At 51.3% G+C, this 133,811-nt stretch overlaps 2 protein-coding genes across 2 annotated transcripts; both read left to right on the forward strand.

The window, feature by feature from the left end:
- Positions 1–2,984: 2,984 nt before the first annotated feature.
- SLCO2A1 (solute carrier organic anion transporter family member 2A1) lies at positions 2,985–74,257 on the forward strand. The gene is made up of 14 exons (XM_081106539.1): positions 2,985–3,265; positions 35,770–35,907; positions 38,051–38,213; positions 56,445–56,672; positions 57,566–57,664; positions 59,129–59,265; positions 61,019–61,094; positions 61,779–61,943; positions 62,932–63,121; positions 64,983–65,148; positions 67,245–67,408; positions 69,782–69,846; positions 71,232–71,355; positions 72,276–74,257. Exons 1-14 carry the CDS (start codon positions 3,170–3,172, stop codon positions 72,394–72,396), a joined length of 1,932 nt encoding a protein of 643 aa, XP_080962665.1. The 5' UTR covers positions 2,985–3,169; the 3' UTR covers positions 72,397–74,257.
- Positions 74,258–84,350: 10,093 nt separating this feature from the next.
- RAB6B (RAB6B, member RAS oncogene family) lies at positions 84,351–133,293 on the forward strand. The gene is made up of 8 exons (XM_081106174.1): positions 84,351–84,587; positions 111,770–111,828; positions 123,132–123,185; positions 123,396–123,501; positions 124,164–124,275; positions 125,301–125,394; positions 128,951–129,017; positions 131,202–133,293. The coding sequence occupies exons 1-8, from the start codon at positions 84,518–84,520 to the stop codon at positions 131,264–131,266; spliced, it is 627 nt and encodes a 208-aa protein (XP_080962300.1). The 5' UTR covers positions 84,351–84,517; the 3' UTR covers positions 131,267–133,293.
- The last annotated feature ends 518 nt before the right edge of the window (positions 133,294–133,811 follow it).

Genomic DNA, 133,811 nt, shown 5'->3' on the forward strand with positions numbered 1-133,811 from the left:
TAGGACTCAGCTTCAGAGTCACCTCCTCCAGGAAGCCTTCCTGCCGCCCCCAGGATGCGTTAGGCCTCTTCCTCTGTGATACCACGGCAGTTGTGCACAGCAGCTCTCTTCCTACATCACACTGATGCCTTTCCTTCTCTCTCCCCACCGGGACCACCACCGAGCCTTTGAAGTCTGCAATTGCCCTTGTGGTTGCTTTCTAAGGTGCTCAGGAAGATTTGCTGAAATCAAAGCAGCTGGGGAGGGTTTTGGAAACAGACCCCGAGGTGCCTTTCGGGAAATGAGTGAGTCTATGTGCAGACGCCGACCTTCTTTCACAATAGACTTTCTTCTCTTTCCCCTAAGAGAGCCCCCGTTCTGTTCAGGAGGCAGCAATAGTGTTAACTATGCTCCTCAGCCTCCTTCGCAGAGGGCAGCCAGGGGACCACTGGCCCTGGGTCTCATGCTCCAGCCAGACTGAAACCACGGAGCAGATTTACCTTCCTTCACCCTATTCCTCCCGATCCTTCTAGTCCTTAGGGCTCAGCTTGAGAGTCACCTCCTCCAGGGAGGCTTCCTGCTGCCCCAGTTTGGGCCAAGAAGACGTACTGAACAGCGGATAAGCATGCCTGGGAGAGAGTGGCTTCCCTGATGTGAGCACAGCCCGCTCCTAGTTCTGTCTTTCACTTCCTCCGTGGAGTTAGGCGAGGAGGCAGGAGGTGGGGCAGCCATCTTGTGACGATGAGCCAGCCGTGAGGATGAGCCGCACACTAAGGAATCCTGAAGGGGCCCCAGTCATGACCCCTAGACTAGCTAGTAGGAGGCTTCTTGTTATGAGAGACAAAGAAATCTCATTGAAGCTACGTTGGTTAGGTTCCCATTACATTGAGCTGAACTCCACCTGGTAAAATAAAGGCTGATGAAGGCAGAATAACCATCTGTGAGCACTTCTGGCCTTTCCTTTGATGATGATGCTGGTCCTGGCCGCGGGAGAAGGGCAAGGTTAATGGAGCAGGACGAGCTGAGGGCTGGAGACGCTGCCCCTGCCTGGGATTTGATCCCAGGGCCCTGGCAAGGCTTCGGGGCATGAGGAAGAGGCTCCAGCCATGGCAACCTGTGACCCTGGCCTTCTCTGTTCTCCGCTTGGTTTCACTTGTGAAATGAGGCTGCTGGAATAGATAACTTTTCAAAGGGCACAGTGCTCACGCCTGGGCGTTGGAGTCAGACAAAGCTGGGGTCAGGTTCCAGCTCCATCACTTGGTAGCTGTGTGTCTTTCAGTCACTTTTTTTTTTTTTTTAGTTGACCTCCCTAGCATTGTCGCCTGCAAAATCCAGACTGTAATAGTACCTATAACACTTGGGCTAATGCTGGGGTTCTGTGGAACCACACACGGGGGTGCCCAGCAGAATGCCTGGCACAATCCACCATGGGCGCCACAGCCCAGTGCCCAGCATGCTTTGAGTGCTCCGTGGTGGCCATCGTCCTGGTGTTCCAAGTTCCCTAAGGGGGCAGCCTGGTGACCTGGGGTTTCATGCCTGCTCTGGCTCTGGGGCTGGGGCAGGGTCCTGGAAAGGCGCTCGGGAGGCCCTGTACTCTGTGGGAGGCTGGAGGGGCCAGTCTGGACGCGGTCCAGTGGTTTTTCCTTTAGCACTGCACGCTGTTGTGTCCAGGATCCTTGGACCACAGGACACAACAGCAGGGTGGACAGGAAATAGAAGCCCCAGGACACGGGCCAGCCCAGACCAGGCCCAGAACGGCATCAGGCCTTGGGTAGGAACAAGAAAATCTATGAGGTCCATGTGGCCTGTGCTGTAGCCAGAGCTTCCTGGGTGTTGAGGGTGGGCTCCTGCCTTTCCTGAGAGTAGGGCGGGCTTGCAGGATTGCTCTGCAGGGGACTCCTGGAATGGGGGAGCTGGAAAAACACCTCCAGAACTGGATTCCTTACTGCAGCTGCTTTCAATAGAACTTTCTTATTTTTCTCTGGAAAGGCCTCACCTTTCTCTTCGCTGCACTGGGAATCCTGGCAGAAAAATAACGTGGGGGGCGGGAAATAAAGCCCCAAGAAGAGGCTTTATTCCAGCCCGGAGAAGGAGGGCCATGGGGGCGTCTGTTTGCCCACCCACCCCTCCCCCATCTCCCCCGCAGTACTCCAGGCCAGCCCTGGCTGAGCTGACACTTGACAGCGTCTGCAGTTTACCTTGGCGCAGGTCCACAGAGTTCGGCCCAGACTGGGGCGGCCCCCACCTCCCCACCTTGTTACCAGCCCCCCCTCTCCAGCGCAAAGAACAGTTTAAATATAAATCAGCCCTTGACACAAACAGAACCTCAGCGAGTCTCAGAGCCATCACCGGAACTGAGCGTCCAGGTTTTCTTTCGGCGGCGAGTGCAAACAAGCAGAGGCCGGCTCCGTAAATCTCCCCAGTGCGTCGGGAGGGGCGCGGGGCTCCCCTCGCCTCCAGACTCCCCCGCTCTCCTCCCACACCCCTGGCTCCCGGGGGGGCCCCTCCAGAACCCCTGGGTCCTTCTCCTGCCTCCTCCTGCCCCCATAGTCCTGCAGACCCCTTCTCCGGTCCCCTTTAGTACCCCTCCCCGCCCCCCACAGCGGGTTTCCATTGCACCCACCCCCGCCCCGCAGCCCCCACACCCCGGAGACTCCACCCTCCTGCAGCCTCCCGCCCCCTCCCGCCCCCTCCAGCCCCCACCTCTCTGCCCGCGGGCCGCCACGCCGCCGGCCCCCTCCCCAGCGGGCGGTACCTTCCCCCGCGGCATTCCAGCCTCACGGGTCCAAGCCCAACTCCAGGAGCAGAGACGCATCCCGGGCCGGGAACCAGGTCAAGTGCGGCGGCCGCCGCGTCACACCTGTCCGTGGGGACGGCGGGGGCGGGGGCTCGCAGCGCCAGGGACACGCGAGTTGGAGAGGGAGGAGGGAGGGCGCGTTTCATCATCGGCGGCGCCGGCGGCGGCCACTTATAAACTTCTGGGCGCGCACTCCCCGCTCAGTCCCCGCGCCGCGCGCCTCCTCCGGCCACCGCCGCCGCACCGGCCCGACGCCCGGCCCGACGCCTCGCCTGCTCCGCCGGCCTCCCGCCCCGGGCCCTGCCGCGGCCGCCCCGACCCGGCCAGAGGGGACGCCGCCCAGCGCCGCGGCTGTCGTCCGGCACCGCGCCCGCCCCGCCGTCGCCCGCCACCATGGGGCTCCTGCCCAAGCCCGGCGCGCGACAGGGCAGCCGCGCCTCCTCGGACTCAGCCGGCCGCTGCTCCCGCTCCTTCTTCGGCAACATTAAGGTGAGTGGCGAACCAGGGACCGTCCGGACCCGAGCCCGCCGCCGGGTGCACCTTTCGCGGAACCCAGGAGGCTCTGGATGCGCCGGGGCTCCCTGCTCCACCCTCCGTCCGGGCTCGGCGGGCGAGGGAACCCCTGGACAAGCGGACACGTGCTGGGTGTGTAGTGGCGGTGGTGGTGGTGGTGGTGGGTGTGTGTGTACACACGCGCGTGTGCGTGCTCACACGCCGTCATCAGTGTAAGAAACTGGACATTGAGAGTACCTGCTTATCGGGACAACTCTATTCAGATAGTCCAGGCACCAGCCCAGGGAGTGTTCTGTTCTTTGATTGAAAAAGAACATCTCCTGGCGCTTTTTCGATCTCCTGCAGGCAGTTACTCCATAAGGGGGTGTGCTTGGTGGTGTCGGGGTCTGGGGCCCTGCGGGGGAAGGCGGTGGTCCCTCCAAGACGGAGGAGATGAAAGCCCACTCATCTGTGGTGGGTGGTGGAAGGGAAGTTCTCCTTCTCCAGGCTTTCCTCTTCCCCTAGAGCAGCAACGTGGAGGCTCTGCTCCCTCCCTGCCTGCGTGCAATGTTCAGGACCCCTTCCCCCCCCACTCCCTCCCCCCTCACCCCCGCCCCCAGGGCTCTCAATCCTGTGCACTGAGACCAGCCTACCATGACTGGAAATGGGCCCGGGAAAGCAGTGGATTCTCACGGGCTGCTCAGTAACGGATAGACAAGTTCTGGGGAGGGGGTGAAGAGAAGATGGGGCGAGGCAGCTGCGTGGTGAGGACACTTTCTTCTCCAGGGGGTCAGGAAGCTCCCCACTCCATCGCGTGTCCAGGAGGACCCAGAATGGTTGAATTCACGCTCCGGCTTTTTTGCCCATTCTGGTGGCGGTGCACCTCCTTGAGGGGGCAAAGCTGGTGAGACTGTGGGAGGTGGCAGAGCCCACAGCAGGGCTCCTTGGGGTCCGGGTGGGGATTGTGGTGCAGAGCAGTTGTTTTGGACAACCAGACAGTCAGACGTGGCTAGGTGAAACCTCCAGGGGTGCAGCTAGGGGGAATCCAGACGAGAGTGTCCCACAGAAAGGAATCTGGAGCCCTAGCCAGTTTGGCTCAGTGGGTAGAGTGTTGGTCTGCAGACTGAAGAGTCCAGGTTCGATTCTGGTCAAGAGCACATGCCCGGGTTGTGGGTTCGATGCCCAGTAGGGGTCTTGCAGGAGACAGCCAATCAGTGATTCTCTCTCATCATTGATGTTTCTCTCTCTCTCCCTTCCTCTCTGAAATCAATAAAAATATATTTCGAAAGAAAGGCATCTGGAGGTCACAGTGGATCTCACCTATTTACTTACTCGCATTGTTGGCGGTGGATCTGGATTCTCCTGCTTCTGCTTTTCCCCTACACCACAATATATAAAGGCTGAACTGACGCCTTGGCTAGATATAAATAAGACACAGCAATTTTTATATAATTTAAGATAATCCTCACTTTTAGCCAGACCTGGAAGAGAAAGAACACTTGTGCGGTTTTGGTCTCACCATTTAAAAGAGTCTTGGAGACGTTTCAACAGAGAATGGTGGAAATGTTGATGTTTATAACTTAGGAGTTGGGAGGAAATGGTGGGGGAAATAGTTGGGTGGTCTGAAAAGAGAGGGGCTCAGGAGGGAGCCAGGGTGGGGGCAACTTCTGCTATTTTTACTAGAAGGGCAGGAAGGACGACTTGTTCCAGAACAGATTCCTGACAGCAAGGGTAACCCCAAATGAGATAGATTCATTGAGACCCTCCCAAGTCCCTAAAATAAATACACAGATGGCAGCAGCGTCTTTGAAGATCTGTACAAATAAGACAATTTATCACATGCTGATGATTGAGCCACACGTGCCTGAGGCCTGAGCCCAAGCCAGTTGGCCTCCTAAAGTCTCATACCAGTTGAAAGTTTTTCTTAACTCTAAAAACCAGGTTTTCTTAATTATTGCCTCTGCTGATCCATAGTAAGTCTTCGAACAGAGTTTGGCGAGACTTCCACTTGGCTTCACGTATCAGCCTGAGACCAGGTACAGGGTGGGATATCTCGAAGCAAATAGGGGGCCTGGGATTTCATTAGTTAAACTTCATTAACCCTTTTCTTCCAGGGGATGATACTGGCCATCCGGGGGCTTTGCTATGAGAGGTTGGGTGGCTGCCCTACATCCTCCTAGTGGGGTACCGACTGGACACATCTTGTGATATGTGTGGCGTGGAGAGGGGACAGGTGACACCCAACCTGAGAACCCATCCTTTTTCTAGGTTCCTTGTTGCTGGGACAGATGAACCATTTGACTTTATGACCTTCCTGCAAAACCCCACATGCCATATGGCTTAGGGGAAGAGGTGAAGTCAGGGAACTCGGATCCAAGTCCCAATCTAGGCTTTTACGGACCAGGTAGCACAGGAAAGCACTTCTCACCTGTCCTGGGCCTCAGGGTCCGTCCATGAAAACACTGGGTAATAGGAACAATCCCTGCCTCATGGGGCTCCCTAAGGATGGCGTGGGGTGAGGCACAGGAGAAGGGCTTGGGGAACCACGCTGGGCTCTCTGGGATCGGCATCAACGTGAGGCTAGCTCTTGCTTCAACGAACAGGACTGCACATTCAAACGCCATTTAGGATCTAGTGTTCCACTAATTATAGTTAACAGTTAAGGAAAACTATAGTTAATGATAGTAACGTCCAAAATAATAGCAGTAGCTAACAGTGATGGAACTGTCTGAATGGACCAGGAACTATGCAAGTATTTTACCAATATGTAATCCGCATTACAACACTCTCAGGTGGGCACAATGACTGTCCCCGGGAATGGTGAGGAAAGCAAGGCTTAGTGAGATGGGTCCCTTGTGCACGGAGGCATAGCCAGAGAGGGGCAGTATAGAGGAACCAGGTCTGAGACTCCCGAATCAGTGCCCCTAATGACTGTCCACCCTGGCCCTCACCATCACATGGTGCTGCGCCATCCTGCACCCACACATCCCAGCCATGACCAAGGGGTGCCGAGGTGGCTGCAGCCTATCTGCTCCTAGTCCCTAGCAGGCTCCTACCCTTTCATTCTTCATAATCTCATCTAAAGAGCCAGGCAACTCTCCCTCTGGGGGTGAGTTTGTTCTACCTTCTTCTGCAGGGATTACTACAATGGCCTTTAACCTAGAGACAGTCTCTGTGTCTCTGGCTTACAGGATTCTGAAGGAGCAGAGGATCCATGCACCAGTCCTTGTCAGAGGCAGCAGTTCGGCATCCAGAACTCTTAAAGCTCTAAATTAGAAACAGGTTCAGTCAATGATTATGGGGGCGGGTGGCGAGGTAGGAAGGAGCCTTTGTGGCTAACTGATCCTGGCAGCCTCACAGAGATCTGTTTCTCCTTAAAATGAAATGTCTGGGGGCAAAGGGAGGTTATCTTATAAAAGGAGTGGCCAATTGGTGATTACTGCCCAATTTCAGGCGAGTACACACCCAGGGTCCCAGGGTAGTGAAGTAATGTCAATCCAGCGAGTGGGGGTGGAGGGCTGGGGCAGAGCAGTGGGAAGAAAGGGATAGACAAATCTGACCTGACTGGCCCCCGGTGACTTTGACCTTGGGAGGAGGCCCAAAAATGAGGGAGAGGTACTAGTTCTGGCCTCTGACCATAGCCTCCTGAGGTCCCTGAGGCCCACCCCTAGGCTTAACCTCAGTTTCCAGAGGAATGTGCTCCATCCCAACAACCTGTAATTTTTACTCAGAAAAAAAAAGTCTCAATAGAATGCCTGGAGCCAAAAATTCCTTAAGTGACCCCCTGGGTTAAAATGTGTCCTCTCCCCTCAGGGATGGTGTTTCTCTGACCCAGGTTAGCATTTACTCTATTTTCCTGGAATGGATCCCAGGCATGCCCCCCCCCCCCCGCCCCCGTCCCCCAGGGGGTGGGCAGGGAGAACAATGGGAGTGGGTGGGGTGGGGGTTGCAGGTCACTCAGACCTTTCCTCCTGTCACGATGCTCCAGGCGTTTCTTAGCTTCCATTGTCTCTCCTGGTGATGAATTTGTGACCCACAGCTGCCACAGAACAAATGGAAAAGCAATGTGGGTCTCATCACATAGGTAGCTCATGTCCACACCCTGATCATTCTCTTTTGTCTGTGACAGTAACTACTTTTCTTACCATCTTGGGAGACCCAGATGTTGGGGAGGTTGGGATGGGAGCGTGGCTTCCCCTCACCTTCTTCTGCTCTGCTTGTGCAATAGGTCGTGTCCACGCAGAGGAGGGTGCGTGGCCCCCCAGTCCGGGCGGCCCTCTTCACACCCCTGCTTGGTTTTATCCTTATTATCCATGGTTTTAACCCTTATTTCATCCCCCTTCCCGCCTGTGGAGACTCTCCAAAGCCCAAGAGATGGTACTGGGCTAGGTTGGCCCTCAGTCTGCTCTGCAAGTTCACTGGCGTGCTCTTGGGCATTGCACGGTCCGTTTCTGTTGAGGACGGATGTGAAGAAACAGCTTGTGAATTTACACTTGTCCCTATCTCACAGGACCGGCACCGGTGGGTGTCACTACAATACATGGGAGAAAGCTGGGTTCTTAGGATCAGACAAAGCTTGAATTATTTTTGAGTTTTTTTAAAAACTTATTTGGAAACAATTGTAGATTCACAGGGAAAATAGTATGGAGAGGTCTTGTGTACTTTCACCCAGTTTCTCCCAATGGTTCCATCTTACATAAACGACAGTGTAATGCCGAAAGCAGGGAATAGACATTGCTGGGGTGTCTATGTAGAGGTCCGTGCCATTTTATCAAATATATAGATTCATGGAACCACCACCCCACCACTTCAGTACACAGAGCTGTTCGGGCACCACATAGCCACACCCGCCCCCTCTCGACTGCCATCCCAAACGCATTGCAACTGCTAATCTGTTCTCCACGGCTATAATCTTGTCATTTGGAGAATGTCATGTAAATGGAATCATAGTGTGTGACCTTTTGCGGTTGGCTTTGTTCATTCCGCACAGGCCCTTGAGAGCCATCCAGGTTGTTCCTTTCCATTGCTGAGTAGTAGCCCACAGAGGGACGCACCATGATTTGTCTAACCAGCCACCTGCGGAAGGACATTTGGGTTGTTTCCAGTTTGGGGCAAATGCAAATCAAGCTGCTATGAACAGTCGTGTTCAGGTTTTTGTGTGGACATACATTTTCATTTCCTTGGTGTAAATGTCCAGAAGTGTATTTGTAGTTACATGTTGATTTTTTTAAAGAGAAGCTGCCAAACTATTTCCAGAATGGCCATACCATTTTACATTTTCACCCGCAGTGTATGAGAGATCCAGTTTCTCTATATTCTTGCCAACATGTGGTGTTTTCACAACTTTTTATTTCAGCTATTCTAATGGGTGTGTAGTAACCTCTCAGCATGGTCTTCATTTGCGTTTCCCTAATGGCTAGTGATGCTAAACACCTTTTCATGTATTTATCTGCCATGTGTATATCCTCTTCATGGAAATGTCTGCTCATATTATTTTGTTAATTTTCTAGTTGAATTTTTTTTTTACTATTGTTTTGAGAGTTCTTTATACTTACAAGATACAAGTCCTTTGTTAGGCACGTGGTTTACAAACACTTTCTCCCAGTCGGTAGCTTTTCTCCCCCTTAGCAAGGACTTTCACAGAGAAAAAGTTTTTGATGCTGATGAAGTCAAATTTATAATTTTTTAATATTCTGGATCCTGCTTTTGGTGTGATGGATAAGACTTCTTCACTGAGACCTAGTCCCTGAAAGTTTTCATCTAAAAGTTTTCTAATTTTGCATTTAAATCTATGATTCATTTTGTGTTACTTTTTGTATAAGTGTAAGGTTTAGTCAATATTAGTAGTAGGAGTAGTAGTTTTTGCCTACGGTTATCTAATTACTCCTGCACCATTTGTTGCAAAGAATAACCATTCTCTATTGAATTGCCTTTTTTAAAAGCAGGCTTTTATTGATTTCAGAGAGCAAGGGTACGGGAGAGAGAAATAGAAACATCAATGATGAGAGAGAATCATTGGTCGGCTGCCTCCTGCAAGACCCCTACTGGGCATTGGACCCACAACGTGGGCATGTGCCCAGACCAGGAATTGAACCGTGGCTTTCTGGTTCATGGGTCGATGCTCAATCACTGAGCCACTCCGGCCTGGCTGAGTTGCCTTTTTAACTTTGTTGAAAATCAGCTGGCCTCACCTGGTGGGTCTGTTTTGGGTTTTCTATTCTGTTTTACTGATGGATGTGCATCTCTGCCAGTACCACCCTGTCTTGATTACTGTAGCTATACAGACAGTCTTGAAATCAGGTGAAGCTTGATTTTTATTGTGCAACGGTATGTGTTTACCTATGGATGCCAAATTTTATCACCCATTCAGTGTCCCTTCTACTTTGCCTTTTAGGAAGTTTTAAGGGCAGATCAAAGCTCATTTTCAGTAACTGGATGGGATTCTATGCATATATGTGCTCCAGCTTTCCTTCTGGCCTTTGCTGAGTGCTTGATTTGGAAGTCTGTGTTCCTAACTTCTTCCATGCGACTGCCCTGCCCTGAGGGAGGTTTCAGCATCTCCATTTCACATTTGAGGAAACAGGCTCTTCCAAGACCACATCCCCAGCAAATGGCAAAGCAGGAGTTGCCACCCAGGGTCTTATCACTCCCCAGGCTCTCCTCCCCGGGGCCACAGAATGCCTCTCAGTTCTGTAATCTCTAGTCGGTGAACATCTGGGCCTGAGCTCAGTGACCTCTGATGGCCTTTCAGGTTCTCAGATTCTCATCTCATTGCTGTTCCGATGCTGATTGAGATGAGACTAGGAGCAAGGCCAGCTGGGTCTGGGCTTAGCTGGGAGACCTGCCTGCTATGAAATCTTGGCTGAAATCTTTGATCAGTTCCCAGCTCTCGCTCTCGGGTTGACCTTAATTCCCTGGTTGTGTTTTACTGGTCAGGATGGATTAAATTTGATCGGGGTGGGGAATGAAAGCAAAGCAGGGCCTCTCAGCCTCCACTGCAGGGTGGAGGGATGGGACGATACTATCAGTGGGCAGCTCTCTTTCCCAGCTGAGCTGTCTCTCTGGCCTCTTCACCTGGTTGAATGGAAATGTTAAGGAGGCCCAGGGTGAAACGCTGGAGGCTCATAGACAGCCGGGGGGCACCCGCCCAAGACTTGTGACCTTTGGGACATTTAGTCTGGTCAGCATTGGCACCGAGCCCCGCAGGGCTGTCCCCTGCCTCGGGAAATGTGGGCAGACTGACTCTTTCTTAGTTATTTAGTGTGCAGGAGTCCGTAGGAGCCCAAGAGTCCCGATGACAAGTCTCAAGTTGTTTACCCAAACAATACCCTTGGGAGGTGTGGCCCAGAACAGACAGCCCCGGTGAAAATACAGATGTTGTGGGGAGGGCCGCCGTCAGCCAGTGTTGTGAGACTGCCCCACACCATGCCCTGAATCCTAGAAGGGAGTGAGCCAGTTTCCACAGAGGGGATGAAGGGAGGTGTCTGGAGATGCCTCTTGACTAACCTTGAGTATTTCTGTGATAGTTTGTTTTGCCTTAAAAATTAAGTGAATGTTATATTTTTTCCACAATATCTGTGTGCTTCCAAGTAGCACAGCATCTTTTCCCTCAAATCTTGGAGTGTCACTGACGCTCTAGAAGGCTGTGCATGTGTGGCTCGTGGCTCCCAGATGTGGCTCCATGTGGAGCCAACCGAGCTCAGGAAACACAACGCAGGCAGACCTCAAGTCAGAACTAGTTTATCCGGTTAGTTCTTCCAGCCAGCTCGCTGGGTGCAGAGGGAACGGGTACCCAGAAAGTTTAAGTGGGACAGATGTGGGGTGTGGATGTTAGACAATTCCTGGGCTGAGCCCTGTGGGACACCCCAGAGAGGAGCACCCTAAAGAACGCAGAGAGGCCCTGTGCCCCCGGGGAAAGGGGGTGGTGGCAGAAGGGAGGGTAGGGAGGACAGCAGGCTTCTAGAGTCACATTTGTCCTGCCGATAGCCTGCCAAAGAGATTGCAAGACAGGACTACACTGACCACTTTCTCAATCTGTTTTCCAAGTCATTCCTGCCCGGTGCCTCCGGCCCTTTTGAAATCTTTCTGCTCTGCCTCTGAGTCACAGTGCATTTGAGAGAAGTGCTGGGAGCTGAGCACAGTGCGTTTGAGAGAAGTGCTGGGAGCTGAGCACAGTGCATATGAGAGAAGTGCTGGGAGCTGAGCACAGTGCGTTTGAGAGAAGTGCTGGGAGCTGAGCACAGTGCGTTTGAGAGAAGTGCTGGGAGCTGAGCACAGTGCTTTTGAGAGAAGTGCTGGGAGCCTGGGCCTCACTCGTGCACAAGCCTTTATTGAGAGTCCCTCGTGTAAGGCTCTTTACGAAGTGTCACTGCGGCCTCTTGGCTCCATAAGAGGCTCCCAAGCTTCCAGGAAACCATTGCCTCTAAGTTGCCTGCTTCCCAGTGTGACCAGCTGCCTCACTTTGCCCAGGTCTGAGGGGTTCCTGGACACAGGACCTTCAGTTTTAAGTTCTGGTCAGATTGGGATGAATTGGTCACCCGCTGCCTCCTTTGCTGTGACATTTAAAAGAGAGGACTTCCACCTTCTGACTGTGGGGCATGGGAGGTCCGATGGAGGGGCAGGGCGGTGCCCAGGCATGGGAATAAGCCTCAAGGATCCACGGCCAGGAGACACTGGAGGCTTCCTGAGAGAAGAGAACGAGCCGAGCAGAAGCCCACTTCTCCCTTGTTTGTGGAGGGACGTCCTCCGGCCCAGTCCTGCCTTTATGGCTGGCTGTGATTTTTATGGCATTTTAAACTCTTCATGATATAGAATCTATGCAAATGATGATAAAATGGGCTATAGAACAATGGTGCTTCCTCGCTTATAGAATTACTAGAGGCCCAGTGCACGAAATTCGTGCAAGGGGCTCGGCCCTCACAGCCCCAGCTTCATCCAGGAGGTCGTCCGGAAGGATGTCCAGAAGGTCATTTGGCTGTCCAGTCTAATTAGCATATTATGCTTTTATTATTATAGATTGGATTTCAGAATTGAAATGGACTAGGAAGCGCTCATCTACTCAAAGAGGCAGGAATCCTCTTTCCGACGATGTTCTTGCCTCTGCTTGCATAGCCCCTGTGATGGGAAACTCACCACACCCCACGGCAGGCTCAGCAGCGGGTAGCACCACAGGCTTTTAGCCAGTCTTTCCCACGCTGAGCTGAAACCTGCCCCTGCTCTTCCATGGAAACCCCCAGAGTGAAAAGGGCAGACCCCTCTCCTGTCACTCTCCTGGCTGTTTCTAGTAGAAAGCAGTCTCCCCTCCCCCACAGCCCCTCTAACTGAGGAGCTGCTGGGCAGGGTTGAAATGAAAAGCTACCCTCCTCTGAAAGCAAACCCAGCTCTGAAAGTGGGCCTTGCTGCGGGGCATATGTGGCCCCGGGCTCCTGTGTCCCAGAGCGCAGAGCTTTCCTTGCTGGTTCCGGTCACTGTGAGGAGCTTGGCTGTCACTCAGGAGACCTCAGGCTTTGTGAGGTCGGTGGGCTCAAGGCTTCCTAGAACCAGCAGAGACCTTCCCATGAGGGGGACCCCACCCATCAAGCATTGAAAACCTGCTCCCACCCCATCTCCCCACTCTCCCTCCTCACCCGTCTTTCTCTGTCTTCACCCCCCAGCCCTTGCTTTTCCCTCACTTTGGGAGCTTTCCTGGCGTGTCCATGCCAAGCCTGGAAGACCCCGGACAGGTCATTGGGTCCACCCACCAGCGAAATGACAGGGCTCTGGAGGAAGGAAAGGGGCTCCCTGGGGACCACAGGCCCTGACTGATCACCACAGGGCCCAACAGAGACACTGACAGTAGGCACCTGGCCACAGACCCGAGCTAGCCAAGCCCAGCTTTGCTGCTTCAGTCCTTCATACCGACGGGCACGCACAGGGCTGCTTCTGTATGTGCATTGTTTTATTTTCCCCAGCCAACTTGACCATGGTGGCCCCGAAAGTCTTTGTTGCTCACTTTCCGTCTCGTGCTGCACATTCCCATACCCCTTTTCATAAGACCAGACCAATACTCCAGATGTCCTGCCCACAGCATTTAGACCAGGGGACCCACAGAATTTAGACCAGGGGACCCACAGAATTTAGACCAGGGGTCGGGCGTCAGGGAGGGCCACGATCAAGTGTCTTGGAAACACTTCCTGAAAGAGTAAGTGTCACTCCTTCACTCAGGAACTTAGAATGAGGACACGACTTGTATATGTAGCCATTGGAGAGTCAATCAACAGATCCTGGGACATCCATCAATGGAATATTTACAAATTGTGTTTTGAAGTTTTACTGAGAATAGTTTAAACTTGAGGGAAGGCTTCATTCTATAATATTAAGTAGAGGCAGCAGAATGGACAACGCATGTAGAGCTGATCCAAATTCTTAAGGAGACTTGAAGAAGGGTTACCTGAACAGAGACAGTTCTCTGTTTTGGATGCCTATAAAAGCTTTTCTTGCTCTTCTTTGTGACTTTCTATGTTTTCCGTTCTTCTATCATGAGCATGTTCTGTATTTCTAATTAGAAAAAACTACCAATTTAAAAGCCCCAATGTCTGTGGCTACTAGCCCGGCACCCTCCTTTGCTGGGTGCAGTGTGATACCTCATTGTAGTATATGCAATGCTATGTAAAGCGAGGGGTGACTGGTGTCCAGGTTCCCGAGGATGGACCAACGATGTGGCCAGGATGGCAGCCAGGGGGATAGGGTTATCTGGAAGTACCATTCCTGCAGTGCCCATCACGGTTCCCACGGCATTGATATCTTTTATCACATTTGAGTCTTATGGCTCCCCAGGGATGGAGGGAAAGTCAGATAACAATGCTTTAACTCCTAAAGAGAGGTAACACTGTGGAACATTTTCTTTTTTTGGACGAGCGAGAGGAGTTTGTGTCCAGGAAGGCCTCTCTGCTCTTCTGGTGCCCACTCCCAGGGGCTGGCAAAGGGCTTGGGAATCCAGCCCACAGGGTTGGCCAAACATCTCAGGGAAGTGAGTGTATCTGATTGGCTTTGTGCCGTGTAAGAAGAGGGGGCCTGGTTGGGGAGGCGGTGAGGACAGAGGCTGGGACAGGATCTGCTGAGTGTTGCCTGAGGTCTGGTCCTGAGCCTGGAGTTTTGCACCTGGGAGGACGTGGGGGCATCCCCGGGTGGGCTTTCACCCAGTCATTTGGTGAACTTTGATTGCCCAGCCATTGTTGGCAAGGCAGTACTTCGCTAGTGTTATAAAGAACGCTAAGGCAGGAATGGTGTCAGCATGTCTGCCTGGGATGCATTCGTTTGTTCACTCATTTATGTGGCCGGTAATTATTGACCACCTACCATCAACCATTGGAGGTACAGTAATGAACTAAACAGAGTGGGCTATGCCCTCATGAGAGTTACAAATAGTGGGCAGATATGCTAATAAATGCAAAGTTACAAAAGTGTCAAGAAAGAGGGAAAAGAACTGGATTTTATGAAGGGGAATGGGGTCAAGACAAAATTGGATTCTGCTTAATACATATGGGGCCATCACCTCTGAATCCAAGCAAGTCACCTTTATGCTTCTGATACATAACCTCTGTGTGGGGAACACAACTGTGAATCAGGCTAGGTCAGCCGTGGGCAAACTACGGTCTGCGGGCCGGATGCGGCCCGTTTGAAATGAATAAAACTAAAAAAATAAAAGACCGTACCCTTTTATGTAATGATGTTTACTTTGAATTTATATTAGTTCACACAAACACTCCATCCATGCTTTTGTTCCGGCCTCCGGTCCAGTTTAAGAACCCATTGTGGCCCTCGAGTCAAAAAGTTTGCCCCCGCGGGCTAGGTCCTTATCTTCCAAAGGCTCTTGTTAAGTTGGGATAAGATGGATCCTAAAGAACTATACTGAATTATGGTTTCCTTCAATATGACGGGTCACATGGGAGCCCTCCTACCACAAATACCTAGGGATGCTGCATAAAATAGAGAACCAACAAATACTTAAATGCATAGCTGAGCTTGAAAAAAAGAAAGTGAAATCTTTAGGTTGAAGAATTGAGGAATGAATGGAACACCGAAAGAATGAATGTACCAGCTGACCCTGCAGCAGGGGTTTGGGGGGGGGGGGGGCGGGGGGAGGAGTGTGTGATTAGACCAGTAAAGACACTCCTCATGGAGATTGGTGTGAGTAATGACACAGGTACCAAAGATGGCATGGGGAGCTGGCTCTCACACTCATGGGTAACTCTGGGCCCCTGGGTGAGAAGGGAACTAATAAGACTGCCACCACCCTAGGGGCAGCAAAGAGGCTTATGTCTAACAGGACCCCTGGGTGAAATAATTCCTTTGAGAAGTCAAAACCCCAAGTCTGTGTGCTATGGCACTGGGAACAGAACTTGTACATGCACATGGCCTGGGAATCTCTAAGCAAATCAATCAGCTTAAAACATTTCCAGTGGTCGGCAAACTGCGGCTCGCGAGCCACATGCGGCTCTTTGGCCCCTTGAGTGTGGCTCTTCCACAAAATACCGACTTCTGCGCATGGGCCACGAAGTTTCAATCGCACTGTATGTGTGCGCCCGCACGTGGTATTTTGTGGAAGAGCCACACTCAAGGGGCCAAAGAGCCGCATGTGGCTCGTGAGCCGCAGTTTGCTGACCACTGTTCTAGGCTGCTGATAATTCTTTGCCATCTGGTAAACACAAAAGTGAAACCACTCTGGAGGGATACTTCCATAATCCAGACTAACTAGAATTCCCAAGAGAAAACAATGCCATGGAAGAGATGCTTATAACAAAACTGGCCGGGTAGCTCAGTTGGTTAGAGCAGCGGTTCTCAACCTGTGGGTCGCGACCCCTTTGTGGGTCAAACAACCCTTTCACAGGGGTCGCCTAAGACCATCGGAAAACACATATAATTACATATTGTTTTTGTGATTAATCACTATGCTTTAATTATGTTCAATTTGTAACAATGAAAATACATCCTGCATATCAGATGTTTACATTAGGATTCATAACAGTAGCAAAATTACAGTTATGAAGTAGCAACGAAAATAATTTTATGGTTGGGGGTCACCACAACATGAGGAACTGTATTAAAGGGTCTCGGCATTAGGAAGGTTGAGAACCACTGGGTTAGAGCATCGTCCTGGTATGCCAAGGTTGTGGGTTTGATCCCCAGTCAGGGCACATATAAGAGACAACCAATGGATGTATAAATAAGTGGAACAGCAGATCAATGTTTCTCTCTCTTTGTCTCTCCTTCTTTCCCTCCCTTCCTCTCTCTCTCTCTCATCAATTTTTTTTAAAAAGCTATACAAGGAAATGATCCACCTTAAGCAACAGGCAGTATCAATGAGGAAAATTAGCACTGCAAGATTTTGAGTAATGGAATGTTCCGAAAGAGACTATAAAAATACATTAAAATGTTTAAAGAGGTACCAGAAGAAATAGAAAATACCAGGAAAGAACAAACATTATGAAAAGGGAACAGGCAGGTTTGAAAAACACGTGGGAATTCTAGAAATGAAAAATATTGACATAGAAAATAAAAACTCAGTGAATGGTTAAATAGCAGATTAGATGCAACAAATGGCAAAATAATAGATAAGAGAATTTCCCAACTTGAAATCCTTAACTTAATCGCCTCTACATTCAATGATTATTATTAGTAAGTGGAAGATGGGGTTGAAGAAGTCACCCCAAATGCAGCACAGAGGAATAAAGAAATGAAAACTGTGAAGGGCAGGTTAAGAGAAATGGGGACAATAAGGACCAAGTCCAAAGTGAGTCTGAAATGAGTGAGAGTAGAATGAATATGTGATAGGTAATGCTGAAAAAATTATAGAGAATTTCCAGAATTCATAAAACATATAATACTTCGATATAAAGACAGCACAGTAAGTTCTGACAGGAATTTACCAAAAAAAAAAAAAAAAAAAAAGATACGCCCACACTTATCACACTGAATCTGCAGAACAGTAGACAGGGAACTTTTAAGAGCTACTAAAGTGAAATAACAGGTTACTTATAAAAATTAATAATTAGATCAAGAGGCTTCTCAATATAAATAATAGATACTAAAAAATAATGGAATAATTTTCAAAATGCTAAGAGAAAAGTACAACCAAATTCAAATTTTATAAATAATAATTCAAGAGGAAAAAATAGAGATTTTAAATCCAAGGCAGAGAATTTAGTAATCGTGAGTCCTCACTAAAATAAACTACTACAGGATGAAATTCATAATGCATGAAATCAGACACAGAAGGGAAGGATAGGGTACAAAAAGTGGTAGTGATTACTGATTGTAGATAGACAAAAAGAATAATGGCTGGTGGAGGGTCGGAAAAAAAATGGAAGGTGAATAATACACACCAATAAATGGAAAATTGGAGTTAAAATCTTAAGTCCTTGGTTTGTTTGGGTGGAGGGTAGAAGAATTCATTACCTTTCGTCTTTGCTAAGTCAGTTAGGCATGTGAAGATGTATGGGTAATCATTAAGAAAAAAGGCATTGGTGGCCTATCTTCCAAAGCAGAAGAGGGTGAAAAGTAGAGACCTAATTAAACCAACAGAAGGCTGGAAAAGAGTGACTAAAAGGCAAAAACAAACAAACAAAAGATGTCACGATAAATAGGAGCACCGTGAAATGAAGTAGATATAAATCTGTATTTATCAGAAATTACAACACATGAACATGGACTGCTGTCACCATTTCAAAGCTAGAGAATCCAGACTGGACAATGAGAGGGAGAGAGAGGAGAGTGGGGGGATTTAGTTACACTTTCTTTAAAAGAAAAGGTTGAAAACCAAAGGACAAAAGAAGATATTATCAGGAGAATGCCAACTAAAGAAAGATTTATCTACCTTAATAACAGAGAAGAATGTTTAAGGCAAAAAGAATGACAAATTGTGAGATGTTTGCAATGTCTAAAACTGACCAGGGACTAATGTCTAGAATACCTAAGGATCTCCTGATAATCGATAAGAAAAAGATAAGAAACACATAAAAAATATGTGAGGGATTTGGGCAGGTGGAAAAAAATCAGGGAGCAGGACTCTGATTGGTTCCCTGGGTCATGGGCCTCTCCCGGAGGCAGGGCAGGGTACTCTGACTGGGGACTTCTCCTGCAACCTTGTGGTTGACTGGGACCCCTTCTTTAAAACAAGAGGGAGCACTATTCTCAGGACTGAGCAGTCAGGACAATTGAGACTTCCTATGGAGAAGGAAAGAACAGACTCAAGGAGACACCAGAAAGGAGGCGGTGTGGTCCTGTTGAGGGGGGAAAAGGCAGCCTGAGTGAGAGCATTGGTCGTGGGGAAGAAAGAAAGTGTTGGTATGAATCGGGGTTTGTATTCGTTTTGTATTGCTGCTATAACAAATCGCCATCAGTTTAGTGGCTTAAAACATGATCTTCCTATTTTACAGTTCTGGAAGACAGAAGACCTAAAATCAAGGTGTTGGTAGGTCTGTGCTCTTTCTGAAAGCTTTAGTGGAGCATCTGTGTCCTTGCCTTTCCTAACTTCTGGAGGCCACCTACATTCCTCGGTTCATGGCCCCTTTCTACATCCTCAAAGTCAGCAGCTTAGCGTCTTGACATCTTTCTCCCTCTCACCTTTTTTTCTGAATGACACTCCTGCCTCCCTCTTGTCAGGAAGGACCATTGTGATTACATTGGGCACACCCAGATAATCCAGAATAAACTTCTTATTCTAGAACCTTAACGTAATCATATCTGCAAAGTCTTTTTGGCCATGTAAGGCAATGTAGTCACAGGTTCTGAGTATTCAGACAAGGACATTGGGGAGACCATTATTTTGTCAATGTCAGGGTTCAATCGAACCAGAGCCAATAGAAAATACACACACAGACACACACACCATATGTATATGTATAGATATTAGGAGATTTATTAAAAGGAATTTGCTTACATAATTGTGGGGGCTGGATAAGCAAAACCAGATTTCATAGGTCAGGCAGCCAGGAAAGGATGATCACAGGCATGGGCTGAAGCTGCTGTCCACAGCCTCCCTCATCTCTCACTCTGTCCTGCTTTTAAGGCCTTCTGATTGATTGAATCTGGCCCATGCAGATTTTCTAGGACAATCTTCCTTATTTAAAGTCAATTTATTATATACTAGAGGCCTGGTGCACGAAATTCATGCACAGGTAGGGTCCCTAGGCCTGGCTGGCGATCAGGGCCGATCTGTGGGGCAACCGGCGGGGCAATTGGAGGGCTCCCACTGGCATCCATCTTGGCCAGCCTGGTGCCACCCACTCACCGGCCCTGCCCCCCCTCCCCCCACCGCTGGTCACCTCCCTTTGCGGGGCGACCGGCAGGACGATTACCGCACCCCCCCCCCGCCCCGCCCCCGCCTGGCACCGCCTTGGCTGGCCTAGAGCCTGCAGGCTAGGGGCAGCTCCTGCATTGAGCCTCTTCCCCCTGGTGGTCAGTGTGCATCATAGTGACTGGTCATTCCACCAGTAGTTTCGTCATTTGGTCGATTTGCATATTAGGCTTTTATTATATACATTTTTAAAATAACATCTGCACACCACTTCCATAGCAACCCTAAACGAGTCTTTGGCTGAATAACTGGTAACTATAGTCTAACCAAATTAAGACACTCTATCCGCTGAGCTAAACCAGCTAGGGCAAGAATCTGCAATGCCCCAGGGTCAAAGGTCAGTGACCTTCAGGATAGGTATGGGACAAAATGTGGCAGCAGCCCAAGGAGAGCTCTAAGAGAGGTGCTCACCCCGAAAGGAGGGGTGCAGGGCCCAAAGGGGCTTTGCTGAAGTCACTGATGGGAGGAAGGTGTGCTTAGAGGGGATCTTCTGCTAGGGTCCTGGAACGGGGCATCCCATCTAATCCTTCCCAGAGTTTGACAGTCCTGTGATCAGGGTCTGCTTCCCTCCTCCACACGGCTCAGGCTCCCAGCCTCTCACCAGTGTCTAGGTGCCCCCTTGCTTAGGTTACTTTTCAGTTTTTGTTCTGTGATCTGCTACTGAGGCCACAGGCCCCTGGGCTGCAGACATGAGCTGACAGTGGTGGTGGAAAGGTGAGTGAGCTCATGTCTGCGGCTCATTCAAGTCTGCCACTCACTCATGTCTGCCGCTGTCTCATAGGGCTGCAGCTGGTAGGTGATATGTTTTTGTTGAGCTAATCTTTCCCCATCTAAATCATCTTATTTATGATTTCATTCAGGAGTCTCAAACCCTGCAGGTAGAAACCCCAGCCAAAACCAACCAGGTGTGAATGATGAAAACACATTCCCTTGCACCTGCCTTCAAGAGCTCTAGGTGAAGCAGAGTATTCAAAGGAGTTGGGAGGTGGATGGAGGTGCACGGCCAGGGCTAGTTGTGGGGGCTCTCAGCAGTCAGACCCTCACTGAGTGGGGAGACCCTATGCTCAGAATGGGCAGATGGTCAAGGGAGGGCAGAGATGGTCTCAGTTTTACCCCATTCCTTTGGGGTAAAGGTTGGGCCTTGTCTCCGGGAAAGAGATGTCTGGAAGGAAGGGTTAGGTTAGCATTTAGGAGACTTGAGCCTAAGGTGTGGTTCCCAAAGTGTGGTCCCCTGCCAGCAGCATCAGCATGGCAAGAGTTTGTTAGAAATGCAGATTCTTGCCCTAGCTGATTTGGCTCAGTGGATAGAGCGTTGGCCTGCGGTCCAAAGAGTCCAGGTTCGATTCTGGTCAAGGTCATGTACCTCAGTTGCAGGCTCCTCCCCAGCCTGGGCCCTGGGTAGGGCACGTACAGGAAACAGCCAATCAATGTATTTCTTCCACATGATATTTCTCTCTGTCTTTCCCTCTCTCCTCCACTCTCTCTAAAAATCAATGGAAAAATATCCTTGGGTGAGAAAGAGAAAGAGCGAGAGCGAGAGCGAGAGCGAGAGAGAGAGAGAGAGAGAGAGAAGAAAAAATGCACATCCGTGGGCCCTATTCCCAATCCAACACTGGAGGTAGGGACCAGCAGGCTGTTTCAACAAGCCCTCTAGGTAATTCTGATGCACCTCTGCTGTGAGGCGAGGCATATATCCGGGTAGTGATTCACATGCAGAGGTCACTGAGGTGGCTGTAATATCCTGGTCCCTGAGACATTCATTAAAGTTGGGAACGAATCATATTAAACTGGAATGGTTCCCAGGGAATGGAAATCACTCATGTGGAGCTGTAATTGATGGAAGAACTTTGGGGAGCATCCTCGATTGGCCAGTGAAGGCCTCTGAGAGCTTCCTGCTGTGGGTGGCGGTGGGCCAAGCCAAAGGCTGTGAACCTCAAGCCCTGGGACCTGCCTCTGGGCCAGGCGAAAGGAGGAGGCAGAGGAGGCGGAGGGCAGTACCTTTTGGCCAGGAAGAGCTCTGAGGGCCACATGTTGGATCCAGGGATCTCCTGGGATCCTCCGGGCATGCAGCCCTGCTGTGCCAGGCTGTTCCATGTCAGTCGCTTTTTTCCCAGGTAGTTTGGTGATGGCAAATGTGCTCAGAGGTTGAGGAGGGTGTTCTTACTACTGATATTTGTAGCTTAAAGTTAAATGCTGTAGGTAAGCGGAGGATTTGAGAAGTTGGCTTCCCCCACCCCGCCCCGCCCCCCCTTGCTCCCACTCGTTCTCTCATTTCCGGTGTCTAGACTGGACATTTCATGGTGCAGAGAAGGCCTTGACATCCTGAACGACCTCTCCCAGCAACGATGGAAATCACTGTGGCTCGCTCCCCCCGCGTCGCTCCCTGGAGTCCTCGGCCATAGGGAGTGCCAGAGGGTGTGGGTACCAGGGAAGGATGTCACAGTTGCTTTTATCTAAACATGGCGTTCTGATGGGAAAGAGGTTAGCATGCCCTACTTGACCTCCTGCCTTGACCTTGCAGTTTCCGTTCCTTTGTCACGCCAGCCTGGGACTTGAGGAACTATTTCCAAGACAGGCTTTGGGCCGGAAGGGTTGCTGGTTCTATTCCCATTCAGGGCACTTACCTGGGTTATGGGTTTGATCCCCTGTCAGGGAGTGTGTGGGAGGCAGCTGATCCCTCCCTCCCTCCTCCCTTCCCTCCCTCCCTCCCAGGATGTCCTCAGGTGAGTATTAGAAAGAAAGAAAGGCTTTGGGCATTTTCTGTGGGCATTTCCGACTGAAGCCTTCTTCTCTCGACCTAAAGGCTGCATCCCACTCAGATTTTTTACCTTTCCCCATCCAGCTCCTACAAATGTTCCTCCCTCACCCTCCTCCTTGCCCATCTGAGGAGTTGAGGGGGAGGAAGGCAGAAAAGGGGAAGGGAAAGGGACCACTTTGGGAGACACATAGAAAGTCAGAGACGTGAGGCTGCAGAAGGCAGAGACCTTTCTCTGGAAAAGTCCAGAAATAAGTTGAAATGATTGAGAAAGTGGAGCTGGACTAGAGGCTGGCCAGGGATGACCACAGAGGACCAAGCAGATGCAACCTTCACTGATCAGGCTGCCCACCCTGGGGTAAGGATAGGCAGGGTCTGTGGGCAGCCCTCTACCCACCTAAAGGCTAGATCGAATACTCCACATGGACCAAATCATGTATGCTGTTAGAAATCACACAGCCTCCAGGTTCTTCATCTTTCAAGTCAGCGTCAGACCTCCCAGAGAGCCGTGTCAAAGGCCCGTTGGTCCTGGTTCTCTGCAGATTTAGCAAGTGGAGTTCTCCTGGGGTATCCCTGCAGCTCCATTTCAGGCACAGCCTCCAAGCTGGTGACTGGCAGCTGCATGGAGTCTAAGAAGGCAGGAGGCGCTGGCCTCGGGGAGCAGGAGCAGAGAGAACTGCGGTAAAGTGACGAGACACCTTCCCACAGCTGCGGCCTTGTTCAAGGAGAGCCAACATCGCATGAAGCCCAATGGGGATCTAGTTCCAGACCCCAAAGGCAGCTGCTGAGTCACTATTTTAATCTGAGGATTGGTCCTCGGACTCCATGTGGTCCTTTCTTCCTAGGCAGGGGCTGAATAGCTTTCAGAAATGGGGCTCTTCTAGAGCAGCGGTTCTCAACCAGTGAGTCGCGACCCCTTGGGCAGTCGAAGGGCCCTTTCACAGGGGTCGCCTAAGACCATCCTGCATATCAGATATTTACATTACAGTAGAAGGGAAACAATGACCCATTTCTACAAGGACTTTTGTGATCCATTTTGATCAATTTACATCTGCTAATTTGTGGCTGCAGGTGTCACTGGTGGTGTCATTTACTGAAGTTTATTTGTTCCCACTGATTTATTCATCATCAAATGTTTGCCCAGCGGATCGCCTCTTCCTCATAGAGCAGCAGCTGTGCTTCTGTGGTCAGGTCCCTCCCCCACCCTGCTGGCCGACTAGACGGGTACACGCTGGGTGCCAAGACTGCGGAATCGAGGTGCTTGTCATTGCAATCTAGGCTCAATGCCCTGAAGGAACAATAGAGAATGTGCAACAGGAGGGACTTTCTTTGCCACCGGAAAGATAGGTGAGCAGGAGCTAACCAAGGGAGGGGGTGGGAGTGAAGAACCCCAGGTGGAGAGACGGCCTCACACCCAAAGGCTCTGGGGCCACACATCATCTCACTGGGCCCTCGATGCTCCACTCAGCTACAAGCTCCAGCTGCTTCCCACGATGGGTGTAGGTAGCTCAGAGCTGAGGAGAGGCGGCTGTGGCGGGCAGCTCAGGGAGAGCCAAGTGGATTGGGCTGGGGCAGGAGGGCTCTAGAAGGTGGGATCCTCTGCTTGATCTTCATCTGAGGGGGTGGGGTCCACGGAGGGTGTTTCACAGGGTCCTGACAGGCTCTGGTTTCCGTTTCCGGTGGATCACACTGACATACTATAGGACTGTATTTCCGTGAAGTACGAATCAGGCAAACTGACCTGTGTGGCTAGGATTCATGAGAGTTGTCATCCTGCAAGTGGGTGGTGACCGAGAAGGGCACTAGGGGGCTTCTGGGAAGCTGGGAATGTGTTACTTCTTTTCTTTTCTTTTTATTAATCTTCACCCCAGGATATTTTTCCATTGATTTTTTTCAGAGAGAGTGGAAGGGAGGGGGAGATACAGAGAGAGAGAAGCATCGATGTGAGAGAGACACATCGATTGGTTGCTTCCCACACATGCCCTGACCAGGACCAGGGATTGAGCCCACAACCAAAGTATGTGCTCTTGACTGGAGTCAAACCCTGGACCCTTCAGTCCACAGGCCGACCCTCTATCCACTGAGCCAGACCAGCCTGGGCCTATTTCTTTTTTCTTTTTTTTCTTTTTTTTGTTATTGGATAAATATTTGTTTAATTATTGAATGTCTTTTGCTTTGAGATTATTTTTTTTATTTTTTTTTATTGCTTAAAGTATTACAAAGGGTATTACATATGTGTCCATTCCCCCCCCCCCCCCCCGGGCTTGACAGTCCCCTAGCCTCCCCTATCCCCCAGTGTCTTATGTCCATTGGTTATGTTTATATGCATGCATACAAGTCCTTTGGTTGATCTCTTACCCCCCTCCCTCCTGCCCCCCAACCCTCCCCGGCCTTCCCGCTGCAGTTTGACAATCTGTTTGAGGCAGCTCTGCCTCTGTATCTATTATTGTTCAAAAGTTTATAATGGTCTCTATTATCCATGAATGAGTGAGATCATGTGGTATTTTTCCTTCATTGACTGGCTTATTTCACTTAGCATAATCCAGTTCCATCCATGCCGTTGCAAATGGTAAGAGTTCCTTCCTTCTATTTATTGATCTGAGTACTGGTCCCTCATGTGTTCCCAGCTTGTAAAATTTTATCAAACTCTGTCTGTATGACTTGTAACTTTTTGTGTGAACGTTATACTTAACGTTTCTTAAAAGGTTACTGCGGCTGCTGGTTAAAGAATAGGTTGGAAGGAGGACCAGACAGGTACACGCGGGGTGCCAAGATCTCAGAATTAGGGAGAAGGTAGGAGCTTAGGATGGTGGCTGGATGGGACCTGGCAGTGACCCGGACTGGAGGGCCGCAGTGGAGATGGAGAGCGTGGTATGGATTCGAGGGTTGGTTTGGAGGTTGAAGCACCCACCGGTGCAAGAACCAGAATTGAGAGGGGGGCTTGGTGTGGGGTAACGGCAACGCTTTGGGGCAGGAATTTCAGAAACGGGTTGGAAGTCAGAGTCGAATCGTGTGGGATGCAGTTTAGTGCAAGGCCTGGAGTTGAGGAGGGCTCCAGCCCTCCCTGACGTGGCCGTCACAGGCCTCAGACAGTGGCCTTTGGGTCATTTTAGGAGAACCCTGACAGGCAGGCAGGCCACTCTGTAGGCAAGGGAGGCTGGCAACGGCGATGCTGGAGAGAATAGTTGCACAGGACAATGGGAACTGTCGGGTCTGGCTCAACTGGCCTCCCCTCCCAGGTCCAACTCTTCAACTTCCCTCTTAAGGAACAATGAAGCTGCGATGGAAATCTGTGTTTTGTTTTCCTTTTAGATTGCTCAGATTCTTATATTCCCAAGCCTTCCAGGACCCTGTCTTATTAAAGGCTTCTTCTAGTTTGTAATGATACTATAACGTTGCTGTGAATACCGCCGACTTTGACCCGAGGCTGGCTGTTTGGAATCTCGGAGCTTTATCTGGTTCAGGCATTCTTCCTGTGTGGGAACATATTCGATTTCCTGAATCACTTCTTAAAAGAGGCATTCTCCTCTGGGGCCACCAGGCCATGATTGCGATCCAAAGTCACACCCTGCGTAAGGTACAGAAGGGTAATAAGCAGGCGACTGGTTAAAGACGGCCTTCCTTCCAGGACACAGCACTCGTCCTTGCTTTGTTTCCTTCTTCTTCCTTTGGAAGGACAGGGAGAAATGACCTCCCGCTTCCCGCCAGCTCGGAGGGGCCTCCCAGGTGGGCCTCAGAGGAGCCCTCCTCCCCTTGCAGACGCCTGCACCTCTGAGGTCGATGGGAAGCTGCCAGATGTCACCCTTTCTGAGTTCCCTTCTTTGCCTCCATTGCCTTAGGGCCTCTTGAGCCCCAAACCTCACCTCCCAGGTCTTACCCATTTGGGGAACTGCCCACAAGGTCTGAGAATGGGCTTTGAGGGTAGAGAAACTGAAAAATAGAAATATAAGCAGAGACGGGCCAGAGCCAGCACCACTCTGGCCATGTGCCTTTTCCTGGAGACACACCAACCACTTTGGAAGATTCCAGTCACATAAATGTTTATCAGGATGCTTGGGTGTAGTGGGGCGGGGCGGGAAGGAGGGTGGAGGAGAAGGACTTGGATACACTTTGGGGTTTGACTCCTTAGTCCACCAAGTGTACGCCACTTTCCCCCCCATTGAAAACGTGGGGACAGAATTACTGATTTGTTTGCTAGACTTAGCAGCAGGAAATAGATTGGGTTTATAATTTAAGAAGACAGACTGGCACATGTTTGAGTTCCCTCATCTCCAACACCCTCATTATAACGGAAGCATGGAGTAAAAAACAATGGTAAAAACCAATAAAACAAAAAAAGACAGGGAGCAAGACTGTGAGTGGATAGAGAGTCAGCTAGGGAGGGGGTGTGCACAGGAGGGAAGCCCCGCTCCTCCCGGCTCCCAGCTTGTGTTCACTCGCCAAGTGAAGTGACCAGATCATGATGCAAATACTGATAGAACCATTAAAAGTTAGGAGGAGGAGGGAGAGGGGTGGGAGGTGCAAGAGCAAGTGACCTAAATCCTCTTCTACTATGGTTTCCGTCTAAACGGATGAATCAAGAAATTGCAGAACAAGCATATTGTTTTGAGATGTGTGCGTGTAATCCACAGGAAAACTCACACCAGCGGTGGTGGTCCCCGAACTGCAGTCCGGTTGGTTGGCCTGAGCTGAGCATAGGGCTGAGTTTCACGCATGTGCGTATAATACACTGTCAGGGGAAAGAATGAAGCAGTGCGAAGAAATGTAAGTGGATTTATGATCATACCGGGGCTGACTGGGAAAAGGGGCTTCTGAATGCCAAGCGTTGCTCTAATTGAGTTGTCAGCGTGGCTGTGCTGTTCTGGGGTGTCCCAGGAGATTCGCGAGCCTTGGAGACGTTCCTGCCGGTCTGGGGTACAGTCAGCCCCAGCCTAGGGAGAGAAGGAGCAGAATGGACTCTGGGGCCGGATTTTGACTCCCAGAGGTGGAGAAACTCAAGCGAGAGGCACCTCCGAGACTCCTCCCTCCCTCAGACAACATCGGTGGCCCTTGGCACACACTACACGCTGAACTCTCCTTGCATTGCTGGCTGGGCGGGGTGGGGGGGGGGGGGGGACAAGGAGGTTGCCTTGTGCTCCTTTTTTCTCTTTCTTCTCTCTCTCCCGCTCTCTTTCCTTTTCTTTCCTCCCCCCGCCCCCTTTCTCCCTCCTTTCCTTCCTACCTCTCTTCCTCCCTTTCTAAAAAAATATATTTTTATTGATTTCAGGGAGGAAGGGAGAGGGAGAGAGAGATAGAAACATTAATGATGAGAGATAATCATTGATTGGCTGCCTCCTACATGCCCCCGACTGGGGACCAAGCCAGCAACCCCGGCATATGTCCTGACCGGAATCCTGGTTCATAGGTCAATGCTCAACCCCTGAGCCATGCTGGCTGGGCTCTTCCTTCCTTCTTTCTGAAGAGTAGTTTCATTTCGATTGCTGGCAGACGTCACTTACGGATAGAAGCAGTTGTTTCCAACTAAGAGGTCACAGCCTGTGTCACAGTCCAGCCCCATCTCCTGCTTATGAATGGTTTTCTCTCCACATTCTAGGGGACATAAGGCATCAGAATGTTCTAGAGTGTTGCATGTGGACAAAATCAGAGTTGGTTGACAGCTGAACCAGTGGTTAAACAGGTAATACCCCACGGGGATCACATTTCAGAACTTCTGGGATCACATTTCAGAACTTCTGCCGTGTGTCCTAGAGCCATAATTAGATGCCTCAGGTCATAGCTCCAATGTTTAGTTTGGAAAAGAGGCTCCTGAATGTGTGAGCAAAGGAAGCCGGGTCTAGGCTGCACGTTCACCCTTCTCGTTCCTCCGGAGCTGCGAGGGTTTCCCTGCTGGTCCTTTGGTTTCCCCTTTGGGATAATACTTACGTCTCTGAAGCTTGGCAGGGGCTTGGGGTCCCACGCTGAGCCTTCGCTTGGCATCTCAATATCTTTTCAGCCTTTCTTAGCTCTTTGGCACAGGTGGAAAAAAGATTCCTCTATATTAGAGGAAGAATCTCTACGACCACTCTGATTTCCCTGCTTCCTTCCTCTCCAACTTCCTCTTCATGCTCCCTAGGACTGGAGAAAGAGGGGAGCTGTGAGCCCGAGCATTTGAGGTCTTAGAGCTGCCCGCCCACCATGCCATGCAAGAATGCTCTTCCCCCGGCGTTAGCTTTCTCTTCGAGATCCCTTCTGCAACATGGGCCTAAAGACCTATAGTTTTAACACATAGATGTTTACATTAGCACACACACAAACATAGATATTTACATGGGTATTGACCCTTTCAGTAAACAAATTGAAATTTTGAATTAACTCTCCTTGCATTGCTGGGGAGGGGAGAAGGAGGGCTCTTTGAATAAACAAATTTATTCCAATGACATTGCAGTGCTCATAATATTTTTTGTTAAATCTGTGGAATTCCCTCTAAGCCTAAGAACATTATTTTGAATACTTTCACAGTTGCAAATCTTTTTAAAATTAAGTTTTTCTTAGGTCGACTTTATTGAGATATAGTTTACATATAATCAAGTGCACAGATTTTAAATGATTGAGAAGCTTTGATAAATGTGTTCACCTGTGTAAATACCACCATGATCAAAATATAAACTATTTCTACCACCCCAGATAGTCCCTTCATACATAAATACAAATTTTTAACTTTTTAGTTTGGGTTTAGAAATATCCACAAGTAAGTTAGAGTTGATCCAAGTAAATAAGTGGGGCAGCCAAGCTAGCACAGGCCGTTTTGTGCTTTGTAAGTTTTGTGGCATGTAGAATGATGGGAGGCAACGCTGACAGGGGAATTCATAAATGAGTGAGGACAGATCATTGGAGCAGACAGCTACTCTGCTGGTTGAATATTCTGGAGCAAGGGTTCAGCCCCAATTATGGACTGTTGGGGGTCCAGCCCCAGCAGGTCCAGGGGTTCCCAAAGGTGAGGACGGAGTCGGCGAAGAAGGAATGACACAGAGGGAGCGTTCAGTTGATCAGCATAGCCAGGTTCTCCTTTTATTGTCCTGTTACATCTGTATTTATACCATTTGATCCTATAAGCATGCCTCTATAATCATATCATGGTATGTTTTGGGTAACCTTCTACAGTTCATTGTTTCATTTCCATAGTTTCTTATCTGACCTTTGCCAAAAATCCTGTCTCTATCTAGTTCTGTTGATTTTAATCTTGTCTAGGTTAATCTCTGTGTTCCATTATAAGGGCTATTCCAAGGTCACTATTCTACTGCTCTACTGTTAAGCTACAAGGAAGTGACTGAAGGAGATTATCTTCCCCAGTAAAGGGTATGGCCTCCCAGCCTCGCTGCTTGCCTTCCCTGGGACTGCCCTGTGTCGGTGGGTCTCCAGGGGTATAGGCTTTGGAGCTTTCCCTGGTGGGCAGACCCCTGGGGATGTGGGCCCAACAAGTCCCAAATTTATTGCCAACAGTCTTAGTCCAAGTTCTTCATAAGTAGTACATGGTATTTCTGTAACACATAAATGTGTTCACCTGTGTAAATACCACCATGATCAAAATATAAACTATTTCTACCACCCCAGATAGTCCCTTCGTACATAAATACAAATTTTTAACTTTTTAATTTGGGTTTAGAAATATCCACAAGTAAGTTACTGATTCATTCTCTTCCTTAGTCCTGTTAATCCCTAATTCCAGGGAAAAATCCCCACCTGGGGAAACAACCTTTCTCAAGGAGGTAGTTCTGGTTATAACACATAGCGCTAAAAAAGGGGGAGCAAACATATTAAGTACAGTATGCCATATACGCCAGGTACCTTGAAAAATATGCTGTGCAGATGTTTCTTCCCTACAGCAACTGTGTCAAGCAACAAGGATGGATCGGCCAATAGCAATGGACCAAGCAATGGGAATATGGCACCCTAAAAAATCTTATTATCTTTCCTCCATGAAGTCTACATCCTGGTGATAGGAGATGTCAATTAGTGAGAAATCAAATGTATGATATAAACAATCATATTAGTAAGCAGTAGTGCTTAAAAAAAAGTAGACTGAGGAGATAGAAAACTATGGCATGTTATTTTAAAGAAGATAATACAGCCCATGTAATATACCTTTATTTATTTTCCTTTTGTGAAGAAATCACAAGACTCAGATTCTACCATAAGCTGCTTTCTGAAAGGGACAGCTTTCCCTAAAGCAGTGGTTCTCAACCTTCTGGCCCTTTAAATACAGTTCCTCATCTTGTGACCCAACCATAAAATTATTATCGTTGCTACTTCATAACTATAATGTTGCTACTGTTATGAATCATAATGTAAATATCTGATATGCAGGATGGTGTTAGGCGACCCCTGTGAAAGGATCGTTTAGCCCCCAAAGGGGTCGCGACCCACAGGTTGAGAACTGCTGCCCTAAAGTACAGTTTGCAAAATGCTAGTATCTGTTATATATAATTTAAAAATGTGTATGTGTTGAGGGGGTTTCATGGTTAAAGTATGGAGAAATTTGGGTAAAACAAAAGTTAATCAGGTCTTTACGGAAGGTTTTCTCAGAACCTTTAAAATGCTAACGTGAACTATAAATATTCATGAGGGAAGATTATAATATGCCAAGTTTTCAAACATTTTTCTCCTGGGAATCCTTTGAACTTGGAGCATCTCAAGCCAGTGACACTCTGAGTGCACACTCTGGGAACTTCTGTCCTCGGGTTCTCACGCCGCAGGAAACTTGAAAGCATCAGAGAGGTTCCCTGACTTGGGCCAGAGGAGCCAGTGGGAGAAGTCGCAACTTAATACATATCCCCTCGGTGTGTGGGCTGGCCAGGGTGCCAGGTGCTTTAGAGACCCTTTCTCATGCAAGCCTTCCAACAGCAATGTGCACAGGTGTGATTATAGCTCCCCTTTGTGAGAGGGAAACCAGTCAGAGAGGACAAATATGTAGCCCGAAGTCAGCACGTGAACCGAGGTTTGTTTGACTCCCAAACGCAAACCATCGAAACCTGTAAGACTAGATGGTCTTAATCAGCGGTTCTCAACCTGGGGGTCGAACGACCCTTTCACAGGGGTCGCCTAAGACCATCGGCAAACACATATATAATTGCATATTGTTTTTGTGATTAATCACTATGCTTTAATTATGTTCAACTTGTAACAATGAAAATACATCCTGCATATCAGATATTTACATTACGATTCATAACAGTAGCAAAATTACAGTTGTGAAGTAGCAACAAAAATAATTTTATGGTTGGGGGTCACCACAACATGAACTGTATTAAAGGGTCGCGGCATTAGGAAGGTTGAGAACCACTGGTCTAAATGATGGTGGAGGGTGGGATGCAACCCAACCAGCCAACCTTCCCCTTCTCCCACCAGTCCATCTACATAGACTCTTAAACCCCATGCTCTCCAGGGGTGATTTCTGGTTCTGCATTGTATTGGGAGTTTGTTGCTCCATCTCATGCTGGCCATGGGTCAGGTCCTCGGTAAGTTCGAGCAGCCTGGGTCGTGGTCCCAGGATCTGGTCCACCTGTGCTCAGGAGGCAGACGGAGGGACCAGGTGGGTGTGGTGATCCTGACTGGCTCAGGGTCAGAAAGCTCTGTGGGAACTATCCATTCACTTTCTCTTTTCCTGGCATTTTCTCCTTGCTCTCCCCTTCTTTGTAGTCACATATCTCATTCTCCTCCATCTGCTGAATGCATTAGAACCTGAGGGCCCCGATACGTGCCAGCACGTCTGCCAGGGCACCCGTAGGGCACCAGCCCTGACAGGCTGCAGTGGCCAAAAGCTGGCGGAGAGGTGAAGGGGTGTGGGGCGTGGAACGGTGCCAGCTGATGGAGGCGGAGTCTTCCACCTCGTATTTGGAGGGAGAAAATGGGGAATTTCTGTATTTACTGGAAAAAGCAATGGCATGTCTTTCAGGAAAAGATCTGAGACAGATTATTTTCTTCTACTGTCCTTACCTTTCTCTCATGAGACTCCTGGGGAATTTGGTAGGGATTAGTCACTCCTGCTAATTAATTGCTAATTTGGTTAGAAGGAGACAGGTCTTTTTGAGCTTTATGCTCAGAAATTCAGGTGTTCTGAAACTGAACTCACTGTCTCCCTATCCGTGGATACTCCTCTCCCTGGGGCCCCCGTCTCCACACATGGTGTTGCCCCCCTTCCAGACCCTCAGGCTAAAATGCTGCCCCTTCCACCTCGAATCATGGACAGCCTTGTCAACTCAGCCTCTGCAAGAGCCCTGATGGGCTCCCCCCCTATTCCCCACTGTGCTGGCCTTCGATCATCCCTCATTGTGTCTCCCCTAGGCCCTCACTCCTCTGCTGAATGCTGTCCCTAATGTCAGCCATGCACCAAGCCGTCAAGATGCCTTTGTGCAGGAGTCAGCAACAGGCTGCTGGGATTTTTAGAAGCAACCTTGAACTAGAGTCTAGTTCAAGGCAAACTTTTTGACTCGAGGGCCACAATGGGTTCTTAAACTGGACCGGAGGGCCGGAACAAAAGCATGGATGGAGTGTTTGTGTGAACTAATATAAATTCAAAGTAAACATCATTACATAAAAGGGTACGGTCTTTTTTTTTTTTTAGTTTTATTCATTTCAAACGGGCCAGATCTGGCCCGCGGGCCGTAGTTTGCCCATGGCTGAACTAGACACATAACTTAGCCCCAGGCTGGCAAGGGGTCCCTGAAGGGTGAGGAAGAATTATCCAGACAAATAAGGGAAAGTTGATTCTGCACAGAGTGTGAGCAAATACACAGACAGTGAATGTGTGCTGTGGGGAACTTGAATAGCATGACCTTGAAGAAGTTTGAAGGGCAAGGTGTGTGGCAGCAGGTGTTGCAGCTACCCAGTGTCATGTAACAAAGTGACCCCAAACTTAGTGCTTAAAACGATGACAGCATTTAGTTTGCTTACTTAATCTGCTCTCTAGCTAAGGCTCGGTGGGGATAGCTCAGTCTGTTCCTCTTGACATCAAAGATGGGCTGGAATCCTCCAAAGGCTCGCTTGGTAACATGATGCTGGCTGCAGGCTGAAACTAGCTGGAGTTGTCACCTGGGACACCAACTGTGGCCTTTTCATGTGGAGGAAGCCTGGGCTGTCATAATGTGATGTCTGTGTTCTAAGGGTCCCGAAAGAGAAAGAGCCGGGTAGATTTTCTGTTGACATTCAGGACTTAGCCTCGGGGCTGCACAGCATCACTTTTGCTTTATTTTATTCATAAGAAGCAAGCAGCTAAGACTGACCATATTGAAGGGAAAGGAACAGAGACTCCATCTTTTGATGAAGGAATGCCATTGTCACGTTGTAAGAGGTGTATGTGGGACAGGAGATTGGCGTGGCCATCTTTGTCAAATACAATCAGCCACAACAGAGTATGAAGCCAGAGTCGGTCGAGGTCTAGGACGTGTCACGTCTTGGATACCAAGCCAAGGACATTCGTTTTTATCTTGTAGGAAGTGGGGAGCCAGTGAAAGGTGTTAATTTGGGTGTCACCTGCTCACGTCTGTATTTGAGTCAGCTCTTTCTGGAGTGGGGTGGGAGGGTGGAAGGTTTGGTGGGCAGACAGAGACCTGTGAGAGGCTGTTGCAGTAAGCCAGGGAGAGAGGGGAGGGTGTGAGGCAAGGCATAACAAGGAGACGAAGGGCAGGTCAAGCTGAGAGACACCAAGAAGACATCACAGGACTTGGCAGAGGCACCAAATGCCAAGGGATGAGGAATGGGGCATCTAGGAGGATTCCAGGTTTCTGGCTTAGGGAACTGAATGGCAATAATGGAGAATGAAGGGAAACGGGAGAAATTTGTGGGGAAGGACGGTGAGCCCTGTTTGGGAAGTGATTAGTCTAAGGCAGTGGTTCTCAACCTTCGTAATGCCGCGACCCTTTAATACAGTTCCTCATGTTCTGGTGACCCCAATTTTGTTACAAATTGAACATAATTAAAGCATAGTGATTAATCACAAAAACAACATGTAATTATATATGTGTTTTCCAATGGTCTTAGGCAACCCCTGTGAAAGGGTCTTTCGCCCCCCCAAAGGGGTCGCGACCCACAGGTTGAGAACCATTGGTCTAAGGGGTCTGAGAGTGTCCACATGAACACATCCAACAGATGGAATTTGGGGGGCATTAGTCTTTAGGGGATGGTCAGAAGAAGAGGATTGGCAAGGCATCCAAGATCCAGTTGCCACTTCCCTGGATTTGGCATGGACCAGGGACTTGGGGCTTGAGCATGCTCAGATGGCCTGTGTCCACGGAAAACAGTGACCTGGGCAAACCCCGTCACTCTCCCCCTCACTGTCCGGGAGCCCCAGGCTGGCCTCGCAAAGGCTCTGCCCTGGCAGGTAGGAGAGGAAATGTCAGCTCTGACCCCACAGCCTGGAGCGGGGCCCCTGCAGAGGGGGCAGGATTAGCTTTGCAAGGAAACAGAAATGAAGGTGGAGCCCCTGATGTTCTCCTGAGACGCCAGGCGTTCAATTAAGAGAGGAACGTTGGCAGACTATGAAACGTACCGCACCCCACCCTTCCCTGGAAGAGCAGTGCAGTCCCCAGAAGGGGCACCTTCCAGGGGGCTCGGGGATGTACGACTCCTGCTTCCGAACCTGCTGGGGCCCCGCCCAACAGCCGAGAACCCAGGAGGGCCCAGGGCCCAGCCTGGAGCTGATTCCAGATGCCACCCTCCCCGCTGTGCATCTGTCCCCATTAACCACAGAATTCACATTTACTCACACCCATATGACAGGGTATATGGGCGGGATGGAATGCAGAGACAAGGCCTTATCACCCATCCAGGGAAACAGCCAGCACAATCACAGGTAGTCCTGATAGAGGCGATAACAAGCTTGGGACATTCATTAAAACCAGGTGGTCTGTGCACCTATCCTGGTGAGTCATGGGGGTATTAGAGGTGGGCCTGTGCACAGGTGTTGCTGGAGTCTGGGGAAGGGAGGACAGGTCAAGAGGAGTGGAACACCGGCCTGGGGTGTGTCAGGGCCCTGGGAGTGACCTGACTTGGCAGGAGAGTGACTTCAGCCCTCGCAGGACAGGAGGAAGGAGAGCAGCAGCCCACAGGGCACTGAGATGCCATCGGAAAACACGTCAAGCGATGTGGCTTAGGCAGGCCTTTCCCAGAGGTGCTTCTCCACCCCTAGTTTACGGGCCGTTTATGGCAGCAGTGATAAGAACGGCAGGGATGCTGGGAATGCATGGCTGAGAGCGCACTGAGTCCCAGGAGAAACCTGATATGACGATGATGGCATTTCACCCTCAGGACTGCCTGATCAAATCAGTGTTTCTAAGTAATAGGTGAGAAAACAGAGCAGAAACAGAACGGGAGGCCCAGGTGGGCAGCCAGGGCTCACTGTCCGGGGACCTCATGCGTCACACGGTATCTCCCCAGGTGTTCGTGCTCTGCCATGGCCTCCTGCAGCTCTCCCAGCTCCTGTACAGCGCCTACTTCAAGAGCAGCCTCACCACCATCGAGAAGCGCTTTGGCCTCTCCAGTTCTTCCTCGGGTCTCATTTCCAGCTTGAATGAGGTAAGCAGCAGGTTCTGGGCCATCCGACCCCACTTGTGCACCCTGATCTCCAGGCCTGGGAGGGGGGGTCCAGGAAGAACAGTTCCTGGGGAGCTGGGGTAGACACCCGGGGAAAGGAGACAGCCAGGTGCAATGGGCATGGTGGAAGCAGCTACCAATTCCAGGGCTTCCTGGCACCAGGCACTGAGCTCAGAGCCTCAGTGGCTCCAGGTAAGGAGATGGGGTGCCCAGGCTCAGCTTCGCTCTTCTCTTTCCATGAGGCCCACTGTTCTGGAATCCCTGACCTGGGGCCTCCTCACAGCAGCCCTGTGAGCAGGTGCTCTGCTTGCTCCTCCCACCTGACAGATGAGGGCACTGGGGCTCAGCAAATGCAGCAGCTTGACCCAGGTGTGCAAGGCTGTTGGCTCGAAATTCTGAGCCTCTAATTGAATTCCCTGACCACCCACGAGTTTATGTGACCTCTGCCCATCCCCAGTCGAGGAGGAGGTGAGCCCCACGCATGCAGGTGGGGAGCAATCCCAAGCCCAGCGGCTCCAGTATTATGAGCATCACAGAAGCCAGAGCTTTTACCCCCAGAAAAGTCAGATCTCTACGACCTCCCAGCAATGTGGCTTTCACACAGTCCCTCAGTGACTACACACCAAAGTTTGAGAAGATAGGGGGGGGCTGAGAGGTCAAGGGTGGGAGGTCAGAGGGCCAAGAGGTCAGGGGTGGGAGGGTCAACAAGGAGCCACTGGAAGTCAGTGAGAAAGAGGCATGGGAGGCAGCAGAGCCCTTCGATCATGGCAGCAACGTTGGTGGCTCCAGGTGAGGAGATGGGATTCCCTGGCCCAGCCCTCTCTTCTCTTTCCATGAGACCCCCTGTTCCGGATGAGCTCACCAAGACCAGAGTAGCGGTACAGGGACTGAGCTCTGAGAGTTGAGAGTTTGGGGAAGCGAAGAGGAACCAGCCAAGGAGATTGAGAAGGAGCAGCCAGGGGAAGGAGAGTAGGAGGAGTTGGTGCCATGGAAACCCAGGGAAAGAAGTGTTGCAGGAAGAATCAAACGGTGCTGAGAGATCAAGGAAGAAGAGAGCTGAGAACTGACAGTGAATTTGGCAATGAGAAGGTCACTGGTGATCTTGGCAAGAGCCAGGTACCAAGACTCTGGCCCTATGTCCTGAGACAAGGCACCTGCTTTTCGAGCCACAAGGAGACTGTGGTGTGGACAGGGCAGGGGCAATGGGTGCTGACATTCAGGGCTCGAGTCCAGGCGAACATAAGGTCCTGGCCAGAGGGTGATGTCCTTGGATGTAGTTGTAGTCATAAGATCTGCCAGCACCCCTTTGACCATTTATGACCCTTATCCCCAAGCTGGGGCCTTCGGTTCCCTTCCCTGGCTCTGGGTGGAGCTCAGAGAGCACACCTTCCAGTGAGCACCAGGAACATGGAGTTACTGGTGCGCTCAGCTGGTAGGGATGTAAGGCTGCCTTAGTCCTTGTCCCCCATTGATAGAAGTGGAGGCAGACCTAGGGAGGGCCAGGGGCAGGTGAGGAGCAGAGTTGCTGGGACAGAAACCCCCTCCTCCAAGAGGCAGTAGGACTAATTTAGTTAAAACTTAGTATCTGTCCAAGCCACTTCCTAACCTCATGGACCTGGACAAGTGACTTAATATCCCGAGCCCCAATTCTGTCTGTGAAATGAAAGTTGTTGCATGATGAAACGAGATAGTGCATGTTACTTGGTGGCTCTTCTGACTACCAAGCCCAAGTCCTCGGGGAGTTTAATGAGGGAACACGTGCTGTTTCCAGGAATCAGCCAGAATGGGAGGCACCCTTGGATTTTGCCCCAAAGGGCTTGATCCTAAGATGGTTGAAATTAAGGCCACGAGCTTTTCATTGTTTCTAGAGACTTCCCTTGGTTTAGTCTTGAAGGCTGAGGCTGGGAAGAATTTCTGACAACAGGGGAAAGCTGAAACGTGTGCGCTTGTCCCACTGTGAGGCTCTCTGGGCAAGGCTGACCCTGGGACTCTGCCTGGGCCCCAGCTACCACTGGGCAGCCTCCTCCCTCCCTGCTTTTCCTGGAAAAGGCACAGTCAGGTCTCCACTGTGGGTGGGTGAGGATGGAGTCTCTGGTCTCACTCGGTCCCTCTGCTCTCTCCACAGATCAGCAACGCCATCCTCATCATCTTCGTCAGCTACTTTGGCAGCCGGGTGCACCGTCCACGGCTGATTGGCATTGGGGGTCTCCTCCTAGCTTCGGGTGCCTTCATCCTCACCCTCCCACACTTCCTCTCAGAGCCCTACCAGTACACCGTGGCCAGCATCGGTAAGTGGCTGCCCTAAGGCAAAGCTGGCGGCGGTGCTTCTGGGGCAGTGGATACCACACTGAGCCACACCGTCCTCTCCCACCAAAAACTTCCTTGGATTTTATTGTTTTGTTTCTCCCCAAAGCCCATCTGAAACCAGGACATGCAGAATTATGTGGAGCTATGAAGCAGCTGTCCCAGCTCTGGCTTGCTGAGGGTGGCGCCTGCAGTGGATGGCCCACCTCCTTTGTAATTCCCTGTGCTTCGTGCCAGGAATGACCCACTGCACACAAGTAGAGACACTGGTGAATGGCGGTGTGATGGGTTTGGCAGGATGAGGGTCAGAGCATTGACCATGATGAGGTCTGTGGAATTTTTTCATGTTTAATTGTGTATTGAACACTTCCTGACATTGGTGCATTCACCATTCTTCAGGTTTAGAATACACTTGCACGATGATCTCATTTGATTCCTCTGGACACCTGTGAAGAGGAGAGAAGAGGTCTAAGATGAAAACATGGCACTCAGGATGTCTAGTAACTTTCCCAAGGACACCACTCAGGGAGGGACGAACTCAGGCCTCCTGACTCTGAGACAAGTGGCCCTTCTGTGACACGGAGCCTCTGGTTCTTAGTGATAGGCCCTGTGGCAGGGAGAGATGCGTGAGGATTTTAGGTAATTCATAAACACGATGTTAAAAACCACTGCATTGCCTAGTAAGAGTTCCCCTATTCTTTAAAAATTATTGTATTTTTTCATATAAAAATTTCAAACTATAGCAAAGTAAAGAAAATAATATAACAGATATATTGACCATTACAATTTATCAGTTTTCCTTCGTATACCTCTTTTTTTTTTTTCTTTTTCTTCTTAACAGCTTCCTTGAGACATAATTCACATACCATACAGATCACCCAATTAAAGTGTAAAATTCAATGGTTTGGGTATATTATATTATTTTTTAATTGTGGAAAATATATGTTTTCTTATAATATATCTTTTTTCTGTAAGTTTGAACACATTTATAGATTTGTGTAACCACCACAACCAGGATACATGAGTAAGAAACTCTCTAAGTCTCTGTCTGAAAATGTCTTAATTTTACCCTTGCTTTTGAATTATAGTTGAGATACAAACAGGATTGCATTTAGTTATTTCCTCTTAGCACATTGTACCATGCCTCTGTCTTCTGGCTTCTCTTGATATTGGAACTTCTTCATCAGTCTTTTTAGGTATTCTGGGTTTTTTCTCTCTATTTGTGTTTATGATTATCTCTCTTCTTTGTTGTTCTGCATGTCCACCATAAGGTGTCTAAGTATGGGTTAATTGTCACTTATCTTTGGAAGTTCCATGTGCTATTTCTTTTGAAGATTAAGGTTTTTCTTTAATTCTCAAAAATTTTCAACCAAAAATGTTCCCAGTATTGATACCCAGATTTTCTCCATTCTTTTTTTTTTTTTAATATATTTTATTGATTTTTTTACAGAGAGGAAGAGAGAGAGATAGAGAGTTAGAAACATCGATGAGAAACATCGATCAGCTGGCTCCTGCACATCTCCTACTGGGGATGTGCCCGCAACCCAGGTACATGCCCATGACCAGAATCAAACCTGGGACCTTTCAGTCCGCAGGCCGACGCTATCCACTGAGCCAAACCAGTTTCGGCAATTTTCTCCATTCTTTCTTCTAAAATGTTGGACATTTTATTTCTGGTCTCCAAGTCTCTTAATTTCTCTTTCATAGTTTCTAGTGCTTTGTTCATCTGTGCTGCATCCTGGGTGATTTCCTCAAGTATGTCTTCCTGTTCACTTAGTCTCTCTCTAGCTATGTTAATCTGATGTCTAAGCCATCCTTTACATTTTAAATTTTAATGGCTCTATATATATTTTTTCATTTCAAAAAGTTATTATAATAGTTCAAATCTATCTGTCCTAGTTACATGGTTTTTTGATATTTCCTTATGAATTCTAGTTTTCCTTTGTTCTCCTCAATTATTTTAAACATATTTATTTTATAGTCTTTCCAATTGTTCTTTTCGATTAAGTTTTGAGAATGCTAATCCTCCAGTGCTTTGTGTCTGCTTGCTCTTGTTTGTGGTGGATTATTTTCTTGTATATCCTATGATATTTGACCTTGGGTTCATTTGCAGAGGGATTTTTTTCCCCCTGTAAAAATTTTGTGTGGTCTGTGTTGGGAAATAGCCATACAGAATGGTTTTGCATTTGCATTTACTTGGCACCCCAAGAGCATCACTGCTTTGGAGCTCACTTTATGATAATTTATTGTCTTGGGATAAATTTGCACTTCTTTTAAGGGATGTGGGAAATGGCACTGGTTTCATGATGAGCAGCAGTGTGAGGCCCAGTCCATAAATGCTCTTCCTCAGTCCACTGTATTGGGGTTGAAGATGTCTGAGGATAAATGAGCCAGCTAGGGATGTGCTGAGGGAATAATTGATTCCCATGTGTGTAAGTACCAGACTTTTTTTTTTTAAAGTTATATGTACAGATCAGGCTCAAGAGATGAAGCACTTAGGATGACAGAAGGGATTCTTTTATAGGTTGTGTGACTTACCTGGGGTCAGGTAGGTGGCTGGAATGGGAAAAGATGGAGTAGGAACAAGGATGTCTAGTGATGAAATGTCTGCTGGGTTCTGGTCATGGGAATCTTCTCTCCACCTCTCTGTAAATCACCTGTGAACTAGTCATTTCTCGTAAATGTACTGTGGCCTTGGATCCTTCTGGACTATTTAAGGGCTAAGTCCTGCTTCAAATAGGCACAGGAGTAAGACTGACCTGACCCTAGTGTCCTGCCATGCTCTTTCTCCTCAGTCTAGACAGGTGGCACGAGGCCAGCTCTGAAGGAGAATCAGGAATTGCTGGCCATCAGCGAGGGTGGTCAGGCCCACTGCACTACTGTCTTTCCAGACCTGAGGTCCCTGCCGCTTCCATCAGCATGAAGACTAGGATAATGAAATCAGCAAGGGAACCTAGGGCACTTTGGCCAGGCCAAGGAGAGGGCATCCTGCTAGGTGCCACACATGGTGGCCTACTTAGCCTGGCGAGTTGGCTTCCCGCAGCCATAGCTACATCCCAGTGGCATTTGCTTCACATAGAGCAGCCGCCACAGAGGGTGGTTAGAAATGGGCAGGCCTCTGAAAGCAGTCATTCTGCTCCTTGTTAGCAATTTGGTTCAACCCACCATGATCCTCCGTTCCTGCCTTGAGCTTAGTGCACTGAGCCAAACTCCACTAGAGAGAAACCGAAGGGGACTTTGAGGGGAGCCACAGCTTGCCTCTCAGGCCTGCAGGGAGGAATCGCTGGCCAGGAAAATGAGCATTTTTGTTGTTCATTTTATTTGTGTAAATCCTACTTGCAACAATAGGGCACAGCAGTCCCTGCCACTTTGGGATCAGAGCAGCAGCTGGAAGTGCTCAGGGTTGAGCCACCTTGAAGACATCTTCCTGGTGCCAGGGGGCAGCATGAAGAGGACTTTGGTCCAAGAGTCACATCTGTGGGATATAGTTGGGACTGTGCCCTGGGTGCCAGAGCAACATGGGTGTGTGCTTTGCCAATATGTCCAAACAAAAATGTTCACTTCAGGGGAAAAGCTTGAAATGTGACTCTTACTTCAAACGTAGTCCTCTGAGAACTTGAGTTTTCAATTATGCAAGGTCATCAGGAACAAATGCATTTTATTAAAAGCACCACCCTGAATGGAGTCATGAATCTGAGCTGTCTTCTGGATTCAGGTGGTCCTGGTCTGAATCTGGGCATTGAAGTTCCCCAATGATGTGGCCTTTGGCGACCTTGTTCTCAGCTCTGAGTCTCAGCTCCTTCCTGTATGAGATGGACCCTCTCTTGCCTGGGGGGGGGGGGGGACCCTCTCTTGCCTGGCTGTGAGGACTGAGGGGGTGAATGCTCAGGATTTAGCCTGGTAGCTGGCATGTGCAGCAACCATTAAGTCACAGTTCTTGTCATGGTGGTGTATCGTGCTGGGTAAACTAAGGTCACAAATGAGGAAGCCCCCTGCTTCCTGTGGAGAGGGAGTCTGGCAGCTCGTGGCTGACTGGCTGGGTGTCCTGGGGCCATCTAAAGGCAGCTTCTCCCTGGTCCTCACTGTAGGTCCTTTGCTCTGGCCTGGAGCAGGGTCCATCCCTTGACATGGATGAGGCTATGGGATCCCACAGGTGAGGCCATGGGATTTCTCTCTATGGAAGATTAGGCTGCTGTTCCCAGATCCTCAGGTGGAACAAACCTGGTATGATGGGTAAGAGCATGATCTTCCACATTCAATTCCCAGCTCAACCATTTCCTTGCCACGTCTCCTTGGCAAGCCAATGCTTCACCTTCCTGAGCCTCAGTTTCCTCATTGTAAAATGGGAACAATAACCCCTTCCTTTGCAGGGTGCTCTGAGGGGAAAATCCAAACCAAAAAGCTTAGGTGAAGTGCCTGCCTGGCCCACGTCCGCTGTTCAGCAGACTTCTCTCTGCCTGCCCTTGTTGTGTGTGGTATTCGAAATCTGTTGCTCATAAGGAATGACCCCCAGATTATTACCACCTGTTGATTGAGGAGTTCTTCGGCATAGAGCCGAAGCACTCCAGAAACAACCATGGGAAATGAAGAGTAACTATGTGTTTTAGGGAAAAAAATTAAAGAGGGGCTGGACATTGTGGGAATCACGGAGACCTTTAACAACTAATTGCCGATGTTAAAAAGGCCACGCAGACATTTATGAATGTTTAGATTTTCTAAATGTCAGTGTGGTCCGGAAATGTGCCCTGCTGGCGCCTTTGGAGAAAGGGCGAGCTACCCAGCCAAAGCCTCTAAGGCCACTTCTGGGAGGCTGGCAAGGTTTGGGTAGATGGGAAACAGGCCAACGGGAGACCAGTTCTCCCAGGAGATCAGGGAAGGGTCTTCGGAAACCAGTGGCTGGGAGGACTAGGTGTGACCTGTGAGAGCCCTCAGCCCAGTCCAGGGGAAGTCTGCCCGCCTGCAGACAATGGCTATGCACAGGCAGGGAGCTTCCTGTCGGATAAGCAGGGGAGGGAGTCCATTGTATTTTTAGAACAGCCAAGAAAAGACAGGGAAGAGTCACTTTCTAGTCCCTTGCTCATGAAGTGGCCAGCCCCTGGCCCATGCTCATTCATCCCAAGGGTGTCCCCGAGAGGAGGGTGGTAGGCGGGCACACGGAGGGGAAGCCTCTGGCTCCTATGTGTCTGTGTCCCTTCCTTAGTGGAGGACATGCAGGACCTGGAATCAGTTCTCCAACCCCCAGAGCAGAACCCACTGCGCTGAACCATGGGAGCTATGCAGGGTCCTTCCATGAGGAAACTGCTCCAGGACAGTGAGTTCAGGGCTGTTCAGTGGTGAACACCCAGCTGAGGTGTGAGGTGAATATGTGCAGAGACGTGTGGGTGTGTTTTGGGGTAATTGTATGTGTGCAAGGCATTTCTATGTGTAGGAAGTGGAGTAGTGAGGAGGTGTACAAGTATAGAGAGGAGGTGTATGTATGTGAAGATGGAGAAGGTGGAGATAGGAGGGAATTTGAGAGAAGAAGTGGGTGTGTATGTGGGGGGGGAGGCTATGTGGAGGGTGGAGACAGGGATGTATGTGAGTGGGGAAAGCGTAGGTGACAGGAGTTGGGGTGTGTGTGGAGGTGTATATGGGGGTGAAGGGGAGAGTGTGCTTGTGTGTTGGGAGGTAAGTGGGTAAAGATGGTCAGGGTGAGAGTTGTATCTGGCCAGTTGGATCTATTGAACCTGAAAAGGAAAACAACAAGAGGGGTAAAAAAAATTACAAAACACATGGGTGTTATTAAGTCAACGGAGAGAAAATAGCCTCAAACAGATGTGCAAAACAAGGCCTAACGAGATTTGATGCAGAGCATGTTCTAATGCACAGTGTCAGAGAGGAGAGAAACCAGCGTGGAGAATGATAGAAAACACTCGGCTGCTGTGCTGACCACGAGGGAAAGGCCGGGCAAGGAGCTGGGCTCTGCAGGAGAACTGGTCGTCTCCATGGCAATGGCACGCAGCCTCACTGAAGGCCTCACTGCTATGATACGAGAGCAGTTGACTGTGTTAGGCTTCTCTTAACATCTGTTTTGTGGGCACATCACAACCCCCACTTGGCAGCCTGGAAACGTGCCCCCTTGTTCTGGGTCCCAGCTCAGGTCTGAACAGAAACGTGAGTGTGGCTCCGCCTCTCCATGGACCCCGCCAGGCTTGTTTAGTCGTTTCCCTGCTCAGTAATGAGGCTTGGGTGGCAGGCCTGCTTGGGGTCTGGTGAGGAAGGGAGACCTAGGCAGCAAGCTGCATCCTACATCCTGCTCCCATGGGGAGAGTCACTTCTCTGGGACCCCTGGCAGACTATGTGTCTTGGGCCCACCCATGGTAGTGGGGAGGGTCTCCTTGGGAGAGTCAGCACCCAGGGTGGAAAAGGAAGGCTGGACCTATCCCAGGGACTTTAGGCACCCCAGGAAAACTGTGAGAGAGTGGGGGATAGCCTTACAGAAACAGCATACACGCCCCTTCTGGAGAATGTGGTTCTGAAGAAGCCATTGATCCATCCTTCCTGAAAGAGGCCTTGGGCCCCCCAAGGTCCCCAGAGGACACAGGGAGGAACTATCCTCTCTTCTTGCCATGCTTGGTAGAGCCAAGGCTTCTAGTTGTGGCCAGACACCTCCTGTGGCCCAAAGGCTTGAAAAGGGAACACCAGACGTATTTGGGCAGTTTGCCACCCACCAGGAGACAGAAGACCAGCAGGAGCAGGTTCTTTCACTCAGTAAAAAAAAGGACTTTTCAGGATTCAGAGTTTGGATTGGCCACCATCAGAGAGTATGTGCAGCTCACATCTAAAAAGGGGAAAAACAGCAAAGAAACATCAGGACCAAGGTGGTATTTGGAGTTGGGGCCTTTGGGTGGTGATTAGGTCATGAGGGTGGGGCCCTCCTGCATGGGATTAGTGCCCTTGTAAGAAGAGACCAGATCACTCTCTTTTGGTTTTATGAAGAGACAAAAAGAAGTCGGTAGTCTGCCATCCACAAAAGGCTCTCACCAGAACCTGACCATGCTAGCATCCTGATGTGGGACTTCCAGCCTCCAGAACTGTGAGAAATAGATTTCTGTTGTTTATAAGCCACACCATCTATGATACTTTGGTACAGCAGGCCAAACTGACTCCATTAGATTCCTTCTCCTTGGTCAGAGCCCCTTCTTATAGTCTTGGGTCTAATCTTGAATTTTTAGCCTTTGGACTATCTTATTAGGCATTCCTATCAGCTTCGTGTCATTCATAAATTTACCAGCTATTCCCCGCTTTCACCCAAATCCATGACAATGATGAGTGGTACACAGTTTGGGCCCATCTTTTAGGTCACACTGATCTGTCAACTCCTGCACTGGGCATGCCTTTAGCCGGTTCTCCCAGAGGACTCTGAGGCACGTGTCTGCATCTTGTCTACCAGGATATCATAACAAGCTTTGTCAAAAGACTTCCTCCAGTCAAGTAACACCATGTTACGGCTTCCTGCTGGTCTGGGAGCCCCATTAACAAAGGAAATGAGGTTGGTTTGGCATGAATGGCTTTTGATGAGCTCATGTTGGCTCAGCTAATTGCTTTTTTTTTCTTCTTCAAAGAGTTCCACATCAGCCAGTTTAATAAATCTGTGAACAATAAGTTCTGCTTCACTTCCAATTCGGGGGTGCAAATTAAGTACACATCTCCAAATATTAAAATAAAATGGCTCTGAGCCGCATCCTGCTCGCTCGGGTATGTCTTCCTCCCCGCCCCTGTCCACTAAGAAACAGTTTCGATGATGAACTGAGCCAGGTGATGCCTCCTCTGGCCTACCTGCGATTCCTCAGGGTGCGGGCACATGTGCAGGGGCAAGGGTTTGGGTGGGGAGAGCCCCTGACCAGCAGTGTAATGTCCCGCCTTGTGGCACCGTGCACAGTGGACTGCCCTCTCACCCCCGGCTCACTGGCCACATGCACACCTCAGTACAAATAGGCATTGGCCGTGTGGGAAGGAATGTCCAGCCTCAGCCTCAGAACTAGTTTTGGAAACTCAGTCTTGGGAGCAGAGCAGAGGAACTCTCTCCTTCCACCACCACCCCACGTTTGCTCTTTTCTGCACAGACGTGAATGAACTCTTTCAAGCCACCCATGTGCCCCACCACTCCTTTATTCCAAGCCTCCATTGCTGGTGACCTTGATTTTACTTATCTCTAGTTTCTGGACCCAGTCCCCAGATTCTTAAAAACCTGAGTAATATTGCCCGTCTCCAGGGTTCTATCATCTCCCTTATCCATTGAAATTTCTGGCCTCTTTGGATGAAAATTGAGCTTATTGTATGATCACTATGTCCCAACTTATAATATGCTCATTATTTTTTATCCTAATGACAATATTGCAAGGTAGGGATTATTATATCTGTTTTGGAGATGAAGACACTGAGGTTCTGAGAGGCTCGCAACCATTGAGCAGTAGAACCAAGATTGGAACCTGGTCTCTTTGGCTTCAAAATGTGAATTCCTTCCATTGCCCCAGGATGTGTCCAAGGCTGACAATCCCAACTCTGTTGGTTTCTGCTGGTACAGAAGGGTATGTTCTCCTACTTTTCCAAAATGAAGCTCAGAATGCACATGCCCATAGAAATTATATTATAAGTAGAGGCCTAGTCTAGTTGGAAGCAAACACATGTCATTACAGGCGCATTATGGATTAGTAAGGCCTGGTGAGCTCCACTAGAAACTCAATCACTTCTGACATACATACAACCCACTTTACAAACAACTTCGAGGCCTCAAATCGCGAGTGAGGTCGGGACAGCCTGTTCCAGGCCTGCTGGTGGGAGTTGCCAGAGTTTCTGGTAAAAATGTTGAGTAGCCAGATTTAGAAGGATGAGGAAATAGGTCCTTCAGAGTGGAACATTCTGAATGAGGTTCCAGGAGTTTGCTGAAAGCCCGAGGGCTTAGCACCTTGGCGGTGCTTCCAGAAAATTCTCCGGAAGCACCCCTGCCTTTCCCTGTTGTTCTCATGGATTGCTTCTGAGCTGTGGGCTTTGCTAATCTCCGCCTCATTTGACCCTGCTCACCCACAACCCTAGCCCCCTTCTCAGCAGGAGGTGATGGAGGTTCTCAAGAACCATGACTTGAAGGAGAAGTCACTGCTGCCCTCCTATTTCCTGGCAGAATCCTCTCTTTTATTTACCAGAATGATGAGAATGACGTCAAAGGAAAGCCCCACTTGCCATGGCCTTCCTATGTTGCTTGACCCATCCAGGGATCTCCCTCAGCCTCATCTTTGTATCTCCGTGCAGAGACCTCTCATTATACCCTGACACCTCCCAGCCAGCCTCAGCTTGGCCACACCTGGAACGCATGTCCTCATACAATGGAGTGACCAGACCATGGACTGCCCAGATCTGGCCCATCCCCCTAGAGTCCATTCTAGGGAAGTAGACCATCCTAGGGAAGTGACCCCCTATCTTTCCAAACCCGCTGAGGCGTCCAGAAATCAGAACTGAAATTCTGCATATTTAAATTGAGGGAGGATGAGTCAGAGGGTTGATGCCATGGTGCAGCCGGGGTGGTGCTGGGGCAGCTGGGGGAGGGGAGAGGTCCAAGCCTGTTTCTACTTAGCATTTCATAGGCCTGTGAAAACTGGCACAGCCAGACCTCTGGTGTCTTGCGGGTAAAAGAATGTGCTCTGAGGAACTTGAGCCTTCCAGAAATCTGCCTCGGGGAACATGAGCAACAGACTGACATCCAGCTAATGAACAGACTCCCCTCCCTCCCTTCCCCAGGGCCCGCCACGATGGAGGCAGGTGGCCTTGGGTGGGCAGGCGGGCTGTGCAGCCCGGTGGCAGGAACAGGCTGGCATTCCCCTCAGCTTACACGGTGGGAAGGTCAGAGCTAAGCCCCCTCTGAGGAGGAAGGCGGTGAGCTTCCATAAGTCAGTGGAGAGTAGCTGGGCCCCAGGTTTTTGCAGGAATGCTTGAGAAATGGGGAGAGATTGCTCTTTCTTCCTCCACATGGGCCCAAGCTCCCGAGGAAAGCTGAGTGGGGCAAAGAACGCCAAGCCCCCCAATTCTGTGACAGGCTCTTGACACATACCTTTTTCTCCCCCTGCTTCTGGCCCTTGGTCTCACCTCTCCCTGTCCTCTTATTTTCAAGAGAAAGGCCTAGTTAGTGGTCTAAATTCTAGAAAACTCTGCTCTCACCAGCGTGATCTGGCCATGACCTTCCACTGCAGGGAGTCCCAGTCCTGAGTTCTTGGGAAGGCCAGTGTCTGCCTCTGACATAAATCCAGGCATAGCTCATTTTAATGCACTTCACTTTATTGCACTTCACAGATGTTGCATTTTTTTTACAAAGTAAAGACAAGACCCTCCACTAGCAAAACGCTTACGAGTGTTACTGCCATACTCCTTTTAGTGCTGGTGGTCTGGCACCAAACACACAGTATCTCTTAGGTATGGCTGTACCTGTCCCCACATCAAGCCAGGGAGCAGCGGGACCTACCCACTGCTGAGCCCTGCTCTTCCTGGCTCCAGGGCCACCTGCCTCCAGGACAGCCAGCTGCTGCTCCTCGAGGACAGGGCTCCCAGGGGAAAGGAGCCTCACCCTCTGTGGGTGATTAAAGCCCTTTCCCATTCACATGTGTCAGAGCCTGATGTGGGATGGATTTGGCCCCATTCACAGCTGGCGTAAGGAAGAGAGTTTGCTGGGAGATCTTCTGGCAATATAGGATACAGAATAGCCAAAGAGGAACTCAGTAGACTTGGATTTAATTGGGGCAATTAATTATTTTTTTAAATACCCTTTTTAAAATAATTTCTTTATTGATTAAGGTATTACATATATGTCCTCATCCTCCCAAAATCCCCCCAATCCCCCTCACTGGTGCCCTCACCCCCCTGTTGTCTGTGTCCATTGGTTAGGCTTATATGCACGCATACAAGTCCTTTGGTTTTAAAAACATACCTGAGGATATTAGTTGATTTGAGAGAGAGAGAGAGAGAGAGAGAGAGACATCGATGTGCGAGAGAAACATTGATCAGTCGCACCCAGACTGGGGATAGAATCTGCAAACTAGGTATGTACTCTGACTGGGAATCAAACCCACAACCTTTTGTATACAGGATAATGCTCCAACCAACTGAGTCACCCAGCCAGGGCTAAAATACATATTTTTAATAAAGGCAGTAAGTATGGAACCTGACATTTTAAAAGTAAATAATAACAGTTAAACAATCTCTAGAGAGTTGGACCTCCTGGACACTTCATTAGATGAAATTTCTTGAGGGTTTTGTGGCATTGGTGAGCCATGCAGTGTACCATGTAAGGACTTAATAAGGAAAAAAAAAGACTGACGGGAGCATTTGAGCTCTTGCTTGCTGGCATATGTTGTCAGTTTGGCTCAAATAAACTCATAAAAATTCTCCAAAAAAAAAAAGACTTAGTAAGCCAATCAACATTTTCACAATCTTCGATGACTATTAAATGTCACACACACACATTTAGCCTTTGATGCCAACAGCAATGATCTAATAAATGTGAATTTAGCCCTAACCGGTTTGACTAAGTGGATAGAGCGTTGGCCTGTGGACTGAAAGGTCCCAGGTTCAGTTCCAGCCAAGGGCATGTACCTTGGTTGCGGGCACATCCCTGGTAGGAAGTATGCAGGAGGCAGCTGATCGATGTTTCTCTCTCATCGATGTTTCTAACTCTCTATCCCTCTCCCTTCCTCTCTGTGAAAAGTCAATAAAATATATATTTTTTAAAAATGTGAATTTAATAATAAGGATCTGCAAAAGCAAGAACTAGAATTCTTAAAAGCAACACTTATTCTCAGGTCCTTTGATTCCCATGTGCCTGCTCTCCTAGGACACGCCTGGCCTTTGTGTCTCACACACCTGCTCTGGCTGCGCATCACCGTCTGCACAGCTGTGGAGCCCGCACAGCCATAGAGCTGGCCAGCATCCCTGCCCCTCCTGCAATTCACAGCATCACCTGTGTTACCATGGAAATGTCTCTGACTGGGTCATTTCCCCTCCTTCTTCATGGGCCTTGGAAACTGGCTTTAATCTTTCCAGTGTGTTTATCGCGCTGCCCCCCGACCCCCCGCCGCCCATGATCATCACCATCTGGGTTTTTTCTTTCAGGCCCCTTCCCAGGGCACACAGGCCTTCCAGGAGTGGCCATGCCTCAGCCTAGTTGTGTTTCGGGCTGACCACACTGAACTGCGTTTTGTGATATTGAGGGTGCCTTTCATACCTCTGAGCCCTCCTTATGCTGTCCCTCTCTCCTCCTCACCATGGACCTTCTGGCTATTCCCTTTGACTCTTCTCAGCTCAAAGGCCACTTTCTCCAGGAATCTTTTCCCAAACCTTCTCCCCAACTTCACTGGGTTTTCTGCCCCTCCCACATCTCCCCGACACCCTGTCCTCTCCCATCTCTGTGATGCTAGCTGGTTTTTTTATTGTGATAAAATATGCATAACATAAAGCTTACCATTTTAACTATTTTTTACTTTTAAAAAATATATATTTTTATTTATTTCAGAGAAGAAGGGAAAGGAAGAGAGAAATAAAAACATCGATGATGAGAGAGAATCATTCATTGGCTGTCTCCTGCACACCCCCTACTAGGGATCGAGCCCACAACCCCAGCATGTGCCCTGACCAGGAACTGAACCATAACCTCCTGGTTCATAGGTGGATGTTCAACCACTGAGCCACACCAGCTGGGCCATTTTAACTATTTTTAGGCGTACAATTCAGTGGCATGAAGTACATTCACACTGTTGTACAACCATTATTGCCATCCATCTCCATAACTTTTTCATCTTTTCCAACCGAAACTGTACCCATTAAACCCTAACCCTCTACTCCTTCCCCACCCCCACCCCCAGCCCTGGCAACCACCGGTCTATTTTCTGTCTCTATGAATTTGCCTATTCTGGGTTCCTCGTGTAAGTGGAATCATGCAGTGTTTGTACCTTTGTATCTGGCTTATTTCAGTTAGCGTGATGTCGTCAAGGTTCATCCACTTTGTGTGTAGCATGTGTCAGAATTCCTTTGGTTTTACAAGCCTCAATAATATTTCATTGGGTGCCTATATCACATTTTGTTTAGACTTTCCTCCGTTGACGGGCATTTGGGTTGTTGCCACTGTTTGGCTAATGTGAATAATCCTGCCATGAACACTGGTGTACAGATATCTGCCCGAGTCCCGGCTCTCAGTTCGGTTGGCCTTATGCCCAGAGGTGTAAATGCTGGATCGTACGGTCATTTTTTATTTTATTTTTTTTAGGAACTGCCATACTGTTTTCCACAATTGGCTGCACCATTTTACATTCCTACCAGCAATGTGCAGGGCCTCCAATTTCTCCACATCTTACCCAATACTTGGTTTTTTAAATAAGCATCCTGGTGAAGTGATATCTCATTGTGGTTTGGATTGGACCAGGCAATATTGTGGCTGCTTGTTTGTGTGTGTGTGGTTGCTTCTTTGATCACCTGTGCTCCTCAGTACCTTGAAGGTTTGTAAGGCCAGCACCTGCGCCTGTCTCAGTCACCCCCATGACTTCTCCCCCAGCAGAGGGCCTGCCCACGGTCAAATATGGCCAAGAAACCGAACAACCGAGAGTGAATGAAATCTGGTCCAGGTGTCTTTTCAGACCCCAGGTCCAGGCGTTGCGCGTGTGAAGCAGGCATCATCCACGCTGCCAACAGGCCTGGGTGTGCTCCCTCCGTGGCTGACCTGGGAACGGGCCAGTTCTTTGCGCCACTTTCCCCGGTACGGCCCTTTGCCTTCAGGCGATCTTTAAGCCACTCTTGCACCTAACGTAGACCTGGCCCTGCACCTCATAACCTACCTGACAGCAGGCAGGAGGAGGTGCTGCCACACACCTAGACAGCGGAGACAGGCAGCGCGGTCCAGAACATTTGCAGGTGACAACAGCCCACAGTTTTAGGAGACTTCAAACTTTTCTCACTTCCTTGTGCAAAATACACTCAAAATTTGTTTGAATCATCTGAAAATAAATGCCATTTGAAAGCTTGGCAGCACCCCTGTCTTACGGGCCCTTTAGAAACGCATTAGCTCAAAGTTGGCGCAGGGGAGTGAGCAGAGAAGTGTGTGTGCCAGTTTGTTTGAGTGACTATAGAGCAGCATTTGGTCAGTTGGTAGTATGGGTCAGGGGGGCGTCCCAGGCCCAGCAGCCTGCTCTGCCCTTATTCCTGAACATGCCCATGTGGTCTCGGGGAGAGCATAGGAGTCTCTGTACGTACCCATCGCTTTTCCTAAAGGCTAGCACAGCCCGCGGCGTGAAAACACTCATCCACCCGGTGTCCTGTGTGGCTGTGCACCGAGGGCAGGGAGTGAGCAGTGAGCCTGACACTCCGCCTGCTGGGCCTTCCGGGACCCTCCCACTCTCTGCAGTGCTTGGCCCTCCACAGAATCCTCTGAGGTCTCTCAAAGTCAAGGTCACTGGCAAAGGGAATCGGATTCAGGACGGGAACCCCGGTCCCAGGCTCCCAGTCCAGCCCTTCCAGCATCTGTTGGCCTTGCTTGCCCGTGGCCACCTGGGACTCCCCGAGGGAAGTGATGTGAGCCTGTAGCATCACACCCCTGTTCTGGGTGTTGGACATGGGTCAGTGTCGAGGGAAGGATTGTTAGTGTGGTGAGGGGTGAGGTGCATAGCGCGCAGGGTCTCAGCAGGGACATTTTACAGTTTTGCGGCTTCTAGACTGAAGTCACTGCCCTAAGACTCAGACCCTTGCATTGTCACTGAGCCACACCAGCCTTCCTTCAAGAGGGCAGGCACAGCCATCAGACTGCTGGCTGAGTGGCAGCAGCCAACTTTTTGTGCCTGCGCTCCTCTCTGGAACCAGAGCCTTCTAGCTCTTTAATGACGCATGGGGAGTTTCCCTATGCAGTTACTTTATGGTCTCTGCCTCAAGGGAAACTGGGGCTCAGAAGGGTTTAGAACAGCCGTGGGCAAACTACAGCCCACGGGCCGGATCCGGCCTGTTTGAAATGAATAAAACTAAAAAAAAAAAAAAAAGACCGTACCCTTTTATGTAATGATGTTTACTTTGAATTTATATTAGTTCACACAAACACTCCATCCATGCTTTTGTTCCGGCCCTCCGGTCCAGTTTAAGAACCCATTGTGGCCCTCGAGTCAAAAAGTTTGCCCACCCCTGGTTTAGAAACTTACGTTCACACAGCTACTACCTAGGGTTAAAACCAATTTATTGCTTTTTAAACGAAGTTATTCAGATATGCCTGACATCTAAAAGGCTTTACATATTTAATGCATATGATTCAGTGAGTTTGGGAATAAGCATATACGACTAGCCCTACTCGGTTGGACGCAGCGAATAGAGCAGACGAAAGGGTCTCCTGTTCAGTTCGGGTCATGGGCGCGTACCTGTTGCAAACTCGATCCCTGGCCGCAGTTGGGGTGTGAGCAAAGAAGTGTGTGTGGCAGTTTGGGAGGCAATCAGTCAATGTGTCTCTCTCACACTGATGTTTCTCTCCCTTTGTCTCTCCCCCTCCCTTCCGCTCTCTCTACAAATCAATGGAAAAAATATCGTGAGGTGAAGATTAACAACAACAAAAGAAAATGTATATAACCCTGAAACCATCACCACCATCAAGGTCATAGATTTACCTATCACCTCCCAAGGTTTCCTCCCACTCTTTTTTTTATTCTGTGTGTGGGGGAAGGGAAAGAACACTTAACATAAGATTTGCCCTCTTAGCCCATTTTAAACATACCATGCACTACGGTGGTATAGTATAGTATAGTATAGTATAGTATAGTATAGTATAGTGTACCAGAACTTATTCATCTTGCATACCTGACACTTTACCTTACCCTTCGACCATCACGTCCTCATTCCCCTCCCCTCCACCCCTCGAGACCACCATTTCACTCTCTGCTTCTGCTTGTACGAGTTTGGCTCTTTTAGAGTCATACACGTGAGATCATACACTATTTGTCTTTCTGTGTCTGGCTTCTTTCACTAAAACCAATTCCTTGACTCACTATACTGTGTGTTTGTTTCACCTCATTGTCTCAGATTTCATCAAAAATCCCAGTCGCCAGCCCCTTTCCAGGACACCTCTGTTGGGGAGGAAGTAGGTGTCAGGTCCCAGCCGGCGCCGGAGGTCAGAGAGCCATGCGTCTGATGTGGCTGGGGAAAGGGAGATCTCCCCAGGCCCAGCTCCTCCGTCCCTGGAAAATGTCACCATTTCAGATGTGACTGCACTGTGGACGTTGAGTCAGCCACATTCGGGTTCGAACGCCAGCTCTGCCTTAAACCAGCCACTTAAGTAGCCCAGTCACTGCTGTGAGCAGGAGGTAGCGTCCGTCACAGCCGTGGCAGAGTCAGCCTGTAAATAAATGGATGTTCAAAGTCCTGGCGCTAGAACTGGGGTCTCTACAGTAGAGCCTGTAAGTTGGAGAAGGCTCAGCACCCCACAGGGGAACAGACGGGGTGCGGGGACAGAGAAACACAGTTTGGGTTTAAGGCCTAAGCCAGAAAGAAGGGCAATGGTTATGGAACAAGACATTGTTAAATTTTGGCTGTATTTACTAATGAAGACATTTTTAAATTAGCAGCTTTTACTGTTGCTTTATTTTAAAAGTATCATGTGTTCTTTATAGATAAATTAGGAAATACAGAGGCAAACACGCACACGCACACACAATCACCATCACCACAGCCCCATCAGAAAGAAAGCCTTAGTCGTCCTGAGTTCTTTTCTGCATATTCTATTAGTCCATATGAGTTTTCTAAATTAGAGATCATACTCTTCCAAACCACTAGTTATTTTGGGGAACCTACCAGATGTTACAGCGTCTTCCCATGTTAATAAGACTACATCTCCACCCTGATTCGAAGGGGCTGCCTCCTATCTCACCATAAGGTTGGACCACTTTCTATTTGAATTCTGCATGGAAAGGTGGGCTAGTGGGTGCGGCGTGAGAGGGAGAAGGAACAGAGGGACACTAACCAGAGTCCGGGAACTGGTCATTCTTCCGGGTGCTCTGTTCTCTGCACACAGCTGGTGTCAAGTTTGGATGCCCTTGATCAGACAGACATTTTGCCCCCTTTGCTTTCTGGTCAGTCAGGGACCTTGGCCAGAAGTTTTCCAATGTGTCCTGTGCAAACACCAGTAAGAGGACAGGCAACCATGTGGCCAGGCTGGATGAATGTGCAGGTGGGGGAGGGGAGGGGACGAGGAGGAGGGCTGACCTCTCCCCAGCACCGTGGTCCCCAGCAGCCCCGCGCTCAGCAGCACTGAGCAGAGTCCAGTGTGGGAGGCAGGTCTAGTCCACAGCCCTGTTTTCCTCTGTGTGGGATTCTGTTGCCCACCTAGTTCAGGGCTCTCCCCTCTCGGGGAGCACCACAAATGAGAATTAAACTGAATCCCATTAGTGCTAAATGAAAAAACCCACAGAGTAAGGTCAGTAATGCCAGTGGTTGCCATTGGCCTAGACAAGGCAGAAGGAAAATGCATCTCATGGAAAAGAGCCCTCAAGAACCGTCAAGATCTTGGAGAGCTGACCGTGCTGACTGTTCATTGTGGGCCAGATTTAAAACGGCCTGGCCACGTCCCCACAGCCACAGGTGGCAGGGTGCCCACAGACCACATTGGGACCCTCACAGAGGGTCTCATGGTGTGGCCTGGCTCCGATGGGTGCAGCCTCAGCTCTCCGTCTGCAGCAGGAGGGGTTGAACTAAAGGGTCTTAGAGTCCCTTCCAGCTTCCCAAGGTCTCCGAATCTTGGGAGCCGCCCAGGTTTCAGAAGGATGTTAAATGCCTTTGGCAGGAGGCTCTCCAGTGTGATGCAGAGTTTCATCCAGGAGTGAGGGCCCTGGAGGACCCAGCTGCACACATCCCAGGCCAGGGTGACGCTGCCTTTGGAAGAGAACCATATCCTAACCTGAGGCTGAGCTCAGGGCACTGAAGGCTGGCAAGCCTGGGTTTCTACCTTGGATCCCGCATTTCCAGCTGGGTGGCCCTCTCCATGCTCAGCTCCCTGCCTGGACCATAGAGGAGAAAGAACGGATGCCCATGAGAGGAAGAGTCCTCTCCCACCCTCTCACCTTTCTCTCACCTTTGTTCCCAGAGTCACTCCCAAAGGCCTGGGGGAAAGGCCAGGCTCAGAGGCCAGCGGTGGAGCCGGGAGACTGGGTGGTGACCGGCATGCACTCTCATTGCAGGGAACAGCAGCCTCCTCCACACCGAGCTCTGTCAGAAGCATTGGCAGGACCTGCCCCCCAGTAAGTGCCACAGCAGCACCCAGGACACCCGGAAGGAGACCAGCAGCATGTGGGGTCTCATGGTAGTCGCCCAGCTGCTGGCAGGCATTGGGACAGTGCCCATTCAGCCGTTTGGGATCTCCTACGTGGACGACTTCTCGGAGCCCAACAACTCGCCCCTGTACATCGGTGAGTCACAGGCTTGAAGAGGGCTGCAGGGAGGGGTCGGGTCCTGATCTGACACTTAAGCTCTGAGGGGCTGATTTGAGGTCTTAACCCTCTTTGCCCCACAACACAGCAAATGAGTGCAGAGGTTTGGGGATCAGACAGACCTGGTTTGAATGGCAGTTCTGTTACCTATCAGCTATGGGAGCTGTGCAAGTGGCTGAGCCCCAGGGCCCCAGGTTCCTCACCTGCAGAATGGGGCTGGCAGTATCTGTGTGCTGGGCAGCTGTGGGGTTACATGAGGTCAGGTATGTAACCATTTAGACCCCTGTCAGGCACAGGGAGGCTCCTTGACCAGCAGTAGCTACTGGTGCTGTCAAGCCCTCCAGGCCTGGGCTGGGGCACACATGTCTTTCCGCGTCACCCACTTATGGACAGGTTGGCCCCAAAGAAGCACATGCAAAGAAGATAGATGACTACCTGACTGCTCAAATCCTTCCCTTAGCACAAGCCATATTGAGCGTCCTCAAGGGCCCTGTACTCCAGACCAGACAGACCACACCCACTGGCTCTGTGGCCTCACAAACTCCTGCCAGGACCTCCAACATGGTCCCTGCACAGACCTTTGCCCTCCAGCACTGCCCTGGGCCGGCATCTTTAAATTTCAGGGAGACCGTTTCCCTCCTGACAAGTGGATCTCTCTGGCAGCTGGCTGGAGGAGAAACATCTTTGGTTTTGCACATCTTAGGATCTTGAGTGGTTCTAGCATTGCCTGGGGGAAATGCCATAGGTGTGAACTTGTCAGGGTCAGAGGACAGGTGGCCTGACATCTCAGGAATCCTTCGCTAGGGAAGGAACCTGGGGCTGTCACACCTTCTCAGTTCCGCTCAGCCTCTTTACACTGCTCTCCTTCACAGCCATCTTATTTGCCATCTCCGTATTTGGACCGGCTTTTGGGTACCTGCTGGGCTCTGTCATGCTGCAGATCTTTGTGGACTATGGCAGGGTGGACACAGGTGAGTGTGTGTGATGATGCCTATCCCATTGCCAATTTCACAAAGCAGTCTCCCTGCCCCTCCCACCCACCTCCACCCCTCACTCCACCACACCCCCAGCCAATCAGGGCAGAAAGTGAAGCTTCAATTGCAAATGCTCACTGCCACTTGCTCATTCCTGTGCTCACTCCTGCTGTCTTTCAGACAGCCCGGAGCAGATGGCGTGTGCCTCCCCTCCCAGGACCCATGTTGGACTCTAGGAAGAAGCGGGTGCACTGCTGAAAAAAAGCACACATTTTCTGCCTTCAGGAAGTTTGCAACTCGGGTTAGCTGCAGGAAAACCTTGAGACCTAGGGCAGTTGCCATCACAGCTGCCTGTCTTGGTGGTGGTATTAAAATCATTCCCACCAGCCAGACGGTGTGGCTGGAAGGCAGGTGTGAGCCAGACCCTCAGGAATAACACCTCTACCTGTGCCGGGCACACAGATAAGAGCCTGCCCACCCCACAAAGAATATGGGCAGGTGTTAAACCCGGCCATGCTGCCAGAACCCACAGACTCCTGTCTCCTGGTCCATCAGACCATGATGTCATCTACGTGATGTCCTCTGCCTGTACTTCAAACCAAAGGGGAAAGCCAGGCGGAGCTTCCTCCCTCAAGGTCAAGCCATCTTTCACTGGCACTGTCTGCATTGGTTCCTGGCTCTTGGTTGACCAAAAGAGTATCAACTGAACTCCCGGTCCACCAGGGACAGTGCCCAGGGATGCCTGTCATTGTTTGGCTGAGGTCCATTCGGCTTCTTCTCCTTCCCTCCATGCCTAGCTAGTTCCCTTACAAAGAGAAACACAATGGCAGACTCTTAGATGTGGATGGAGACTTGCCAGGAGAAAGCATCTCCTTTGGAGGCCAGGCAGCCCGCTCTGTGGATGTTGTTTCCTCGGGCTTCTGAGGATTAGGAGGCCTCCTTTCTTACCGAGCAGTACAGTTGGGCAGCAATAGTCTTCGGTGGGTTAGAGCTCACGTTTGGACACCAGGAAGACATAGGTTTGAAATTGATCAATAATCTTAACCTTGGACAAGGACATGGTTAACCTCTCTAAGATTCAATTTCCTGATTGGGTGGAATAGCCCCTCCCTCATAGACTTACTGGGAGAACCCAGCAGGATAATAGACGTGAACATGTGGTCTAATGTCTGGCCCATGGTAAGCCTCAAGAGAGTTACTGCCAAGAATTGGGAGTAAAATAAGGGGAGGCCAAGGTTCTGATCCCTTCAGCCTGGGATTATCTGATGCTCTGCTTCATGTGCGGTGGCCTCCATTTTCTGGGAAGACCAGAATGGCCAGGATGGGGAATGTCATCTTGACCAAGGTTTTACCTCTTCTCCATAGTGGGGAGAAAATCCCCCTGATCAGAGAATTTCTTCCCAGTAAGGTGAGACCATGCATTCATTCAGCAAACACTTGTGTCCTTTGCTTTCTCTTCAGCGTTAATTAACTTGAGCCCTGGAGACCCCCGATGGATTGGAGCCTGGTGGCTGGGCCTGCTCATTTCCTCGGCCTTCTTGATTTTCACCTCCTTCCCCTTTTTCTTCTTTCCTCGCACAATGTCCAGAGGAGTGGAGGTAAGGTTCTGAAAGCTCATAACTCTAGGTATAGGAGTTTAAGAAAGGGAGGTGAGGGTAGAAAATAAACAGATCTGAGAAGCTGCAACAAGTTAAGCAAGTTCTGAGTGAAATCTAAATAAGTGCCATGATGCAGGATTCTCAGAGGCCTTGAGAGGTAAGAGTGCTGGTGAATTTCCAGAAGATGATATTCCAACAGTGTGCCCTTCCCAGGGTAGCATCCAGGGATGTAGTTAGGGAAACACTGAGCTCATCTGAAGTAGGATAAAAATAAAAGCTGAATATGTGACCTGGTGCAGTTGACTTTTGCATTTCACAGGGCCCATCATGCCTGAAGGACTGAGTAAGAAAGGAGTCCTAATGCTTGAGTGTGAGGGTGGGTTGGGAGTAGATCATAGTTTAGTAGATTGACCTCCTACCCATCTTTCAGTCATGACCGTTGGGGAAAGAAATCAGGGAAGGATGAGAATGGAAAACAGAGATGAGAAGTCTGGGTATGGACTTTGATGGTGGGCTGACGGTTCTAAAACCTGTTTTAATCCCATGAAGTTCTGAGATGGGGCTACCAGTCAGGTGGCAACAGGGTGGCTAGGTTGAGGATGGGATTTAGGAAGGAAGGAAGACTGGAAATCTGATGAGGCCAGTACAGAGACAGGGGATGACGGCTGAGGCCAGGACAGGCATAGACATTCTTCGGAAAGCAAAGGGCACAGGTGTCCGCAGGCGGTGCTGAGTTCTCAGCAGTGACCTGCATTGGAGGAGAAGAGGGGCTACAATTAGACCAAGGTTTTGAGCCAGACACAGAGCTCAGCGCTCAGCAATGCGGTGTATGAGATCTTGGCCCAGTCTTAGGAAGAGGGGGCAGGAGTAGGAAGATCTGGGCTTGTCTTGGGGGAAAATTTCAGAGGGCAACACATCATGGTGGTTTTGGGGTCAAGCAAACCTGACTTTGAGCCTAGTTCTGCGAGTAATAAACTCAATGAGTGGTCTTAGGCAAGTTTCCTTGTTCCTCAGTTTCTTCTCCTTTACAATCCGGGAGATAGAGGAGGTATCTCAGAGGAGGCTGTGAGGAGTGGGACAGTGGCGTGCGAGGCACAGTGCCCAACATGGAGTGAGCGCTGAGTGAATGGCCGCTCCTGTGCCTGGTGATGAGTTTCCCTGGAGGACCCACACAGTGTCAGCACTCGGGGCCTTGCATGTGTGGTGGTGTAGAGCTTTAGCTGGTGAGTTCGGAAGAAGTAGGCAGGTTCCCTGAGAAAGTTCAGGCACAGGGCCAGCACAGAGCTTTGAGCAGGACTCAACTCTGGGCCCAGAAGGAAGAAGGGACTCCATACAGGAGACAGAAAAACAGAGCTGGAAACATACATTCTAGACTACAGTGTCTCAGAAGCCCACGGCCCCTGGAATCTGAGGACAGGGAAGAAACGTAGCCATGACAGACAGGCAAAGGGTGAGATCCAGTCAGACCCTTTTTGGCATTAGTTGTGGGAAAGTTATATATGAAATAACATACCCAGAGCCATCTTGGGAGGCATTGGCATGGCAGCATTCTGGTCAGCAGCCAAAGCACTGGACTCACTAAATGCAGGTGGCATTTAGTTCAAGAGACATTCTCTGGACACCCTCCCATCACACCTGGGGTAGCTCACTGCTGCCCAGCCCTAAGCCACTGAGACCAGAAGGGTCAAGGGCCCAGGATTCGTGGCTGCGGGGAGCCTGGGCCATTAACACTGATTTCCTTTGCTGCCTTCAGACGTCTACTGCCATGACAGATGAGGCGATGAAGATGACGGTCAAGCCAAGAAGCTCTCTGGTGGATTTCATTAAACGTGAGTGACCCGGCAAAGCCCTGGGTGGGCTGGCTTGTTAGAGGGGCAAGCCGGGAGGGCCCAAGCCTGTGAGGTATTGTGTATGATAAGGGGCGTTAAGAATAGGTGGCCTATAATTGGCCCACCTCACAGGAGGGGTTTCGCTGGGAGACTCAGATTCAAGCAGAGCCAGCTCCACCCCATGTTCTCTCTCCTCCCTTTACATGGAGGTGAATGTTCTCACTGGTAGTCTTATTTCTATCTACCCGCCTCCTGATTTCTTCCAGACACATTCTCATTTTATTTATTTATTTATTTTTAAGTATGTTTTTATTGATTTCAGAGAGAGAGAGAGAGAGAAAGAAACATTGATGAGAAAGAAAACTCAATTGGCTGCCTCGTGCACACCCCCTACTAGAGATCGCACCTGCGACCCGGGCATGTGCCCTGTCCGGGAATCGAACCAGTGACCTCCTGATGCATGGAACGAAGCTCAACCAACTGAGCCACACTGGCAGGCCATATTCTCGTTTTATTTTACCCATGAGTATGTTGAGTGGGGGGTCTGAGAGGCTGTGTGGCCCTGGCTGGGCCACTGAACTCCTCAGTGCCCCAGACCCTGAGGAAGACAGGAGCGTGGTCTGGAGGGAAGAGGAACGACTGTGGCCCATGAAGGCCTGGCCCCTGATGGTTTTCTGTTTACAGGGTTTCCCCGCATCTTCCTGAGGCTCCTCATGAACCCTCTTTTCATGCTCGTGGTCCTGGCTCAGTGCACCTTCTCCTCCGTCATCGCCGGCCTCTCCACATTCCTCAACAAGTTCCTGGAGAAGCAGTATGGTGCCTCCACAGCCTATGCCAACTTCCTCATCGGTGAGTCCCGGCCATACCAGACACAGGCAGGAGCCAGAGGAGGACTTGCCCAAGACAAAGACGTTTAAGGACAATTTTCTTGCTTGGCAATGTAGAGTGCTCTGAACAAATTGCTGAGACCCTGTCATTCCAGGCGGGGGGGGGGGGGGGGGGGGGGCTGCCTTCCTCCCTATCAGGGGCTGGAGGCCTGACCGCCTTCCAGGGGCCCTGAGACAGTAGGGGCAGCAGGGGAAAGAGAGAGCATCAATTTCAGGTAAAATGCTCCTGGTTCTGTTCCTTCTTCTCAGGGACTTGAATACATTTGCTTGGTAGGGAGTATGTGACCCAGGGATTCTGGGCTCTGGCTGCACTTTAGGCTCCTCTGGAAGCTTTAAATAATACAGGTGCCCAGCCCCACCCTACCCCCTCAATACAGCAGAGTCTCTGGGTGAGGCTCAGCATTGAGTTTGTTTGCCAGTGAGGTTGAGAAGCACTGATGTGGGCCCACCAAGTATCCAAGTGAATTACTGAGCTCAGTCCACAGGTGCGTTTGACTATATAGATGGGGCAAGGGGGTCAGGGTGCGAATCCCGACCCCTGTGTGGCCCTTGGATGTGACTTTACCTCTCTAGCTTAGGCCTCTGACTAGCAGGCAGGGGGCACCACCAGAGCCTTGCTAACCTTGTGTGGTCACAGTTAGGATGCAGTGAGCGGTCAGGCAATGAAAGGCACTAAATAAATGCACATTCCACCCACATCCTTCTGGACACAAGGCCCCACTTCTTTCTTTATTCTTTGCACAGGCAGGGTAACCCTCTGGGTCAAAGTAACTCTGTGGGTGTGCCTGGCATACAGTGAGTGCCCAGTGACTGTCAGGTATTGCTACTGTAATGGGGCATCTCCAGTGCTCCTTCAGAAAGTTGTGCCCCTTCTTTGTGCCCGGTGTCTGTGCCCACACCCCTCCCCCCCAGGCCTGCGCACACAGACCCGCTTCTCTCTCTCTCTCCAGGTGCTGTGAACCTCCCCGCCGCAGCCTTGGGGATGCTGTTTGGAGGAATCCTCATGAAGCGTTTTGTGTTCTCTCTGCAAACCATCCCCCGGCTGGCTACCACCATCATGACCATCTCCATTATCCTATGTACCCCTCTCTTCTTCATGGGATGCTCCACCCCAGTCGTGGCGGAGGTCTACCCACCTAGGTAACAGAAATGAGGGGTGAGACGATACCCTTTGCTAAAGGCCAGAGCCTGGGTCTGGCTGCCATACCTCTTCCTTTCTGCCTTCTTAGCTCTCTTCCCTCTATCACTTCTTGACCTAATCGCTTATGTGGATACTTAGAAAATCAGGTCCTTGAATACGATGCTGAATTATAAGAAGTCAGAGGGTCCTACGGGGCCGCCAGCAGTCAGGGTTAAGATTCTGTTCTTTTTAAGAAACACCAAAAACTAATTAGTTTGGTTTCAGGGTGACTCTGTAGGGCTGTGAGCCTCAGGAACCAAGAAATAAGCTATGTTTGGCATCAGCTCTGTGCCAGCCAGAAGTAGAGTCTCACTGAGCTGCTGAAGAAAGATGAGAGAAGACTTGAAAAGATACGGGAAAGAACAATGAAAGTGATGGCAGACTTTTAAAATGAGGGCAGGTGAAGCATACCTGTCCGTTTGCATAAAGCAACATGGTCCTAAGTTTTAAGCCGGGCTTCAGGTTCAGAAATAACTTTAGAGGCTTGTGGAGGGAGCTTTTAGCTTTTTCCTGGGCGCTACCTTTCAAGCACCTCTTCTTTTAAATTTTGCCTAATGAGGTTACAACATTGGGAGACACCGTACCTTTCAGCCTTGGCGCTTTCTCTGTCTCTCTCTTTGAAATAACCTCTTCTGTCTTTGGTGGGGGAAGGAGCGCAGGGGCGTGGTGACTCAGGATGGGAAACCTCTGGTTTGTATTGGTCTTCTGCAGGCTGACTGTGGATTGAGAGAAGCTGAGAAGGCCCTGGGCCTTTGGGTGTCTTCACTGGGAGTTAGCGGGTTTTGTCATCCCTTCTGACGCAGCCCTTACTAGTTGGGGAAAGTTACTTATCTAATCTTCAAATCTTCAGTGTTCTTATCCATAAAAGGAGCATAATAATTATAGAATTATTGTGATGACGTGCGTGACAAACCCCTGGGCACAGTGCCTGGCGCATAAGAGAGGCCCCGTTAATGTTAACATCGTTAGTATAATTATTTGAGCAAAGCTCTGGACTGTGGTTTGTCAACCCTATCCCAGCCCTCCCTAAAGAAGATCATGAATATCGGGTAGGAGGAATGGCGGGAATGGTGAGATCATCCAGTGAAATCTCCTTGTTTGAGGCTCAGGAGGATGGAGGGCAAAATCTACATAGACCAGTGGTTCTCAACCTTCCTAATGCTGCGACCCTTTAATACAGTTCCTCATGTTGTGGCGCCCCCTATTTCATTGTTACAAATTGAACATCATTAAAGCATAGTGATTAATCACAAAAACAATATGTAATTACATATGTGTTTTCCGATGGTCTTAGGCGACCCCTGTGAAAGGGTCCTTCGATCCCCAAAGGGGTCGCGACCCACAGGTTGAGAACTGCTAACATAGACCAAGGGACAGGAACCAGGTAGACCCCAGATTGCTTCAAGGAGCCCCACCTGTCCCTCCGCCTGAGCCCAGGTGGAGGAGACGGGAAGGGAAACGTGGCCTGTGACTTTTGTGCAGCATCTGCACACTCTCCCATCAAAGTCCTGCTTGGTTGTTTGTCTTGAGCTCTTCTGCAGAGGGGGGGTTGGGGAGGGAGGGTTTGCCAGCGGAGCCTTTCTGACTCGCAGCTGGTGGAGATGGGCTTCTAGTAGCGGAAGAAACAGTGAGGTGCCATGAGCACTGACCAGCAGCCAATTCACCGTCGGCCCCAACAGGCGTAATTCATGGTGTGGCTGGCCCCAGACGCACCGAGAGGCAGAGCGCACCAGCCGGGCGGGCACTCACACTGGGCCACAGTGAAGAGATGTTTCTCTTGTCTTGCTTTGTTTGAGTCCCTGTTTCCTGTTTTCCTGGCAGCACATCAAGTTCTATACACCCACAGCCTCCTGCCTGCCGCAGGGACTGCTCGTGCCCCGACTCCATCTTCCACCCGGTCTGTGGAGACAATGGGGTAGAGTACCTCTCCCCGTGCCACGCTGGCTGCAGGCACATCAACGTCAGCACCGTAACCTCCAAGCAACGGGTAAGGGCAGGAGGAGCCCCACCGGGTCCCTGAGCTCAGTGTGTGCCTTCATACTGCACCTAGGCTCTGGGGTGGGAAGGGCGCCACCCACACCATCCTCATTGCCTCCAGGCCACACCCACCCTCTCTTTACCTCCCCTTCCCTAAGGTCACGACCAGATGCCTGCAGCCCAAAGTCAATTAAAGATTGGCCGATATTCAACAAATGCACATTCCTGAGGCTCGGAGTAGAAACCAGCCAGAGCACTCCTTCAGCGGAGACCTCCCAATCTCATCCTGGCGGGTCCTAATGGGCGTCTTTGGGTCCTGCGTCCTGGCCCTGTTGGAGAGCCAACATGGACCAGGCCCAGATAAGTCAAGGACACAGGGTCCTCTGGGATGTGGCCCTGGAAGGTTAGAGTTGGAAGCAGCGATCAAGGGCATTAGGTTCACCCCCTCAGCTCCCAGGTGTGGCCACACAACTGGCCTGAAGTCATGCAGTTATTTAGGGTCAGATCTGACTTTAGAACCCAGGACTCTGTCTCAGTCTGGGGGCACATCTGCTCAAGGTCATTTACCTCCTGGCCACCAGCCTTCCACGCGTGTAACCCACATTCGGTAGTTCACTTAGTGAGGTCCTATCAGCCCTCTGAGCGCTAGGGCTCCTGGCCTTCTAGGATCAGCCAGCTGCAAACTAACTTGAGTCATCGGTTCAGTTTTTCAACAGACAATGGACACCTGGCACAGCCATGCATGCTGAGGATTTAGTGTGAACCCATCCGACAAGGTTCCTGCTCTCATGCAGTTTGAATTCTATCGAATAAATGCACAAGGTCGTTTTAGAAAGTAGCTCATGCCATCAAGAGAGTTAATGGACAGAGTGTGCCTGAGGGCCTCCTGGAGGAGGTGACATTAGAACTCAACCACCAGAAAAAAACCCTACAAAGACCTGAGGGTGAAGTATTTGCACTAAAGGAACAGCAAGCACCAAGCCCCAGGGCATGGCTGAGCTGGATGTAGGAGAAATGAGAGATGCCAAGGTTGGTGCCAGGCCAGGGAGCAGGCAGGGGCCAGAACCGGACAGGCCAGGTTTAGGAGTTGGGTGTTCTTTTTCCTTAGAGCACTAGGGACCCAGAGGTGCAGTTCCCCTCAGGAGTGGAACGCACCTTCTGCCCCTAAGCCTGTGTGGAGGTCATGGGCAAGGCTGGCCCCCACTTCCCATCCTCCTCTCTAAGGATTAGGGAGGCTGCTTCCACAGCCACCTCTGTGGGCAGAGGTGCGTGAGTCTCAGGCGGAGCGGGGACAAGGAGCTTGGACAAGATGTTCTCTCAGCTGCCTTCTAGCCGAGGAGTCTGTGATGGCCTCTGTGGTTTCCTTGTTTTCATTTACTTACCTCTGACTCACCTACTTCCAGAAAGAATCCTGACAAGTTTCAAATAGTATAAATCATCATCCCTTAGCATAATATCAAGAAAAAAATAGTAAGTTATAAGAAAATGCTCATAGGCCCGTCAGACACTGCAAGGCGGGGAGTAAAGACCACGTGGGCAGTGGCTCGGTTGTACAATAGTGTTGACCATATGGGCTTTCCGGCTTGAGACGGGACTTCCTTCCCAGCCTGTACAGACAGGAGGAATTCCTCTCTGGCAAAGGCCTGACAGATGAAGAGCTTAGTGGGTTCTATTGCGTGTTCTTTGTTGTCTCCCCCTGTTTATACCTCCCTGCAATGAACACACACACAGCATCAACAGCAACCCACAAAGCCACGGCTGCTGGGCATAGGGTAGCCTGGCCCAGAGAAAAGCCCTCCCAGTCCCTGGTCCCAAGCCAGGTGGGCCTTGCCTGGCAGTGGAATCCTGCACATACAGATGCGGGTGCACCTGCTGGAGGAGCCCAGCCCACACTGGACAGGGGTCAGGGATGGGGTCCATGGGGCACCTTGAAACCCTCGGCTGACCTCTCCAGCCTCTGAATCCAGCCCCACCCAGCTCCTCGGGGGACCCAGAAGGCAGAGGGGTTGAAACCTGAGGGACTGTCTGGCAAGAGCTGGTGCAGGTGTTTGATGTGTGTGCAAGCAAAGTAATGACGTTTTCTCTTTTTTCCTCTCCTTTTTCAAGATCTATTTGAACTGCAGCTGTGTGACCGGGGGATCTGCTTCAGCAAAGTCAGGATCGTGCCCCATCCCCTGCGCCCACTTCCTGCTCCCGTCCATCTTCCTCATCTCCTTCGTGTCCCTCATCGCCTGCATCTCCCACAATCCCCTCTACATGATGGTCCTGCGGTGAGTGCACCTGTCCTTCCCCCGTTTGCCTTTTCTTTGTGCCCAGATGCCCACTGTTCTCTCCTCCCTTTCCTGGTCCTCAGAGGCCTTTGAACATGATGCACAATGTTCTTTGGGTGAAATGGGGAGATGATGCTAACACGACATTGCCGGGCCCCACCTGTGCCAGGCTCTGTGCAGAGCTCCTCGCTGCGTCGCCTCCTCCCCCAGCTCTGTGAGCACCTGCATTCTGCACATGGGGAGACCACTAACCCAGGAGGGCAGAGCCAGGAACAGCTGAGCCACATGCGAAAGCCAGGCTGCCTGACTCCATGCTGTGGAAATACCTGGAGATTCACTTATTTTTAAATCCTGAAAGAACTGAGAGGAAGGAGGCGAATTCAGTTGGACATGTGAAATCGGGGATGGACAATCAGGAGAGTTCCAGAGAGAGATGAGGGCTATGGGAAAAGATGGGAATGATAAAAGTCTAGTGCAGGGGTGGGCAAACTTTTTGACTCGAGGGCCACAATGGGTTCTTAAACTGGACCGGAGGGCCGGAACAAAAGCATGGATGGAGTGTTTGTGTGAACTAATATAAATTCAAAGTAAACATCATTACATAAACGGGTACTGTCTTTTTTTTCAATAGTTTTATTCATTTCAAGCGGGCCGTAGTTTGCCCACGGCTGGGCTAGTGTGCTAGGAGCCAAAACTAAGTCCTCAGGTCAGAAGGGGGAGGCTGGCCAAGGCAGGAGGGGAGGGCAGAGGTGTCCCATTACAGTGGCAGTTAAATGTCTCTGAGGTTTTGACAGGGAATGACCCTTTCCTCACCTCGCTCTCTGCAAAGGAGAAAACTTTCCAACCAAGTTCACCTAACCCACCCCGGCCTGCCTCCCTCCTGTCCTCACCTGCCTCACAAGCAGAGAGGGAGGGAAAACCATGGGATTTACATACTGGGGTCCAGGGCCCAAGGCCCAGCTCTGCCATACACTGGTTGAATGTCCTTGGGTGTTGCCAACTTCGCTGAGTCTCAATTTCCTCATGTTTGGAAGGAGGTTAATGATGTTGACCTCAAAGGATTGGTGTCAGGATTATATGGTAAATTCCTTTGTAAATACAAGGTGCTCTACATATTGGCTAATTATCACTACTAACCTAATAATAATAATAATAATAATAATAATAACAACAACAACAGCTAGCGAGGTACCAATGACCTATTTTCCCCAAAAGCCTAGGAGCTAAGGAAGAAGCAGAAGCAGCCACTTGTCAGGATCTAGGGTTTTGCCCTCTTTACAAGTTCGCTTGCCAACTACCGAGCTCCTGTTTCTGCTACTGTTTCAAGGATGCTGGCAGAAGACTGGAGACTCCGGGTCAAAGGGAAAGGACTTTGCTACTCATAGCACAGCAAGCAGCATGGACCTCATGCTGCACCATCCATCCTTGACCCTCAAGTCCTAGGGCGTGACATGGAGTGGCCCAGGTGTATGTGTCACATGCAGTGGGTTTATGTCACAACTGAGGAACGCTGCTCTTGGGAGAGCCACCGCTTCTATAGACCAAGCCTGCTCTTGGTCGAGGGCACTGGTCGGCAAACTGCAGGTTGGCAAACCACGCCTTGCGAGCCACATGCGGCTCTTTGGCCCCTTGAGTGTGGCTCTTCCACAAAATACCGACTTCTGCGCACGGGCCACGAAGTTTCAATCGCACTGTACGTGCACACCCGCAGGTGGTATTTTGTGGAAGAGCCACATTCAAGGGGCCAAAGAGCCGCATGTGGCTCGCGAGCCATGGTTTGCCGACCACGGGTCTAGGAGGTTTTACCTCGTGCTTCAAGGTTGTGCCTGGCAACCATGACCCTGAGAAGTGGTCCGGGACAAGAGCAGTCAGGAGTGTGTGTAGATCCTTAAGAACGTGTAGGGATTCTCAGAGCTCACGGCATAGTGCTTCTCCTAACACCATCGTCCCCCTCTTTTTCACCACTCCCCATCAAGTGCATTCCACTGCCACTTTCACCTAAGGCCCTTGTAGGGGTTCCCTTCTTGCACCCCAAGTCAGATGGATCACGGTAGGTGCTCTAACCCTGAGAAAGATCTGTGGGTGGCCATGATGAGGAGAGGGCCCCCCTCCAGGGCGTCTGATTCTTAGGTCTGGGGTGGGGCCTGAGAATATGAATTCCTAACAAGTTCCCAGGGGATGCTGATGCTGCTGGTCCAGCGATCAAGCTTTGAGAACCATTGATACCAAGGACAGAAGCATGGGCTGCAGGGGATCCAGTCTGCCATTGGCTCATCAGGCTGCATGAGGGCAGGTTCTGACGGAGGCTGGATGCTCCTGACTCGGGGGAGGCACGGCCAGAGTCCTCCGCTCATCTCCTGTTTTCCTTTTCAGCGTGGTGAACCAGGAAGAAAAGTCGTTTGCCATTGGGGTACAGTTCTTGCTAATGCGCCTGCTGGGTAAGTGTCTGAGACACCCCCTTCCAGAGGCATGGCCCCGGGACATCTGAGGGCAATGGGGTGCAGGGCGGGGATGGGGAAGTCCTCTCTCATCTCTGTTGTGATGAGAGAAGCTGTGCATGATCAATACAACCCCGAATGTCAAAATACTTTATGGGCAGTTTCCTTGGTACTTGTGGTTAAGAAAGAGTTCATCTATGGCGTTCATTTCCAACTAAATTATGTAAGAAAAGGGAAAAGCAGACACAACTGAGCATACCTAATAAAGAATTGAAAGTGGGTATTTTTTTAACCTCTCTCTCAGAACTCACCATCAGAACACAGCCTTGCATTTCTGTCTCAGCCAGAGTGGCAGCTGAGCTCAGCCCTGGTTTCCCTCCCGTTTTACAAAATTCACTCCCACTGCCATTCACAAATGTTCCTCGGTGCAGGCGGGGTCCAGTGCGAGCAGCCCAGAGCCCGCGGAGAAATGGGGCAGGGCACACGCAATAGTGCCCACAGGAGGGCGAGCGGCCTTCAGGAGCAGGGCACACACCAGCCCTCCCTCTGGTGCACGGACTGGAGTAGGGACGTGCATGGGTCTCACCCCCACACTGCAGGCTCATCCCCAGACTGTATACGCTGAACTGTCCCTTCTCAACACATCCGGGCACTAGGTAAACGAGGCACTAATACGGAGAACCTTGCAGGCTAAGGAAGGAAAGGGACCAGGTTCAACTGGTACAGCGGTTCTCAACCTGTGGGTCGCGACCATCGGAAAACACATACAGCATATCAGATATTTACATTACGATTCATAACAGTAGCAACATTACAGTTATGAAGTAGCAACGAAAATAATTTTATGGTTGGGTCACAACATGAGGAGCTGCATTAAAGGGTCGCGGCATTAGGAAGGTCCAGAACCACTGGCAGGACCTAGCGGGTGAGCACTGCAGGGGGGAGTGTGGCAGCTGCAGCGGACGGACTTCAGTTACTATCGAGGGTACTTTCTGACCTCAGACGCTGAGCTTCACAGAGCCCTCTGCGCATTCTTACCCGGGAGCCAGGTCGGCACTTGGCCCTGCAGCGCCTTCCATTATCATTATCATTCTGGGGAGTGTCGGGGTGTGACCTCCTGGGCCGCCTGAGTGGGAGCCTTTGCAGGGCCCTCACCGACTGAGATTGGGTGAGGTGCTCAGATGGTGAAGCATGAACCAGCTTCACAGAAAGCTACTCTGCTTCCCAAGGTTACAGTGGTTCCTAGAGGCAGGGCAGAGCTGTACTCACACCTGTAACACACGGGGGGGGGGGGGGGGGGGGGCTGGCTTTCAACCCTGCCAGGCATCTCTGCCGGCAGCTCCATGTGACCTGAGCTCTCTGAACTCTCTTCCTGTTGATGCCAGCCTGGCTGCCCTCTCCAGCCCTCTACGGCCTCACCATTGACTACTCCTGCATCTGGTGGAACTTGCAGTGCTCAGGGCAGCGAGGGGCCTGCGCCTACTACAACAACGATGCTTTCCGAGACAGGTGAGGGCCGGCACGTCGTGTGTCAAGGACGCCTGGCGCCAGGCCCCAGGCCTGAGCAAAGGGCCGTCATCTGTTCTGGTGGCTGTTGTGGGGGCTGTCAGGCTTCCAAGGGAGAAGACCAGAGGGGAGCTGCCATAGTCAGGGAGCAGGGGCCACCGGTGATGGGCATCTCAGGGCTTGCAGAGAGCCAACTAAGCAACAAGACTTGGGGCTACTCTGATGTGATCCCCCAACCTGGGATCCCCAAGGCCCTTGGGAGGGACAGCAGCAGAAAGAAGTGTGTCCAAGGGAAAGGGGATGGTTGAAGTCCAAAGGCGAGGCTGTGACTGGAATGGTGATACCAGGCCAGCCTGTCACTGCTCACAAAGAGGTGGCCCCATCACAGCTCCTAGAAGAGGTGAAGGGCAGGTGGGTCCAACCTGCCTCTGTGGGTCTGAGCCCAGCTACAGTGCCACTGAGTTCTGTACCCCTTCCAGCCACCTCGCCTGCTGCCATCATCACACAGACCAGAAACAGGGAGGAGAGTGGGCTTGAGGGGGGTGGGGGGCTCTGGGAATGGTGTCGAGTGAAACAGAAGGCCAGGAGGGCAGTGAGAAGGTGCCCTTCTTCTGGCTTGCTGGGAGGAAAGGACCCTCAGGGCTGGCTGGGCGGCAGTGTTCCTTTGGCCCTCTAGGGGGCGGCGGTGCAAGGACAGGGCCACTGGATGAGGCTCAGCCTGCTCACAGGCAGGCTTGTACCCTTGCGGATCAAAGGAATGGGGAAAATAGTCAACACCTAGGTGCTGACAGATCCTTACCTGAGTCATGACGACACACTCCCTGGGCCGCTGGGAGAATGACGCTGCTCTTCCTGTTGGCCCTGGGGCGCAGGCTACAGAGCCTCCACAGCCCCTCACCCGTCCTGTGTCCTCCTGCCCACAGGTACCTGGGCCTGCAGGTGGGCTACAAGGTGCTGGGCACGCTGCTGCTCTTCTTCATCAGCTGGCGGGTGAAGAAGAACAAGGAGTACAACGTGCAGGAGAAGGCCTCGGGCCTCATCTGAGCGCCTCATCGGAGCCTTGGCCCTTGTCTGGCACTTCTGGCTCCAGAGCGTGGACCTGCCCTTCCATGCCTGCCTGTATTTACTAGTATTCATATGTCATTTCCTTTTTGTTTTTTAAATAAGAAAACAGCCCCAGTCACCATTTGCCTTCCCTGTCTCCTCCCAAAGGCTCCCACTCAGGCTTACTGTGCTCTTGGGATGGGTGGGCACAGAGCTGCAGGGCGGGGTCTTCACTGGCTCCTTGGGAGGGACCCACATGCCCACGTGCCCCTCAGTGCTGGGTCCTCCAGAGAGGATGCCCCCGAGGCAGCCCTGACCAGTCCTGTGGGGAGGGAATGGAGGGTCCTAAGTGGAGAGATAAGGGGTATCTACCCAGAGAAAGGAGGGAGTGGGCTGAGTGGGCTAGGGGATGGGGGAGCCTGCCTGTAGCCCCCTTTGCATCTGGGTTCAGCATCAGCACAGAACACAAGCAGGGCCGGCTCCCCTGCTCTCAGACCCTCCTTCCTGCCCCCCAGAGGCCATTGGGGAGCTGCCACGTTGGGAAGTTCAGCCAGCTGGTCCCCTCCAGTTACCACACTCAGGCACTAGAGCAGGGACCCAGACACCCGAGGATAGGCCATCCAGATACTGTCCACATTAATTCTAGGCCCTTCTGTACCTGGGCCCGTGCCTGTTTGTCTCTGTCTTTCTGGGGGGATATTTCAAACTACGAAAGCCACACCACCGTGAAGACCCGAGGAAGGCTGTGCAATGGTCCTGCTGCCCAGGCCCCCACCCCCACAGTGTGGGGACAAGACCCCTCATCTCAGACGGGTGGGAAGACCCTCTGCCCATTTCCCTGGGAGCAGATGAGGCAGCTTCCTACGGGCTTCCCTGTCCGAACTTCAGATGCCACAGAATAAAGAGAGGCAGCCCAGATGTCAGCAAAGCCGGTGACAAAGCTGAGGGAAGGTCCGAAGCTGCCAAGCTGGGTGGTGAGCTGCAGCCCACAAAACAGAGGCTGGCGAGGTGGACTTCCGTGGTTTCACACACACTTGTTTTCATCAATGTTTTCTCGCCTCATCTCACTGCCTCCAGAGGTGGCGCCCTCTATGGCCTGAGTCGATACTGCAGCCGTGCGGTAGCGGTTCAGCGTTAGAGCCAACACAGGAGGCCTTCCAGCCACAAATATGTGCTGGACTTCCAGCCCCGCAGTGCTAGTGCAGGGTTCTCCACCGAGCTTCACTGGGATCCCACCTGCCCTCCCTCCATCCACACGAGGGCCTCCTCCCAGAGTGTGCAGCGGGGGGAACGGGGAAGGCACAGCAAAAATCCGGAGATTGTCAACAGGATCTTGGCCGTCCATGGTGCCCAGACTGACCCTGCGCCTGGCCATTTGCCAGACAGAGGCCTGGCTGCACCGTGTCATCGGGCGGCTGGGCACTGGTCACTGCCACGTGTGCATCTCTTGAGGCCACTCCTCATGGAAGACTCTTCCAGGAACATATCAGAAGCGACCTCTGCAAAGGCCAGAAAATTGTGTCAATGGCCAAACTACCAGGAGACTGAACTCGGTGAAAGCCACGATCACAGCAGCCTTATTTCCAAAGCCACCAGCCTTATTTCTAAGACCTCACTCAGGAAGGGAGGCTCCACGCAAGCTCGGGGGCCAGGTTCAGCATTTAAAGTGGTCCTGCTTGGAAAATGATTCCCTGCAACTAACCCTGGTCTTTCTTGCCGCAATTTAAGCTCTGAAGGCACTGCCGTCCGCTGAGTTCATGAACAGCGAATGCCAACCTTCAGATTCTGGAAGATCAGTCGCCCTCCCAAGCCTTTATTCTATGGTGATGTTGCTATTAATATATTATAATTTTGCTATTGACGTAAGTTGGTCATGAATTTGCACTGTCGTGTGTATCTGTCAGAGAGCAGGCAGAACCTGCACCTTCTGGCCAGAGGACCCTCAGGGGTCCATGGTCATGGGGATCAGAAATAATGCAACTCTCAACCCATCAGCCTGGTACAAAGCAGACAGCAGGTTCTTCTTGCTCCTTCAGTGACATCCTGCAGGTAACTGTCAAAGGCCCGTAGTGCTGGGCTCACAGAAGGCCTGATCCCGGCCCTTGAGTTAATTTCCAGAAGTGGGTTTGTCATGAACAGCTAAGTCCATAATATAAAACAGAATTAATATCATAATCATCATTGATCACTTGGTCGCAGCCAATACTACCACTCCCAAATCTTTCCTCCCAACTGCCAGCAGGGAATATAATGGTGTCACCTTCATTTCACTTCTACAGCAAAGCTTAACACACTTCCTTGAGTGCCAGACTCTCACAGAGGATGCTGTTGAAATGCAGATTTCTAACCTCCTCCACCCATCCTCAGAGTCTATTTATGGGCGTCTGAGGGGGACCCAGGAGTGGCACTTTAACTGGATCCTTGTGTCAGGCTGATGTGGGTGGTTGTGAAACCCTGTGTGGCGGGTCCACAGTGCAGCCCCGCTTTGGGGATGCCCACGTGTGCTTAGGCCACTGAGAAATTGGATAGGTCTTTGGTGAACTCAAATGGGAGTGAGGGATGACAGGGTGAAGGGGTACCAACAAATCTGATTTCCTGAAGGGCTGCAGTCAGGAGCTAGTGGACATGTAACACAGTCCAAGAGCTCACATTTATTGTATTGGGCTCTTACCAGTACTGAGAGTGGGATTCTCACTCTCCAAGCTTGAGAGTACAAAATGTGTCACAGTTATTTCTTTAAATCAGTTATGTCTGACTTCAAACCCTCACTCATCCTGCTGGCTGGCTGGCAAGTCCATGCCAGCCGTCCTTGGGGCTGGCTCCCAGTGCCATCTGTGGGCTGTTGGGTCCTGCCACTGTCGGTCTTTGGTTCTTTCCCAGTCTGAGGCCCCCTCCCCTGCTTCTCCCCTGAGCCTGGAGACACTGCAGAGACCAGATTCCAGCCTAGAACCACCTCCCTGTGCACATACCACCAATGCTGTCCTCCCTGGGCAGTCCTAGGCAGCCCACCCCTCCGCTCCAGTCCTCTCCCAGTCCCTCAGGGATGAACAAAGAAGCCAGGAAAGGAAGGGTCTGCAGGAACCTTTTTATCCCATCCTTCCTTGAACCTTCTTGGCAAAGAGGGGAAAATGCAGTGAGAATTGAATGCCATGTCTCCCTAAATCACTTTGTCTCAAAGCCTTCTACAGGCTCCTCACCATAGCCTCACAATGGAGACCAGACGGCCCCATCTGGATCTTAGGGCCCCATCTGAAGAGGAGGACTCTGAAATCAAGGCAGTAACCATTGTGGCCAACTTCGTGCAAATAGTAACTAGTCAGACCTGAACTGAGACCAGGCTGTCCAGCCCTCTCTGGTCCAGCTCCAGCACCAGCTCTGTCTCCCCTCCTGAGTCATCCTCAACTTGCGAGGAGGCCCCTCTATTCCCACTGAAGTTCATGGGCCCTTAGGATGGAGGTGGGGGAATCTACGTAAGATGGGTCATGGAGGTGGGGAGAGCCAGGTAATAGCTCATTTACCCACCTTCTTACTTCTTCAAGTAGCCAGATCATTACGACTGTTCACTAACCAGGGTCACCTAGCCCTACAGCACTGTGAGTTAAAGGAGAGTTGCAGAGAAAGGGGGACAAAGAGGAAAGGCTGCGGGGAGAAAAGGCCCTGAGGATCTGCACAGGGACCTTCAGGGGAACACTCCCACCTGGTGACGGGTTCACAGCTTCTTGCTCAGGAAACAAAGCCACATTGTGATATCTTTTTCCCAACCAGTCTCAGAGATGGAGAGATGCATTTAAGCTGGGACTGAATCCAGTCGGTATCAAATTGATATTAAAATATTATATTACAGATTCCCAAAGAGATTGGCAGAGTGTGTGTGTGAGAGAGAGAGAAGAGAGAGAGAGAACTCCTATCTTTTATAATCACAGGAACTAAATACCTGGGAGAAATGTCTGTCTCCTACCAAGAACACCAGAATCATTATAACCTTCCTCAGAGATTAAATATGTAAACAGGTCCTGGGCAGGCCTTTGGCAAATCCTAAGTGAGAGCAAGTTTTTCTCTCAGGACACACCCTGCCCATTCATCCACTCTTTACTGGCCCATCCCCACTCCAGCAGCGCAGCGGGGCTGACCCTGTCTTGCTGAAGTCCTTGCCCTCCAGGCACCTGCTGCTCCTTGACAATAGCTGAAATGTGCGTAGATCTTTACAGTTCACAATGCCATCCATTTAGCAAACTCCTTTAAGGGTAACTCAGTCAGATAGGCTTGGCCTCGCTATGGAAACAAACCTCACTCATCTGTCACGTGACACAACAGGAGTCCATATCTTGCTCAACTGAGGTCCACTGCGGGTCCAGGTGACTCTCCAGGGCAGTGGCCTCCACATGACGGCTCAGTAATCCAGACCAGACCGCTTGGATCCTGAGGTCCCTCCATTTCATATCGATGCAGATAGATATGTAATTGAATTCAGAGAGGAAAGGAGAGGGAGAGAGAGAGAAACATTCCAGGCAAAGGTAAGGCAGCAGGAAAACCTGCGCAGGTTCTGAGAATTCACTGCCCGCGAAGGTGAGGCCTGGAGAGGCAGTTAGATCCAGACTCAGAGGCTCCTACAGGGTCTTGAGGGCTGGCTTACACGAGGCCAGCAAAAGGAGGGCCAGCCTGGTCCTGCTCCTGGGCCAATGCATGGCTACCTCTTCCCACTCAGGGCTTGGAGAACAGCTCAGAGCCCAACCAGGGAGTCCCAGGAGGCACTCCTGGCTCAGGGCGCCCTCCTGGAGCCTTCACTGGCAGGAACCCTGAGTGTGCCGCGCTGTACCCTGGAGGAGCTGTCCTGTCCTCCCTGCACACTCACGGGGAGCCTCCACCTCCACCTCACATGCTTGCAGGAACCTCCCTCTTGGCCCAGGCTGTCCCATGCTCCAAGGCCAGGGTGGAGTGAAAGCTGCTCTATCCCTTCCCTTCCCTCCCACCTCCTCTCTCCCCACATCTGGCACTGGAACCCCAGGCTTGCAGCTGGAAGTCAGGAGACTCAGTGTCAGGAAGAGTGGAGCAACTAACTTAAAGGGGCATCTATTCAGGCCCCCAGGTGTGTTGCTCACCCCCTTCTCTTGGCTCTGTGGCCCATCGACGTGCCGTACACCAGGCATCTCTTTTTATGGACACCAAATCCGTAAACGTGGTCTTGGAGGTCCCAGGGGGTGGCAGCAACATTTGTTTAAAACTTGAGCCGAAACCGGTTTGGCTCAGTGGATAGAGCGTCGGCCTGTGGACTGAGAGGTCCCAGGTTCGATTCCGGTCAAGGGCATGTACCTGGGTTGCGGGCACATCCCCAGTGGGAGATGTGCAGGAGGCAGCTGATGGATGTTTCTCTCTCATCGATGTTTCTAACTCTCTATCTCTCTCTCTTCCTCTCTGTAAAAAATCAATAAAAATATTTTAAATAAATAAATTAAAACTTGGTCCTCGGTACCCCTCACAGACTGGGAGATGAGGATGGGGCAGAAGCTCTGCCTTGGCCCACAAAGGGGAAGGACCCAGGCAGGTTTCACACTGTCCCTGTCTGACTATTGGGCCTGAGCCCCCTCCCCAGACGCACAGAGTTTCCAGAAGGGCTCCTGAAGCCCCTCAATAGCTCAGGCGTGCTGAGCGCTCAGACACTGTCCTAAGTGCTTTCCATACGTTTGTGCCTTTGATTGTCACCAAAGCCCTATGAGATGCAGTGATCACACCATTTCACAGGCCAGGAACCCTTTGCTCCTTTTCTCTCATTTCCAAGGAGAAGGCGGCAGAGTGGCAGTCGGCCACCAGGGGGCGCCGCCTCATTGGCAGGAACCCCGCAATGAGACGGAGGAGGAGTTGCCACGCCTGCGGGCGAAGGGACGCGGGGGAGACCGGCTCTCGTCAGATCCTACAGTGTTGTACCCCCCCACCCCCCACCCCCCACCCCCCACCCCACCTCCCACCCAGGCTACCCGGCCCCAAGCCTCCGACAACCCAGCTTCCCCGCCCGGCGCGCTAGGTCCTGCGGAGCTTCCCCCGCGCCGACTCCACTCCAGGTCCCCCTCTTCTAGCCACCCCAGCGTGTTCGGAGTCGGAGCTCGCCCGCTCCTGCTCACCGGACATGATCTTGAAAGATTTTCCACTCTCCCTCCCCCGCGACAAAGCACCAGTTAGTCTGTCTGTATTTACAGGACAAACATGTAATTAACACATTAGAGCGCCAGCGAGCACACACCGCTTCCCCCAGGCCTTTCGACCCGTCGTGGGCAGGGTAGTCACCCAGACCACAGTGTGTGGTCATCATTCCGTCCTTACAGGGGGCTCAGGTAGCCTCTGATCCTTCTTCCTCCAGTTCCCAGAGCATCTCCTGGAGCCTGGCCCTGGGTTAGGAGCGGTCTTCAGCGACAGACCGATGTCTGTATCCCCGGCACTGCCCACCGTGGGGAGTGTCCAAGTGCCCATCCTGTCACAGACTCAGGCACTGGGCAAGTGCTGGGCACCAGACTTGTGGGGTGAACAAGATAAATAGAATCCCTTCCGCCTTGGAATTTACAATTTGGGAAGGAAGACAGACAGCCAACAAGGCACACCAGTTGTGTGGTTACCCATCCCAGGTGCAATTGCGCCGGGAAGAAGAAGTGCAGACAGACCGATGGATACCTGCATGGCAATGCAGGGGTAAGTGGGGGCATGTGATGGCATCACCAAGGTGATAAAGGCTGGTTCCCTAAGAGATTGGGGATCAGGGGCAGCAGGGGCAAGTTTGTTAATCAGGGGCCTTAGAGCAAAGGTGTTCTGGGCAGAGGGGACTGCTGGAGTGACGACTCAGAGATGAGAAAGCTTGATGTATGTTGGCATGAAAAACGGGAGGTAGGTAGTGCACACAGTTGCAAGTGGATGGAGGTGAAGTGTGCTGGGAGGGAGGGTGTACCATGCACACCGCCTTTAGGAACTGGGGTAATGCCTGTGCATGATGGGAGCCACTGACAGACTTTTAACAGAGGCAAGGTGCAGCCAGATTTCTGGGTTTAAAAGGCCAATGGGGCATGTATACTTGAAAAAGGGAGTCTGGTTGGCAAAGGTAGGGAAGGAGGCTTCCTTCTTGCCATCATGGCCACTGAGCAGGGAGAACTGGCACTGGAAATCAGAGCTGGGATGCTCTAGCGCAGCGGTTCTCAACCTGTGGGTCGTGACCCCTTTGGCGGTTGAACGACCCTTTCACAGGGTTCGCCTAAGACCATCCTGCATATCAGATATTTACATGACGATTCATAACAGTAGCAACATTACAGTTATGAAGTAGCAACGAAAATAATTTTATGGTTGGGTCACAACATGAGGAACTGTATTTAAAGGGCCAGAAGGTTGAGAAGCACTGCTAGCGGGTCCAGAGCCAAGGGCAGGACAGCAAGCAGTGGGAACGTCCCCGAACGTCCTGGTGGCCAGGCTGCGTGCTGCCCGGAGTATGTACTGGTGTACTAAAGCTGGTCCCTGCACCAGAATGTGTTGTTTACAAGACAGACCGTCTGTTCCTGGGCCCAGAGCAAGGGCTCTAATTGGCCCACATGACATTTATATTCTTAAATTCAGTACAAACATTGGGAGAGTTTGCATCATGGATTTTCTCCTGAAAACCCTGGGTCAGAACTCCAGCCTGATAACAAGGGACGGGAGCTGATAGAGACCTCCCCTTCAGATGATCCCTATGCTCCTAGGGCTGCTAAGGTCCCCAGGTCACTGCTTAGCCTCTGTAGGTATTTGAATTTTTATACATACACACACCCTTTAAGAGTCAAGCTAAACCACGAGAAACCCAGGTGAATGTTGGAAAGGACCAGTGTGGGACTGGGGGACCTGGAAAAGAAGAAAAGGGCTGTGTTTGTTTTTTAATCCTCACCTGAGGGTATATTTTTTTTTATTCATTTTGAGAGAGAGAGCAGGGGGAAAGAGAGAGAGAGACATTGGTGTGAGAGAGAAACATCAACTGGTTGCCTCCCCTACCAACTGGGGATTGAACCCACATCCTAGGTATGTGCCCTGATCTAGAATCGAACCCACTCCAACCAACCGCGCCACCCAGCCATGGCTTGCATACATTTTTTTTTTTTCAAAGAAGAAAGCTTATGATTAAATGTCTTATTCTCCAAAGACTCTACTTAGTTTATACGCTCTCAGATTAATTATAACATGGTCAGAGGCGACATAGGCAATGACTACTTGTCCAGGGGTTGTGAGCAAACTTCATTTCCTATCATAAATGGAGTTTGCAACTCTAAATGAACATTCTTTTTTTTTTTTTTTATAACAAGCATCTTGATAACTACACTTTTCCTCTAACAAACATACAAAATAAAACAAGCATTGCTATTTCTAAGGATTACATTCCAAAGAGAATTAACAGTAAGCCTAGAGTTAAACTGTGGAAGTTTAGAGAGCATGCCTGCCAATAAAGTCCTCAAGGTAATGATGACAAGATTACAGCAAGCAGAGAATTAATTTTTAAAAAAATTTCCCTCTTATATGAAGGAAAACCAGTATGAGTTTTATAAAAGGAATGCATACTTACTATAAATTATTCAAGCACTCCTAGAGGTTAAAAAATTCAAATGCCACTGCTCATAAATAATTAGCAGTTAAAGGGGTATCATTCTAGAATCTTTTCATGCTTGTGTTCCAGAAAAGCAAAACAGGTGCATTGAAATATTTTGATAAATATGTGATTGTTTTATATATACTATTTGTAATGTCATTGCATTTCATTTTATTTGTATATAAAACTTGAAAAAGAAATCCAAAGAAATCTGAAAGAATAGTAAAATTTCAAATAAATGTTTATTAGCCTCAAGAGATTTTATTTTTAAAGATCCTTCTATAATTACAAAAATACTTTGGAGGAAACAAAACACATTGAGTTTATAGTAATCATTCTTACATTCTACATGTAGGCGTTATCATTTAACTCCCTGATGTGAAAGATCAGGACATTACATCCAGAACCTTCCTTTCCCCTCCCCCACATCTTCACATATTGTGATATTAATATTTAAAGGCACACCGTGTTTACATTTTAGTTTGTCGAATGTTTGTATTAATATTATTTCACTGTTAAATGTTTCCAAATCTTACCACAGCCTGTCTCTGGCTGCCTAAAAAAAAGAAAAAAAACACAACCCAATGATAGAGAAACTGCAGAAACGAGATGGAGGAGTTAATATAAAACTATGACTAACCCCTGAGGAAGCTAACGCTGGGGTGAACCCATGACAAGTTAGGAGGAATCTGAGGTGGGGGAGGCAGGTACAGAGGTGGGATGATAGGGAAAGGGAGAGATTTTAAGTTCTGTTCATGCTTCTCTCCCACAATATCCCAGGGAAGGTGACTGGTGGCCTCAGCCACTGGCAGAAAGAAATCAATGGCAAAAGCTCGGCTGCTCAGGAATGCCAGAGCCATCTCAGAGCCATGCTGGGTTGAGATTCTGGTAAAAAAACAAATGCAGGCTGACCAGATGCCCAGGCACTTATTCTTCCATGCCATTTCCTCCAGTCCCTCATGGATGGCAGATGAGCACTTCAAGGACAGCCAATGATCTGCTCATGAATGGTGGCTGACCACTCTAAAGATCTTATCTTCTTTAAGTGCTTCTTTCCACCCTGCTCCCCCTCCCCCAAAGATTTAAAGAGGAATCCCAGACTAGAGAATTTTCTCTGTGAAATGAAAGCAAAAGGGATGTTGAATAGCAATTCTGGAGGACCTGAGGCGCTCCATCCTGGGACTCATCCCCACCCCTTCCTTCACAATCACCAGGAGGGACAAAAACAGACTTTCACTGTAGCCCTGACACATTAGCAGACTGGGCGACTGATAAACCACAAGGGAAACGAGCTTACTAGCCAAAAGCAGTAGAGACCTGAGGAGTAAAACCACCATGAAATATATGCAATCGACTGAACACAATGCACAGATCAGGAGTGTAAAAATAAGTATAAACGATATAACAAATATATTCACAGATATAAGAGAGAATATTGAATAAAATGAAGAAAGAACAAGAAGCAATAAAAAATAAAAATAAAAAAAGAACCCAGTGCCTCTTTTGATGAGAGAATAAGTAACTCATTCAGAACACCAAGAAAAACTAGATACAGTTTTTAAAAATATACTTGAAGGTATTGGAGAGAGAACACAGTAGTCAAGGAGTGGACCTGGATCTTGGAGAAAAGGGGAATCCAGAAAAGTGTGCTGCACATTTGGACGACTTCTGCCCCGAGGGCATTTATTAATTCCTGACAAGTCAGCTGAGAGCTAAGCAGTGTTTTAGTCTGTTTCAAAGGCGTGAGGTAAAAAGTTATAGAGTCTAGGGCTCATGTTGGGATGAGGACCCAAATATCTGTAGTATCGTAAGTCTGAGCTGCAAGTAGACCTGCTCTCACAGAGATTTCAGTCCAGCCACAAATCATCTCAGTCTCTGAAACTGGATTCTTAAAAAATACCAGTTTGCTAGAATTTCTGAGAGCCTGGCATAAACAAATGCAAGGCCTTAGAGAAAGAGAACAGGTCCTCTAAGTCCTAGGTTTCAAATATGCAAACCTGCTGTGAGAAGTCACTGCAAATCCACCAGAATATCTAAAATTAAAAGACTTGCAATATTAAATGCGGGCAAGGATGTGAAACATTCGAACTCTCACATTCCACTGGTGCTTGTTATATTTACAAAAACAAACACGTACGAGAATTTTCATAACAGCAATATCTGTAATAACCAAACATTGGAAACAACTGAAATGTCCCTCTACAATAAGTGGATAAATAGACTGATATAGTCACACAATGGAACACTATATAGCAGTGAACATGAACAGCCCTTTTTGAAAAATGTAGACCACCTGGCGGGAGGACAGTAAGAAGGCAGTTTTGTAAAGCCTCCATGAATCTGCATGCCTGGGAGAGCTTCTACTCTCGGCGTCAGCTCCTTGCTCTCTGTGCCTTCATGGGTCAGGTAAACACAGAGGCAAATGGGTGGTTGCAGCCCTGACCTCTGGCAGCTCACTCTCCATACACCTAGTTGTTAGGGCCAGGAGTGGTGTTGTCAACCGGCGGCCCCGGGGTCAAGGAATCCAGGGCACTGTCCTCACGATGGCCATGCAGATATCTAGGGCGTCATTGCTCTTTCTCTGCCATAGGGCAGCTGATTTAGGATAAAATGCGCCCCGTACTGGTGTCTATTCTCTGGCGGGCCAGGTCCGCTGGGACACCTATGGCCCACCGAGGCGCCCAGAGGAGGGATCTGGGCCAAGAGAAGGGCTGGGGGGGGGGGGGGGCAGAGACCACACTGGGTGACAGCAGAGCCCTCCGCACACACACAGCCCACCACACCCTGGCTCGCCCTCCACCTCCTTTCCTTTGCGCCCTCTCGGGTGGCTGCGCTGTGCATCGGCGTCGCGCGAGGGGGAGGAAGGGACTGGCACTTGGTTTAAAGACCAGAAGCAAATGTCCCCTGACAATTTCATGTCATTCTTCTGGATTCAAAGGAGGGGTAGAGTGGTGAAGACAGACGCAGAGGGGCAACGAGAGACGGCCCGATTCGGGGTCTGCCGGAAGCAGGGCGAGGCGGTTCTCTCCCGCCCGGGTGCGGACTCCGGGTGGGCGGACCGACGCCCCCAGCCCCGCAGAGCCGCGAGCCCCGCATGACATCAGAGGCCGGGAGCGCGCAGAGCGCAGGCGCCGGCGGAGGAGGGGGCGGGAGGAGACGGAGCCGCGCGGCCGGGAGAGCGCTCCTCCGCCCCGCGCCGTCCCTGCGCCCCGCTCCGCTCGCGCCTCGCCGTCCGCGCCGCGCCTCGGGCAGCCAGAGCGCGCCTCTCACACCGCAGCGAGCGCCGCCCGCCCAGCCCAGCCCAGCCCAGCCTTCCTCCTCCTCCTGCTCCTCCGCCTCCTCCTTCGCCGCCGCCGGACACGCAGCCGCAGGCCGGGGCCGGGACGCAGCTGGGGAGGCAGGGACACGCGCAGCCAGCCCTTCCCCCTCCGGCTCCCGCACCGCCGGCCGCCTCCCCGCGCCCTCCTCCTCTCCCCTCCCGGCTCCTTCGCTTCTCCTCCTCCTTCTCTCCCGGCCCCGGCTGCCAGCACCATGTCCGCAGGGGGAGATTTTGGGAACCCACTGAGAAAATTCAAGTTGGTGTTCCTGGGGGAGCAGAGCGGTAAGTACCCCGCTTAGCCTCTCGGCGTGGCGCCGAGTCGTCCCCCGCCGCCAAATCGCCCACCCCTGTGGGACCCCGGCCCCGGCTGGGAGAGGCCCCTCCACGCCCGGGTGGAGGGAGGGATGGGCTTTGAAGGTCGGGGCGGCTCGGGCGGGGCCGGGCAGGGGAGGGACCAAGGATAGAAAACGCTGGGGCCAGAGATGGGGGTGACAGTGGGATCTGGGGTGGGGGCTAGGGGTGCGGGTGCAGGTGCAGGTGCAGGTGCAGGGCAGCGGGGCGGGAGGGCGGAGGCTCGCTCGGCGGCGCAGACCGAGGCGTGCAGGCGCCGGGCTCACTGGCTCGCTGGCTGGCTCGCATTGCGGCAGCGGCTGCGGGCGACCGGGCAGGTGGCGGGGCGCTGGCGGGGGTCGGGAAGAGGACAGACGCCCCTCTTCGGGGAAAGAGGTGGGTTTGGCGTCTGCCGACACCCGCGCAATGCACCGGAGGGGTTCCCCGCGGACCCTGCCCACAACCATGCGTCCAGGCCCAGAGGCAAAGGGCGGGGGACGGGGGTAAAAACGGACACCTGCTTCCTCTCGAAGGAGCGAACCTGGGCCATGGGGCGCCTCCTTCTCCTGGCTCATGTCCCCTGGCTACTCCCCTGGACGAAGAAGGTTCTAGACCCGCTGCCCTTCACCGGCATGTGTTAGCCTCTTTAGGGCTCCGGGGTCTGGGCGATGGCAGCAAGGATTCCCCAACGCGGAGCCGATTTGGGGGATGGTGCAGGGGTGCCTCTCGCCCAGAGGCGGCGGTGAAGCCCGGCGCTGGACAGAGAAAGGATCAGGCGACACGCCCTGCCCAGCTTCCCCGCACCCCTCCCGAGAGCGCTGGCGGCGGTTCTTCCCACCCCCACCTCCCAGCTCACCGCCCTTCTTGGGGGAGGGGAGGTCACCGTGGCAGCCGGCCAGGGGCGGGGAGACGGGGAGAGACGCGCTTCCCCGCTGCTAGCAGCCTCCCTTGGGAAAGCGTCTTTGAAACCCAGGTGGGTCCCAAGGTGGGAAGTCGGGATTGAAGAGCATGGGCCCATGTGACACCTGTAGGAAGGAGTGGTTCTCAGAACATCCCTCCGGAGGCCTCTCACCCTGGAGCTGCAGGCCCTGCCCAGCTCTTCTCAGGGAGAAGGCAGCCCCTGGGGGCAGGACTCCCCGCTCTGGCTCTACGGACCAGACCAGTTCACCGGGCTTGTGTCTTTCTGTGCCAAAGGCCAAGATGCAGGCAACCTTGGGAGGACCTGGTGGGCTCAGGGACACTGTTACTGTGGTGTGTGTACATGTGGGCTGTGGGGGTCACATGGCCGTCCCCTGTCTGCGGCCCCTTACCTGGGATGGATGGTAAGGGGGAAGGGTATCAAGGTGGTCAGGCCCTAGCGTGGGGATGGGCATTTCAGAACAAGGACAACTCAGCCAGCCAGCCCTGTGGCCTGGACTCGATGAGTTTCTGATCTTAATAGATTCCGGTTCCAGAGCTCACTTTTCCCCAGGCCTGGAGGGATTTCAGGGTCTCCCCACCCCAGTGCTGGCCTCACTGGGCCCGGAGCCCTGGGAGAGAGCTGTGCAGGGAATTCCGAGCTTCAGCTCCTAGAGCAGATTTTGAGGCGTCGCTGAGCCTCCGTGTCTCTTTCTGTGGAATGGTTACTCGAGGGCAAGCCTCTTACTCCTGAATGTTTCCCTAGTGCCCCTCAAAGGGCCAGGACCTCGGAGGGTCTCCATGAACATTTGTTTATTCCAAGTCTGAGCATGTTTTAGTAAAAGGCCAGGGCTTTGCTGAGGAGAATGTCTCGGGTGAGTTTGAGTGGAAACTCAGGGCCCCCTCAGCATCCCTGATGGGCTGAGGCCCCTGCTGAGTCCTGCAGATCCCCTTTTGCTGCTGAAATCACAGAAATTAGAGCTCTGGCCTCAGAGATGGAGCCCCCACCTCCTGGAGTATTAGGTGGGATGTCTGGGCCCCAGGGATGGGGAGGGCTTACCCAGAATCCCATTGTGGGTCATTAACACTTCTCCTGCTCTCAGTCACTAACATGTCCTTGGGGAAATGAGATGACCTTGAATTGAGGAAGCCCAGAACTGGGGAGTCTTCCTAAGAGAGGGTGAGGGTTGCCACTACCTGGTCAGGCTTGTGGCTGGGTTGGGCGTGAATACAGGGCTAGTTGATTGGGGGCAGGGTTTGTGGGTCCTTGGAACACAGTCATTATGGATGTTAGTCTCTGCTATCAGTGGGATTGGCTATTGGCCACTCTGGCCCCTCCTAGCAGGGAGTCCTAGGCTCTGAAATGCTTCCTCCAACATGGGTGTGTCATTAGTGGGTTACCTTAAGTTTTACAGAGCTTTTGGGGTCCCTGAGCTGGGCAGGGGAATGTGCATCTCTGAGTGTGGTGGGACTGGGGAGTTGCCCCTGCAGCCACTGCTGCCATCTCATCTGAACACAGTTTTGCCTGTGTTGGTCCTTTGTGCCAGCATCCTGTGCAGCCTCTGCAGTGGAGGGAGACCCTGCGCTCTGGTGCTCACTCCCTCTCCCCCCCACCCACCCCCCACCATCCCCAGCTCTCCCTTCCTGTGTGACCTGGGAGGTTCCCTCACCTTCTCCACACCCGAGACTTCGAGACTTCGTAGCTGGGCTTCCCTGAATGAGCTGAGTCCCCTGAGAAGGGGCCAAGGGAGGGATCTGGAGAGATGGGGTCTTCTCTGATTTTCTGTGCCCGGCAAGTGTGTGAGGACAGCTGGATTCCAAAGAGGGGTGTCCAGCCTGGAGCCTGGTGACGAGGAGAAGCATCAGGCATCCAGAGATGCCAGGGACCTGGTTTGAGTGGGAAGCCCTTGAAGAGCCACTCACGAGAGAACACCTCCAGCCGGTGAGAGAGCCCCTTTTCCTGGCAGCAGAATGACCTCTGTCCACTGGACCGTGGAATGCAGGCTGGCAGGGTCAGCCTGGCAGTGGGGAGCATTGTGGGGAGGGTGCTGTGGACCCAGGGTAAGGGGTATCCTTGCACTGGGAAGGCTGTGCAATTCTGCTGGGACTTCGATGGCTCTCTGGGCTGCTGGCCATGCCCCTGCCGATGGCAGTGGTGGGGGACAGCCGGGAGACGCACACCAGTCCCCAACGGGGGTACGTGGTGGCAGCCGAGAAGACAGGCACGGGCAGGTGTCTCAGGAAGGAGAGTGGGTCTGGGGACACATCTTCCTCCTCAGTTCTGGTGGCATTCTAAGGGGGCTGAGGTTCATTTCGGTGTGTGTAGTGAGGAGGAGGGATGTGAATGTATCGGATGGGCTGTGGCCTCTTCCGAGCTCCCTTCCCTGAGACTCCTCCAGCAGCAGGAAGATTGATGGACACAACAAGTTCCAGCCACTTTCCCAGGCGGAGGCCGGCAGGCCAGCTCCTCCCTCTGACCAGCCGCCTCCCTGCCCTGCCCCTGCCAATGGTGCTGCTGCAGGTGCCATCCACGTTGAGCACAACCTGAGTGGTGTCCCTAGAGTTGTGCCGCCCTGTGACCCTGTGTGCGGCTGCCAGGTGGTCCTTACCGCACTTGTTCACTGCCCCCTCTCTCCCTTCCCTACCTCCCTCTCTCGCCCTCTCTCCTCCCATCATCCATTCATTTATTTAATCAGATCGTTGAGTGTCTCCCCGCTTCATGGACCTTATGGTCCACTGGGGAGTGCAGACAGTTGTGGGGATAATTACCGTAAAGGCCTGTGAGAGCCACGACAGCTGCTCTGGAAGCACATAGAGGAGTTGCTTCTACAGGCAGCCGGCTGGTGCTCCTTTAGGCCAAGTGCAGGGAGTAGGTCCTCCAAGGGTCGCCCCCTCTCCCGGGAGCCTTGTCTGTCCTTCTCCCTGCTGGGGAGAAAGTGTGCGGGGTGTGGGAGCAGGAGCACAAGGGCAACTCTCAGGTGTCTGGCTTGTTAGTACTGGGAAGGGCCTTTTCCTCCACTTCGGTCCCAGTCCTCCAGGGTAAGGAGCCTTCATTGCGCCCTCTGCCCCCCCACCACTCTCCGTGACTATCTGGAGGGCTCACCCTCCCCAGCTTAGCCTGAACCCTGCCCTCCTGCCACCCACACCACCCACACCACCCGCAACTACCCTTTGCTGGCCTGGTGGTTGTGCCTGAAATCCATACCAGAAGTTTTTTCTCTCCACTGACTCCCAGACTGGCTGGCTCCCCTGGGCACTCACCATGTTTGTTTTTTCCTGAGCAATTTAAAAAAACAATCACATGCTGCTCTGTGACTTCTGTTATCTCAGTTACTCGGGATTTTAAAAAATGTTTCTTAGCTTTTTCCCTAAGTACAAACACCCTAACTGAATGTGAAGCCCCTTAAGGGCAAAGCTCAGAAGGTTAAGAGGGCGAGGGTTTAGTTGTCAGTCCCTTCCCCATCTTCAGGAGGTTAATGATCTCAGTTTGGAGATGATGAGGTTATCCTGCTGTGTGACATTTGCTGCTGGCCCATCAATGGATTAATAGTGAAGGGAGTCACCTGGCTGGTGTGGCACAGTGGTTGGGCATCGACCCATGAACCAGGAGGTCATGATTCCAGGTCAGGGCACATGTCTGGTGTTTTGGACTCGATCCCCATCAGGGGGCATGCTGGAGGCAGCCAAACACTGATTCTCTCTCATCACTGATGTTTCTCTCCCTTTCCCTTCCTCTCTTGGAAATCAATTTAAAAAAACCCCACACAAAACATTTTTTTTTTTTTTTAAAAAGGGAAGGGAGTCAAGGCTGCTTTGAAACAGGCTTCTTCATCCTGACACAAGCCAGAAGACTTACCAGGGATGCTTAGAATCTTTCCCAGACAATTAGACCGTTTAGCCTTGGTCGTGCCCGACACACACGGTTCATCTCATTCTCAGGACGCCCCCATCCCCACCACCATCTCTGAAGACCTATGAGGAGGCAGTAAGGCCACCAGAGGTGGGAAGGCAGGGACGCACCCAAGCCTGATGCCAGCAGAGCTCACTGTGAGGTCTGGGGTCGATCAGCAAACTGTCCTGCACCTTAGGCTTCTCAGCCTTGCCTTCTCTCCTCCCAACCTCTCTCTCGTCCTCCGTGTCTGGAATGAGAGAGGGAACCTTGGATGTTGAGTACAGACCCAGAACCTCTGCTTCCTTTGCTGAGAGAGGTGTGTGTGAAGTGAGAGAGTCAGACGAGAATTCACCTGTACTTGGTGGAAGAGAAAAGTTGCGCCTCAGTGCTAATGAGAGACAACAGAACTCACCAGAAGAGAAAAAAAGGAATGGGTAGAATATGTTCTGATTGTGCAGATGTAATAGTAATTACCATCTTTTGCATGAATCATTTGCAGCCCCCAAATTGCAATGAATCCCATTAAAATATAACAAAATAACCTCATTGTCCTTTTGTGACTTAGTACATTCCTAAAATCAGCCCATGAACATTTATCCTTATAGGTGTCTCCCTGGCATTGCAAACTCACCTGGGGCAGGCCTTTGGAGGGCTATCACCTGTGTCCCATCCCCACCCCATCTCTTCCACTGTTGCTGAATGAATGAACCATTGCATGTGCAGGACTGTTGGTCTTACTGCAAATAATGTAGAAAAATTGTTGGACAGAACCATTGAGGAAGATGAGAAAAGGTTTGGTAGAATAGAAAATTCATAATCATCAGGGTGGACTACTGTCAAATGCTGGGCATTTTCTCCACTGTCCTTCAGTCTGTCACCCTATTCTAATTCTCACCAGAGAAGAGAAGGTGGGAGAGGTTGCCGGGAGGAAGTACCGGCCATGCCCTGATATGGGCAGATTTGGTTAGAGCTAAAAGACAGGCTGCAGGAAATAGGTGGGTCCTGGACAGGGCTAGATTTATAACTCCTAAGAGAGGTTCTTTACTGTTTCTTGGGGCTTCAAATTTCCAATTTCCTTTATTATTTTTATAATTTTTCCCTTAAACTAAGTGAGATCTTTTAAAAAAAATAAATGTTCAATGCTATGAATACTTTATCAATTTAGTAAAATTATTTCTTTTTAGTGGAAAAGCATATTTATTCTGGTTTCTTGGTAACAAGACCAGTGGTGACTCAACCACGTGTTCTGGGACAGGTAACACCTGTTCCCAGGTGGTGACATACCCAAAGAAATGGCTGGGTCCAGGACGAAGCAGATTATACCTCACCCATGAGTAGAAAAGAACCTTTAAGCAAAGGCTTCTTCCCGGAAATGCATTGAAAGACTGGCAGCCTGGACAGGTGCCTGGACAGAGGGTGGGGAACTGGGGGCAGTAGGGTCTGGGACGGGGAGGGAGAGGGAGACCTCAGCTGTGTGCCTTCTGTGCTGGAGACCACAGGTTTCTTCCAGCACTTGTGGGTGATGGGCATGTTACTTAGTGGGGTTTCCCCCGAGGACGGGGCTTTCAGTATTGAGGTAACCAGCTCACCCAGCTTCCCCTGTGGCTGGAGAAGAGGTGAGGGTGAGTCACAGAGGCTGGGTCGGCCATGAGCTGGCACTTTGTTCTGAAGGAAATGGGGAACTGGTGGAGGATCCTCAGCTGGGGAGTGGTTCAGTCCCCACTACATGCGGAAAGGATGGTCATTTTAGGGCCTTGGAAGGAGGATGGATGGGAGGGGTTCTGAGTGAGTCTGTCTGTCCTTCCTGACAAAATGGAGCCGACCCTCCTGGGTTCCCGTATCCCTCCTCCCGTTAACCTCAGATGGCACTTAGGAACACTGCCCACGGGCCTGCACGGGGCACCCTGCAATAGCCGTGGATTCACCCATTTTGCAGGTCCGGGGGCGGAGGATCAGTGAGAGCTGGTCATGCCCAGGGACTCACTGCTAGCGAGGCAGGATTAGGATTCAAACCCAGTCGCTATGAGAAACACAGTGATCTATTGGGCCTGGTGCCTCTAAAGAAGGCCCAGGCCAGGGAGGGGGAGGATGGGACAGAGGGCCACGGCAGCCTTATGGACTTGAGGTCACTTATAAATGCCTCTTAGGGAGTTCATCAAGCTCTTGGCTGAGGAGGAGTCAGCAGATCACAGCATGGGGGTGGGCGGGAAGTCCTTTGATTCCCCTAGGCTGGTGAGGGGCACTGGAGCCCAGAGCGGGGAGGAAATGGGGGAAGGGGGGGCAGATCTAGGAAGGAGGCTGAGTCTCCATGTGGAAGTCTGATGGAGCTGGAGTTGTGGATTGCATAGCAGGCACTCCATCCTTACACCGAATGAACTGCTTATCTGGAGTTAGCTAAACCCTCCCAAGTCAGCCCTCGGCCCACTGCATAGAGGAAAGACACTACCCAGGTTTCAGCTGAGAACTAAGTACTAAACAGGGAAGAACTAACCAAAGTAAGTGGCTGGCTTCATCCTCCCCCAAGGCCTGGAGCAGCCAGGGCCCTGGAGACCCTGATTCTGGCCCCAGTCAGCCGCCAGCCAGTTGTGTGGTTGGATAAGCCCTATCCCATCTCTGGCTTTCTCGATGTGTCCCCAGAGATTGCTGGACTGAGTGACCACTCCAGCCAATGGATCTCTAACTCTTGCTCATAATTCAGTGCCATCTTAGAACATGATGCCAAGCCAGTAGCACTCCCATCCTGGAGAGATGGCACTGCTGGTCAGAGGGGTTAGAGGGGCTGCAGGGATGAGGGTGTGGGATCAGGGTGTCCGTCAGCTATTTTACCCCATGATCTTCTGCCAGCAGGCCCTAGTGCAGGGTCCTTTCCAGCCTGCACCCTCTTCTCCTGGGAGGCAGTCTTGGCCCACCTCCCTGGGCCCAGCTCTCCCTCGTGTGCCCCCAGGGTACTCTGGCTCATCCATCTGAGGTTGTATTTGGCTCGGTTGCCAGGCAACAGGGATGGAGCTGTCCTGCCCTTCCTGCTGGCAGACATTTATTCTGAACAGAGGGTACCTATGATGAGGATAGAGCATGTGACAGCTCCCAGGTACTTCATCTCTAGGACACTTCCTTCTGCAGCCAGGCAGCTGGGTGTGAGCAGGGAAGGCAGGGAAAGGGCCAGCACCTAGAGAGGTTTGCAGTGTGTCCACCAGAGGAGCCAACTTACTGACCCCGCCCCAGCTCCTACTCCAATCCCATCTCTCACTCCATCCTCCTCAGGCCTGGCTTCCTCCCTAGCCCCCCGCCCCCCATGTCTGGATGGTGTTGAGATGGAACAGGACCACTCTGTGCTCATTTTCCTCACCAGACACTGGGGTGATTACTGCCTTGTTGGGGTTTCACGAAGACTAAATATTTCACTGCATGGCATGTGGTAAATGCTCAGGTGATAGGTAATTTTGTTAATGAAATAGTGACAGCAGTCCCCCTTTGTAGATGGATGAGGGGAAGAGAGGTAGGGCTGCGAGGTTTTGAGAATCATTGATCTGTCAGTTTTGTGTCGTGAGCTGCAAGGCGCACATCCGTGTGATCTGACAGGAGGAGCTGCATGTCCCCTTTTATAAATGAAGACCATGAGGCTCTGAGAGGTGAAGGCTTTCAGATGGCGTGCAGGACCCAGAGTGCTTCCTGCTGAGCCAGGAAGGGCACCTGGGTCTCTGACTCCCTGGTGGGTGTTTTCCCTGCTGCCCATCCCAGCAGGAAGTGGGACAGACTCACCCTGCCCCGCTCGGTGGGACCCCCACAGCTGCTCATGGAAGAGCACCTCATGTTCACAGCTCTGGTACTTCCCCGGGAGCACAGCTCAGGTGGACTGCAGGGGCAAAGGCTTTGAGGCATGTGATTAGAACAGCAGTTGGCGAGGTAAGCAGGTCATGAGTCCCAGCCAGACAGTGTTCAATACCCAGCAAGGCTGTGGGCGGGGTCTGCTGGGGTTGTCCGGGAAGGCTTCCCGGAGGAGGTCGTGCACAGTGAGCAGGACTTCTTGGGCAGACAAAGGTGGGCATGGTAAGTAGAGGGCCAGGCCGAAGGTTGTGAAGGGCTTGGGGATTCCAGGGAATGGAGTGTGTGGTGCAAGGTGGCTGGGCTGTGGCCTAGGTGGGCATAGCATGGTGGGAGCAGGAGCTGTGAACTTGGACAGGTAGGCGAAGTCAGGCCCCAGGGAGCCTCGCTTCACATGCATAAGTCAGGGTCTTCCCTCCAGGCAGTGAGGACCCACTGGGGTTTGGATTAAGGAGGGACATGATCGTAGATTAGAAGAAGAAGGTGGGGTGGAGTCCGATTGGAGACAGGAGATCCAGGCGGCCTGAACCAGACAAGGCTGGGACATTCTGAGGATAAAATGAGAGGAGGGCTCGTGAGAGGGTGAGCCAGGGTTTCTCCTCTGGCTTGAAGTTCAGCCCCACTGGGGATGTCTGTTTCCCTGATGCTTTTCTGTAGAGCAGGGGTCCTCAAACTTTTTAAACAGGGGGCCAGTTCACTGTCCCTCAGACCGTTGGAGGGCCGGACTATAGTTTGAAAAAAAACTATGAACAAATTCCTATGCACACTGCCCATATCTTATTTTGAAGTAAAAAAACAAAACGGGAACAAATACAATATTTGTATTTGCATGTGGCCCGCGGGCCGTAGTTTGAGGACCCCTGCTGTAGAGTGAGGACGCAGGAACAATGAAGGCTTATCGAGAGGAGCTTGGTTTTTCCCTGCAAGGTCACACCATCCTCAGATATACCAAAACTGGCCACCTTGAGCTCCTCTGTCCTTCCTGCCTCCACAACGCCCTGGGTTCCCTGACTGCTTCCGTCCTGCCAAGGGGGTGCTCCAGGATGCTGGCAACCCTCCCAGACTCCCCCTTCTGCCACCTGCCCAGGGCAGAATGGACTACCCCGTGAGGAGCTGGCTATTAGACATCTGTGCTCCCCAACCCTCTGGTCATTGGGTCTGTGAGCTCCCTCTGCCCCATGGTCATTGAGTGTGGGAGCTTCCCCAGATCCTTTTGGTGACTGAGTGTGAGAACTCCCTCCACCCTCTTGCCATCTGGCAGGCGCAGGCAGGCGTGTGAGCTCCCCCTCCCTTGCTAGGTTCCTCTTTCAGGGTCACTTGACTCGCTTTCTTTGCTTTCTCCCAGGGCTTCCCTTGCTCTTCTCTACCAGCTTCCAGCTTCCCAGCAAGCTCAGGGGTCCCTCAGGACTCGAGGGAGGCAGTGATGTGTAGGGGAGAGCGCCCCTCTCTGCCTTGGAGACAGAAACCCAACCTTAAACTGGCTGCACAAAAAGCGAAAGGCCAAGAGCCATGGAGCCAGAGTGGGGCTGGGGCTGCCAGGCTGAACCCAGCCCTAGCCCAGAGCAGGCAGCCTGTTCAGGCCAGTTGGTGCAGTTCCCTGCCTGCAGGCCAGCTCATGGTCTGTTCTCGAGGCCTGAAACCCCAGCCTCCAAAGCCCTGGTAACCCCTGCTCCTTGCTCCTCCTGCCTTCTGTCCAGGCAGAGCCTATGGAGGTTACTGAGCGCCACCTCCACTCCTTTGCCAAGGGGCCTGGTGGGTGGACAATATCCTATTATGCATCATCAGTGACCACAGCACGTTTCCGTCACCACCCATGGCCCTTTGCGCAGTGCCAGCGTAATTGTCTCTGAGGTCAGGGCAGGTAAGGAGACCTGTCGCCTCGGCTGGGTGCTCAGCAAGGGTGTCCCCCTGCCAGAATTGCTGGCCTGGAGAAGGGCTGGCCTGGAAGCTGGCCACAAGCAGCTCAGTTCAGCTTTGACCTGTGGGAACACCCGCTGGTCCCCCATTGCTCCTACCCCTGGGGCAGAGGCAGAACCAAAAAAAAACACCAAAAAAACCCCATTCCTGGTTCTGGGCTGGAGAGTTGCACCTGTGGCCCCCGCAGCAGAGACAGGTCTCTCTGGGGGTGGCTAATTCTGAGAGGGGCTGACCTGTTGCTGAGCAGGGAGTAAATGCTGCACAGACTGGGAGGGTAAAGGGAAGCATTTAGAACAATTGTTTCTTGTTGATTTCCTCTCCCGATGAAGGGAGAGGGCTAGGAGAGAAAAACGGGTGTGGGGGGAAGGGAGCTGTGAAATCACGGAGATGGAGGAGGAAGGTGCTGCCACCAGACACAGACAGGATTAGCAAGGAGTTACAGCCTGTCTGTGGCCATGACCTGGGGCTTTGAAAAAGCCAGGGTGGTTTGCTGCTCTAGTGGCGCTGTCCATCCCTGGGTTCTGACCAAATGGATTAGAATGCGGACGTTTCCCACGGAGGCATTACTGCATATTGGACCAATTCTGTTTTGTGTGGAGGACGAGGTGAGCAGCGGGGCTGCTGCTGTAATGATGGCAGATAACCTGCAGCCAGGCAGAAACAGGAGGAGTGGAGAGAAGAGTCCTCCCCTTGCCCTGGGGATCAGGGAGGTCCCCATCAGCTTCACTCCCCCAGTGCTGCCAACATGGGGCATCAGTGAGCAGACTGAGCTGTCTCCCTCCCCAGCAGTTCCCAGCTCCAGCAGTTCCCAGGCTGGGCTGCTGTGAGTAGGGTGTAGTGTTGGGGCAGGAGATTTTTGTTTGGTTCTGCCCTCTGTGTGAGAACCTCTGGGAAGGATTTCTTTTCAGGGAGGAAAAAAAAAAAAAGACTGTTATCAAATTAGCCACTTATTTTTAGGATAATAACAGATCCTACGTGTACCACCAAGATCCAGACATTCTCCCCTGATTCCAATTCATTAAGTCTCCCCCTCCATTCCTCCATATCCAGCCAAAACACTGCAGGCTTCTGTCCAGGCCAGAATATGAAATGCAGGCCTGAAAAGGTGCCCGGCCACAGCCTATCCACCCTTCCCCTCCCCCACCTACATCAGAAGAGGGCAGAACCCCGATGTTGGTCCAAAAGAACTTGGCTCCTCTCTACCTCCACCATGCAGCAAAAGGGCCAGATAAGGCCAGGTTCTGGTGTGGACAGCAGTGTTGGCTCATCCGTCCACCTCCGCTTGGGGGAGGCCTGGGTGTGATGTGGGAGAACTGGCTGGGCAGTGTGCAGAAATACTCCGTGAAGCAGGCACCACAGGGGTCAGCCCCTGCCCACCCACAGCCTCCATCCAGGCCAGCTGGTAGCTTCAGTCTTAAGACAGAGAGACCTGTGAGGTGCTTAGCTTCTTCACCAATATAGGAAAGGGGGTGGAGGCTGAGTGAGGCGTAGAGGCAGCATCTCTTAGGAACCTGTGAATGTGTGATGGTCTGGTAGACATGACCTAAGGTGACCCCCAGGGACTCACATCCTTGCATGTTCCCCTCCCCTTGAATGCACATAGATCCTGAGACATGCTTTTAGCCAATATGGTATCGTAAAGGTGATGGGATGTACCTGCCAAGAGTGAGAGGGTCTGTGAGGGGGCCACGTGGCAAGGAACTGTGGATGGCCCCTAGGAAAAAAGAACAGCCCCCGAGAAAATGGGGACCTCAGTCCTCCAGCCACAAGGAATTAAATTCTGTCAGCAACCTCAGGAGTTTGGAAGTGGATCCTGAGCTCCGGAAAGAAGCATAGCCCAGCTGATACCATGATTGCACCCTTGTGAGACCCTGAGCAGAGGACCCAGATAAGCTGTGCCCATACTCCTGCCCCACAGAAATTGTGACATAGTCATGTATGTTGTTTTAAGCTACTAAGGTTGTGGTGTTTGTTACACAGCACAGATAACCAATACAGATGGGGTGAAGATGTTTGAGGGAGGGAATGCCTTAGAGATGCCCTCATTTCGCAGACGAGGAGTTGGAGCATCCAGGAGGGGCTGTGACCTGCTCCCAGTTACAAAGCTGGCTGGGGCCACCCACAGCAGGCACGAGGGAAGGCCCTGGAGCTGGGTTCTGGTTCCCACTCGGCTACTGCTCTCCCTTCATGTGGCCTTGAGCAATCTCTCCTGCTTCCGCACCTTTGATTCTTCTTGTCACACTTTCTTGGTACCTTCTTGCCATGACTTGGCATTCTGAGGCTACTCTGATCTGAGATCTTTCTGGAAGCCAGCCTTCTGTCCTTGGTACTGTTTTTTCTTTGCTCTTCCTTGGCCCCTCCCGTGTTGTGTTTCCACTGGGACTTCAGGAGGCAGGGTCTTCTTGTCCTGGGCACACTTGGACTCAGAGAAACCTCTGAGGTGGAGCTCTTCTTGGCTGTGCACCGGGAGAGGTACTGTCTGGCCATGACCCGGGGGCTGTGTGATCTGGGCCAAGTGGCCCCTCTTCTCCACCTTCACAACTTCTCAGTTCAGAGAGCAGCTTGGACAAGATCAGCTCCAGAGCTCTGATGGCTTATGCCATCTGTGGTGCTGCTTTTGAGATGGGCTCCTTAGGGCCCGGAGCTTATGGGATGGAAACAGGTGAGCCTGGCTATCTCCCTGTCTTGGTTACCCAGGCATCCACACCCAGGGGCAGACTTGGGTATTAACCCAGTTCCCCTAACTCCATTCCCATGGCCTGGCCCTCTGGCCACCCCAAAGCCTGACCAGCAGTCATTTCTGGTCCAACAGGGGTGGAGACACAGTTGCCTGCTGGGTGGTCCTTGGAATCTAGAGTGCCTTTTCTAAAAAAATATATTTTATTGATTTTTTTACAGAGAGGAAGGGAGAGGGAGAGGGATAGCGAGTTAGAAACATCGATGAGAGAGAAACATAGATTCAGCTGCCTCTTGCATGCCCCCTACTGGGGATGTGCCCGCAACCCAGGTACATGCCGCTGACCGGAATCGAACCTGGGACCCTTGAGTCTGCAGGCCGACGCTCTATCTGCTGAGCCAAACCAGCTAGGGCTCTAGAGTGCCTTTTCCATCCCAGAACACTACACTAAACATTACCTGGAAGCCTGTCCCTACTCTTTGAGTCAGTCCTGAGCAGGTGACTTTGAGTCTGTCCTGAGGGCAGGAGGAGGCTTCTGTCTATGGAGAATGGGGAAGTCTACATGTCCATTCTTCTCACCAGCCGACTGTGGAGGCGCAGGGCCTGGGATTGCACCCAGTTTCTCCTTGTCCAAGCAGCAAGGTGAACAGCATTGTGCCGGCTGTGGGAGGACAGGAGTGAAGCTGGGCCAGCCAAAGTGCCAGGAACAGCTCCCTAGGCTCATGGAGATCCCAGAGTCAGCACCCAAGGCTGTCCAGCCCAGGGGTTCCTCTGAGAGGGGGTGGCATCTGGGATGATGCTCTGCCGACAGCAGCCTAGAATCTGGAGGCCACCTTCCACCTTCCTGAGTGAACTTGGCCACAGCTGTGCCCCCAGGGATGGGAGCTGTGGGTCCATTGTCGCAAAGCCCCTCTGACTGGACCTCCCCTAACAATATAGGAAACACAAGCCATGCCTCTCAACACTTTTCCTCCCCATTCTCACTGCCCCTGTAAGTGAGGCTTTTCACATCAATGCCACCAGCAATTTCCTTGGCAAGAAAAGGATAAACATGAGCATGCTAGTATATATTACTTTACCAAACACCATGCTGTGGATGGGCCAAGAGTTCCTATCAGTTAAGTAAATGGCCAAATTGCATTCGTACTGACCTTGTCAGAAGATCAGCTGGTGATGGGAATTAAGCATACTTACATTTCTCTCAAACATACATATACTCACTATGAATTAATTCTTCACAGCATCCAGGCAGCCACTTAGACACAGATGTGATTGGCATGTGTAGGGTCTGGCTGGAACTGGGCTGAGCTCCAAACCAATTGAAATGGACTACATTCTGCCCACCAGTCTGGCTATCCAGGAAAGCCAGACCAGAGGGTAATGGTGTATGCTCTGGGCAGAAACTCCTTTTCTGAGATGATGTTGGAGGGTGGCTAGTCCTCAAAGCTAGCGGGTGCTGGTGCGGGTGCTGGTGTGGAACCTGGAAGATAGACCTTGCACCTTCTTGAAGCTGACAAGTGTTTGAGATGACTCCATGAGACAGGGTCCAGACAGTGGGTGGATTGACTGGGTGGGAGGAGCTCTGCAGCCCACATAAGCTGTGTAGTCAGATCTCAGGTGGTTTTCAAGAATCCCTGAGGCTTCTTGTAAGATGTATTTGTAAGGTTCTCAGTTGCACAGCTAAGACACCAGGGGAACTAGAGGGTTTCCATACACCAAGGCTTCTGGTGCCTGTTTCATTAAGCTTGTGTGTGTGTGTGTGTGTGTGTGTGTTTGCACGTATCAGTGAACATGCACACATGGTGGTTATACATGGGTTCTGCCCGCTGAGCTGATCTATCTGGACTTGCTCCATCTCCTGGTCTGTGGTTAGAAGTGCTCACAGCAGTTCCCCAGTACCCAGCTAGATCCTGCCTCACTGTGAAGATTAATTTGATGCCAAGTATAGTTATAGTCTAGTTCCTTAGGAAAATGTCATGTTGACCAGAATGTCTAACTAATCAGCACAATATTTCCTGAATGTGCCAGTAATCTGAGAGAAATGGATGTGTACATGTGTGTGCATAATTTTTTAAATCAGCATTATTTTGACATAACTTTAGGCTTATAGAAAATTACAAGAACAGCACCAAGACTTCCCATATGCCTTTCACCCAGAATGTTAACTTTTTACTGTTCTCGGAGGATTCATAACACTGCTGTGAGGTAGTCATTTCTGCTCCCATCCTATACAATAAAACCCTAATATGCAAATCAACCAAAGGGCGAAATGAACGGCCTAATGACTGGTCGCTATAATGCGCGCTGATCACCAGGGGGCAGATGCTCAACACAGGAGCTGCCCCCACCCCTCATGCCACGACCTGCAGAGGGGGGTGGCAGGGCCAGCAAGCAGGCAGTGCAAGGCCAGCCAAGGTGGCTGCCAGAGGGCCCCCATTCCCCTCCCCATCACCCTGCTGGTTGCCCTGCAGATCAGCCCTGATCACCAGCCAAGCCTAGGAACCCTACCCTAGGCACTGGGCACCAGGCCAGCCAAGGCACCGGGCCTCTCGTTGTTAATATAAGGAAGCTGCGCCTCAGAGGATAGTAACTAACCCAAGATCACACAGGAAATAAGTGGCAGAGCCAGGATTAAAATCCAGGTCTGTCAGACTTTAAATTGGTGTCCTGACTATGTTGGCTGTAGTGTGAGTATGCAGGTCTCCTGTCCTTCTGCCAAAAAACTTCCTTTCTTGTGTTGCAGGTCTGTTATAATGAATTATCTCAGCATTTGATTTTCTTTATTTTACCTTCATTTTTGAAAGATTTTTGCTGGGCATAGAATTCCGTGTTGACAATATTTTTCTTCTACTCCTTCAAAGATGTCATTTCCTTTTCTTCTAGTGTGTATAGTTTCTGTCAAGGTAACAAGATTTTTGTTCTCTGTTTTCTTGGGTCTGTGGTCCAACATAGTGTAGTAATTTTTGTTTAAACAGTCAGTTATAAGGAGATTTTAACAATATGAAAGAAATCTTACATATTTATCCATGTAGTGGGCATGTCCTGTGTTCCTCATTCCTTTGTGTAAATCCACATTTCCATCTGGTGTCATTTCAGTTTCTTGAAGGACATCTTGTAACATTTCTTGTTGTGAGTGTCTGCTGGTGATAAATTCTGTCAGCATTGTATGTTTGAAAAGTATTTCTTCTTTTTTTTTGAAAGATGTTATATATCTGAAAGTTATTGAATTCTAGGTTAATGGGTTTTTCTTTCAGTAGTTTGTAAATGGCTCCTTTGTCATCTTGCTTGCATTGTTTCTGAGGAGAAATTGCTGTCTTCTTTGTTTCCCTGTCCTGAAGGTATCTTTTTTCCCCCTGGCCACTTTTGTGACTTTTTCCATATTGTTGATTCTGTGCAATTTGTATATGATGTGCCCTGTTTGTTTTCTTTATGTTTCCTTTTTTTGAGATTCATTAAACTTTTTGGATCTGTGGGTATATAGTTTTCCTAAAATTTAGAATATTTCCAGTCATTATTTCTTCAAATATATTTTGCTGTCACCATCCCCATCCTCCAATCCTTTGAGGACTTCAATTTCATGTATATCAGGCTATTTGACATCATCCCACAACTCACTGCTGTTCCAATTAATTTTTATCCTTTTTCTGCATGTTTCATGTTCACTGGTACTTTCTTCTGTAGTGTCTAATCTATTGTTCATCTCATCAGTGTATTTTTACCCTGCCCATTGTAGTTTTTACCTCTAGAAGTTTGTCATGTCCTTTTTAATATTCTCCACATCTCTGTTTTAAATTAACATGGTCTGAAATTGCATTGGCTTCTAAGATTTCATGCAGGAAAAAGCTTTCACAGAAAACAATAAAAAGTCAGAAAAACAACATCTTTCCCTCATGTTTCTCAGTAGCCTCTCAGCCTCTGCACCTCGGAGAACAAATGCCTAGTGCTTTGTGAACATAATGACATGCAGTTAGAATAAGTTGCGTGTTGTTTTTTTTTTAATGTCATTGCTAATTCTAACATCTGTGTCAGTTTGGGGTTGGTTTCAACTGATCGTGTTCTCCCCCTCTTTAGGGGTATATTTTATTGTTTCTTAACATACCTGATAACTTTTTTAAAATATACTTTTACTGATTTCAGAGAGGAAGGGAGAAGAAGAGAGAGATAGAAACATCCATGGTGAGAGAAAATCATGGATTGGCTGCCTCCTGCATGCTCCCTACTGGGGATCCAGCCCACAGTCTAGGCACGTGCTCTTGACCGGAATCAAACCTGGGACCCTTCAGTCCACAGGCTGAGGCTCTATCCACTGAATCAAAGTGGCTAGGGCTACCTGATAATTTTCTTATTGGATGCTAGACATTGTGACTTTTGCCATGTTACTGGGTTGTTTTTGTATTCCTGTAAACATTCTTAAGATTTGTTAGTTGAGACCAGGTTGGTGTTCAGTGTGGGGCTAATTAATACCCACTATGGAGGCACAGCCCTTTTGACTCCTCTCCCCAGTGTCCCCAGATTTCCACTCTGGAAACAGGCGGGAACAGGCACTCTCCCAGGCCCCGTGTGGATTCCAGGCACTGTTTCCTTTAACCCAGTCTTGAGCAGGTTTCCTTACACACATGTACTAAGCAGTCCTCAGCTGGAAACTCGGAGGAGCCCCTTTGCAGACCTCTGCAGTTCTCTCTCTGTGCATCTCCCTCCTCTCTGGGACTCTGTCTTGTGAACTCCAGACTCTCAGCTCTATCTCCTCAATTCAGGAAGTCCGTCAGGTTCCACCTGCCTCCCCCCTCCCTATGCTGTAGCCTGAAAGTTTCTCAAAGCAATAATTTGGGGGTTAGTTGTGGGGCTCACCTCATTTGTTTCATGCCTCTCAGAGGTAATTATCTTCATTGCCTGATGGCCAGTGTCTTGGAAATTATTATTTCATATATTGTGTCTGTCTTTTGGTTCTTTCATATGAGAGGATAAATCTGGTCCCTATTACTTCATCTTGATCAGAAGCTGAAATCTTGGAACCTTGGTTTTTCGTTTAATTATTTATTTGTAAGGCACCTCGGTCTGGGCCCATGACTGCGAACATTGGCTCGGACAGGGATGTTAGCATCCTTGATTTTCATCAGTGATGTTCAGCCAGTTGATTATATAACATGTACATTTGCCCTGTAAGTGGCCACATGGTTTCTGCACTCTAGACTCTTCTCAAGAACTTTTTACTATTCAACTCTTATAAAAAGCTCAGCAACCAGTTTGGTTTTACCTCATGAGTACTGTGACTATTGCAGTTGGTCATGTATTTTTTTAAAATGTTTTTATTGTTTTTTAGAGAAAGAGGAAGGGAGAGGGATAGAGAGATAGAAAACATTGATGACAGGTCAGCGATCAGCTGCCTCCTGCACACACCCCCAATGGTGATCAAGCCTGCAACACGGTCATGTGCCCTGACCAGGAATCGAACCACTGAACCCTTGGTTCCTGGGTCGATTCTCAACCGCTGAGCCATAGCAGCCGGGCTGGTCATGTATTTTTACTTTTATTTTTTGCTTTGACATCATCCCATGACTGCCAGGGAGATCGGGCAGCTTCTTAGTCTGACTGCAGTGACTTGAGTAAGATGTTACAAGATGTATTTCTGTAAAGTTTTTGTTCCTGCCTTCTCTTTTTAGTTTACAGCTCCTTGGCCTTATATCTATCTCAAAATTCTGAATTATACATAAGAGAAATCTGTTCTCTCTATCCAGCTGATCTGTGTAGACAATTAATAGATAGAGTAATGATTGGGGAGAAGAGGAAGCCTCAGGTCAGGTGTAGACTCGCTTAATTAGAAGCTCCTCGTGTGGGTTGGGATTTCTCACATGTTTCCTCGTTTAGCCCACGGTGAGCCAGTCGGCCCCTCAGGACTCAGGTAGGAGCTGGCAGAGCCCTGGTCTGGGGCCGCCTTTCTGTGCACTGGGCTGGGCAGGGGTGGTTTGCAGTGTCCTGAAAGCTCATGGGGTCCTGGGAGAGGTAGAGGCTGTGGTCAAGACCAGACTGCAGGCTGGGCCTGGGGGCTTAGGAAAGTGGGGGGAAGCTAGAGAGGAAAGGAAGAAAAGCTAAGACGAGAGCTCGCCATCAGGCAGAGGAGACGTAGCCAAACCTCCCCTGTGGCAACCAACGGTGCTGGTGTGGCCTCTGAGCCTGGGGTTTCTGCAAGCCCAACCCTGCTGGCCACCTGCTTCCTTGGAACTCGCCTCTTTCTGCCAAACGTGAAACCTCTGGGGAAGGCAGCAGGAGGTGGGTCAGGAAGGGAGACGGAGGCTGAACCTCCACGGCCCCAGTGCCCCAGCCCCGGGTACCATGTGCATCCCTGGCAGGCCACCGTTGTTGCTGAAACAACAGGGCTGAGTTAAGGTGTTCTGGAGGAATGATGGCGTGGAGGACCGGCCTTCCTGGGAGTACCTGTGGGTTTGCACGAGGAAAGCTCCCCACCTGGAGTCCTAGCTTTCCTGGTCACACGGGACTTTATTTTATTTTCCCTTCTCCTTTTCTGTCCTCACCCTTTGTACATGATTGAAGCATGGGCTGTTATGCTGATGGGATTCTTAGGGCCCACTCACCTGTTCCTTCTTTCTCTAATGGGAAGCTGAGACCCTGAGTGGGGGCTGGACAGATCCACGGCCCAAGGCCAGTCAGGGACACATATAGGGCCAGTCCTTCCTCCTGCACCCCAGGCTTTCTCTTTTCCAGCAGGTGGGGGAGGGCATTGTGAGGCTAGTGCAGGGGTGGGCAAACTTTTTTTTTTTAATATATTTTATTGATTTTTCACAGAGAGGAAGGGAGAGAGAGAGAAAGTTAGAAACATCGATGATAAACATGGATCAGCTGCCTCCTGCACATCTCCTACTGGGGATGTGCCCGCAACCCAGGTACATGCCCTTGACTGGAATCAAACCTGGGACCTTTCAGTCCGCAGGCTGACGCTCTATCCACTGAGCCAAACCGGTTTCGGCGTGGGCAAACTTTTTGACTCGAAGGCCACAATGGGTTCTTAAACTGGACCGGAGGGCCGGAACAAAAGCATGGATGGAGTGTTTGTGTGAACTAATATAAATTCAAAGTAAACATCATTACATAAAAGGGTACAGTCTTTTTTTTTTTTTTTTTAGTTTTATTCATTTCAAATGGGCCGTAGTTTGCCCACGGCTGGGCTAGTGGATGATACCCCCTCGCCCTGACTCAGGCAGGCTTTCCTGGGGTCACTGGGCTTGGTTAGAGGACATGGGACGGGTGGAGGACAATGGGGCAGCGTGAGGGTCAGCAATGGGTCAGTCTCCCAACTGGAGCAGGAAAAAAGGTCTGGGTCAGCCCAGCCCACCTCTGTCCTGCCAACCCCCTTCCCATCCTTCCTCCCCTCCTCCCTCCTCCCTCCTCCCTCCTCCCTCCTCCCTCCTCAGTGAGGCCCAGGTGGCTGAGCGTCCTCTGGCAAAGGGAATTAACACACTTAATTAAAGTGTCCAATGAAGAGCTTTGCATATTTCTTAATTACCGTCGGAGTCTTTGGGGGAACCGTTTGAAATGGGATTTTTCACGTGTTTCCTAATTTAGCCTACAGTGAGCCAGTCGGCCCCTCAGGACCCGGGTAGGAGCTGGCAGAGCCCTGGTCTGGAGCCACCTTTCTGCGCGCTGGTGGCAGGGTGGGTGTGGAGGGGGGAGCCCGGCCCCCAGACCTCCAGGCTTGCTCACCTTGCTGCAAGGTTGGGGTTGGATTTTCTATTTTCTGAAAGCAGAACAAAAGAAAACAAGGCTCAGGTAGTAGATGTGGCCGGTGTCTTATTACCACAGGGCCCGGGGGCTGTGCGCCCGCAGGAAGGCCAGTAAGAGGGGGCTTTGGGGCAAAGGTTTGCAGGGCATGGTGGCCCCTGTGGAGCTAGGGAAGCTGGGCCAGGTCCTGGCCTCCTTCTCAGCTGCAGGGCAAGGACAGAGCCCCTCGGAGCAGGCCCCTCCCAGCACTCACAGCGTTTCCTGGCTGTATTCTGCAAACTGCGCTGATGGGATGGATAACCGAGTCGGCCAGCCCAGGCTAGGAGCGGGTTGCTGGCCTGAGAGCAGGTTTGCCTTTTCCAGGGCCACCTCCTGACAACTACAGACGCTCTCTGACCTAGAGCTGGCTGAAGGGGGGCTATGGGCCAAGATTCAGAGATCCTTTCCCAGGCATCTAAGAGGGGGCAGCCCACCATGGTGGCCTGGAAATGGTGGTGGGTTCCACCAGGTCTTTTCTGCCTCCCATTCTGGGCCAGTTCTTTGACCTTGAGGAGGACCAGGCGGGACCCCCCCGTCTGTCCAGCAGTGTCCCGGAGCTGGCGTGGGTGGTCAATGGGAACGGATGGCTGAGAGCAGATTGTGGGCCCAGGTTCTGGCTGGGCTGGGCACGGGGGCCACCTCGTGGGTGGTGCTCACTCTGCCAGGCCTTGGCAGACCCTCTACGAAGTCTCCAGCTAACTTCTTGTGCTCTGCCTTACATTCGCCTACGTTTCTAGCCGGCAGGGCAATCTCTACACCCACACCCACACCTGCTATGGAGATGGCAGGGCCGAGAGGGGTCCTTCAAAGAGGGAGACAGTGTCAGCGTGGGAATCTGGAGGCTCATGGGCCGCTCAGCCGTCACCTATGGCCTGGGCACAAGCCAAGGCCCGGAGCCCTGGGTGGGTTTGAGTTCATGTGGCAGTCATGCGTGAGGCGTGGACTTTGGCGTCCGATCTGGGTTTGTGTGCCAGCACCACTGCTGACCAGCTCTGTGACCTGGGGGATGGTAACTCACTCACTGGATCGTGACGAGGATCAAACGAGGGGCCCTAAGGAAAGCACCAGCTTTCTTGTCTGGCTCTAAGAGAAAGCCCCGTAAGAGTTCGCGTTCCTATTCCTTCTTTCTAGAGGTTCCTGGTAAATACTCAGTAAGGAATCGTCTGACCCTCGTTTGGTTGAAAGGAAAATGCATCTCTCTGCTTAATCAGGTGGGACTAGAGTACAGGGATATTGCGAAGCCAAGAGCCGAGATTAAAAAAAAAAAAAAAAAAAAGCTCAAATGATTTGGCTGCTTGTTTTTAATAAAATCCTGGCAGTAGAGTGGAATCTTTGCCTTCAGAAAAAGCTCAGCTTGGCCGTACTGGTGTCTCAGACTGTTGTTAGCTGGATTCCGGACAGTGTGACCTTGAGAACAGAGCCCAGTGTGACCTTGAGAACAGAGCCCTGTGGGGAGGACCACTCTCTCAGAGGCTGCAGTGGCTGGAGCGGGGCGGGGGGGGGGGGGCAGGAGGGACCTCAGGGGAGTGTCTCCTGCCCATCCCAAGCGCCTATCCCTATCTGCACCGGTTGAATGTCACTGCCCCTCTCGGATCCCCCCTTGGCTACAGCCCAGTGGTAGTGGCCAGTCAGGTGATGGCTCCAGCCTCCTCCTGCTCTTTGTGGTGAGCCTGGGGAAGTGGCCAGGTAGATGGGCTGTGCAAGCTCACCATTTCCCGGTTCCAGTACCTCCTGCTCAGGTATGGGGTGAGGAAGGGGCAGCAGCCCTTCAGAGGGTAGAGGAGCTTGGCCCAGGACAGCCCTTTTACCAGCTCGGCCTCTTCATGTGATGCCAGGGTGGAGCCTGGGCAGCCGTGTGCAAGGGGCCCCTTTGCATCAGCTCCATCTCGGGGCCCTAGGAAGCCTCCCGGACACGGTGAGGAGGATGCCTTTCCTGCATTCGTGTCAGACAGCGTGGCCCAGGCTTTCCTCTGTGAGCTGCAGTCCCTGAACATCCCTGAGTTCTGCCCTGGAGCCCTGGGTCAAGGGCGGGGTGGTGGCCCTGCAGGCAGACTTGTTCGATGGGGGCTGGATCAGGACACACCAGCCCTGTGCCTGCAGTAGAGAGTGCAGATACCTGCCACAGGGAGGACGAGCCCTCAGACAGGTCCAAGCAGGTAGCCGAGCTGACAGGTTCATAAAGAGTCTGAGCCCCATTATCTGGGAAGGAGGATTGGCTGGTCGTGGGGAAGCTCTGAGGCAGGGAGGAGGAGGACTTCTGCCCTGAGAAATGAGGAAAACAAGGCTAGAGCGTGGTCGGCAAACTGCGGCTCGCAAGCCACATGCGGCTCTTTGGCTCCTTGAGTGTGGCTCTTCCACAAAATACCATGTGCGGGCATGCACGTACAGTGCGATTGAAACTTCGTGGCCCATGGGCAGAAGTCGGTATTTTGTGGAAGAGCCACACTCAAGGGGCCAAAGAGCCGCATGTGGCTCGCGAGCCGTGGTTTGCCAAACCGCAGTTTGCCAACCACTGATCTAAAAGGATAGAAAGAGATTCCCTTTTGCAGCTAATCAGTGATGATCCGGTCATCCAGCCCAGGACTCGGTTGGGGTGCTGGGCCCCCGGTGTTCAAATCTGCCCACCCTCGCTTTGTAAGCCCTCCTGGGCCCCACAGGGCACCTCAGTTTCCAGTGTCTGACCTCCCGGTTTGGGTCAAGCACATTCCGAGTGGGGAGAGGCCCTCACCTGCAGCTGGTCCCAAGGAAGAGGTGTGTGGGCTTGGCAGGGGCTGTTCCCAAGCCTCCGGGACAGCCATAGCGGTGACAGTAATGACCGGGCAGGACCCTGAACCCCAGTTTGACTCAAAGACGCTAAGATGAGTTGGAAATCAGAGCTTCGTTCCCGGTCAGGCCCCTCATCCTGGCCTCACTCAGCTCTGGCCCTGGGCACGAGGCTGTCAACTCATTGCCCCTTGTAGAAAGTGGGGGTGACACGAATACCTGCTTCAGAGTGGAGGACTGCACAGGTCGGTGCTGAGGGCTCAGCACAGCATAGCTGCGGCCGTGGAATCCTGCAGCTTCAGGCAGCAGGTGTCCCGTCTGCTCTGTTTACTCCTGTCATGTAAATCCTCCTGGCACGGCCCCTGGCGTGCGCCTGGAACAGGCTCTATAAACACACGTGTAGCCTGTGATGGTTATCGTGGGAATGTTCAGAAAATATTGGCTGTGGCCAGGCCCCCACACCTGTTCCTCCTGACAGTCCCAATAAACAACTTGTTTCCTTGGGATTTTCTCCTCCTACCCTGTGAGCCAGTACAGATCCACTGCCAGTGGCTGGTGTCCCGAGAAGGAGCGACTCGGCATTGGAAACCCTGTGGGGATCTCTGAGTTTTCAGCTACTCCACGAACCTCCTGTTCCACTTTGTGTTTCCACTGTCTTTCCTGCCTGTCTGCTCAGCTGCCCCGGGGAACAACTTGAGAGAAAGGAATCTCCCCACCTTCTCACCCTGCTCCCCGATGCTTGTCCCTTGTCCCCCAGGAGTAAGATGCGGGAGTGTCACAGCCCAGGGAAGTTACCAGTGGGCCCTGCCATGCCTCTCTTCCCGAGGAGGAGGCTGTAGCTTTTGGAAAAGGAGGAAGCTGTGATCCCTCCCATTTGTCTGCCTCTCGCTGGCTCAATGTTGCTCCAGGATTTACGCTGGGGTCCCCTTAGCAATCTCCAGCCAGGCCGTTCTGGGTGGGGAGCCCCCACTTCCCACCTTCATATGAAATTTACAGGGAGATTTAAAGCAATTGGAAAGTACTTTACAGATTAAATGCCCATCAATAGCTTTTCAAAGGACAGTTTTCAGTTGCAATTAGAGGAGACCTTGGGTGCATTACTGCTCACCCCAGAGAGGTTCTTCCAGAAATATGGCTCTTCTGACACCAGCTGGGGTACTGCAGCCCTTCCTGGCACTGCCCCCCAGAGTTGGTGTCAGACTCCCCAGTTTAAGGGCGTAGTCCCCAATAAGACTGCCAGCCACACATGGGGTTCCCAAGGACACCACACTCTGACCAACTGGCGACAAAGCCAAGGGCTCCCGTGACCCTCCTCAGGCTCCATAATTCACTAGAACGGTTATAAGGTACCAGTTTTATTATAAAGAAGAATGATCAGGAACAGTCAGATGAAGAGACATGACGGGCAAGGTGAATTCAGTAGTGGTGGCGGTATCAGCTGTTACCTGCTACCTACCTCCTTTCAGTGTTAAGCATTTCCTGTGTGCCTGGCACTTTTATTATCTTAATAGAGGCCTGGTGCATGAAAATTCATGCACTGGAGCTGGGGTCCCTCAGCCCGGCCTGCCCCCCTCTCACAGTCTGGGAGCCCTCAGGGGCAGGAGGCGACCTAGCGATCAGGGGAAGGTGATGCCCCCATCACACTTCTGCTGCTGCCACTACTGGCAGCGCAAGCCTTGGCTGGCCCTGGTTACCTGAGCCTTGGGCCAGCCCTGGGCAGCTGGGCAGCCACCACCCAAGGATTGCCTGCGCCTCGGCTGGCCCTGCTTGCCTGAGACTCAGTTAGTGGGGTGTGCAGGAAGACCCGAGGCCCCTGGCAGGGCTGAGAGGACTCCAGCGGCAGGCGCGCAGAGCAGCCAGCCTCGCCCCTGCTGTGGGCACTGCCATCTTGTGAGGGCATGATGGTCAATTTGCATATCACCTCTTTATTATATAGGCTTTCATTTCCACTACTGCCCTTGGAAGTCTCTGATGTTATGTCCAAATGAGGCATTGAGGTCCAGAGGGGCAGGGACCACCTCAGAATGATGGAGCTAAACAGTACGCCAGCTAGGACTTGGATCCAGTTGACCCATTCCTGGTCAAAGGTGGAGCCACCTAAATTTGTCCCAAACACAGTCCAACAGGTGTTCCTTCTGCCTAGAAGACTGTTGTCTTTCCTTTACAGCTGTGGGCTGACAGGAGGTGGCTGCCCTTGTCTGTTAGATGTTGTACCACTGAGGCCTCAGAGAAGGACCTTGCCCAGAGGAGTCCCATGGGTCACCGTGCTCCATTCAGGCAGTGACAAGCCACCCCGCCAGGTGGAGCCCGTGGATATCCCGTCCGAGAATCGGGGAGAGGCAGATTGGAGAACTGGCTCTCCTGCTTGGGTGCTGGCTCTCCTGCTTTTCAACCAGGGTTGTGTGTTCCTGGCAGCTGGAGCAGAGGGGACTGTGAGCCAAGCTCAGCTGTGCCAGTCCCTTCTGAGCCTCCCGGGGCCATGGCAGACTTGATGGGACAGTGTAGAGAAGCATTCCATGCTGGGCCTGACCTAACAGATGTTCCTTCCTCCCCGTCCTCCCCTCCCAGATGATAGAAATGCTACAGTAGGTATTTCTGTCGCTGCCAGGCCCCAGGAGACCGGCACAGGGTTGGGTCAGAAGCCAAACCCTGCAGTTAGGGAGATAAGCAGCACTTCTGGGATTCCTAAGAGACTTCCTGGTTCTCTGAGCCTTAGCAGTGGTTCTCAGGGCATTTGCAAATGAGGGCGGGCGAAGAGGGGGAAGCCAGGGTTGTCATTGTGATCCTGCTGGAACTTACCCAGCGAGACCCAGGGATGCTAACCGTCCTACAAGGAGCTGGACAGTCAGGCACACTCTTCCAAAAAATAGTCCTGCCTCTGAGAGACACTGGGCAATGTCTCATTTACGCCCCCTGCTGCCTGGTTCCTTAGAAAGCCACTTCCTCAGCAGTCTGCGGGCTGAATGAATGAGAACTGAACAGCATGCCCCCACCGCAGCCTGTGGCCAATGACAAGGCAGTGTTTCCGGGAGAACGTAGGCCAGTGTGAGGGGAGCATCAGTCTTGCACGCACTTGCTCCAGTTCTTCATATACGGCTCTGGCGTCAGTTACACTCTTGTGGGCCAAGGAAGATGTTGGAGTTGGGTGGTGAGAATTCACAGGGCAGGGACAGGCCTCCTTCTCGGTGCCTGGCAAGAAGTCCCTTGCAGCCCAGCCGGTGTAGACTCGGCTGCCTTGCTCTGGGTCCCTCTCCCAGGGTCTGCCTTTCACTTCTGTTTCCGCATCTCATCTTTCCTTTGGGCTTCTTTGTTATCCGTTGTCTTCATGTGAAATGTGTTTAGAGGAACCTAGCTCGGATGCCGTGGCTGACCCCCTCTCTTCTTGTTTTACAGTCGGAAAGACGTCTCTGATCACGCGGTTCATGTACGACAGCTTCGACAACACGTACCAGGTGAGGTCCTGGGAGCCCCTGTTCCCCATCACCCATGGTGTCTGCAGCCAGGACAGTTGCCTGGAGACTATGCTGGTTTCTCTCCGGGGCTGGCTAGTCCTGAGATGAGAATAGGATGTTCCCAGGGCCCAGGACGTTGGTTTTGCCTTGAAGGAGCCTCCCGTCTATGCCCTGGCCCCAGCCCAGTAATGACCCTGAGCCCTTCTGAAGGTCCAAACCTTGGCAAAGGAAATGTTTTCCAGGAGGGAAAGGACACGTTTCAGTCTGTGTCACCTTGCTGCCCATGGGCAGGTCTAACCATTACAGGGCTTGGTTACTTGGGTGGGTTGTCACCTGGAGGAGGATGGACAAGATGCAAAATAATGGAGGTGAAAGAGCAGTAGGAGAACTTGCTCCTTGAGCATGGTTATATTTGCTGGACCTCATGCATGTGTGTGCACACACTCAGGCATGCACACACACACAGAGTTGCTGAGGCACTCTCTTCCCTGGAGAGGTTGATGTGATGGGCTTGTACTGCTCTACATGGGCAGGAGGCTGGATGGAGTGACCCCTGGCTCCTCACTCTCACGGTGGTCTGGGGTCAGCCAGTGGCCCACATGTGGCTCCAGGTGGCCCAAAGGGGGTCAGTAACATTTCACTTTCCTGGCACCATGGGTGATTGAGAGGTTTGTGCAAATGAAGTGAATTTTCCTTACAATTATAGCTCTTTGCAAAAAGGCACCAAATTGAATCATTTCAGTTATTTTTAAGAAAAAAATAGTGTTTTCTTCCTCAAAACAGAGACAAATAAAATGCATTTTTCTAAGCCAGTGGGTTCTGTGAGGTACCAGTTCCAAGGGGTGTTAGTAGGCTTTATTTGAGAAGAAGGCAGGCAGGAGGGTGTAGTACTTGTGTATATTTAGGGAACGCTGATGAGCAAAAGGAAATGAACTTACGACTGCAGGACTTCTCAGGGCCCTGACTGCATCAGTGTGTGGTTTTGTGCTGAAAGTGGGGGGTAGTGTGCAGGATCTCCCAGATGTTCTGGCCATGGGATCTTTTTGTCACTGAGTCCTCACGGGGGAAATATTTATAGAGCACACTGGGGACGGCTGGGTAAGGGCCCCTCTGCCTTCCTGGACTGACCGAGGATGCGGAGCACAGCTCACTGCCGATTGCAGTTCCGGGTCTTCTCTTCAGCCTGGGTCTTCCTCTGGACTGGGCATCGTCTTTGCCCCAGATGCAGCCCTCTCTCTGCCTCTCTCTCGAATTTCCTGCTTTTCCTCTGCAGTCGTCTCAAATGCCGGGGAACTAGTAGACTTGATGGAAGGGTCAGAACACAGGCTCTGGGGGAGGGGCCCTGGGTGATAGGCACAGCCCTGGGCACCGGCTTTGGGAGGGTGATCTCAGCCTCACTGCCTTTGTTGTGTGCTTTCCAGGCTGGGGCTTTGCACCGATACAGCCTTAGCAGAGGCCGGCCGCCCCACAGGGGAGTTCTACCACACTGACCTGCATTTGGGATTCCATCCCAACAGATTGCAGTTCTGGTGTCTGACCTAGTATTCAGAGTGTGTGTGTGTGTGTGTGTGTGTGTGTGTGTGTGTGTGAGAGAGAGAGAGAGAGAGAGAGAGAGAGAGAGAGAGAGAGAGAGAGAGGGAGGGGGAGAGAGAGAGAGAGAGAGAGAGAGAGAGAGAGAGAGAGAGAGAATATTCTATTGGAAGTTTTTGAATTACCAGGATACTTATAATGCCTCTTGTTGGTGTCCCATTGACTACAGTGAGATGCTTGACTGCTTGGGGTTCTTGGTAGTGCAGATGGTGATGGTGACCTTTGCGGTGTCCTCATTGGCATGGATCAGCTCCTCCCCATGTTGTTTGAGTCCCTCAAAATCTCAGCCCACCTCCCTCCAGTATCCGCTTGCTCACTGCTTGTCCCGAGGCCCGCTCGCTTGCTGCTCCCCACACAGTGACACTGCCCCAGCCCCACTCCTTGGCTCATGGTGTCACCTCTGCCGGCACGCCCTGCCTTCTCTGCTGTGAAATGTTCTGACTCATCAAAGCTCAGGGCACGTTTGTCTGTGTTCCGCCCCCTCCATGGCACCCTCTCCCTTATCGCGTTGTCCTGGGCTCTCTCAGCGTCCTGACGCCACAGGAGCTCCCCTGTGCTCTGGCTCCTGGATGGGCTCTGGGCGTGGCTGGGGCCAGGACCCCTCAGATCCACCACTATTCGTGGGCCCAGCACCGGGCCTGGCCATAGCTGATGTCAGACACCTGATGGTGTCAACGTGGCTCCGAGAGACACTCTCTGCCTTGGTTTTAGCCCCACCAGACTGAGAGGCCGGAGGCCCCATGTCCCTGTGGTGAGAGGGGAGAAAGCCCAGGGGGGGCAAGTGCCCTCCACCCGGCTTTGCTAACTTGTTTTCCCAGCAGGTAGAGTTTCTTTCCCGTCACCCTTTAAAATGGTAATTAGGCTAGGAGGCCAGGGCTCCAATTCCGTGCATACGCAGGCTCATCTTAATGAATTCTCTGGAGGTGGAAAGGGGGAAGTGTTATTTTGTTTGCTTTTCTTAACTCAGTGGCAGAGACATTTGGGAAGTAGACAAGCTCCCCAAGGGCTCTGGGGGATGTTCCTTGTTGTCCCCAGCACGGTGACTACTCCCAGCTACCCCCACGGACATCCTGCCCATCAGCCAGGCCCGCCCAGCAGAGCCTGCCGCCAGCCCACCTCCATTAGCTGAGGTGCCCAGACAATTCCCAGAACCAGTCACCTCACCCTCCCTCCCATCCTTCCTGTGTGCCTCTGGCTCTGCCTCCTGCCTCCTCCCTCCACTCATTCTGACAACAGATGTTTGTCAAGTGCTTACTTGCTTGGAGAGAAAGTAGGAGAAAATAGAATCTGACCCCACCCTCAGCCTTGCGTGGAGGGCAGGGGGGCAGGAGGGTCAGCCTCATCTGGGTAGCAGTCAGTCCTCCCTCTGCCTGGGGCTGGACATGCTGAGGCCCCGAGGGGCTGGCATGAGGACCCATGAGGACCTGGCTGGGCAGAGCCGGGCTCCCCTGTTAGACCTCTCAGGGGCGCTGTCCACCTGGCAGGCCCTGGGGAGATGCCACCTGGACAGCCTGTGGGCCCCTGGAGAGCAGATCTGCTGCTGCCTCCTCCCCTCAACACACATGCATTTTGTTCTCCTCTTGGCACATGCATCCCCAGCCTCTGCCACCCCACCCGTCACCCCATCTGATCCACTCACTAGAAGCAGCAAAAAAATAAAATTGACAAGCATCCTGGTGAGAGTCATGGCTCCACAAATCTCTTGTATAAGCCCCCAACTAAGAAATTATTTTCAAAATTTGCGATGGGAGAAACCTTCTTGTACCTGTGCTGTGATGAGACTTGACCCTCTGTGTGGCCAGGCCCCCTCCCCTCTCATAGGCCAACAAAACACACCTGCAGGCCTGGTCCTTGGGCCACCTGCTTGAAACCTGGCTAGAGCCATGTGGCGGCCTCGGGCCTCTGCAGGTGGCCACTGGGAGTGGGAGGGAGGATTCGGAGGCAGCGAACTCTAGGGTTTCTCATGGGTCCCTCGTGGGTCCTCTCGCTTGGCTGCACTTACTGGGGGTATGGCCAGGAGAGTCACAGGCCGGCTCAGTCATTAGTATTTTTTAAATCTCGGAGGTGATTGCAATGAACTTATAGCCAAGGCTGGAGCCACTGGCCCATTCCTGGACCGCCCGCCCCTAGCCGATTGGGCTGCCCCAGGAGAGGGGCCCGGCCTGCTGGCACCTGCCTTGCTGCTTCCCGGAGTGGAGGAGCATTTCTGGAGGAACTCAGAGCTTTACCTGCATGGGGGCGCTCCTGGGGACCCCGGGAGCCAAGGGAAGGGGACGGAAGCTGAGTCCATGGAGCCCTCGCAGGCGGAGCGGTTGCCTGAGGCGCTCTCACCCCTGGCAATCTGCCTGAGCTGCCCGAGGCTTTCCTCTGCAGCTCCTGGGTCTGTATTAGCTTCCTGGGGCTGCCACCACAAATTACCACAGACAGGGTGGCTTAAAACAACAGGGATGATCCTTCCACAGTTCTGGAGGCTAGAAGTCTGTAGTCAAGTTGTGGCAGAGCCACGCTCCCTGCAGAGGCTCTGGGAGAGGATCCTTGCCCTGTGCAGCGTCCGGGGCTGCGGGCGTTCCTTGGTGTGGGGCTGCGTAGCCCTAATGCCCGCCTCCATCTCCATGTGGCCTTCACTTCGTGTCTCTGTGCATCCTCTTCTCTACTCATGAGGACACCAGTCACTGGATTTAGGGACCCACCCTGAATCCAGGATGATTTTCATCATAAGACCCTTAACTAATTACATCCACAAAGATCCTTTTTCCAGAAAGGTCACACTCTGAGATTCCAGATGGACAGAATTTTGGGGGACACTCTTCAACCCAATGCTGGGCTCTAGCACCTCTCGGTCTGATCCCACTTAGGACCAGACTCTCTGGCCTAGGCCTCAGAATGGTCTGCCCTCACCTCACCTCCCAGCCTGGACCCCTCCAGGCCCCCAGGCCCTTCCAGCCCTTCACCTGCTGCATCTGACCCGGGGAAGCCATTTCCCCAGGACCCTGTCTGGGCAGCATGTCTCTCTGTTCTCACAAGGTTTTGCAAAACAATCAGATGTTTCTTTGTGTAACGCTGTGAGCTGATTTAATAAAGCAGTTAGGGTCACTGCGGCCGGGTCATTGACTCTGTGGCCCATTCCTCTGCTCTGCAGCCCCCAGACCAGTGTCTGTCTCCACCCTAAGGACTCAACCCTGCAGTGCGGGGCTGCCTTTCGGAGGAGCTGGGCTCCAGCTGGGCACAGCAGCACATCCTAGGGGCTCTGGGCGGGGCATTTGACAGGAATCACAGTGTGTGGACAGGGGTGCTTTGTCCTGTGTGGGGTTCGATGCTCTAAACTCTTTCTGGGGCACCAAGTTCTACTGCTCCTTGTCCAGCCAGACTTAGGCAGCTAGTCTGGGGGTTGCCAAGGGTGGGCAGCCAAGCCCCACACCTAAGATGCCCCCACATCGCCTTTGCTGGTGGGCCTGAAAAGGGGATCGGTGAGGAAAGGGGACCTGGGTATGGGTCAACCCGAATATCCTCCTTGAACACACACTCATGCACACACTCATGCACACACTCATGTACACTGGCCTCCCCTGCTGGGGCCAGGGAAAGGAAAGGATGGGGCCTTTGGAAATAAGATGCTGAGCATCTTTCTGTCAATGGGCCACTATAAGGAGATGAATGAGCCCTCACAGAGCTCATAGCAGTGGAGAGACAACCAGGAGAGAGGGGTTTCCCTGATGGGTGTGGGGAGGTGCCTGGTGTATCAGCTTGAAGAGGAGGTGCAGTTAGGCAAGGGGCAACAGGTCCAGGGGTGAAATACCCCTGAATGCTGGTCAGCTTGGCGAGATGACCCTGCCCTTAGACCCACTAGGGCACTGCCAGTCATCCAAGTGCTCCCTATAGACATTAACCTGGTCCGGACTTGCCCTTGCTCTGACACCTTTTCTTGTCCTCCCTCCTCTCTGCTGCCTTTCTCTCCCTCTCTTTTGATGAGCATTTATAAATTAGGAATATGGTCACCTCGTACAGAAAGCTGAAAAGTGGCTTAAACAAAGAAAGGCTTTGGTTTCCCAGATGCAGGAAGTCGTGGTGAGACCTGAGGTGGCACAGCTGTGCAGTGATGCCGTCAGACCCCAGGCCCTTGCTCTCATGCTGTTCCGCCTTCTTGCTGTGTGGGTTCTCGTCTTCACGCAGGCTTGCTGTTGTTGCTCCAGGCGGCACATCTGCATCCAAGGCAGTAAAAGAAAGCAAGAGCTGCCTGGTGTGGCTCAGTGGTTGAGCCTGACCCATAGACTAGGGAGGTCCTCCAGGGACCAGGAGGTTGCTGGTTTGATTCCCAGTCAGGGCACATGCCCAGGGTTGCAGGCTCGATCCCCTGTCCCCAGCTGAGGGTGTGCAGGAGGCAGCTAAATGATGTTGATGCTTCTCACTGACGTTTCTATCTCATCTTCTCCCTTCCTCTCTCTCTCTCTAAAATCAATAAAAACCTATTTTTAAAAAAAAAGAAAGAAAGAAAAGAAAGCAAGAGCTACCCTAGAATGCCCTCTCCCTCCGAGCAGACTGTGGCTTATGTCTTATTGGCCAGAATTGGGTCACATCATCACCCTTAACCTCTGGGGAGGTTGGGAAAGCAGAATTTCGCTTTTACAGTCTCTAGGCAAGCAAGGGAGTAAGAGGTTGCCAGCGGGTAACCTGGCATCTCCCCAGGGCCTGCCAGTAGCTACTGGTGAGTCCCTAGTAGCTACATTTCCTAAGTTGAATGGATCCATGATGCAATTCTCTGCCCCATATTGTAGTAATCCTTCCTAATTCACTTTGTAGGCTACACTTAGGTAGCTCTTAGACAACCTCAAAGTCCACCACCTGGAGCATCTTTTGTCCTAATGATTAAAGACGGCTTATGCCAGTGGTCGGCAAACTGCGGCCCCTTGAGTGTGGCTCCTCCACAAAATACCACGTGCGGGCGTGCACGTACAGTGCGATTAGAACTTCGTGGCCACACTCAAGGGGCCAAAGAGCCGCATGTGGCTCGCGAGCCGCAGTTTACCGACCACTGGTATGCACTTGGATCTTTATGTGACCCTTCAGGAGACTGCTCAGGGATCCGTGAGCAGATTGACTGGTTTTGATGAAATGTAACCCCTTATGTAAAGTTGGAAGGTGCATATTGTTTGGTTGATGTTTCAGACCACAGTCAGGAAATAAAAGAGCAACCAACAAATATTTCGTTGGGTGTTGACTAGCACAAGCCACTCTCCACTTAGAGGAAAGTGGCCACCCGGACTGTGTAGACTTTGAAGTTGAGGTACCTGCGCTGTGCCTCGTACCCCGCATCCCCTTCCCCAGAGCACATAGCTGCTGGCAAGGACAGACCCAGCCCAGCATGTTTTCCAGGGATTGCTGTCTCCTTCCCCACAGCACCTGCTTGCCAGTCTGAATGCTTAAGTTTTGCCAACCTCATTTGCATGCTAATTTGCATGACTTTACCCTGATACTCTCATCTAATGGTTGGTGGTGTGGAGCACAAACAGCAGCTCCATTGTCGAGGGCTTGTCAGGCCCAGCTGCTTTCTGCCACTTAGGGATGCTTCCCCAGCCACGGGCCAAGGCCTGGCCAAGGCTACAAAAAGACACACATACACTCCTTTTCATGACTTCTCTTCCTGAGAAGAGAGTCTTGAGTCAATTTATGCAAATGACCATGCAAATTTCCGCTGCCGACTTTATTACTGTGTCTTGTCAGAATGTGGATGCAAAATATATTTCATAATAAATGCACATAGCAAAGAAGATTTCAACAAGTGCCGCAGGGAACATCTCTTCCCTCGGGGATCCGCTAGGCAGTGGAAGGTTTTGTGCAGATGGAGGCGTGTGATGTACGGTCTGCGCTGTGTGTCTGAGCCCCCGTTGACACTGCTTAATACCACCTTTAGAAGATAAAGGTGGATGTGGCTATGAAATCTGGGCTTGTTACGTTCCTCGTGTTTTGTATAAAATGAAGCACCTGCCATTTTTCATAAGCAGTACCGTTTGCCAGCAAGATGATATTAAAGGAATAAATAAGCATTGCCAGGTTTGGGGCGACCCAATCACAGCAGAGTCAGCCCAGCCTCCCCAGAGGGCATTCCAGGAGGCTCCTGCAGCACTGCTCAGGAGGGGAGGGAATCGTGATGGCCGTGGACTGGCGGGCGAGTCCCCAAAGTCAAGCCTGCTGTTCATTTGTCCTGATATCCTCTTTACATCCCTGTGGCCTAGTTACCAGCAAGAATAATGTACTCCAGCCCTGGCTGGTTTGGCTCAGTGCATAGAGCATCGGCCTGTGGACTTAAGGGTCCCAGGTTCAATTCCAGTCAAGGGCATATGCCCAGGTTTCGGGCTCGATCCCCAGTGGGGGGCATGCAGGAGGTAGCTGATCAGTGATTCTCTTTCATCATTGATGTTTCTATCTCTCTCCCTCTCCCTTCCTCTCTGAAATCAATAAAAATATATTTAAAAAGTAATAATAATAATAATTTACTCCATACCTTATAAGTGGAAATGAAGTGCGAAGAACGAATGCTTTGACCAAGACTCTAAGGCAGTGGTTCTCAACCTTCCTAATGCCGCGACCCTTTAATACAGTTCCTCATGTTGTGGTGACCCCCAATTTCATTGTTACAAATTGAACATAATTAAAGCATAGTGATTAATCACAAAAACAATATGTAATTATATATGTGTTTTCCGATGGTCTTAGGCGACCCCTGTGAAAGGATCATTCGACCCCCAAAGGGGTCGCGACCCACAGGTTGAGAACCACTGCTCTAAGGCGAGCTAGAAGAGGGATGTGGTCTCCTTTAGAACCCACCCCTTTGAGGGTCAGCCTTTCCTGAAGTTCTGGAAACACTAGGATGTTAGGAGGAATTATAAGCACAAAGATTCCCAGGGCAAAGAAGCTTGGGAAACGTTGGGTTACATGAAATTGTTCATGTTTCTTCAGAGCAGGACGTTTCAGAGCCTTTACTATGCCAGTGTGCTTTATGGCTCTCCACTAGGGGCTAGAACAAGCATGTCAAACTCAAAGGCTAACATGGGCCAAATAAACGAGGCATGCGGCCCGCGGGCCACAAGTTTGGCATGCTTGGGCTAGAACAGCCGTGGGCAAACTACGGCCTGCGGGCCAGATCCAGCCCGTTTGAAATGAATAAAACTATTGAAAAAAAAGACCGTACCCTTTTATGTAATGATGTTTACTTTGAATTTATATTAGTTCACACAAACACTCCATCCATGCTTCTGTTCCGGCCCTCCGGTCCAGTTTAAGAACCCATTGTGGCCCTCGAGTCAAAAAGTTTGCCCACCCCTGGGCTAGAATATGCAGCCTTTCCCAGAAACACCTGGTCACAGATCAACCAATGTTCTTCCAAAGGAACAAACAGAAATCCATAGTCTTAATCACAATGTGTAGGATATAAGTAAAAATTACTAGACATAGGGAGTAAAATTCATATTCAAGAAAAAAGGAGAGGCTAGCTTTGAACAGGAGCAAAGAAGTACTTAGAGCCTGGAAGGATGTAGGGATAAAGCCAGGAACATGTAGACAACTGTGCAAATACTGTACTTTTTAAATCCTGGCTCTGCCACTCCCAGCTGTTGACGCTGGGAAAGCACTCTTGTACTCAGTTTTCTTACCAGTGACATATGAATACTAATGAACATGACCCCTAACATAGGTTATCAGGATTGAATAATGCATGTACAGCACTTAGCACAGTAGCTGGCAAATGATCACTACTCCGATGTTTAGTCATTGTTACAGCGGTTATTGTTATATTAGAGTGTAAAACCAAGGAAGGAATTGAAGTGGTTTATTCCTGCTATTGTAAAGTAGGATTTTAGGCCATCTTCTGAGAGTAATTTTTGCTGAGGATGTGGCAGGGGCAAAATAGAGGGGAGAATTCTATGGGTGGAAGCAGGAGGTGATCAAGGACAAGTCACATGTTCTTTAAATAAAACCCATAGATTTATCATTTCTGGTGCTCCTGTTCCTTCTTTAAAGATTTAAATTTCCTCCGAAGCCGGTTTGGCTCAGTGGAAAGATTTAAATTTCCATCTTTAAATTTTTCCTTCATGCCCTAGCCGCTGTGGCTCAGTGGACAGAGCATCGGCCTGCGGACTGAAAGGTCCCAGGTTTGAATCTGGTCAAGGGCATGTACCTTAGTTGCGGGTACATTCCCAGTAGGGGGTGTGCAGGAGGCAGCTGATCGATATTTCTCTCTCATCTGTGTTTCTAACTCTCTGTCCCTCTTCCTTCCTCTCTGTAAAAAATCAATAAAATATATTTTTAAAAAAAATTTCCCTTCATCCTAAAGCATGTCCTGTAATGAGGGCCCACTGGTTACAAACTATCACAGCTTTCCCTTATCTGAAAATGTTTTCGTTTTGCCTTCATCATTAAAGTTTTCACTGGATATAGAATTCTAGGTTGGCATGATGCTTGTTGTTTCTTTTGGAACTTTAAAGGTTTGTTCCATTGTCTTCTGTCCTACATTGTTCTGATGAGAAATCAGCTATCATTCTTGTCATTGTTTCCTTGCATATAATGTGTTTTCTATTTCTGGCTACTGGTAAGGCTTTTTCTTTATCTTTGGTTTCTAGCAACTTGACTATGATATGCGTGGGTGTTGTTTTCTTTGTATTTATCCTGTTTTAGGTTCACTGAGCTTCTTGGTACTGTGGGTTGGTGTTTCTAATCAAATTGGGAAAATTTTTGACTGTTATTTTTTAAAACATTTTTGGCTGATTTTGTTTCTATTCTTTTTATAAGAGCCTAATTGCATGTAATGTCAGGTCACTTGGTATTGTCCTAGAAGCTCTTGATCCTGTCTTCACTTTTATTACATCTTTTTTCTCTCTGTGCTTCAGTTTGAACCATTTCTTTGGGCCTCTCTTCAGTTCACTGACCTTTCCTACTTAAATTCGATGTATTTTTATTTTAGGTATTGTATTTTTTAGTGTTAAGATTTCATTTTTTTCCTTTTAGCATTTTCTTATATTTCTTGAAATTCGCCCATCATATTCACCTTTTCCTTTACATTTTAACATTTATATCCGTTATTTAAAAGTCCTGTCTGCTAATCCAATATCTGGGTTATCTGGGGTCTGTTTCTGTTGAGTTGTTGTTTTGATTGTGGCTTGAATTTCCTGCTTCCTTACAATGTCTGATCCTTATTTTTATTGTGTAGGGGAGATTGTTGTAGGGATTCTTGGATTCTCTTACCTTCCTTTGAACGGTGTTGAGTTTTATTTTAATAGGCAATTCAGTTATGGGCAGCTAATATTTTTGGAAGGGTTACTTACCGTATTTAAACTTTGAGGTAGATTTTTTTTGTTTTTTCCCTCAGTCATCTTAAGTCCTGAGATGACGTTCGTTCTAGCTGGCCCTTTCTGGCCTTGTTCCTGGGGAAACCTTCTCACCCAGTTTTCTCATCCCTGCCCTTTTCTATCACTCAACAAACAAACAAACAAACAAACAAAACAAACCCTGTCCTCATCTTGATTTAGCTCAGACTCACTTCCTCTGAGAGGGACGAGAAGGCTCACTGTTGAGAAAGTGGGAACCAGGAACAACAGAGCAGGACCCACCTGGCATTTGGCATGGGTGTCCCCCATTTTTCTGCAGTCACTACCTGAATCACTGAGCTTTTGCCCCTTTGCCCAAGACTTCAGTTTTGACCTGTCTGTGCTTTTCTCTAACAGGCAACCATTGGAATTGACTTCTTGTCAAAAACCATGTACTTGGAGGATCGTACGGTGAGTGCCCGACTTTAAAACATGGAGGACAGGGAGTGCTCCTTTGGACCTATCACCTGGACCCTTAGCTGGGCACCCCTGAGAGCCCATGCCTGCCCCAGAGCTGGCAGTGCCAGCATCACGAAGCAGGACCTCGCCCACTCCCCACTCCCCACCCCCACCATGAGGACCTGGCTGCCCCTGCTGACCCCCCTGCCCTCCCTGCCACAGGTGCGACTGCAGCTCTGGGACACAGCGGGCCAGGAGAGGTTCCGCAGCCTGATCCCCAGCTACATCCGGGACTCCACGGTGGCCGTCGTGGTGTACGACATCACTAGTGAGTGTGGGTCCTGGCTCCCGGGGGCTCCGGGGCCCGAGTGGAGCCCTAGCCAGTTTGCAGCATGTGTGTGTGTATATACACATGCCCACTCTTACTGTCTGAATGCAGGAAGGCAGCTGCCTGCCTCTGGGGGGTTAGTTGCCTTTGGACACAGCGTGTTTTCCACTTCCCCGCCCTCGTGCGCCAATCATGGTTGTGCAGGTTGACCCTGCTCCCGGCCCCTCTGCACCCTTGCTGGCCTTGGCTGCCAGAAAGACCCCTGCAGAGCAACTTCTGTGCCTGTGTGTCAAGGTGGGAGAAGACACTGGTCCCTGGGCAAGTTTGCCCCAGCAGCTGTGGCTCTGTCCGCTGGCATCCCAGCCCCTCACCAGGCTCCCACTAGTCCACGTAGCAAATCATGACCCTGTCACCTTCCAGGCGGGGTAAATTCTCTCCGCCAGAGAGTGACTCAGCAATGCCAGGGGCTCTCCAGGGCCCTGGGGCAGCAGCTCCACAAACCCACCTGGGCCTCCTGTGGAAGGCCCAGACCCACTGGCCTGTGTGGCCTCTGCTCCAGCCCCTCCCGGGGTCTGGCATGCCTGCTGCCCCTTCCCACCTTTCCCCTCTCCCGGTGGGGGCTGTATCTCACTCCCAGTTCTATCCCCGCTTTCCACCTCCAGACCTCAACTCCTTCCAGCAGACCTCTAAGTGGATCGATGACGTCAGGACGGAGAGGGGCAGCGACGTTATCATCATGCTGGTGGGCAACAAGACGGACCTGGCTGACAAGAGGTAGGATCAGGGGCCGGCAGGCTGGGCCCACCCTCCACGCCTCCGCAACTCCTCCTGGACAAGGAGTTCTGGGGTGCCTGGGTAGCGAGCACCCTCTCTGCCTGTACTCTTCCCATGCATCTTGGAAAGGTACCGGCGGGTTGCTGGAGGCTTTGAAAGCCCCTGGTAGACCCCTGCCCTCATCATCTCTGAGGCCTCACCTCACACTGCTGGCAGGGGCAGTTCCAGGGTGCTCCTCTGTGCATGGTCTTCATGGAGCCCCAGGCACCTGGCCCAGCCCAGCAGCGCATGGTCTGGGAACTGGCCACAACCAGCAACACAGCTGCAGGCTCCTGCCGACTTCTGCTTGTGCTGTGTCTCTGCCCGGTGATATGCCCACACCGGTGTGGGTGTGGGTCTGAAGGTCCTGGTCCCATGTGTTAACCTCAGAAGTTCAGGTCTGGCGCTGTGTCTGGATGTGACACTCTGAAGAGGCTGCTCCAGGGCACAGGGTTGACTTACATACATTTGTCCACTTAGGGGACCCAACTTGGTTAAAGGTCATGCATTGTGGGCTTCCTGAAATATACTCTAACCATTTAAGGAATAATCTGGATTAGAGACAGTTTTGTTAGAACCCTCCTCCTGACGTGAAGGAAATGGGGCTCGAAGCCTAGCTCCTCTGCCAAGTAGGCGACTTGGAGCAGGCCCTTTAACCGCAGTGCTCTCATTCGGGAAACAGGACTGATGACACCAGCCAGAGAGGCGGTATATGGCCTGCAGCACTTTACACATGGAGTCTCTGGCCGTGGCCGCTATTGGGAAAGGCAGCTGTGGGACCGCCCCACCCACCTGCCACAGGGCCTGCTTCCCAAGGGGAAGATACTGCAGGAGGAGGAGAGAAGGGGCTTGCTGTGCCCTGTGTCCCCTTCATCCTGGTCGGCTCCTCCGCCCTGCTGGGTGGGCCCCTCCTCTCAGGCTGTTCCCTCCACCTCTCCCAGGGGCTGCTCTCTACCCAACTGATGTTCCCCTTCCCTCATCTGCAGGCAGATAACCATCGAGGAGGGGGAGCAGCGCGCCAAAGAGCTGAGCGTCATGTTCATCGAGACCAGTGCGAAGACCGGCTACAACGTGAAGCAGGTAGGATGCACCTGGTGCTGATCCCTGGCCAAGCTTGGCCATAGGGCCCACGTGTGGCTTCCGGCATGGTCAGCCTTGGGTTCAGCCCTGTCTCTCCCAATGGGCTAGTGACTCGGTTGGGGTAGCCAATCAGAGTGCCCATAAACCCATCTCCTGGGGAACAAGCTTTCCCAGAGGTGGTAACGCATGCGAGAAGGAAGGAGCACTGGCCCTCAGGGCGTGTCTGGAGAATGTCATCATGAGGCGCCATACAGCAGCCAGCCCCAAGGCCCTGGAGCATGTGTGAGCGTCAGTCACCAGCTTCCGGGGGGCTGAAAGAAGCACCGTTTCCCTAGTGGCTGGGGATGGCGGTGCAGGGGTTCATGCCTTGTGCTTGGCAGAGCTCAGGGGGTGCAGGGTCAGGCAGGCTTGGAGAAAGGAGCCCACCTGGGGTGTGCTGGACCTCTCAGGAGGGGATAGGCCTGGTGAAGCAGAATCATCAGAGGAGCCATAGAGGGTCCATATTCCCAAGGAGCCCATGGTGCAATGCAGCAGGTCAGCGGACTCGGGTTGGGAAAAGCACGGTTTTGTCGGCACTGACTTCTAAGTGCTCTGTAGTGTTGTTACCTTCAGCGATGAGTGTAGGCAGCAAGCCTGTCCCAGCAGCAGCCTTGTGGCTTTATCACTCAGGGATCACGGCTGTGTTCTTATCGCCTTGCAGTGTGTTACGGTATCTTGAACTTGACACCCGTCACTGCTTCAGTATCACGGTGGTTATTAGACACCCTGCCAGCTCTTGCTGTTTTACACATTCATGCTTTGTCACTAGTTTGTGTCTTTAAAGATCTGAGAAGTGTATGTCAATACTAAGTGGCTTCCTTTATGCTCCCGTGTCGTTGATGTCACACAATGAGCAGGCGGGTGTAGGTGTCACCAGACTGCCAGAGGGGTCTGTGGTTCACAGAAGGTTAGGAGCCGCTGCCTTGGAGAGGTGACGAGGAGGGAGGATATCCGGGCCAGGGGAACAGCATGAGCAAAGGCGGGGCAGGAGGGGTGCCTGTGGCCTGGGGAGGGGACACCAAGTGGGGAGCATGGCTTGGCTGGGGTGTCACTTCTGCCCGCCTTCCCCATTGGTGCTCGGGGAACACTAGACAAGCTGCCCATGCAGCCTTGGCCCGGGTGCGGTGAAGATTCACGCCACGTGGACAGTGCCAGTGGCCGTGGGGAAGGTGGCAGAGGAGCAGAGACAGAGTGGGAGCCCCAAGCTCCAGGACTCAGTCCCCCAAAGGACTACAATGTCTCCATTCATTCGCACCCCCTTCCCAGCCTCCTTCATTGTAAGGCCAGGCTGCTATGGGGTCTCCTGGAGGAGGGAGCTACCCGTCCCTGTTCCTGGAGGCATACAGGAGACACTGGCTGCTGCTCTTTGCACAGAATGGAAAGTCCTGGGGGGCAGGGCGCAGAGGGCAGGCAGCGGTCAGGATCAGGGAGACGCTGATGCCTCCCTTCCTAGAATGGTCTGGAGCCCCACCATGGTCTGAGCAGGAGTTCAGTGTGGTCAGTTGAGATGCTGTGTGGTTCAGAGGGGTCTCCAGGACCCTAACCCTGATCATATCTGCTCTCAGAGACCCACGTGTGACCCCCAAGAGCTGCCTTCTAACTGTCAGCTTGGCCATTGGTAGAAGCTGTGACCATTTTGACGCTCAGAGCAGGGCTGCCTGGGTCAGGGCCACAAAGGAAAGCTCAGAGGAGCGACCCAGGCCCTCTGCACCCTCGCCCGATCCTGCCTGCCCCACTCGGAGCCCTTTCTGCAGCACCCACAGGGCCCACACCCTGCCAGGCAGGCCAGTGGCTTCACCACTCAGGCCCTCACTGCCTTTGGCCCTGGGTGCTCCGCAGGGCCCTCACCCAGCCTGGTGCTCCGATAAGGCTGGGCTCCGGGTGAACCCCGGACTAAGACTCACCCTGTCCTCAGAGAAGCTGTAAGCCCAGAGCCCACCAAGTTCCTGCAGTTGGTGTCCGTGGGGAGAAGGGGAGCATTCAGAATCTTCTGGTGCCTTGTACTTCCGCTCTGTACCTACTGTCACCTCCTACCTGACACTCCTGTGCACCCCGCGCCAACACACATACACCCCACACATTTCTCCCCATGCACTTATACACTTACACACACAGAAACCCCGCATGTGCACATACACACCGCACACACTCCCCCACACACTTACACAAATGCACACACATATAGACACCACACACCACACCACACATACTCCATACAGTATACACATCACATGGCCATACCCAAACAAACCCACAATACCACGTTCACGATCCAGTGTTCTTCTCTCAGAAAAGTCTCTCTGCTGTGACTGGGTGGCCCTGGCTCCCAGTGCCCAGCTGCCTCAACGCCTGTGAACGTGCAGGACTCCCTGAGAGGCTCATTTGTCTCAAGGGCAGGAGGGAAGTTGGTTCCCCACACCTGGTCCCTACGTGGGCAGCGGGACAGAAGCCCTCCTAAGGGCTGTCTCCCAGGGTCTAGGTCAGGGGTGGGCAACCTTTTTGTGAGTGCGTGCCAAAACCAGCAAAATTTCTGACTCAACATTCTTCTGCGTGCCAACCCTAATTTTTTGAGAACATGTTACGCCTACTTGATATCTCTTAAGGTGTATGTATGTGAAGAACCTTGAAGAAATAATAAAATTCATTCAAGCGACAAAAACACAGTATATGATGATGAAAAATACATTTATTTTTTAATGTATACGTGTACACTGATAGTCCGACAGAAAACTTTATGACTTTGTTTGATATTATCAGTGGGATTTTTGCTGCTGCATCACTGATGACAGATTTTACATCAGGTTTATATTTCGTGACCTTCAGAGATATGCACAAGCTACTACTTTCATCCGTCAGGCTACTCCTATTATGAGACTTAACAAAATTCATCACTGAGAACAAAGATTCACAAGTGTATGTGGATGAAACCAAAACACTGGTCAGATCTAGGAAGGCAGGGAGAGTTAAGGCAGAGGCATAGAAATTGCTCTTCCCCTCTCTCGTCAATCCATGACTATGGTCTTTAAGATAACTTGTTATGTAAAATTATTTATTTATCTAAGATGCACTTACACTGAATTTATCTGAAAAATAAAAAAGTCGATATTAAGAAAAAAATTGTAAATGGAAGATTATAAGAGAGGGTTTTGCGTGCCAGCAAAAGTTACTGGCGTGCCATGTTTGGCACGCGTGCCAGGGGTTGCCCACCCCTGGTCTAAGTCATTATCTGCACTGAGATAGGTCCCTTTCGGACACCATAACCCAAGCTCAGCTCTTCGTGACCCCTGGCCAGCCTGCTGGGTAAGAGGCCTGCCAAGGCCCAATGCTGTGAGAGGCACCGGGGGCTGGGGAGAGAGAAGTCGATGCAGCCCCTGCCCTCCAGGACACAGTAAGTGGGTCAGACAGGACAGTGAAGCCCAAGGGCAGGGTAAGTAGAGGCAAGAGGGTGGAGACACAGTGGGAGCAGAAGGGAAAGAAGGGTGTGGGGGGCTCATGCTGCATCTCCCCCTGTCTCCAGCTCTTTCGACGTGTGGCATCGGCTCTGCCTGGAATGGAGAATGTTCAGGAGAAAAGTAAAGAAGGGAGTATCCTTTTTCCTTGACGAGTGGTTGAGAGATGTGCTGGAGAAGCCATTTACCCATCTAGTTATCCTCTTAGTACTTCAGAGCAGTGGATGAGCACTGGCCTTGCCTCCAGCCCAGCTTCCCGCTGATGGATATGGTGTGGGGCTCTGAGCGGGGACGAGGCTGAGCTCCAAGGTCATTAAGACCCATCCAGCTCGAACCACCTAAGCTGTCACCTCCCAAACAGGGTGGGATACCAGAGGGATGTGCATGGAGTGGTGGGAGGGGCGGGGAGTGAGACATAGTGATGCTGCCCTTATTTACAGTGGACATCGATCTGCTTTTCACGGTGTAAGTAGAGTCGCCACTGCAGGGAGGGCTTCTCTCTTTACACTCACATATGATTTCAACACGGTTCAGCCTACTCTGCGTACACGAGGCAGCCCCCCAACAGATGCCTCCTCCCGCGTCCTGCCTGCTTCCTCCGCCCAGCCCTGCACAGCCCCTGTGCTCCCCACTGCTCCCAGGACAGGGTCACATGCCACTCACATGGTCCACCCCACACCACAGGCAACACCAGAAGCTGACATTGAGGTTCAGAGAGATCGTTTGATTTGCCCAATTAGGAAGAAAGTAGTTATTTATTATCTACTAGAGGCCAAGTGCACGAAATTCGTGCACAAGTAGGGTCCCTAGTGGCTGCTGGCTGGGGCCTCCCTTCGTTCCACGCTGCTCCCTGGTAGTCAGCGCACGTCATAGTGAGTGATTGAACTCCCAGTCGGTCAAACTCCCGAGGGGACACTTTGCATATTAGGCTTTTATATATAGATAGATGTACTTGTTTATTTATACTCTGTTATGTTATGAAAAATGTGTATATAAATATGTTGATATAGATATATTGATATAGATACACACACACACACAAACAAGATAAAAATGTATATGTGTACACACACACACACACACACACACACACACGAGAAAATCAGGGCACAGGTAAAATAAAGGTAGGAAAACAAGGACAAGAAAGATGACGTCATACTCAAAATATATGCCATGGCTGAATGGCCAACAAATGGCAAGGAGGGAAACTGATCTTTAGGAGAAGCGTGGCTTTTTCTAGTACAGTCATCCCTCTGTATCTACAGGGGATTGGTTCTAGGATCCCCCTCCCCCCCGACCTCCTGGATATCAAGCTCCACGATGCTCAAGTCCCTGCAATAACATGGCGTAGCACCTGCATATAACCTATGCACATCCTCCCATATACTTTACATCATCTCCAAACTACTTATAATATCTAATGCAATGTAAATGCTATGTGAATAGTTGTTAACTGTATTGTTTAGGAAACAATGACAAAAAATAATGTACGTGTTCAGTTCAGATGCAAGCGTTATAGTCTTAACTGCACACGTCAGCAACATTTTTTTCCAAATATTTTTTATTCACAATTAGTTGAATCCACCCACAGATGCAGAGCCTGTGGGCACCCAGGGCCGACTGTGCTTAAAGCCAGAAGAATCTCTCCCAGTCCTTAAACAGGGGCCACAAAAACATCCCTAGGATGCCAGCAACAGCTCCCATAGCAGGCCTTATACCTCCCACCCCTTCCCCCGACCCCAGTGCAGTCCCACAGCCGGCCTCGGCCCCGGAGCCTGGCCAGGCAGAGTCATTCTGTGTGGTGTGGAGGGCCTGGTGCTCAGCTGCGATCGGCCTGGCATGATAGTTTCCAACCTGCTGAGGGCAGAGGGAACAGCCCGTCTCTGCAGTTTGAACCCACTGCTCCGGTAGTTCTGATGGGTGCTTCTCCAGCCTACAGGCCCTGGGCACCGATTAAAGGCTGGAGAGGGGGCTGTGCTGAGGCCCTTCCGCAGGGACGTGGCATCCTCCGAGTCTAAGTGACACACACTGACCGGAGAGCTTGAGGGGTCCATGCTGCTGCAGCAGACTAGGGCGAGGCCCAAGGAGCCCTGTGCTTCCAGATGTGGGATCCAGGCTCTCTACCTCTAGTGCACTTTGGGGTGGGCTAGGAAGGGTGGGAGCTGGGGCCCTGCCTCCTCCCTCCCCAGGCCAAGCAGAGTCAGGTGTTTGTGGAGGGAAAGAGGGCTGGGCAGGGCGGCCTCGGGGTGCACAGGGAGGGCGTGAGGCCGGTGGCAGCTTCTCTGTGAGAGTCCTCTTCCTTAGCCCAGCCCCCTGCAGTGATCGACATCAAGCTGGACAAACCCCAGGAGCCCCCAGCCAGCGAAGGCGGCTGCTCCTGCTAATGCAGCCTGACCTGAAGGCTTCCTCCGACACTACTCGCTTGTTGTGTTGCTTCCTATTGGTTAGCTTCCTAAGGGGGGGTGGGAAACAAGCTTATCCAGATGGGAGGATTTTTCTTTTCTCTCTGTCTCTAGGAGTAGGGTGGGGTGGGGAGGGAGGCTGGGCATCAGGGATCATGTCACTCTTAACAGCTGTTACTCAAACAACTATTTTTTGGTTTGGTTGTAATATATTGTACTTTATTAAGATTGCCAAAAACGGTTAAAATTTAAAAAAAAAAAATTTAAATCATGTGTATACAACTTTTTGCCAGATAAAAATGTAGTCATTTTTATTTGAAAGATGTGCTTTTTTGTTTTTGTATATTTGTAAACTTACAGAGAACCTTTTCCACACACCTCCTCCTTCCTGTCCTCTTTCAACTCTTCATTGACTCTGCCCTCCTCCCACCTCCCCCCCCTCCCCCAGCCCAATAAACTAAAACTTTAACTGAGCAACCTAATTAGGCTCCAATCCTGGGCCATCCTGCCCTGACCAACCAGGTCCCACCGAACAGGTCCTACCTGGTTAAATCAAACACTGAACAAAGCAGCCTCTGAGGAGGCAGCTCTGACCCGTGGCCAGAATGGGACACCAGGCTTGGCCCGAGCTGACATTAAGGTCTCCTGGACGGCAGGGAGCCCGGCCCCAGGCCCCACTGCAGTTACGGCTGCCCCTCCCTTCCCCTCCCTGAGAAGCCTTGAAGGCGGGGCAGGGCAGGGCACGGCAGGGCACTTGCCACAGGCACCCTTGTGTTCTCTGTGGCCCGCTCAGTGATTGGCAGAGCAAGAGGTCCCTGGAAGGAAGGATGGGGTGCTGTTGGCAACTGTGGGTCATGTTGATGTGTGGTTGGTTCGTAGACTTGGGGCACCGTGCGTACTTCCGAACATGTTTTAACCACCCGGCCCAGCGTTCAGCACACATATCTGGGCTGAATCTAAGGGCAGAGCAGACTCATTGTGTGGCCTCAGGGAGTGTTGTCTGCAGAACCACCACCTTGAAGACCCATGTCCTCAGGTCTCAGTGCTGTTTTGGAAAAGCTGACTTCTTGATGTGCTTTGCCCCACTGGCGCGGTGCATTTGGGTGCGCAATCTTTTGCTGATGTCGTTGCCTGAGAGTAGGGCTGCGGTGGGGTCTCTCTGCCCAGACCTTTGCCATTTTTGACTCATTTCTGCGAAGGGCTAAGTCTGAGCACCTGTAAAATCTCTGAAGAGAACTCTCTCTTCTCACTAAGTGATGTAACCCACTTGGCCTGTATTCCAAATAGACCCAGACTCACCAGCCCCGAGCCTGAGAAAAAGCCAGGCAGAGAACAGCAGCTCTGGCCAAAAAACAGTAAACCCCGCCCTCCAAGCTGGCGCTGACTTCCTCCAGGCTGCTGTTGGGCATGTCCTAGGTGAGCTAAAGGGCCATCTGGGGTGTGAATTCCTCCACAAAGCAGTGCTCAAACAAGTGATTGCAATGAATCTTGGAACTTCTCAGAAACGAATCCAAAATGGCAGCCAGTAAGGGCAGCGAAACCTGGCAGGACCCACTGCTGTTTGTCCAGTGGGCCTGCCACACACGGTCAGCTAAGGAGATGGAGCGTCAGAGCTGGTCTTTAAAGAGAAATTTATCTTCAGGTGGAGAAAAGAGGGAGCAGAATTCCCGCTGAGCTCCTCTTCCTAAAGGCAAAGACCAACGTACGAACGTAATTCCAGTGTTGTGTGTTTAGTTTTTATATGTGTGTACATAATTATATATAGAGATAGACTTGTGTATACACCTTCCACACACATTCCCACAGAGGTACATGTGCTCAACGTATACTCTTGTTCTTCCTGCTCTCAAGTTGGAACTTGCGTTGTGATAACAGTTTTGAAAATTCAAAAGTACTGCGACGTGTTGAAATAAGAAGTACTTAATATTGTCAAAAAACTTGTGATTGTCTTGCCATCAATAAAATAATTACATAGATGTGTTAAACTACAGGCAAAAATAGCCCACGGGAATATGTGCACCATTTCTCCTTCTATGTACTTATATGCACGGGTGTGCATGCCTCGTGGGCCAGCACCCCCCACCATGGCACACCCCCCAGTGGTGCTCGTTGGAAGAGTGCTTACTTACCTCGTGAGAATTTACAGGAGCCCATGTTACAGCATCCGGCCTGGGTGGCAGCGAGGGCCATTGCTTGTGGCCTCTGGGACAGCCCCCATTTGCAGGGATCTGCCCTGGGTCTCAGTGGAATGAATGTACGGTGGATTTTTATTTTCTTGGTACAGGAGCAGGAAGAGACACAATAAAGACTGTTTGCTTTTTTTTTTTTTTTAATATATTTTATTGATTTTTTACAGAGAAGAAGGGAGAGAGATAGAGAGCCAGAAACATCGATGAGAGAGATCGATCAGCTGCCTCCTGCACGCCCCCCAGTGGGGATGTGCCCGCAACCAAGGTACATGCCCTTGATCGGAATCGAACCCGGGACCTCTGAGTCCACAGGCCGACGCTCTATCCACTGAGCCAAA

This window comes from Myotis nattereri (genome assembly GCF_964212035.1).
Source record: "Myotis nattereri genome assembly, chromosome: 14".
Classification (NCBI taxonomy): Eukaryota; Metazoa; Chordata; class Mammalia; order Chiroptera; family Vespertilionidae; genus Myotis; species Myotis nattereri.

Excerpts from the sequence above, each read along its gene's own strand:
- SLCO2A1 (XM_081106539.1), top strand. The coding sequence starts at position 3,170 with ATGGGGCTCCTGCCCAAGCCCGGCGCGCGACAGGGCAGCCGCGCCTCC. Across the intron at positions 61,944-62,931 it reads CTATGCCAACTTCCTCATCG|GTGCTGTGAACCTCCCCGCC; the intron begins GTGAGTCCCGGC and ends CTCTCTCTCCAG. Across the intron at positions 69,847-71,231 it reads CTTGCTAATGCGCCTGCTGG|CCTGGCTGCCCTCTCCAGCC; the intron begins GTAAGTGTCTGA and ends TGTTGATGCCAG.
- RAB6B (XM_081106174.1), top strand. The coding sequence starts at position 84,518 with ATGTCCGCAGGGGGAGATTTTGGGAACCCACTGAGAAAATTCAAGTTG. Across the intron at positions 123,186-123,395 it reads TGTACTTGGAGGATCGTACG|GTGCGACTGCAGCTCTGGGA; the intron begins GTGAGTGCCCGA and ends TCCCTGCCACAG. Across the intron at positions 129,018-131,201 it reads GGAGAAAAGTAAAGAAGGGA|TGATCGACATCAAGCTGGAC; the intron begins GTATCCTTTTTC and ends AGCCCCCTGCAG.